Here is a 140963-nt window from a genome sequence, read left to right on the forward strand (position 1 = left end):
TCTCAGTTGTTTGGATTTAATATCAGTTGTTTGGATTCAATCTCAGTTGGTTGGGTTTAATCTCAGTTGTTTGGATTTAATATCAGTTGTTCGGATTTAATTTCAGTTTGTTTGCGTTTCATCTCAGTTGTTTGGGTTTACCCTCAGTTGTGTGGGTTTAATCTCAGTTGTTTGGATTCAATCTCAGTTGTTTGAGTTTAATCACAGTTGTTTGGATTTCATCTCAGTTGTTTGGATTTAATTTCAGTTTGTTTGGGTTTAATATCAGTTGTTTGAATTTAATCTCAATTGTTTGGGTTTAATCTCAATTGTTTGGGTTTAATCTCAGTTGTTTGGGTTTAATCACAGTTCTGTATGTTAAATTTCAGTTGTTTGGGTTTCATCTCAGTTGTTTGGATTTGATATCAGTTGTTTGGGTTTAATCTCAGTTGTTTGGGTTTAATCTCAGTTGTTTTGATTTGATCTCAGTTGTTTGGGTTTAATATCAGTAGTTTCGATTTAATCTCAGTTGTTTCGATTTAATATCAGTTGTTTGGGTTTAATCTCAGTTGTTTGGATTTAATCTCAGTTGTTTGGGTTTAATCTCAGTTGTTTGAATTTAATCTCAGTTGTTAGGGTTTAATCTCAGTTGTTTGGATTTAATCTCAGTTTGTTTGTGTTCTAATCTCAGTTTGTTTGGGTTTAATCTCAGTTGTTTGAGTTTCATCTCAGTTGTTTGGATTTAATATTAGTTGTTTGGATTCAATCTCAGTTGTTTGGGTTTAATCTCAGTTGTTTGGATTTAATCTAAGGTTTTCTGGGTTTAATCCTAGTTGTTTGAATTCAATATCAGTTGTTTGGGTTTAATCTCAGTTGTGTGGGTTTAATCTCAGTTGTTTGGGTTTAATCTCAGTTTGTTTGGATTTAATCTCAGTTGTTTGGGTTTAATCACAGTTGTTTGGATTTAATTTCAGTTGTTTGGATTTAATTTCAGTTTGTTTGGGTTTCATCTCAGTTGTTTGGGTTTAACCTCAGTTGTGTGGGTTTAATCTCAGTTGTTTGGATTCAATCTCAGTTGTTTGAGTTTAATCTCATTTGTTTGTATTTAATCTCAGTTTGTTTGGGTTTAATCGCAGTTGTTTGGATTTAATCTCAGTTGTTTGGGTTTAATCTCAGTTGTTTGGGTTTAATCTCAGTTGATTGGATTGGATATCAGTTGTTTGGGTCTAATCTCAGTTGTTTGGGTTTAATCACAGTTGTTTGGATTCAATCTCAATTGTTTGAGTTTAATCTCAGTTGTTTGGATTTAATCACAGTTGTTTGGATTTAATTTCAGTTTGTTTGGGTTTAATCTCAGTTGTTTGAATTTAATCTCAATTGTTTAGGTTTAATCTCAGTTGTTTGAATTTAATCTCAATTGTTTGGGTTTAATCTCAATTGTTTCGATTTAATCTCAGTTGTTTGGGTTTAATCACAGTTCTGTGTGTTTAATTTCAGTTGTTTGGGTTTCATCTCAGTTGTTTGGATTTGATCTCAGTTGTATTGTTTTAATCTCAGTTGTTTTGGTTTAATCTCAGTTGTTTGGATTTGATCTCAGTTGTTTGGGTTTAATATCAGTGGTTTGGATTTAATCTCAGTTGTTTCGATTTAATATCAGTTGTTTGGGTTTAATCTCAGTTGTTTGGATTTAATCTCAGTTGTTTGGGTATAATCTCAGTTGTTTGGATTTAATCTCAGTTTGTTTGGGTTTTAATCTCAGTTTGTTTGGGTTTAATCTCAGTTTGTTTGGGTTTAATCTCAGTTGATTGGATTTAATCTCAGTTGTTTGGATTCAATCTCAGTTGTTTGGGTTTAATCTCAGTTGTTTGGATTTAATCTAAGGTTTTTTGGGTTTAATCCTAGTTGTTTGAATTCAATATCAGTTGTTTGGGTTTAATCTCAGTTGTGTGGGTTTAATCTCAGTTGTTTGGGTTTAATCTCAGTTTGTTTGGGTTTAATCGGAGTTGTTTGGATTTAATCTCAGTTGTTTGGGTTTAATCTCAGTTGTGTGGGTTTAATCTCAGTTGTTTGGGTTTAATCTCAGTTTGTTTGGATTTAATCTCAGTTGTTTGGATTTAATCACAGTTGTTTGGATTTAATTTCAGTTGTTTGATTTTAATCTCAGTTGTTTGGATTCAATATCAGTTGTTTGGATTTAATTTCAGTTTGTTTGGGTTTCATCTCAGTTGTTTGGGTTTAACCTCAGTTGTGTGGGTTTAATCTCAGTTGTTTGGATTCAATCTCAGTTGTTTGAGTTTAATCTCAGTTGTTTGTATTTAATCTCAGTTTGTTTGGGTTTAATCTCAATTGTTTGGATTTAATCTCAGTTGTTTGGGTTTAATCACAGTTCTATGTCTATAATTTCAGTTGTTTGGGTTTCATCTCAGTTGTTTGGATTTGATCTCAGTTGTATTGGTTTAATCTCAGTTGTTTTGGTTTAATCTCAGTTGTTTGGATTTGATCTCAGTTGTTTGGGTTTAATATCAGTGGTTTGGATTTAATCTCAGTTGTTTCGATTTAATATCAGTTGTTTGGGTTTAATCTCAGTTGTTTGGATTTAATCTCAGTTGTTTGGGTTTAATCTCAGTTGTTTGAATTTAATCTCAGTTGTTAGGGTTTAATCTCAGTTGTTTGGATTTAATCTCAGTTTGTTTGGGTTTAATCTCAGTTGTTTGAGTTTCATCTCAGTTGTTTGGATTTAATATTAGTTGTTTGGATTCAATCTCAGTTGTTTGGGTTTAATCTCAGTTGTTTGGATTTAATCTAAGGTTTTTTGGGTTTAATCCTAGTTGTTTGAATTCAATATCAGTTGTTTGGGTTTAATCTCAGTTGTGTGGGTTTAATCTCAGTTGTTTGGGTTTAATTTCAGTTTGTTTGGGTTTCATCTCAGTTGTTTGGGTTTAACCTCAGTTGTGTGGGTTTAATCTCAGTTGTTTGGATTCAATCTCAGTTGTTTGAGTTTAATCTCAGTTGTTTGTATTTAATCTCAGTTTGTTTGGGTTTAATCGGAGTTGTGTGGATTTAATCTCAGTTGTTTGGGTTTAATCTCAGTTGTTTGGGTTTAATCTCAGTTGTTTGGGTTGGATATCAGTTGTTTGGGTCTAATCTCAGTTGTTTGGGTTCAATCACAGTTGTTTGGATTTAATCTCAGTTGTTTGAGTTTAATCTCAGTTGTTTGGATTTAATCTCAGTTGTTTGGGTTTAATCTCAGTTGTTTGAATTTAATCTCAGTTGTTAGGGTTTAATCTCAGTTGTTTGGATTTAATCTCAGTTGTTAGGGTTTAATCTCAGTTGTTTGAGTTTAATCTCAGTTGTTTGGATTTAATATCAGTTGTTTGGATTCAATCTCAGTTGTTTGGGTTTAATCTCAGTTGTTTGGGTTTAATCACAGTTGGTTGGATTCAATCTCAATTGTTTGAGTTTTATCTCAGTTGTTTGGATTTAATCTCAGTTGTTTGGATTTAATTTCAGTTTGTTTGGGTTTAATCTCAGTTGTTTGAATTTAATCTCAATTGTTTAGGTTTAATCTCAGTTGTTTGAATTTAATCTCAGTTGTTTGGATTTAATATCAGTTGTTTGGATTCAATCTCAGTTGGTTGGGTTTAATCTCAGTTGTTTGGATTTAATATCAGTTGTTCGGATTTAATTTCAGTTTGTTTGCGTTTCATCTCAGTTGTTTGGGTTTACCCTCAGTTGTGTGGGTTTAATCTCAGTTGTTTGGATTCAATCTCAGTTGTTTGAGTTTAATCACAGTTGTTTGGATTTCATCTCAGTTGTTTGGATTTAATTTCAGTTTGTTTGGGTTTAATATCAGTTGTTTGAATTTAATCTCAATTGTTTGGGTTTAATCTCAATTGTTTGGGTTTAATCTCAGTTGTTTGGGTTTAATCACAGTTCTGTATGTTAAATTTCAGTTGTTTGGGTTTCATCTCAGTTGTTTGGATTTGATATCAGTTGTTTGGGTTTAATCTCAGTTGTTTGGGTTTAATCTCAGTTGTTTTGATTTGATCTCAGTTGTTTGGGTTTAATATCAGTAGTTTCGATTTAATCTCAGTTGTTTCGATTTAATATCAGTTGTTTGGGTTTAATCTCAGTTGTTTGGATTTAATCTCAGTTGTTTGGGTTTAATCTCAGTTGTTTGAATTTAATCTCAGTTGTTAGGGTTTAATCTCAGTTGTTTGGATTTAATCTCAGTTTGTTTGTGTTCTAATCTCAGTTTGTTTGGGTTTAATCTCAGTTGTTTGAGTTTCATCTCAGTTGTTTGGATTTAATATTAGTTGTTTGGATTCAATCTCAGTTGTTTGGGTTTAATCTCAGTTGTTTGGATTTAATCTAAGGTTTTCTGGGTTTAATCCTAGTTGTTTGAATTCAAAGTCAGTTGTTTGGGTTTAATCTCAGTTGTGTGGGTTTAATCTCAGTTGTTTGGGTTTAATCTCAGTTTGTTTGGATTTAATCTCAGTTGTTTGGGTTTAATCACAGTTGTTTGGATTTAATTTCAGTTGTTTGAGTTTAATCTCAGTTGTTTGGATTCAATATCAGTTGTTTGGATTTAATTTCAGTTTGTTTGCGTTTCATCTCAGTTGTTTGGGTTTAACCTCAGTTGTGTGGGTTTAATCTCAGTTGTTTGGATTCAATCTCAGTTGTTTGAGTTTAATCGCAGTTGTTTGGATTTAATCTCAGTTGTTTGGGTTTAATCTCAGTTGTTTGGGTTTAATCTCAGTTGTTTGGAATTGATATCAGTTGTTTGGGTCTAATCTCAGTTGTTTGGGTTTAATCACAGTTGTTTGGATTTAATCTCAGTTGTTTGAGTTTAATCTCAGTTGTTTGGATTGAATCTCAGTTGTTTGGATTTAATTTCAGTTTGTTTGGGTTTAATCTCAGTTGTTTGAATTTAATCTCAATTGTTTAGGTTTAATCTCAGTTGTTTGAATTTAATCTCAATTGTGTTCTGTGTGTTTAATTTCAATTGTGTTCTGTGTGTTTAATTTCAGTTGTTTGGATTTGATATCAGTTGTTTGGGTTTAATCTCAGTTGTTTGGGTTTAATCTCAGTTGTTTTGATTTGATCTCAGTTGTTTGGGTTTAATATCTTTGGTTTGGATTTAATCTCAGTTGTTTGGATTTAATCTCAGTTGTTAGGGTTTAATCTCAGTTGTTTGAGTTTAATCTCAGTTGTTTGGATTTAATATCAGTTGTTTGGATTCAATCTCAGTTGTTTGGGTTTAATCTCAGTTGTTTGGATTTAATCTAAGGTTTTCTGGGTTTAATCCTAGTTGTTTGAATTCAATATCAGTTGTTTGGGTTTAATCTCAGTTGTGTGGGTTTAATCTCAGTTGTTTGGGTTTAATCTCAGTTTGTTTGGATTTAATCTCAGTTGTTTGGGTTTAATCACAGTTGTTTGGATTTAATTTCAGTTGTTTGAGTTTAATCTCAGTTGTTTGTATTCAATATCAGTTGTTTGGATTTAATTTCAGTTTGTTTGCGTTTCATCTCAGTTGTTTGGGTTTAACCTCAGTTGTGTGGGTTTAATCGCAGTTGTTTGGATTCAATCTCAGTTGTTTGGGTTTAATCTCAGTTGTTTGAATTTAATCTCAGTTGTTTGGATTTAATCTCAGTTTGTTTGGGTTTTAATCTCAGTTTGTTTGGGTTTAATCTCAGTTGTTTGGGTTTAATCTCAGTTGTTTCGATTTAATCTCAGTTGTTTGGATTTAATTTCAGTTGTTTGGGTTTAATCTCAGTTGTTTGGATTTAATCTCAGTTGTTTGCGTTTAACCTCAGTTGTTTGAATTTAATCTCAGTTGTTTGGATTTAATCTCAGTTGTTTGGAATTAATTTCAGTTTGTTTGGGTTTAATCTCAGTTGTTTGGATTTAATCTCAGTTGTTTGCGTTTAATCTCAGTTGTTTGAATTTAATCTCAGTTGTTTGGATTTAATCTCAGTTTGTTTGGGTTTTAATCTCAGTTTGTTTGGGTTTAATCTCAGTTGTTTGAGTTTAATCTCAGTTGTTTGGATTTAATATCAGTTGTTTGGATTCAATCTCAGTTGTTTGGGTTTAATCTCAGTTGTTTGGATTTGATATCAGTTGTTTGGGTTTAATCTCAGTTGTTTGGGTTTAATCTCAGTTGTTTGGGTTAAATCTCAGTTGTGTGGGTTTAATCTCAGTTGTTTGGGTTTAATCTCAGTTGGTTTGGAATCAATCTCAGTTGTTTGGGTTTAATCTCAGTTGTTTGGGTTTAATCTCAGTTGTTTGGGTTTAATCTCAGTTGTTTGGATTTAATCTCAGTTGTGTGGGTTTAATCTCAGTTGTGTGGGTTTAATCTCAGTTGGTTTGGAATCACTCTCAGTTGTTTGGATTTAATCTCAGTTGTTTGGGTTTAATCTCAATTGTTTGGGTTTAATCTCAGTTGTTTGGGTTTAATCACAGTTCTGTATGTTTAATTTCAGTTGTTTGGGTTTCATCTCAGTTGTTTGGATTTGATATCAGTTGTTTGGGTTTAATCTCAGTTGTTTGGGTTTAATCTCAGTTGTTTGGATTTGATCTCAGTTGTTTAGGTTTAATCTCAGTTGTTTGAATTTAATCTCAATTGTTTGGGTTTAATCTCAATTGTTTGGGTTTAATCTCAGTTGTTTGTGTTTAATCACAGTTCTGTATGTTTAATTTCAGTTGTTTGGGTTTCATCTCAGTTGTTTGGATTTGATATCAGTTGTTTGGGTTTAATCTCAGTTGTTTGGGTTTAATCTCAGTTGTTTGGATTTGATCTCAGTTGTTTGGGTTTAATATCAGTGGTTTGGATTTAATCTCAGTTGTTTCGATTTAATATCAGTTGTTTGGGTTTAATCTCAGTTGTTTGGATTTAATCTCAGTTGTTTGGGTTTAATCTCAGTTGTTTGAATTTAATCTCAGTTGTTAGGGTTTAATCTCAGTTGTTTGGGTTTAATATCAGTGGTTTGGATTTAATCTCAGTTGTTTCGATTTAATATCAGTTGTTTGGGTTTAATCTCAGTTGTTTGGATTTAATCTCAGTTGTTTGGGTTTAATCTCAGTTGTTTGAATTTAATCTCAGTTGTTAGGGTTTAATCTCAGTTGTTTGCATTTAATCTCAGTTTGTTTGGGTTTTAATCTCAGTTTTTTTGGGTTTAATCTCAGTTGTTTGAGTTTAATCTCAGTTGTTTGGATTTAATATCAGTTGTTTGGATTCAATCTCAGTTGTTTGGGTTTAATCTCAGTTGTTTGGATTTAATCTAAGGTTTTTTGGGTTTAATCCTAGTTGTTTGAATTCAATATCAGTTGTTTGGGTTTAATCTCAGTTGTGTGGGTTTAATCTCAGTTGTTTGGGTTTAATCTCAGTTTGTTTGGATTTAATCTCAGTTGTTTGGGTTTAATCACAGTTGTTTGGATTCAATTTCAGTTGTTTGAGTTTAATCTCAGTTGTTTGGATTCAATATCAGTTGTTTGGATTTAATTTCAGTTTGTTTGCGTTTCATCTCAGTTGTTTGGGTTTAAATTCAGTTGTGTGGGTTTAATCTCAGTTGTTTGGATTCAATCTCAGTTGTTAGGGTTTAATCTCAGTTGTTTGGGTTTAATATCAGTGGTTTGGATTTAATCTCAGTTGTTTCGATTCAATCTCAGTTGTTTGGGTTTAATCTCAGTTGTTTGGATTTAATCTAAGGTTTTTTGGGTTTAATCCTAGTTGTTTGAATTCAATATCAGTTGTTTGGGTTTAATCTCAGTTGTGTGGGTTTAATCTCAGTTGTTTGGGTTTAATCTCAGTTTGTTTGGATTTAATCTCAGTTGTTTGGGTTTAATCACAGTTGTTTGGATTCAATTTCAGTTGTTTGAGTTTAATCTCAGTTGTTTGGATTCAATATCAGTTGTTTGGATTTAATTTCAGTTTGTTTGCGTTTCATCTCAGTTGTTTGGGTTTAAGTTCAGTTGTGTGGGTTTAATCTCAGTTTGTTTGGGTTTAATCGCAGTTGTTTGGATTTAATCTCAGTTGTTTGGGATTAATCTCAGTTGTTTGGGTTTAATCTCAGTTGTTTGGATTGGATATCAGTTGTTTGGGTCTAATCTCAGTTGTTTGGGTTTAATCACAGTTGTTTGGATTTAATCTCAGTTGTTTGAGTTTAATCTCAGTTGTTTGGATTTAATCTCAGTTGTTTGGATTTAATTTCAGTTTGTTTGGGTTTAATCTCAGTTGTTTGAATTTAATCTCAGTTGTTAGGGTTTAATCTCAGTTGTTTGAATTTAATCTCAGTTGTTAGGGTTTAATCTCAGTTGTTTGGATTGGATATCAGTTGTTTGGGTCTAATCTCAGTTGTTTGGGTTTAATCACAGTTGTTTGGATTTAATCTCAATTGTTTGGGTTTAATCTCAATTGTTTGGGTTTAATCTCAGTTGTTTGTGTTTTATCACAGTTCTGTGTGTTTAATTTCAGTTGTTTGGGTTTCATCTCAGTTGTTTGGATTTGATATCAGTTGTTTGGGTTTAATCTCAGTTGTTTGGGTTTAATCTCAGTTGTTTGGATTTGATCTCAGTTGTTTGGGTTTAATATCAGTGGTTTGGATTTAATCCCAGTTGTTTCGATTTAATATCAGTTGTTTGGGTTTAATCTCAGTTGTTTGGATTTAATCTCAGTTGTTTGGGTTTAATCTCAGTTGTTTGAATTTAATCTCAGTTGTTAGGGTTTAATCTCAGTTGTTTGGATTTAATCTCAGTTGTTAGGGTTTAATGTCAGTTGTTTGAGTTTAATCTCAGTTGTTTGGATTTAATATCAGTTGTGTGGGTTTAATCTCAGTTGTTTGGGTTTAATCTTAGTTGTTTGGATTCAATCTCAGTTGTTTGGGTTTAATCTCAGTTGTTTGGATTTAATCTAAGGTTTTTTGGGTTTAATCCTAGTTGTTTGAATTCAATATCAGTTGTTTGGGTTTGATCTCAGTTGTGTGGGTTTAATCTCAGTTGTTTGGGTTTAATCGCTGTTTGTTTGGATTTAATCTCAGTTGTTTGGGTTTAATCACAGTTGTTTGGATTTAATTTCAGTTGTTTGAGTTTAATCTCAGTTGTTTGGATTCAATATCAGTTGTTTGGATTTAATTTCAGTTTGTTTGCGTTTCATCTCAGTTGTTTGGGTTTAACCTCAGTTGTGTGGGTTTAAACTCAGTTGTTTGGATTCAATCTCAGTTGTTTGAGTTTAATCTCAGTTGTTTGGATTCAATATCAGTTGTTTGGATTTAATTTCAGTTTGTTTGCGTTTCATCTCAGTTGTTTGGGTTTAACCTCAGTTGTGTGGGTTTAATCTCAGTTGTTTGGATTCAATCTCAGTTGTTTGAGTTTAATCACAGTTGTTTGGATTTAATCTCAGTTGTTTGAGTTTAATCTCAGTTGTTTGGATTTGATCTCAGTTGTTTGGGTTTCATATTAGTTGTTTGGATTTAATCTCAGTTGTTTGGATTTAATATCAGTTGTTTGGATTCAATCTCAGTTGTTTGGGTTTAATCTCAGTTGTTTGGATTTGATATCAGTTGTTTGGGTTTAATCTCAGTTGTTTGGGTTTAATCTCAGTTGTTTGGGTTAAATCTCAGTTGTGTGGGTTTAATCTCAGTTGTTTGGGTTTAATCTCAGTTGGTTTGGAATCAATCTCAGTTGTTTGGGTTTAATCTCAGTTGTTTGGGTTTAATCTCAGTTGTTTGGGTTTAATCTCAGTTGTTTGGATTTAATCTCAGTTGTGTGGGTTTAATCTCAGTTGTGTGGGTTTAATCTCAGTTGGTTTGGAATCACTCTCAGTTGTTTGGATTTAATCTCAGTTGTTTGGGTTTAATCTCAATTGTTTGGGTTTAATCTCAGTTGTTTGGGTTTAATCACAGTTCTGTATGTTTAATTTCAGTTGTTTGGGTTTCATCTCAGTTGTTTGGATTTGATATCAGTTGTTTGGGTTTAATCTCAGTTGTTTGGGTTTAATCTCAGTTGTTTGGATTTGATCTCAGTTGTTTAGGTTTAATCTCAGTTGTTTGAATTTAATCTCAATTGTTTGGGTTTAATCTCAATTGTTTGGGTTTAATCTCAGTTGTTTGTGTTTAATCACAGTTCTGTATGTTTAATTTCAGTTGTTTGGGTTTCATCTCAGTTGTTTGGATTTGATATCAGTTGTTTGGGTTTAATCTCAGTTGTTTGGGTTTAATCTCAGTTGTTTGGATTTGATCTCAGTTGTTTGGGTTTAATATCAGTGGTTTGGATTTAATCTCAGTTGTTTCGATTTAATATCAGTTGTTTGGGTTTAATCTCAGTTGTTTGGATTTAATCTCAGTTGTTTGGGTTTAATCTCAGTTGTTTGAATTTAATCTCAGTTGTTAGGGTTTAATCTCAGTTGTTTGGGTTTAATATCAGTGGTTTGGATTTAATCTCAGTTGTTTCGATTTAATATCAGTTGTTTGGGTTTAATCTCAGTTGTTTGGATTTAATCTCAGTTGTTTGGGTTTAATCTCAGTTGTTTGAATTTAATCTCAGTTGTTAGGGTTTAATCTCAGTTGTTTGCATTTAATCTCAGTTTGTTTGGGTTTTAATCTCAGTTTTTTTGGGTTTAATCTCAGTTGTTTGAGTTTAATCTCAGTTGTTTGGATTTAATATCAGTTGTTTGGATTCAATCTCAGTTGTTTGGGTTTAATCTCAGTTGTTTGGATTTAATCTAAGGTTTTTTGGGTTTAATCCTAGTTGTTTGAATTCAATATCAGTTGTTTGGGTTTAATCTCAGTTGTGTGGGTTTAATCTCAGTTGTTTGGGTTTAATCTCAGTTTGTTTGGATTTAATCTCAGTTGTTTGGGTTTAATCACAGTTGTTTGGATTCAATTTCAGTTGTTTGAGTTTAATCTCAGTTGTTTGGATTCAATATCAGTTGTTTGGATTTAATTTCAGTTTGTTTGCGTTTCATCTCAGTTGTTTGGGTTTAAATTCAGTTGTGTGGGTTTAATCTCAGTTGTTTGGATTCAATCTCAGTTGTTAGGGTTTAATCTCAGTTGTTTGGGTTTAATATCAGTGGTTTGGATTTAATCTCAGTTGTTTCGATTCAATCTCAGTTGTTTGGGTTTAATCTCAGTTGTTTGGATTTAATCTAAGGTTTTTTGGGTTTAATCCTAGTTGTTTGAATTCAATATCAGTTGTTTGGGTTTAATCTCAGTTGTGTGGGTTTAATCTCAGTTGTTTGGGTTTAATCTCAGTTTGTTTGGATTTAATCTCAGTTGTTTGGGTTTAATCACAGTTGTTTGGATTCAATTTCAGTTGTTTGAGTTTAATCTCAGTTGTTTGGATTCAATATCAGTTGTTTGGATTTAATTTCAGTTTGTTTGCGTTTCATCTCAGTTGTTTGGGTTTAAGTTCAGTTGTGTGGGTTTAATCTCAGTTTGTTTGGGTTTAATCGCAGTTGTTTGGATTTAATCTCAGTTGTTTGGGATTAATCTCAGTTGTTTGGGTTTAATCTCAGTTGTTTGGATTGGATATCAGTTGTTTGGGTCTAATCTCAGTTGTTTGGGTTTAATCACAGTTGTTTGGATTTAATCTCAGTTGTTTGAGTTTAATCTCAGTTGTTTGGATTTAATCTCAGTTGTTTGGATTTAATTTCAGTTTGTTTGGGTTTAATCTCAGTTGTTTGAATTTAATCTCAGTTGTTAGGGTTTAATCTCAGTTGTTTGAATTTAATCTCAGTTGTTAGGGTTTAATCTCAGTTGTTTGGATTGGATATCAGTTGTTTGGGTCTAATCTCAGTTGTTTGGGTTTAATCACAGTTGTTTGGATTTAATCTCAATTGTTTGGGTTTAATCTCAATTGTTTGGGTTTAATCTCAGTTGTTTGTGTTTTATCACAGTTCTGTGTGTTTAATTTCAGTTGTTTGGGTTTCATCTCAGTTGTTTGGATTTGATATCAGTTGTTTGGGTTTAATCTCAGTTGTTTGGGTTTAATCTCAGTTGTTTGGATTTGATCTCAGTTGTTTGGGTTTAATATCAGTGGTTTGGATTTAATCCCAGTTGTTTCGATTTAATATCAGTTGTTTGGGTTTAATCTCAGTTGTTTGGATTTAATCTCAGTTGTTTGGGTTTAATCTCAGTTGTTTGAATTTAATCTCAGTTGTTAGGGTTTAATCTCAGTTGTTTGGATTTAATCTCAGTTGTTAGGGTTTAATGTCAGTTGTTTGAGTTTAATCTCAGTTGTTTGGATTTAATATCAGTTGTGTGGGTTTAATCTCAGTTGTTTGGGTTTAATCTTAGTTGTTTGGATTCAATCTCAGTTGTTTGGGTTTAATCTCAGTTGTTTGGATTTAATCTAAGGTTTTTTGGGTTTAATCCTAGTTGTTTGAATTCAATATCAGTTGTTTGGGTTTGATCTCAGTTGTGTGGGTTTAATCTCAGTTGTTTGGGTTTAATCGCTGTTTGTTTGGATTTAATCTCAGTTGTTTGGGTTTAATCACAGTTGTTTGGATTTAATTTCAGTTGTTTGAGTTTAATCTCAGTTGTTTGGATTCAATATCAGTTGTTTGGATTTAATTTCAGTTTGTTTGCGTTTCATCTCAGTTGTTTGGGTTTAACCTCAGTTGTGTGGGTTTAAACTCAGTTGTTTGGATTCAATCTCAGTTGTTTGAGTTTAATCTCAGTTGTTTGGATTCAATATCAGTTGTTTGGATTTAATTTCAGTTTGTTTGCGTTTCATCTCAGTTGTTTGGGTTTAACCTCAGTTGTGTGGGTTTAATCTCAGTTGTTTGGATTCAATCTCAGTTGTTTGAGTTTAATCACAGTTGTTTGGATTTAATCTCAGTTGTTTGAGTTTAATCTCAGTTGTTTGGATTTGATCTCAGTTGTTTGGGTTTCATATTAGTTGTTTGGATTTAATCTCAGTTGTTTGGGTTTACCTCAGTTGTTTGAATTTAATCTCAATTGTTTAGGTTTAATCTCAGTTGTTTGAATTTAATCTCAATTGTTTGGGTTTAATCTCAATTGTTTGGATTTAATTTCAGTTTGTTTGGATTTAATATCAGTTGTTTGAATTTAATCTCAATTGTTTAGGTTTAATCTCAGTTGTTTGAATTTAATCTCAATTGTTTGGGTTTAATCTCAGTTGTTTGGGTTTAATCACAGTTCTGTATGTTTAATTTCAGTTGTTTGGGTTTCATCTCAGTTGTTTGGAGTTGATATCAGTTGTTTGGGTTTAATCTCAGTTGATTGGATTTGATATCAGTTGTGTGGGTTTAATCTCAGTTGTTTGGGTTTAATCTCAGTTGTTTGGATTTGATCTCAGTTGTTTGGGTTTAATATCAGTGGTTTGGATTTAATCTCAGTTGTTTCGATTTAATATCAGTTGTTTGGGTTTAATCTCAGTTGTTTGAATTTAATCTCAGTTGTTAGGGTTTAATCTCAGTTGTTTGAGTTTAATCTCAGTTGTTTGGATTTAATCTAAGGTTTTTTGGGTTTAATCCTAGTTGTTTGAATTCAATATCAGTTGTTTCGGTTTAATCTCAGTTGTGTGGGTTTAATCTCAGTTGTTTGGATTTGATATCAGTTGTTTGGGTTTAATCTCAGTTGTTTGGGTTTAATCTCAGTTGTTCAGATTTGACCTCAGTTGTTTGGGTTTAATATCAGTGGTTTGGATTTAATCTCAGTTGTTTCGACTTAATATCAGTTGTTTGGGTTTAATCTCAGTTGTTTGGATTTAATCTCAGTTGTTTGGGTTTAATCTCAGTTGTTTGAATTTAATCTCAGTTGTTAGGGTTTAATCTCAGTTGTTTGCATTTAATCTCAGTTTGTTTGGGTTTTAATCTCAGTTTTTTTGGGTTTAATCTCAGTTGTTTGAGTTTAATCTCAGTTGTTTGGATTTAATATCAGTTGTTTGGATTCAATCTCAGTTGTTTGGGTTTAATCTCAGTTGTTTGGATTTAATCTAAGGTTTTTTGGGTTTAATCCTAGTTGTTTGAATTCAATATCAGTTGTTTGGGTTTAATCTCAGTTGTGTGGGTTTAATCTCAGTTGTTTGGGTTTAATCTCAGTTTGTTTGGATTTAATCTCAGTTGTTTGGGTTTAATCACAGTTGTTTGGATTCAATTTCAGTTGTTTGAGTTTAATCTCAGTTGTTTGGATTCAATATCAGTTGTTTGGATTTAATTTCAGTTTGTTTGCGTTTCATCTCAGTTGTTTGTGTTTAAGTTCAGTTGTGTGGGTTTAATCTCAGTTGTTTGGATTCAATCTCAGTTGTTTGAGTTTAATCTCAGTTGTTTGTATTTAATCTCAGTTTGTTTGGGTTTAATCGCAGTTGTTTGGATTTAATCTCAGTTGTTTGGGTTTAATCTCAGTTGTTTGGGTTTAATCTCAGTTGTTTGGATTGGATATCAGTTGTTTGGGTCTAATCTCAGTTGTTTGGGTTTAATCACAGTTGTTTGGATTTAATCTCAGTTGTTTGAGTTTAATCTCAGTTGTTTGGATTTAATCTCAGTTGTTTGGATTTAATTTCAGTTTGTTTGGGTTTAATCTCAGTTGTTTGAATTTAATCTCAGTTGTTAGGGTTTAATCTCAGTTGTTTGAATTTAATCTCAGTTGTTAGGGTTTAATCTCAGTTGTTTGGATTGGATATCAGTTGTTTGGGTCTAATCTCAGTTGTTTGGGTTTAATCACAGTTGTTTGGATTTAATCTCAATTGTTTGGGTTTAATCTCAATTGTTTGGGTTTAATCTCAGTTGTTTGTGTTTTATCACAGTTCTGTGTGTTTAATTTCAGTTGTTTGGGTTTCATCTCAGTTGTTTGGATTTGATATCAGTTGTTTGAGTTTAATTTCAGTTGTTTGGATTCAATATCAGTGGTTTGGATTTATTTTCAGTTTGTTTGGGTTTCATCTCAGTTGTTTGGGTTTAATCTCAGTTGTTTGGATTTAATCTCAGTTGTTTGGGTTTAATCTCAGTTGTTTGAATTTAATCTCAGTTGTTAGGGTTTAATCTCAGTTGTTTGCATTTAATCTCAGTTTGTTTGGGTTTTAATCTCAGTTTTTTTGGGTTTAATCTCAGTTGTTTGAGTTTAATCTCAGTTGTTTGGATTTAATATCAGTTGTTTGGATTCAATCTCAGTTGTTTGGGTTTAATCTCAGTTGTTTGAATTTAATCTCAGTTGTTAGGGTTTAATCTCAGTTGTTTGCATTTAATCTCAGTTTGTTTGGGTTTTAATCTCAGTTTTTTTGGGTTTAATCTCAGTTGTTTGAGTTTAATCTCAGTTGTTTGGATTTAATATCAGTTGTTTGGATTCAATCTCAGTTGTTTGGGTTTAATCTCTGTTGTTTGGATTTAATCTAAGGTTTTTTGGGTTTAATCCTAGTTGTTTGAATTCAATATCAGTTGTTTGGGTTTAATCTCAGTTGTGTGGGTTTAATCTCAGTTGTTTGGGTTTAATCTCAGTTTGTTTGGATTTAATCTCAGTTGTTTGGGTTTAATCACAGTTGTTTGGATTCAATTTCAGTTGTTTGAGTTTAATCTCAGTTGTTTGGATTCAATATCAGTTGTTTGGATTTAATTTCTGTTTGTTTGCGTTTCATCTCAGTTGTTTGGGTTTAAGTTCAGTTGTGTGGGTTTAATCTCAGTTGTTTGGATTCAATCTCAGTTGTTAGGGTTTAATCTCAGTTGTTTGGGTTTAATATCAGTGGTTTGGATTTAATCTCAGTTGTTTCGATTTAATATCAGTTGTTTGGGTTTAATCTCAGTTGTTTGGATTTAATCTCAGTTGTTTGGGTTTAATCTCAGTTGTTTGAATTTAATCTCAGTTGTTAGGGTTTAATCTCAGTTGTTTGCATTTAATCTCAGTTTGTTTGGGTTTTAATCTCAGTTTTTCTGGGTTTAATCTCAGTTGTTTGAGTTTAATCTCAGTTGTTTGGATTTAATATCAGTTGTTTGGATTCAATCTCAGTTGTTTGGGTTTAATCTCAGTTGTTTGGATTTAATCTAAGGTTTTTTGGGTTTAATCCTAGTTGTTTGAATTCAATATCAGTTGTTTGGGTTTAATCTCAGTTGTGTGGGTTTAATCTCAGTTGTTTGGGTTTAATCTCAGTTTGTTTGGATTTAATCTCAGTTGTTTGGGTTTAATCACAGTTGTTTGGATTCAATTTCAGTTGTTTGAGTTTAATCTCAGTTGTTTGGATTCAATATCAGTTGTTTGGATTTAATTTCAGTTTGTTTGCGTTTCATCTCAGTTGTTTGGGTTTAACCTCAGTTGTGTGGCTTTAATCTCAGTTGTTTGGATTCAATCTCAGTTGTTTGAGTTTAATCTCAGTTGTTTGTATTTAATCTCAGTTTGTTTGGGTTTAATCGCAGTTGTTTGGATTTAATCTCAGTTGTTTGGGTTTAATCTCAGTTGTTTGGGTTTAATCTCAGTTGTTTGGATTGGATATCAGTTGTTTGGGTCTAATCTCAGTTGTTTGGGTTTAATCACAGTTGTTTGGATTTAATCTCAGTTGTTTGAGTTTAATCTCAGTTGTTTGGATTTAATCTCAGTTGTTTGGATTTAATTTCAGTTTGTTTGGGTTTAATCTCAGTTGTTTGAATTTAATCTCAGTTGTTAGGGTTTAATCTCAGTTGTTTGAATTTAATCTCAGTTGTTAGGGTTTAATCTCAGTTGTTTGGATTGGATATCAGTTGTTTGGGTCTAATCTCAGTTGTTTGGGTTTAATCACAGTTGTTTGGATTTAATCTCAATTGTTTGGGTTTAATCTCAATTGTTTGGGTTTAATCTCAGTTGTTTGTGTTTTATCACAGTTCTGTGTGTTTAATTTCAGTTGTTTGGGTTTCATCTCAGTTGTTTGGATTTGATATCAGTTGTTTGGGTTTAATCTCAGTTGTTTGGGTTTAATCTCAGTTGTTTGGATTTGATCTCAGTTGTTTGGGTTTAATATCAGTGGTTTGGATTTAATCCCAGTTGTTTCGATTTAATATCAGTTGTTTGGGTTTAATCTCAGTTGTTTGGATTTAATCTCAGTTGTTTGGGTTTAATCTCAGTTGTTTGAATTTAATCTCAGTTGTTAGGGTTTAATCTCAGTTGTTTGGATTTAATCTCAGTTGTTAGGGTTTAATGTCAGTTGTTTGAGTTTAATCTCAGTTGTTTGGATTTAATATCAGTTGTGTGGGTTTAATCTCAGTTGTTTGGGTTTAATCTCAGTTGTTTGGATTCAATCTCAGTTGTTTGGGTTTAATCTCAGTTGTTTGGATTTAATCTAAGGTTTTTTGGGTTTAATCCTAGTTGTTTGAATTCAATATCAGTTGTTTGGGTTTGATCTCAGTTGTGTGGGTTTAATCTCAGTTGTTTGGGTTTAATCGCTGTTTGTTTGGATTTAATCTCAGTTGTTTGGGTTTAATCACAGTTGTTTGGATTTAATTTCAGTTGTTTGAGTTTAATCTCAGTTGTTTGGATTCAATATCAGTTGTTTGGATTTAATTTCAGTTTGTTTGCGTTTCATCTCAGTTGTTTGGGTTTAACCTCAGTTGTGTGGGTTTAAACTCAGTTGTTTGGATTCAATCTCAGTTGTTTGAGTTTAATCTCAGTTGTTTGGATTCAATATCAGTTGTTTGGATTTAATTTCAGTTTGTTTGCGTTTCATCTCAGTTGTTTGGGTTTAACCTCAGTTGTGTGGGTTTAATCTCAGTTGTTTGGATTCAATCTCAGTTGTTTGAGTTTAATCACAGTTGTTTGGATTTAATCTCAGTTGTTTGAGTTTAATCTCAGTTGTTTGGATTTGATCTCAGTTGTTTGGGTTTCATATTAGTTGTTTGGATTTAATCTCAGTTGTTTGGGTTTACCTCAGTTGTTTGAATTTAATCTCAATTGTTTAGGTTTAATCTCAGTTGTTTGAATTTAATCTCAATTGTTTGGGTTTAATCTCAGTTGTTTGGGTTTAATCACAGTTCTGTATGTTTAATTTCAGTTGTTTGGGTTTCATCTCAGTTGTTTGGAGTTGATATCAGTTGTTTGGGTTTAATCTCAGTTGATTGGATTTGATATCAGTTGTGTGGGTTTAATCTCAGTTGTTTGGGTTTAATCTCAGTTGTTTGGATTTGATCTCAGTTGTTTGGGTTTAATATCAGTGGTTTGGATTTAATCTCAGTTGTTTCGATTTAATATCAGTTGTTTGGGTTTAATCTCAGTTGTTTGAATTTAATCTCAGTTGTTAGGGTTTAATCTCAGTTGTTTGAGTTTAATCTCAGTTGTTTGGATTTAATATAAGGTTTTTTGGGTTTAATCCTACTTGTTTGAATTCAATATCAGTTGTTTCGGTTTAATCTCAGTTGTGTGGGTTTAATCTCAGTTGTTTGGATTTGATATCAGTTGTTTGGGTTTAATCTCAGTTGTTTGGGTTTAATCTCAGTTGTTCAGATTTGACCTCAGTTGTTTGGGTTTAATATCAGTGGTTTGGATTTAATCTCAGTTGTTTCGACTTAATATCAGTTGTTTGGGTTTAATCTCAGTTGTTTGGATTTAATCTCAGTTGTTTGGGTTTAATCTCAGTTGTTTGAATTTAATCTCAGTTGTTAGGGTTTAATCTCAGTTGTTTGCATTTAATCTCAGTTTGTTTGGGTTTTAATCTCAGTTTTTTTGGGTTTAATCTCAGTTGTTTGAGTTTAATCTCAGTTGTTTGGATTTAATATCAGTTGTTTGGATTCAATCTCAGTTGTTTGGGTTTAATCTCAGTTGTTTGGATTTAATCTAAGGTCTTTTGGGTTTAATCCTAGTTGTTTGAATTCAATATCAGTTGTTTGGGTTTAATCTCAGTTGTGTGGGTTTAATCTCAGTTGTTTGGGTTTAATCTCAGTTTGTTTGGATTTAATCTCAGTTGTTTGGGTTTAATCACAGTTGTTTGGATTCAATTTCAGTTGTTTGAGTTTAATCTCAGTTGTTTGGATTCAATATCAGTTGTTTGGATTTAATTTCAGTTTGTTTGCGTTTCATCTCAGTTGTTTGTGTTTAAGTTCAGTTGTGTGGGTTTAATCTCAGTTGTTTGGATTCAATCTCAGTTGTTTGAGTTTAATCTCAGTTGTTTGTATTTAATCTCAGTTTGTTTGGGTTTAATCGCAGTTGTTTGGATTTAATCTCAGTTGTTTGGGTTTAATCTCAGTTGTTTGGGTTTAATCTCAGTTGTTTGGATTGGAGATCAGTTGTTTGGGTCTAATCTCAGTTGTTTGGGTTTAATCACAGTTGTTTGGATTTAATCTCAGTTGTTTGAGTTTAATCTCAGTTGTTTGGATTTAATCTCAGTTGTTTGGATTTAATTTCAGTTTGTTTGGGTTTAATCTCAGTTGTTTGAATTTAATCTCAGTTGTTAGGGTTTAATCTCAGTTGTTTGAATTTAATCTCAGTTGTTAGGGTTTAATCTCAGTTGTTTGGATTGGATATCAGTTGTTTGGGTCTAATCTCAGTTGTTTGGGTTTAATCACAGTTGTTTGGATTTAATCTCAATTGTTTGGGTTTAATCTCAATTGTTTGGGTTTAATCTCAGTTGTTTGTGTTTTATCACAGTTCTGTGTGTTTAATTTCAGTTGTTTGGGTTTCATCTCAGTTGTTTGGATTTGATATCAGCTGTTTGGGTTTAATCTCAGTTGTTTGGGTTTAATCTCAGTTGTTTGGATTTGATCTCAGTTGTTTGGGTTTAATATCAGTGGTTTGGATTTAATCCCAGTTGTTTCGATTTAATATCAGTTGTTTGGGTTTAATCTCAGTTGTTTGGATTTAATCTCAGTTGTTTGGGTTTAATCTCAGTTGTTTGAATTTAATCTCAGTTGTTAGGGTTTAATCTCAGTTGTTTGGATTTAATCTCAGTTGTTAGGGTTTAATCTCAGTTGTTTGGATTTGATATCAGTTGTTTGGGTTTAATCTCAGTTGTTTGGGTTTAATCTCAGTTGTTTGGGTTAAATCTCAGTTGTGTGGGTTTAATCTCAGTTGTTTGGGTTTAATCTCAGTTGCTTTGGAATCAATCTCAGTTGTTTGGGTTTAATCTCAGTTGTTTGGGTTTAATCTCAGTTGTTTGGGTTTAATCTCAGTTGTTTGGATTTAATCTCAGTTGTGTGGGTTTAATCTCAGTTGTGTGGGTTTAATCTCAGTTGGTTTGGAATCAATCTCAGTTGTTTGGATTTAATCTCAGTTGTTTGGGTTTAATCTCAATTGTTTGGGTTTAATCTCAGTTGTTTGGGTTTAATCACAGTTCTGTATGTTTAATTTCAGTTGTTTGGGTTTCATCTCAGTTGTTTGGATTTGATATCAGTTGTTTGGGTTTAATCTCAGTTGTTTGGGTTTAATCTCAGTTGTTTGGATTTGATCTCAGTTGTTTAGGTTTAATCTCAGTTGTTTGAATTTAATCTCAATTGTTTGGGTTTAATCTCAATTGTTTGGGTTTAATCTCAGTTGTTTGTGTTTAATCACAGTTCTGTATGTTTAATTTCAGTTGTTTGGGTTTCATCTCAGTTGTTTGGATTTGATATCAGTTGTTTGGGTTTAATCTCAGTTGTTTGGGTTTAATCTCAGTTGTTTGGATTTGATCTCAGTTGTTTGGGTTTAATATCAGTGGTTTGGATTTAATCTCATTTGTTTCGATTTAATATCAGTTGTTTGGGTTTAATCTCAGTTGTTTGGATTTAAGCTCCGTTGTTTGGGTTTAATCTCAGTTGTTTGAATTTAATCTCAGTTGTTAGGGTTTAATCTCAGTTGTTTGGGTTTAATATCAGTGGTTTGGATTTAATCTCAGTTGTTTCGATTTCATATCAGTTGTTTGGGTTTAATCTCAGTTGTTTGGATTTAATCTCAGTTGTTTGGGTTTAATCTCAGTTGTTTGAATTTAATCTCAGTTGTTAGGGTTTACTCTCAGTTGTTTGCATTTAATCTCAGTTTGTTTGGGTTTTAATCTCAGTTTTTTTGGGTTTAATCTCAGTTGTTTGAGTTTAATCTCAGTTGTTTGGATTTAACATCAGTTGTTTGGATTCAATCTCAGTTGTTTGGGTTTAATCTCAGTTGTTTGAATTTAATCTCAGTTGTTAGGGTTTAATCTCAGTTGTTTGCATTTAATCTCAGTTTGTTTGGGTTTTAATCTCAGTTTTTTTGGGTTTAATCTCAGTTGTTTGAGTTTAATCTCAGTTGTTTGGATTTAATATCAGTTGTTTGGATTCAATCTCAGTTGTTTGGGTTTCATCTCAGTTGTTTGGGTTTAACCTCAGTTGTGTGGGTTTAATCTCAGTTGATTGGATTCAATCTCAGTTGTTTGAGTTTAATCTCAGTTGTTTGTATTTAATCTCAGTTTGTTTGGGTTTAATCGCAGTTGTTTGGATTTAATCTCAGTTGTTTGGGTTTAATCTCAGTTGTTTGGGTTTAATCTCAGTTGTTTGGATTGGATATCAGTTGTTTGGGTCTAATCTCAGTTGTTTGGGTTTAATCACAGTTGTTTGGATTTAATCTCAGTTGTTTGAGTTTAATCTCAGTTGTTTGGATTTAATCTCAGTTGTTTGGATTTAATTTCAGTTTGTTTGGGTTTAATCTCAGTTGTTTGAATTTAATCTCAATTGTTTAGGTTTAATCTCAGTTGTTTGAATTTAATCTCAATTGTTTGGGATTAATCTCAATTGTTTGGATTTAATCTCAGTTGTTTGGGTTTAATCACAGTTCTGTGTCTTTAATTTCAGTTGTTTGGGTTTCATCTCAGTTGTTTGGATTTGATCTCAGTTGTATTGGTTTAATCTCAGTTGTTTTGGTTTAATCTCAGTTGTTTGGATTTGATCTCAGTTGTTTGGGTTTAATATCAGTGGTTTGGATTTAATCTCAGTTGTTTCGATTTAATATCAGTTGTTTGGGTTTAATCTCAGTTGTTTGGATTTAATCTCAGTTGTTTGGGTTTAATCTCAGTTGTTTGAATTTAATCTCAGTTGTTAGGGTTTAATCTCAGTGGTTTGGATTTAATCTCAGTTTGTTTGGGTTTTAATCTCAGTTTGTTTGGGTTTAATCTCAGTTTGTTTGGGTTTAATCTCAGTTGATTGTATTTAATCTCTGTTGTTTGGATTCAATCTCAGTTGTTTGGGTTTAATCTCAGTTGTTTGGATTTAATCTAAGGTTTTTTGGGTTTAATCCTAGTTGTTTGAATTCAATATCAGTTGCTTGGGTTTAATCTCAGTTGTGTGGGTTTAATCTCAGTTGTTTGGGTTTAATCTCAGTTTGTTTGGATTTAATCTCAGTTGTTTGGGTTTAATCACAGTTGTTTGGATTCAATTTCAGTTGTTTGAGTTTAATCTCAGTTGTTTGGATTCAATATCAGTTGTTTGGATTTAATTTCAGTTTGTTTGGGTTTCATCTCAGTTGTTTGGGTTTAACCTCAGTTGTGTGGGTTTAATCTCAGTTGTTTGGATTCAATCTCAGTTGTTTGAGTTTAATCTCAGTTGTTTGTATTTAATCTCAGTTTGTTTGGGTTTAATCGGAGTTGTTTGGATTTAATCTCAGTTGTTTGGGTTTAATCTCAGTTGTTTGGGTTTAATCTCAGTTGTTTGGGTTGGTTATCAGTTGTTTGGGTCTAATCTCAGTTGTTTGGGTTTAATCACAGTTGTTTGGGTTTAATCTCAGTTGTTTGGGTTGGATATCAGTTGTTTGGGTCTAATCTCAGTTGTTTGGGTTTAATCACAGTTGTTTGGATTTAATCTCAGTTGTTTGAGTTTAATCTCAGTTGTTTGGATTTAATCTCAGTTGTTTGGATTCAATCTCAGTTGTTTGGGTTTAATCTCAGTTGTTTGGGTTTAATCACAGTTGTTTGGATTCAATCTCAATTGTTTGAGTTTTATCTCAGTTGTTTGGATTTAATCTCAGTTGTTTGGATTTAATTTCAGTTTGTTTGGGTTTAATCTCAGTTGTTTGAATTTAATCTCAATTGTTTAGGTTTAATCTCAGTTGTTTGAATTTAATCTCAGTTGTTTGGATTTAATATCAGTTGTTTGGATTCAATCTCAGTTGGTTGGGTTTAATCTCAGTTGTTTGGATTTAATATCAGTTGTTCGGATTTAATTTCAGTTTGTTTGCGTTTCATCTCAGTTGTTTGGGTTTACCCTCAGTTGTGTGGGTTTAATCTCAGTTGTTTGGATTCAATCTCAGTTGTTTGAGTTTAATCACACTTGTTTGGATTTCATCTCAGTTGTTTGGATTTAATTTCAGTTTGTTTGGGTTTAATATCAGTTGTTTGGATTTAATCTCAGTTGTTTGGGTTTAATCTCAGTTGTTTGAATTTAATCTCAATTGTTTGGGTTTAATCTCAATTGTTTGGGTTTAATCTCAGTTGTTTGGGTTTAATCTCAGTTGTTTGGGTTTAATCACAGTTCTGTATGTTTAATTTCAGTTGTTTGGGTTTCATCTCAGTTGTTTGGATTTGATATCAGTTGTTTGGGTTTAATCTCAGTTGTTTGGGTTTAATCTCAGTTGTTTGGATTTGATATCAGTTGTTTGGGTTTAATCTCAGTTGTTTGGGTTTAATCTCAGTTGTTTGGATTTGATCTCAGTTGTTTGGGTTTAATATCAGTGGTTTGGATTTAATCTCAGTTGTTTCGATTTAATATCAGTTGTTTGGGTTTAATCTCAGTTGTTTGGATTTAATCTCAGTTGTTAGGGTTTAATCTCAGTTGTTTGGATTTAATCTCAGCTTGTTTGTGTTTTAATCTCAGTTTGTTTGGGTTTAATCTCAGTTTTTTGAGTTTAATCTCAGTTGTTTGGATTTAATATCAGTTGTTTGGATTCAATCTCAGTTGTTTGGGTTTAATCTCTGTTGTTTGGATTTAATCTAAGGTTTTTTGGGTTTAATCCTAGTTGTTTGAATTCAATATCAGTTGTTTGGGTTTAATCTCAGTTGTGTGGGTTTAATCTCAGTTGTTTGGGTTTAATCTCAGTTTGTTTGGATTTAATCTCAGTTGTTTGGGTTTAATCACAGTTGTTTGGATTTAATTTCAGTTGTTTGGATTTAATTTCAGTTTGTTTGGGTTTCATCTCAGTTGTTTGGGTTGAACCTCAGTTGTGTGGGTTTAATCTCAGTTGTTTGGATTCAATCTCAGTTGTTTGAGTTTAATCTCATTTGTTTGTATTTAATCTCAGTTTGTTTGGGTTTAATCGCAGTTGTTTGGATTTAATCTCAGTTGTTTGGGTTTAATCTCAGTTGTTTGGGTTTAATCTCAGTTGTTTGGATTGGATATCAGTTGTTTGGGTCTAATCTCAGTTGTTTGGGTTTAATCACAGTTGTTTGGATTCAATCTCAATTGTTTGAGTTTAATCTCAGTTGTTTGGATTTAATCTCAGTTGTTTGGATTTAATTTCAGTTTGTTTGGGTTTAATCTCAGTTGTTTGAATTTAATCTCAATTGTTTAGGTTTAATCTCAGTTGTTTGAATTTAATCTCAATTGTTTGGGTTTAATCTCAATTGTTTCGATTTAATCTCAGTTGTTTGGGTTTAATCACAGTTCTGTGTGTTTAATTTCAGTTGTTTGGGTTTCATCTCAGTTGTTTGGATTTGATCTCAGTTGTATTGTTTTAATCTCAGTTGTTTTGGTTTAATCTCAGTTGTTTGGATTTGATCTCAGTTGTTTGGGTTTAATATCAGTGGTTTGGATTTAATCTCAGTTGTTTCGATTTAATATCAGTTGTTTGGGTTTAATCTCAGTTGTTTGGATTTAATCTCAGTTGTTTGGGTATAATCTCAGTTGTTTGGATTTAATCTCAGTTTGTTTGGGTTTTAATCTCAGTTTGTTTGGGTTTAATCTCAGTTTGTTTGGGTTTAATCTCAGTTGATTGGATTTAATCTCAGTTGTTTGGATTCAATCTCAGTTGTTTGGGTTTAATCTCAGTTGTTTGGATTTAATCTAAGGTTTTTTGGGTTTAATCCTAGTTGTTTGAATTCAATATCAGTTGTTTGGGTTTAATCTCAGTTGTGTGGGTTAAATCTCAGTTGTTTGGGTTTAATCTCAGTTTGTTTGGATTTAATCTCAGTTGTTTGGATTTAATCACAGTTGTTTGGATTTAATTTCAGTTGTTTGAGTTTAATCTCAGTTGTTTGGATTCAATATCAGTTGTTTGGATTTAATTTCAGTTTGTTTGGGTTTCATCTCAGTTGTTTGGGTTTAACCTCAGTTGTGTGGGTTTAATCTCAGTTGATTGGATTCAATCTCAGTTGTTTGAATTTAATCTCAATTGTTTAGGTTTAATCTCAGTTGTTTGAATTTAATCTCAATTGTTTGGGTTTAATCTCAGTTGTTTGTATTTAATCTCAGTTTGTTTGGGTTTAATCGCAGTTGTTTGGATTTAATCTCAGTTGTTTGGGTTTAATCTCAGTTGTTTGGGTTTAATCTCAGTTGTTTGGATTGGATATCAGTTGTTTGGGTCTAATCTCAGTTGTTTGGGTTTAATCACAGTTGTTTGGATTTAATCTCAGTTGTTTGAGTTTAATCTCAGTTGTTTGGATTTAATCTCAGTTGTTTGGATTTAATTTCAGTTTGTTTGGGTTTAATCTCAGTTGTTTGAATTTAATCTCAATTGTTTAGGTTTAATCTCAGTTGTTTGAATTTAATCTCAATTGTTTGGGTTTAATCTCAATTGTTTGGATTTAATCTCAGTTGTTTGGGTTTAATCACAGTTCTGTGTCTTTAATTTCAGTTGTTTGGGTTTCATCTCAGTTGTTTGGATTTGATCTCAGTTGTATTGGTTTAATCTCAGTTGTTTTGGTTTAATCTCAGTTGTTTGGATTTGATCTCAGTTGTTTGGGTTTAATATCAGTGGTTTGGATTTAATCTCAGTTGTTTCGATTTAATGTCAGTTGTTTGGGTTTAATCTCAGTTGTTTGGATTTAATGTCAGTTGTTTGGGTTTTAATCTCAGTTTGTTTGGGTTTAATCTCAGTTTGTTTGGGTTTAATCTCAGTTGATTGTATTTAATCTCAGTTGTTTGGATTCAATCTCAGTTGTTTGGGTTTAATCTCAGTTGTTTGGATTTAATCTAAGGTTTTTTGGGTTTAATCCTAGTTGTTTGAATTCAATATCAGTTGTTTGGGTTTAATCTCAGTTGTGTGGGTTTAATCTCAGTTGTTTGGGTTTAATCTCAGTTTGTTTGGATTTAATCTCAGTTGTTTGGGTTTAATCACAGTTGTTTGGATTTAATTTCAGTTGTTTGAGTTTAATCTCAGTTGTTTGGATTCAATATCAGTTGTTTGGATTTAATTTCAGTTTGTTTGGGTTTCATCTCAGTTGTTTGGGTTTAACCTCAGTTGTGTGGGTTTAATCTCAGTTGTTTGGATTCAATCTCAGTTGTTTGAGTTTAATCTCAGTTGTTTGTATTTAATCTCAGTTTGTTTGGGTTTAATCGGAGTTGTTTGGATTTAATCTCAGTTGTTTGGGTTTAATCTCAGTTGTTTGGGTTTAATCTCAGTTGTTTGGGTTGGATATCAGTTGTTTGGGTCTAATCTCAGTTGTTTGGGTTTAATCACAGTTGTTTGGATTTAATCTCAGTTGTTTGAGTTTAATCTCAGTTGTTTGGATTTAATCTCAGTTGTTTGGATTCAATCTCAGTTGTTTGGGTTTAATCTCAGTTGTTTGGGTTTAATCACAGTTGTTTGGATTCAATCTCAATTGTTTGAGTTTTATCTCAGTTGTTTGGATTTAATCTCAGTTGTTTGGATTTAATTTCAGTTTGTTTGGGTTTAATCTCAGTTGTTTGAATTTAATCTCAATTGTTTAGGTTTAATCTCAGTTGTTTGAATTTAATCTCAATTGTTTGGGTTTAATCTCAATTGTTTCGATTTAATCTCAGTTGTTTGCGTTTAATCACAGTTCTGTGTGTTTAATTTCAGTTGTTTGGGTTTCATCTCAGTTGTTTGGATTTGATCTCAGTTGTATTGTTTTAATCTCAGTTGTTTTGGTTTAATCTCAGTTGTTTGGATTTGATCTCAGTTGTTTGGGTTTAATATCAGTGGTTTGGATTTAATCTCAGTTGTTTCGATTTAATATCAGTTGTTTGGGTTTAATCTCAGTTGTTTGGATTTAATCTCAGTTGTTTGGGTATAATCTCAGTTGTTTGGATTTAATCTCAGTTTGTTTGGGTTTTAATCTCAGTTTGTTTGGGTTTAATCTCAGTTTGTTTGGGTTTAATCTCAGTTGATTGGATTTAATCTCAGTTGTTTGGATTCAATCTCAGTTGTTTGGGTTTAATCTCAGTTGTTTGGATTTAATCTAAGGTTTTTTGGGTTTAATCCTAGTTGTTTGAATTCAATATCAGTTGTTTGGGTTTAATCTCAGTTGTGTGGGTTAAATCTCAGTTGTTTGGGTTTAATCTCAGTTTGTTTGGATTTAATCTCAGTTGTTTGGATTTAATCACAGTTGTTTGGATTTAATTTCAGTTGTTTGAGTTTAATCTCAGTTGTTTGGATTCAATATCAGTTGTTTGGATTTAATTTCAGTTTGTTTGGGTTTCATCTCAGTTGTTTGGGTTTAACCTCAGTTGTGTGGGTTTAATCTCAGTTGATTGGATTCAATCTCAGTTGTTTGAATTTAATCTCAATTGTTTAGGTTTAATCTCAGTTGTTTGAATTTAATCTCAATTGTTTGGGTTTAATCTCAGTTGTTTGTATTTAATCTCAGTTTGTTTGGGTTTAATCGCAGTTGTTTGGATTTAATCTCAGTTGTTTGGGTTTAATCTCAGTTGTTTGGGTTTAATCTCAGTTGTTTGGATTGGATATCAGTTGTTTGGGTCTAATCTCAGTTGTTTGGGTTTAATCACAGTTGTTTGGATTTAATCTCAGTTGTTTGAGTTTAATCTCAGTTGTTTGGATTTAATCTCAGTTGTTTGGATTTAATTTCAGTTTGTTTGGGTTTAATCTCAGTTGTTTGAATTTAATCTCAATTGTTTAGGTTTAATCTCAGTTGTTTGAATTTAATCTCAATTGTTTGGGTTTAATCTCAATTGTTTGGATTTAATCTCAGTTGTTTGGGTTTAATCACAGTTCTGTGTCTTTAATTTCAGTTGTTTGGGTTTCATCTCAGTTGTTTGGATTTGATCTCAGTTGTATTGGTTTAATCTCAGTTGTTTTGGTTTAATCTCAGTTGTTTGGATTTGATCTCAGTTGTTTGGGTTTAATATCAGTGGTTTGGATTTAATCTCAGTTGTTTCGATTTAATGTCAGTTGTTTGGGTTTAATCTCAGTTGTTTGGATTTAATGTCAGTTGTTTGGGTTTTAATCTCAGTTTGTTTGGGTTTAATCTCAGTTTGTTTGGGTTTAATCTCAGTTGATTGTATTTAATCTCAGTTGTTTGGATTCAATCTCAGTTGTTTGGGTTTAATCTCAGTTGTTTGGATTTAATCTAAGGTTTTTTGGGTTTAATCCTAGTTGTTTGAATTCAATATCAGTTGTTTGGGTTTAATCTCAGTTGTGTGGGTTTAATCTCAGTTGTTTGGGTTTAATCTCAGTTTGTTTGGATTTAATCTCAGTTGTTTGGGTTTAATCACAGTTGTTTGGATTTAATTTCAGTTGTTTGAGTTTAATCTCAGTTGTTTGGATTCAATATCAGTTGTTTGGATTTAATTTCAGTTTGTTTGGGTTTCATCTCAGTTGTTTGGGTTTAACCTCAGTTGTGTGGGTTTAATCTCAGTTGTTTGGATTCAATCTCAGTTGTTTGAGTTTAATCTCAGTTGTTTGTATTTAATCTCAGTTTGTTTGGGTTTAATCGGAGTTGTTTGGATTTAATCTCAGTTGTTTGGGTTTAATCTCAGTTGTTTGGGTTTAATCTCAGTTGTTTGGGTTGGATATCAGTTGTTTGGGTCTAATCTCAGTTGTTTGGGTTTAATCACAGTTGTTTGGATTTAATCTCAGTTGTTTGAGTTTAATCTCAGTTGTTTGGATTTAATCTCAGTTGTTTGGATTCAATCTCAGTTGTTTGGGTTTAATCTCAGTTGTTTGGGTTTAATCACAGTTGTTTGGATTCAATCTCAATTGTTTGAGTTTTATCTCAGTTGTTTGGATTTAATCTCAGTTGTTTGGATTTAATTTCAGTTTGTTTGGGTTTAATCTCAGTTGTTTGAATTTAATCTCAATTGTTTAGGTTTAATCTCAGTTGTTTGAATTTAATCTCAATTGTTTGGGTTTAATCTCAATTGTTTCGATTTAATCTCAGTTGTTTGGGTTTAATCACAGTTCTGTGTGTTTAATTTCAGTTGTTTGGGTTTCATCTCAGTTGTTTGGATTTGATCTCAGTTGTATTGTTTTAATCTCAGTTGTTTTGGTTTAATCTCAGTTGTTTGGATTTGATCTCAGTTGTTTGGGTTTAATATCAGTGGTTTGGATTTAATCTCAGTTGTTTCGATTTAATATCAGTTGTTTGGGTTTAATCTCAGTTGTTTGGATTTAATCTCAGTTGTTTGGGTATAATCTCAGTTGTTTGGATTTAATCTCAGTTTGTTTGGGTTTTAATCTCAGTTTGTTTGGGTTTAATCTCAGTTTGTTTGGGTTTAATCTCAGTTGATTGGATTTAATCTCAGTTGTTTGGATTCAATCTCAGTTGTTTGGGTTTAATCTCAGTTGTTTGGATTTAATCTAAGGTTTTTTGGGTTTAATCCTAGTTGTTTGAATTCAATATCAGTTGTTTGGGTTTAATCTCAGTTGTGTGGGTTAAATCTCAGTTGTTTGGGTTTAATCTCAGTTTGTTTGGATTTAATCTCAGTTGTTTGGATTTAATCACAGTTGTTTGGATTTAATTTCAGTTGTTTGAGTTTAATCTCAGTTGTTTGGATTCAATATCAGTTGTTTGGATTTAATTTCAGTTTGTTTGGGTTTCATCTCAGTTGTTTGGGTTTAACCTCAGTTGTGTGGGTTTAATCTCAGTTGATTGGATTCAATCTCAGTTGTTTGAATTTAATCTCAATTGTTTAGGTTTAATCTCAGTTGTTTGAATTTAATCTCAATTGTTTGGGTTTAATCTCAGTTGTTTGTATTTAATCTCAGTTTGTTTGGGTTTAATCGCAGTTGTTTGGATTTAATCTCAGTTGTTTGGGTTTAATCTCAGTTGTTTGGGTTTAATCTCAGTTGTTTGGATTGGATATCAGTTGTTTGGGTCTAATCTCAGTTGTTTGGGTTTAATCACAGTTGTTTGGATTTAATCTCAGTTGTTTGAGTTTAATCTCAGTTGTTTGGATTTAATCTCAGTTGTTTGGATTTAATTTCAGTTTGTTTGGGTTTAATCTCAGTTGTTTGAATTTAATCTCAATTGTTTAGGTTTAATCTCAGTTGTTTGAATTTAATCTCAATTGTTTGGGTTTAATCTCAATTGTTTGGATTTAATCTCAGTTGTTTGGGTTTAATCACAGTTCTGTGTCTTTAATTTCAGTTGTTTGGGTTTCATCTCAGTTGTTTGGATTTGATCTCAGTTGTATTGGTTTAATCTCAGTTGTTTTGGTTTAATCTCAGTTGTTTGGATTTGATCTCAGTTGTTTGGGTTTAATATCAGTGGTTTGGATTTAATCTCAGTTGTTTCGATTTAATATCAGTTGTTTGGGTTTAATCTCAGTTGTTTGGATTTAATCTCAGTTGTTTGGGTTTAATCTCAGTTGTTTGAATTTAATCTCAGTTGTTAGGGTTTAATCTCAGTTGTTTGGATTTAATCTCAGTTTGTTTGGGTTTTAATCTCAGTTTGTTTGGGTTTAATCTCAGTTTGTTTGGGTTTAATCTCAGTTGATTGTATTTAATCTCAGTTGTTTGGATTCAATCTCAGTTATTTGGGTTTAATCTCAGTTGTTTGGATTTAATCTAAGGTTTTTTGGGTTTAATCCTAGTTGTTTGAATTCAATATCAGTTGTTTGGGTTTAATCTCAGTTGTGTGGGTTTAATCTCAGTTGTTTGGGTTTAATCTCAGTTTGTTTGGATTTAATCTCAGTTGTTTGGGTTTAATCACAGTTGTTTGGATTTAATTTCAGTTGTTTGAGTTTAATCTCAGTTGTTTGGATTCAATATCAGTTGTTTGGATTTAATTTCAGTTTGTTTGGGTTTCATCTCAGTTGTTTGGGTTTAACCTCAGTTGTGTGGGTTTAATCTCAGTTGTTTGGATTCAATCTCAGTTGTTTGAGTTTAATCTCAGTTGTTTGTATTTAATCTCAGTTTGTTTGGGTTTAATCGGAGTTGTTTGGATTTAATCTCAGTTGTTTGGGTTTAATCTCAGTTGTTTGGGTTTAATCTCAGTTGTTTGGGTTGGATATCAGTTGTTTGGGTCTAATCTCAGTTGTTTGGGTTTAATCACAGTTGTTTGGATTTAATCTCAGTTGTTTGAGTTTAATCTCAGTTGTTTGGATTTAATCTCAGTTGTTTGGATTCAATCTCAGTTGTTTGGGTTTAATTTCAGTTGTTTGGGTTTAATCACAGTTGTTTGGATTCAATCTCAATTGTTTGAGTTTTATCTCAGTTGTTTGGATTTAATCTCAGTTGTTTGGATTTAATTTCAGTTTGTTTGGGTTTAATCTCAGTTGTTTGAATTTATTCTCAATTGTTTAGGTTTAATCTCAGTTGTTTGAATTTAATCTCAGTTGTTTGGATTTAATATCAGTTGTTTGGATTCAATCTCAGTTGTTTGGGTTTAATCTCAGTTGTTTGGATTTAATATCAGTTGTTCGGATTTAATTTCAGTTTGTTTGCGTTTCATCTCAGTTGTTTGGGTTTACCCTCAGTTGTGTGGGTTTAATCTCAGTTGTTTGGATTCAATCTCAGTTGTTTGAGTTTAATCACACTTGTTTGGATTTCATCTCAGTTGTTTGGATTTAATTTCAGTTTGTTTGGGTTTAATATCAGTTGTTTGGATTTAATCTCAGTTGTTTGGGTTTAATCTCAGTTGTTTGAATTTAATCTCAATTGTTTGGGTTTAATCTCAATTGTTTGGGTTTAATCTCAGTTGTTTGGGTTTAATCTCAGTTGTTTGGGTTTAATCACAGTTCTGTATGTTTAATTTCAGTTGTTTGGGTTTCATCTCAGTTGTTTGGATTTGATATCAGTTGTTTGGGTTTAATCTCAGTTGTTTGGGTTTAATCTCAGTTGTTTGTATTTGATATCAGTTGTTTGGGTTTAATCTCAGTTGTTTGGGTTTAATCTCAGTTGTTTGGATTTGATCTCAGTTGTTTGGGTTTAATATCAGTGGTTTGGATTTAATCTCAGTTGTTTCGATTTAATATCAGTTGTTTGGGTTTAATCTCAGTTGTTTGGATTTAATCTCAGTTGTTAGGGTTTAATCTCAGTTGTTTGGATTTAATCTCAGCTTGTTTGTGTTTTAATCTCAGTTTGTTTGGGTTTAATCTCAGTTTTTTGAGTTTAATCTCAGTTGTTTGGATTTAATATCAGTTGTTTGGATTCAATCTAAGTTGTTTGGGTTTAATCTCTGTTGTTTGGATTTAATCTAAGGTTTTTTGGGTTTAATCCTAGTTGTTTGAATTCAATATCAGTTGTTTGGGTTTAATCTCAGTTGTGTGGGTTTAATCTCAGTTGTTTGGGTTTAATCTCAGTATTTTTGGATTTAATCTCAGTTGTTTGGGTTTAATCACAGTTGTTTGGATTTAATTTCAGTTGTTTGGATTTAATTTCAGTTTGTTTGGGTTTCATCTCAGTTGTTTGGGTTTAACCTCAGTTGTGTGGGTTTAATCTCAGTTGTTTGGATTCAATCTCAGTTGTTTGAGTTTAATCTCATTTGTTTGTATTTAATCTCAGTTTGTTTGGGTTTAATCGCAGTTGTTTGGATTTAATCTCAGTTGTTTGGGTTTAATCTCAGTTGTTTGGGTTTAATCTCAGTTGATTGGATTGGATATCAGTTGTTTGGGTCTAATCTCAGTTGTTTGGGTTTAATCACAGTTGTTTGGATTCAATCTCAATTGTTTGAGTTTAATCTCAGTTGTTTGGATGTAATCACAGTTGTTTGGATTTAATTTCAGTTTGTTTGGGTTTAATCTCAGTTGTTTGAATTTAATCTCAATTGTTTAGGTTTAATCTCAGTTGTTTGAATTTAATCTCAATTGTTTGGGTTTAATCTCAATTGTTTCGATTTAATCTCAGTTGTTTGGGTTTAATCACAGTTCTGTGTGTTTAATTTCAGTTGTTTGGGTTTCATCTCAGTTGTTTGGATTTGATCTCAGTTGTATTGTTTTAATCTCAGTTGTTTTGGTTTAATCTCAGTTGTTTGGATTTGATCTCAGTTGTTTGGGTTTAATATCAGTGGTTTGGATTTAATCTCAGTTGTTTCGATTTAATATCAGTTGTTTGGGTTTAATCTCAGTTGTTTGGATTTAATCTCAGTTGTTTGGGTATAATCTCAGTTGTTTGGATTTAATCTCAGTTTGTTTGGGTTTTAATCTCAGTTTGTTTGGGTTTAATCTCAGTTTGTTTGGGTTTAATCTCAGTTGATTGGATTTAATCTCAGTTGTTTGGATTCAATCTCAGTTGTTTGGGTTTAATCTCAGTTGTTTGGATTTAATCTAAGGTTTTTTGGATTTAATCTCAGTTGTTTGGGTTTAATCTCAGTTGTTTGGGTTTAATCTCAGTTGTTTGGATTGGATATCAGTTGTTTGGGTCTAATCTCAGTTGTTTGGGTTTAATCACAGTTGTTTGGATTTAATCTCAGTTGTTTGAGTTTAATCTCAGTTGTTTGGATTTAATCTCAGTTGTTTGGATTTAATTTCAGTTTGTTTGGGTTTAATCTCAGTTGTTTGAATTTAATCTCAATTGTTTAGGTTTAATCTCAGTTGTTTGAATTTAATCTCAATTGTTTGGGTTTAATCTCAATTGTTTGGATTTAATCTCAGTTGTTTGGGTTTAATCACAGTTCTGTGTCTTTAATTTCAGTTGTTTGGGTTTCATCTCAGTTGTTTGGATTTGATCTCAGTTGTATTGGTTTAATCTCAGTTGTTTTGGTTTAATCTCAGTTGTTTGGATTTGATCTCAGTTGTTTGGGTTTAATATCAGTGGTTTGGATTTAATCTCAGTTGTTTCGATTTAATGTCAGTTGTTTGGGTTTAATCTCAGTTGTTTGGATTTAATCTCAGTTGTTTGGGTTTAATCTCAGTTGTTTGAATTTAACCTCAGTTGTTAGGGTTTAATCTCAGTTGTTTGGATTTAATCTCAGTTTGTTTGGGTTTTAATCTCAGTTTGTTTGGGTTTAATCTCAGTTTGTTTGGGTTTAATCTCAGTTGATTGTATTTAATCTCAGTTGTTTGGATTCAATCTCAGTTGTTTGGGTTTAATCTCAGTTGTTTGGATTTAATCTAAGGTTTTTTGGGTTTAATCCTAGTTGTTTGAATTCAATATCAGTTGTTTGGGTTTAATCTCAGTTGTGTGGGTTTAATCTCAGTTGTTTGGGTTTAATCTCAGTTTGTTTGGATTTAATCTCAGTTGTTTGGGTTTAATCACAGTTGTTTGGATTTAATTTCAGTTGTTTGAGTTTAATCTCAGTTGTTTGGATTCAATATCAGTTGTTTGGATTTAATTTCAGTTTGTTTGGGTTTCATCTCAGTTGTTTGGGTTTAACCTCAGTTGTGTGGGTTTAATCTCAGTTGTTTGGATTCAATCTCAGTTGTTTGAGTTTAATCTCAGTTGTTTGTATTTAATCTCAGTTTGTTTGGGTTTAATCGGAGTTGTTTGGATTTAATCTCAGTTGTTTGGGTTTAATCTCAGTTGTTTGGGTTTAATCTCAGTTGTTTGGGTTGGATATCAGTTGTTTGGGTCTAATCTCAGTTGTTTGGGTTTAATCACAGTTGTTTGGATTTAATCTCAGTTGTTTGAGTTTAATCTCAGTTGTTTGGATTTAATCTCAGTTGTTTGGATTCAATCTCAGTTGTTTGGGTTTAATCTCAGTTGTTTGGGTTTAATCACAGTTGTTTGGATTCAATCTCAATTGTTTGAGTTTTATCTCAGTTGTTTGGATTTAATCTCAGTTGTTTGGATTTAATTTCAGTTTGTTTGGGTTTAATCTCAGTTGTTTGAATTTAATCTCAATTGTTTAGGTTTAATCTCAGTTGTTTGAATTTAATCTCAATTGTTTGGGTTTAATCTCAATTGTTTCGATTTAATCTCAGTTGTTTGCGTTTAATCACAGTTCTGTGTGTTTAATTTCAGTTGTTTGGGTTTCATCTCAGTTGTTTGGATTTGATCTCAGTTGTATTGTTTTAATCTCAGTTGTTTTGGTTTAATCTCAGTTGTTTGGATTTGATCTCAGTTGTTTGGGTTTAATATCAGTGGTTTGGATTTAATCTCAGTTGTTTCGATTTAATATCAGTTGTTTGGGTTTAATCTCAGTTGTTTGGATTTAATCTCAGTTGTTTGGGTATAATCTCAGTTGTTTGGATTTAATCTCAGTTTGTTTGGGTTTTAATCTCAGTTTGTTTGGGTTTAATCTCAGTTTGTTTGGGTTTAATCTCAGTTGATTGGATTTAATCTCAGTTGTTTGGATTCAATCTCAGTTGTTTGGGTTTAATCTCAGTTGTTTGGATTTAATCTAAGGTTTTTTGGGTTTAATCCTAGTTGTTTGAATTCAATATCAGTTGTTTGGGTTTAATCTCAGTTGTGTGGGTTAAATCTCAGTTGTTTGGGTTTAATCTCAGTTTGTTTGGATTTAATCTCAGTTGTTTGGATTTAATCACAGTTGTTTGGATTTAATTTCAGTTGTTTGAGTTTAATCTCAGTTGTTTGGATTCAATATCAGTTGTTTGGATTTAATTTCAGTTTGTTTGGGTTTCATCTCAGTTGTTTGGGTTTAACCTCAGTTGTGTGGGTTTAATCTCAGTTGATTGGATTCAATCTCAGTTGTTTGAATTTAATCTCAATTGTTTAGGTTTAATCTCAGTTGTTTGAATTTAATCTCAATTGTTTGGGTTTAATCTCAGTTGTTTGTATTTAATCTCAGTTTGTTTGGGTTTAATCGCAGTTGTTTGGATTTAATCTCAGTTGTTTGGGTTTAATCTCAGTTGTTTGGGTTTAATCTCAGTTGTTTGGATTGGATATCAGTTGTTTGGGTCTAATCTCAGTTGTTTGGGTTTAATCACAGTTGTTTGGATTTAATCTCAGTTGTTTGAGTTTAATCTCAGTTGTTTGGATTTAATCTCAGTTGTTTGGATTTAATTTCAGTTTGTTTGGGTTTAATCTCAGTTGTTTGAATTTAATCTCAATTGTTTAGGTTTAATCTCAGTTGTTTGAATTTAATCTCAATTGTTTGGGTTTAATCTCAATTGTTTGGATTTAATCTCAGTTGTTTGGGTTTAATCACAGTTCTGTGTCTTTAATTTCAGTTGTTTGGGTTTCATCTCAGTTGTTTGGATTTGATCTCAGTTGTATTGGTTTAATCTCAGTTGTTTTGGTTTAATCTCAGTTGTTTGGATTTGATCTCAGTTGTTTGGGTTTAATATCAGTGGTTTGGATTTAATCTCAGTTGTTTCGATTTAATGTCAGTTGTTTGGGTTTAATCTCAGTTGTTTGGATTTAATCTCAGTTGTTTGGGTTTAATCTCAGTTGTTTGAATTTAACCTCAGTTGTTAGGGTTTAATCTCAGTTGTTTGGATTTAATCTCAGTTTGTTTGGGTTTTAATCTCAGTTTGTTTGGGTTTAATCTCAGTTTGTTTGGGTTTAATCTCAGTTGATTGTATTTAATCTCAGTTGTTTGGATTCAATCTCAGTTGTTTGGGTTTAATCTCAGTTGTTTGGATTTAATCTAAGGTTTTTTGGGTTTAATCCTAGTTGTTTGAATTCAATATCAGTTGTTTGGGTTTAATCTCAGTTGTGTGGGTTTAATCTCAGTTGTTTGGGTTTAATCTCAGTTTGTTTGGATTTAATCTCAGTTGTTTGGGTTTAATCACAGTTGTTTGGATTTAATTTCAGTTGTTTGAGTTTAATCTCAGTTGTTTGGATTCAATATCAGTTGTTTGGATTTAATTTCAGTTTGTTTGGGTTTCATCTCAGTTGTTTGGGTTTAACCTCAGTTGTGTGGGTTTAATCTCAGTTGTTTGGATTCAATTTCAGTTGTTTGAGTTTAATCTCAGTTGTTTGTATTTAATCTCAGTTTGTTTGGGTTTAATCGGAGTTGTTTGGATTTAATCTCAGTTGTTTGGATTTAATCTAAGGTTTTTTGGGTTTAATCCTAGTTGTTTGAATTCAATATCAGTTGTTTGGGTTTAATCTCAGTTGTGTGGGTTTAATCTCAGTTGTTTGGGTTTAATCTCAGTTTGTTTGGATTTAATCTCAGTTGTTTGGGTTTAATCACAGTTGTTTGGATTTAATTTCAGTTGTTTGAGTTTAATCTCAGTTGTTTGGATTCAATATCAGTTGTTTGGATTTAATTTCAGTTTGTTTGGGTTTCATCTCAGTTGTTTGGGTTTAACCTCAGTTGTGTGGGTTTAATCTCAGTTGTTTGGATTCAATCTCAGTTGTTTGAGTTTAATCTCAGTTGTTTGTATTTAATCTCAGTTTGTTTGGGTTTAATCGGAGTTGTTTGGATTTAATCTCAGTTGTTTGGGTTTAATCTCAGTTGTTTGGGTTTAATCTCAGTTGTATGGGTTGGATATCAGTTGTTTGGGTCTAATCTCAGTTGTTTGGGTTTAATCACAGTTGTTTGGATTTAATCTCAGTTGTTTGAGTTTAATCTCAGTTGTTTGGATTTAATCTCAGTTGTTTGGATTCAATCTCAGTTGTTTGGGTTTAATCTCAGTTGTTTGGGTTTAATCACAGTTGTTTGGATTCAATCTCAATTGTTTGAGTTTTATCTCAGTTGTTTGGATTTAATCTCAGTTGTTTGGATTTAATTTCAGTTTGTTTGGGTTTAATCTCAGTTGTTTGAATTTAATCTCAATTGTTTAGGTTTAATCTCAGTTGTTTGAATTTAATCTCAATTGTTTGGGTTTAATCTCAATTGTTTCGATTTAATCTCAGTTGTTTGGGTTTAATCACAGTTCTGTGTGTTTAATTTCAGTTGTTTGGGTTTCATCTCAGTTGTTTGGATTTGATCTCAGTTGTATTGTTTTAATCTCAGTTGTTTTGGTTTAATCTCAGTTGTTTGGATTTGATCTCAGTTGTTTGGGTTTAATATCAGTGGTTTGGATTTAATCTCAGTTGTTTCGATTTAATATCAGTTGTTTGGGTTTAATCTCAGTTGTTTGGATTTAATCTCAGTTGTTTGGGTATAATCTCAGTTGTTTGGATTTAATCTCAGTTTGTTTGGGTTTTAATCTCAGTTTGTTTGGGTTTAATCTCAGTTTGTTTGGGTTTAATCTCAGTTGATTGGATTTAATCTCAGTTGTTTGGATTCAATCTCAGTTGTTTGGGTTTAATCTCAGTTGTTTGGATTTAATCTAAGGTTTTTTGGGTTTAATCCTAGTTGTTTGAATTCAATATCAGTTGTTTGGGTTTAATCTCAGTTGTGTGGGTTAAATCTCAGTTGTTTGGGTTTAATCTCAGTTTGTTTGGATTTAATCTCAGTTGTTTGGATTTAATCACAGTTGTTTGGATTTAATTTCAGTTGTTTGAGTTTAATCTCAGTTGTTTGGATTCAATATCAGTTGTTTGGATTTAATTTCAGTTTGTTTGGGTTTCATCTCAGTTGTTTGGGTTTAACCTCAGTTGTGTGGGTTTAATCTCAGTTGATTGGATTCAATCTCAGTTGTTTGAATTTAATCTCAATTGTTTAGGTTTAATCTCAGTTGTTTGAATTTAATCTCAATTGTTTGGGTTTAATCTCAGTTGTTTGTATTTAATCTCAGTTTGTTTGGGTTTAATCGCAGTTGTTTGGATTTAATCTCAGTTGTTTGGGTTTAATCTCAGTTGTTTGGGTTTAATCTCAGTTGTTTGGATTGGATATCAGTTGTTTGGGTCTAATCTCAGTTGTTTGGGTTTAATCACAGTTGTTTGGATTTAATCTCAGTTGTTTGAGTTTAATCTCAGTTGTTTGGATTTAATCTCAGTTGTTTGGATTTAATTTCAGTTTGTTTGGGTTTAATCTCAGTTGTTTGAATTTAATCTCAATTGTTTAGGTTTAATCTCAGTTGTTTGAATTTAATCTCAATTGTTTGGGTTTAATCTCAATTGTTTGGATTTAATCTCAGTTGTTTGGGTTTAATCGCAGTTCTGTGTCTTTAATTTCAGTTGTTTGGGTTTCATCTCAGTTGTTTGGATTTGATCTCAGTTGTATTGGTTTAATCTCAGTTGTTTTGGTTTAATCTCAGTTGTTTGGATTTGATCTCAGTTGTTTGGGTTTAATATCAGTGGTTTGGATTTAATCTCAGTTGTTTCGATTTAATATCAGTTGTTTGGGTTTAATCTCAGTTGTTTGGATTTAATCTCAGTTGTTTGGGTTTAATCTCAGTTGTTTGAATTTAATCTCAGTTGTTAGGGTTTAATCTCAGTTGTTTGGATTTAATCTCAGTTTGTTTGGGTTTTAATCTCAGTTTGTTTGGGTTTAATCTCAGTTTGTTTGGGTTTAATCTCAGTTGATTGTATTTAATCTCAGTTGTTTGGATTCAATCTCAGTTATTTGGGTTTAATCTCAGTTGTTTGGATTTAATCTAAGGTTTTTTGGGTTTAATCCTAGTTGTTTGAATTCAATATCAGTTGTTTGGGTTTAATCTCAGTTGTGTGGGTTTAATCTCAGTTGTTTGGGTTTAATCTCAGTTTGTTTGGATTTAATCTCAGTTGTTTGGGTTTAATCACAGTTGTTTGGATTTAATTTCAGTTGTTTGAGTTTAATCTCAGTTGTTTGGATTCAATATCAGTTGTTTGGATTTAATTTCAGTTTGTTTGGGTTTCATCTCAGTTGTTTGGGTTTAACCTCAGTTGTGTGGGTTTAATCTCAGTTGTTTGGATTCAATCTCAGTTGTTTGAGTTTAATCTCAGTTGTTTGTATTTAATCTCAGTTTGTTTGGGTTTAATCGGAGTTGTTTGGATTTAATCTCAGTTGTTTGGGTTTAATCTCAGTTGTTTGGGTTTAATCTCAGTTGTTTGGGTTGGATATCAGTTGTTTGGGTCTAATCTCAGTTGTTTGGGTTTAATCACAGTTGTTTGGATTTAATCTCAGTTGTTTGAGTTTAATCTCAGTTGTTTGGATTTAATCTCAGTTGTTTGGATTCAATCTCAGTTGTTTGGGTTTAATCTCAGTTGTTTGGGTTTAATCACAGTTGTTTGGATTCAATCTCAATTGTTTGAGTTTTATCTCAGTTGTTTGGATTTAATCTCAGTTGTTTGGATTTAATTTCAGTTTGTTTGGGTTTAATCTCAGTTGTTTGAATTTATTCTCAATTGTTTAGGTTTAATCTCAGTTGTTTGAATTTAATCTCAGTTGTTTGGATTTAATATCAGTTGTTTGGATTCAATCTCAGTTGGTTGGGTTTAATCTCAGTTGTTTGGATTTAATATCAGTTGTTCGGATTTAATTTCAGTTTGTTTGCTTTTCATCTCAGTTGTTTGGGTTTACCCTCAGTTGTGTGGGTTTAATCTCAGTTGTTTGGATTCAATCTCAGTTGTTTGAGTTTAATCACACTTGTTTGGATTTCATCTCAGTTGTTTGGATTTAATTTCAGTTTGTTTGGGTTTAATATCAGTTGTTTGGATTTAATCTCAGTGGTTTGGGTTTAATCTCAGTTGTTTGAATTTAATCTCAATTGTTTGGGTTTAATCTCAATTGTTTGGGTTTAATCTCAGTTGTTTGGGTTTAATCTCAGTTGTTTGGGTTTAATCACAGTTCTGTATGTTTAATTTCAGTTGTTTGGGTTTCATCTCAGTTGTTTGGATTTGATATCAGTTGTTTGGGTTTAATCTCAGTTGTTTGGGTTTAATCTCAGTTGTTTGGATTTGATATCAGTTGTTTGGGTTTAATCTCAGTTGTTTGGGTTTAATCTCAGTTGTTTGGATTTGATCTCAGTTGTTTGGGTTTAATATCAGTGGTTTGGATTTAATCTCAGTTGTTTCGATTTAATATCAGTTGTTTGGGTTTAATCTCAGTTGTTTGGATTTAATCTCAGTTGTTAGGGTTTAATCTCAGTTGTTTGGATTTAATCTCAGCTTGTTTGTGTTTTAATCTCAGTTTGTTTGGGTTTAATCTCAGTTTTTTGAGTTTAATCTCAGTTGTTTGGATTTAATATCAGTTGTTTGGATTCAATCTAAGTTGTTTGGGTTTAATCTCTGTTGTTTGGATTTAATCTAAGGTTTTTTGGGTTTAATCCTAGTTGTTTGAATTCAATATCAGTTGTTTGGGTTTAATCTCAGTTGTGTGGGTTTAATCTCAGTTGTTTGGGTTTAATCTCAGTTTGTTTGGATTTAATCTCAGTTGTTTGGGTTTAATCACAGTTGTTTGGATTTAATTTCAGTTGTTTGGATTTAATTTCAGTTTGTTTGGGTTTCATCTCAGTTGTTTGGGTTTAACCTCAGTTGTGTGGGTTTAATCTCAGTTGTTTGGATTCAATCTCAGTTGTTTGAGTTTAATCTCATTTGTTTGTATTTAATCTCAGTTTGTTTGGGTTTAATCGCAGTTGTTTGGATTTAATCTCAGTTGTTTGGGTTTATTCTCAGTTGTTTGGGTTTAATCTCAGTTGATTGGATTGGATATCAGTTGTTTGGGTCTAATCTCAGTTGTTTGGGTTTAATCACAGTTGTTTGGATTCAATCTCAATTGTTTGAGTTTAATCTCAGTTGTTTGGATTTAATCACAGTTGTTTGGATTTAATTTCAGTTTGTTTGGGTTTAATCTCAGTTGTTTGAATTTAATCTCAATTGTTTAGGTTTAATCTCAGTTGTTTGAATTTAATCTCAATTGTTTGGGTTTAATCTCAATTGTTTCGATTTAATCTCAGTTGTTTGGGTTTAATCACAGTTCTGTGTGTTTAATTTCAGTTGTTTGGGTTTCATCTCAGTTGTTTGGATTTGATCTCAGTTGTATTGTTTTAATCTCAGTTGTTTTGGTTTAATCTCAGTTGTTTGGATTTGATCTCAGTTGTTTGGGTTTAATATCAGTGGTTTGGATTTAATCTCAGTTGTTTCGATTTAATATCAGTTGTTTGGGTTTAAACTCAGTTGTTTGGATTTAATCTCAGTTGTTTGGGTATAATCTCAGTTGTTTGGATTTAATCTCAGTTTGTTTGGGTTTTAATCTCAGTTTGTTTGGGTTTAATCTCAGTTTGTTTGGGTTTAATCTCAGTTGATTGGATTTAATCTCAGTTGTTTGGATTCAATCTCAGTTGTTTGGGTTTAATCTCAGTTGTTTGGATTTAATCTAAGGTTTTTTGGGTTTAATCCTAGTTGTTTGAATTCAATATCAGTTGTTTGGGTTTAATCTCAGTTGTGTGGGTTTAATCTCAGTTGTTTGGGTTTAATTTCAGTTGTTTGAGTTTAATCTCAGTTGTTTGGATTCAATATCAGTTGTTTGGATTTAATTTCAGTTTGTTTGGGTTTCATCTCAGTTGTTTGGGTTTAACCTCAGTTGTGTGGGTTTAATCTCAGTTGTTTGGATTCAATCTCAGTTGTTTGAGTTTAATCTCAGTTGTTTGTATTTAATCTCAGTTTGTTTGGGTTTAATCGGAGTTGTTTGGATTTAATCTCAGTTGTTTGGGTTTAATGTCAGTTGTGTGGGTTTAATCTCAGTTGTTTGGGTTTAATCTCAGTTTGTTTGGATTTAATCTCAGTTGTTTGGATTTAATCACAGTTGTTTGGATTTAATTTCAGTTGTTTGATTTTAATCTCAGTTGTTTGGATTCAATATCAGTTGTTTGGATTTAATTTCAGTTTGTTTGGGTTTCATCTCAGTTGTTTGGGTTTAACCTCAGTTGTGTGGGTTTAATCTCAGTTGTTTGGATTCAATCTCAGTTGTTTGAGTTTAATCTCAGTTGTTTGTATTTAATCTCAGTTTGTTTGGGTTTAATCTCAATTGTTTGGATTTAATCTCAGTTGTTTGGGTTTAATCACAGTTCTGTGTCTTTAATTTCAGTTGTTTGGGTTTCATCTCAGTTGTTTGGATTTGATCTCAGTTGTATTGGTTTAATCTCAGTTGTTTTGGTTTAATCTCAGTTGTTTGGATTTGATCTCAGTTGTTTGGGTTTAATATCAGTGGTTTGGATTTAATCTCAGTTGTTTCGATTTAATATCAGTTGTTTGGGTTTAATCTCAGTTGTTTGGATTTAATCTCAGTTGTTTGGGTTTAATCTCAGTTGTTTGAATTTAATCTCAGTTGTTAGGGTTTAATCTCAGTTGTTTGGATTTAATCTCAGTTTGTTTGGGTTTAATCTCAGTTTGTTTGGGTTTAATCTCAGTTGATTGTATTTAATCTCAGTTGTTTGGATTCAATCTCAGTTGTTTGGGTTTAATCTCAGTTGTTTGGATTTAATCTAAGGTTTTTTGGGTTTAATCCTAGTTGTTTGAATTCAATATCAGTTGTTTGGGTTTAATCTCAGTTGTGTGGGTTTAATCTCAGTTGTTTGGGTTTAATCTCAGTTTGTTTGGATTTAATCTCAGTTGTTTGGGTTTAATCACAGTTGTTTGGATTTAATTTCAGTTGTTTGAGTTTAATTTCAGTTGTTTGGATTCAATATCAGTGGTTTGGATTTATTTTCAGTTTGTTTGGGTTTCATCTCAGTTGTTTGGGTTTAACCTCAGTTGTGTGGGTTTAATCTCAGTTGTTTGGATTCAATCTCAGTTGTTTGAGTTTAATCTCAGTTGTTTGTATTTAATCTCAGTTTGTTTGGGTTTAATCGGAGTTGTGTGGATTTAATCTCAGTTGTTTGGGTTTAATCTCAGTTGTTTGGGTTTAATCTCAGTTGTTTGGGTTGGATATCAGTTGTTTGGGTCTAATCTCAGTTGTTTGGGTTTAATCACAGTTGTTTGGATTTAATCTCAGTTGTTTGAGTTTAATCTCAGTTGTTTGGATTTAATCTCAGTTGTTTGGGTTTAATCTCAGTTGTTTGAATTTAATCTCAGTTGTTAGGGTTTAATCTCAGTTGTTTGGATTTAATCTCAGTTGTTAGGGTTTAATCTCAGTTGTTTGAGTTTAATCTCAGTTGTTTGGATTTAATATCAGTTGTTTGGATTCAATCTCAGTTGTTTGGGTTTAATCTCAGTTGTTTGGGTTTAATCACAGTTGGTTGGATTCAATCTCAATTGTTTGAGTTTTATCTCAGTTGTTTGGATTTAATCTCAGTTGTTTGGATTTAATTTCAGTTTGTTTGGGTTTAATCTCAGTTGTTTGAATTTAATCTCAATTGTTTAGGTTTAATCTCAGTTGTTTGAATTTAATCTCAGTTGTTTGGATTTAATATCAGTTGTTTGGATTCAATCTCAGTTGGTTGGGTTTAATCTCAGTTGTTTGGATTTAATATCAGTTGTTCGGATTTAATTTCAGTTTGTTTGCGTTTCATCTCAGTTGTTTGGGTTTACCCTCAGTTGTGTGGGTTTAATCTCAGTTGTTTGGATTCAATCTCAGTTGTTTGAGTTTAATCACAGTTGTTTGGATTTCATCTCAGTTGTTTGGATTTAATTTCAGTTTGTTTGGGTTTAATATCAGTTGTTTGAATTTAATCTCAATTGTTTGGGTTTAATCTCAATTGTTTGGGTTTAATCTCAGTTGTTTGGGTTTAATCACAGTTCTGTATGTTAAATTTCAGTTGTTTGGGTTTCATCTCAGTTGTTTTGATTTGATCTCAGTTGTTTGGGTTTAATATCAGTAGTTTCGATTTAATCTCAGTTGTTTCGATTTAATATCAGTTGTTTGGGTTTAATCTCAGTTGTTTGGATTTAATCTCAGTTGTTTGGGTTTCATCTCAGTTGTTTGAATTTAATCTCAGTTGTTAGGGTTTAATCTCAGTTGTTTGGATTTAATCTCAGTTTGTTTGTGTTCTAATCTCAGTTTGTTTGGGTTTAATCTCAGTTGTTTGAGTTTCATCTCAGTTGTTTGGATTTAATATTAGTTGTTTGGATTCAATCTCAGTTGTTTGGGTTTAATCTCAGTTGTTTGGATTTAATCTAAGGTTTTCTGGGTTTAATCCTAGTTGTTTGAATTCAATATCAGTTGTTTGGGTTTAATCTCAGTTGTGTGGGTTTAATCTCAGTTGTTTGGGTTTAATCTCAGTTTGTTTGGATTTAATCTCAGTTGTTTGGGTTTAATCACAGTTGTTTGGATTTAATTTCAGTTGTTTGGATTTAATTTCAGTTTGTTTGGGTTTCATCTCAGTTGTTTGGGTTTAACCTCAGTTGTGTGGGTTTAATCTCAGTTGTTTGGATTCAATCTCAGTTGTTTGAGTTTAATCTCATTTGTTTGTATTTAATCTCAGTTTGTTTGGGTTTAATCGCAGTTGTTTGGATTTAATCTCAGTTGTTTGGGTTTAATCTCAGTTGTTTGGGTTTAATCTCAGTTGATTGGATTGGATATCAGTTGTTTGGGTCTAATCTCAGTTGTTTGGGTTTAATCACAGTTGTTTGGGTTTAATCTCAGTTGTTTGGGTTGGATATCAGTTGTTTGGGTCTAATCTCAGTTGTTTGGGTTTAATCACAGTTGTTTGGATTTAATCTCAGTTGTTTGAGTTTAATCTCAGTTGTTTGGATTTAATCTCAGTTGTTTGGATTCAATCTCAGTTGTTTGGGTTTAATCTCAGTTGTTTGGGTTTAATCACAGTTGTTTGGATTCAATCTCAATTGTTTGAGTTTTATCTCAGTTGTTTGGATTTAATCTCAGTTGTTTGGATTTAATTTCAGTTTGTTTGGGTTTAATCTCAGTTGTTTGAATTTAATCTCAATTGTTTAGGTTTAATCTCAGTTGTTTGAATTTAATCTCAATTGTTTGGGTTTAATCTCAATTGTTTCGATTTAATCTCAGTTGTTTGGGTTTAATCACAGTTCTGTGTGTTTAATTTCAGTTGTTTGGGTTTCATCTCAGTTGTTTGGATTTGATCTCAGTTGTATTGTTTTAATCTCAGTTGTTTTGGTTTAATCTCAGTTGTTTGGATTTGATCTCAGTTGTTTGGGTTTAATATCAGTGGTTTGGATTTAATCTCAGTTGTTTCGATTTAATATCAGTTGTTTGGGTTTAATCTCAGTTGTTTGGATTTAATCTCAGTTGTTTGGGTATAATCTCAGTTGTTTGGATTTAATCTCAGTTTGTTTGGGTTTTAATCTCAGTTTGTTTGGGTTTAATCTCAGTTTGTTTGGGTTTAATCTCAGTTGATTGGATTTAATCTCAGTTGTTTGGATTCAATCTCAGTTGTTTGGGTTTAATCTCAGTTGTTTGGATTTAATCTAAGGTTTTTTGGGTTTAATCCTAGTTGTTTGAATTCAATATCAGTTGTTTGGGTTTAATCTCAGTTGTGTGGGTTAAATCTCAGTTGTTTGGGTTTAATCTCAGTTTGTTTGGATTTAATCTCAGTTGTTTGGATTTAATCACAGTTGTTTGGATTTAATTTCAGTTGTTTGAGTTTAATCTCAGTTGTTTGGATTCAATATCAGTTGTTTGGATTTAATTTCAGTTTGTTTGGGTTTCATCTCAGTTGTTTGGGTTTAACCTCAGTTGTGTGGGTTTAATCTCAGTTGATTGGATTCAATCTCAGTTGTTTGAATTTAATCTCAATTGTTTAGGTTTAATCTCAGTTGTTTGAATTTAATCTCAATTGTTTGGGTTTAATCTCAGTTGTTTGTATTTAATCTCAGTTTGTTTGGGTTTAATCGCAGTTGTTTGGATTTAATCTCAGTTGTTTGGGTTTAATCTCAGTTGTTTGGGTTTAATCTCAGTTGTTTGGATTGGATATCAGTTGTTTGGGTCTAATCTCAGTTGTTTGGGTTTAATCACAGTTGTTTGGATTTAATCTCAGTTGTTTGAGTTTAATCTCAGTTGTTTGGATTTAATCTCAGTTGTTTGGATTTAATTTCAGTTTGTTTGGGTTTAATCTCAGTTGTTTGAATTTAATCTCAATTGTTTAGGTTTAATCTCAGTTGTTTGAATTTAATCTCAATTGTTTGGGTTTAATCTCAATTGTTTGGATTTAATCTCAGTTGTTTGGGTTTAATCGCAGTTCTGTGTCTTTAATTTCAGTTGTTTGGGTTTCATCTCAGTTGTTTGGATTTGATCTCAGTTGTATTGGTTTAATCTCAGTTGTTTTGGTTTAATCTCAGTTGTTTGGATTTGATCTCAGTTGTTTGGGTTTAATATCAGTGGTTTGGATTTAATCTCAGTTGTTTCGATTTAATATCAGTTGTTTGGGTTTAATCTCAGTTGTTTGGATTTAATCTCAGTTGTTTGGGTTTAATCTCAGTTGTTTGAATTTAATCTCAGTTGTTAGGGTTTAATCTCAGTTGTTTGGATTTAATCTCAGTTTGTTTGGGTTTTAATCTCAGTTTGTTTGGGTTTAATCTCAGTTTGTTTGGGTTTAATCTCAGTTGATTGTATTTAATCTCAGTTGTTTGGATTCAATCTCAGTTATTTGGGTTTAATCTCAGTTGTTTGGATTTAATCTAAGGTTTTTTGGGTTTAATCCTAGTTGTTTGAATTCAATATCAGTTGTTTGGGTTTAATCTCAGTTGTGTGGGTTTAATCTCAGTTGTTTGGGTTTAATCTCAGTTTGTTTGGATTTAATCTCAGTTGTTTGGGTTTAATCACAGTTGTTTGGATTTAATTTCAGTTGTTTGAGTTTAATCTCAGTTGTTTGGATTCAATATCAGTTGTTTGGATTTAATTTCAGTTTGTTTGGGTTTCATCTCAGTTGTTTGGGTTTAACCTCAGTTGTGTGGGTTTAATCTCAGTTGTTTGGATTCAATCTCAGTTGTTTGAGTTTAATCTCAGTTGTTTGTATTTAATCTCAGTTTGTTTGGGTTTAATCGGAGTTGTTTGGATTTAATCTCAGTTGTTTGGGTTTAATCTCAGTTGTTTGGGTTTAATCTCAGTTGTTTGGGTTGGATATCAGTTGTTTGGGTCTAATCTCAGTTGTTTGGGTTTAATCACAGTTGTTTGGATTTAATCTCAGTTGTTTGAGTTTAATCTCAGTTGTTTGGATTTAATCTCAGTTGTTTGGATTCAATCTCAGTTGTTTGGGTTTAATCTCAGTTGTTTGGGTTTAATCACAGTTGTTTGGATTCAATCTCAATTGTTTGAGTTTTATCTCAGTTGTTTGGATTTAATCTCAGTTGTTTGGATTTAATTTCAGTTTGTTTGGGTTTAATCTCAGTTGTTTGAATTTATTCTCAATTGTTTAGGTTTAATCTCAGTTGTTTGAATTTAATCTCAGTTGTTTGGATTTAATATCAGTTGTTTGGATTCAATCTCAGTTGGTTGGGTTTAATCTCAGTTGTTTGGATTTAATATCAGTTGTTCGGATTTAATTTCAGTTTGTTTGCTTTTCATCTCAGTTGTTTGGGTTTACCCTCAGTTGTGTGGGTTTAATCTCAGTTGTTTGGATTCAATCTCAGTTGTTTGAGTTTAATCACACTTGTTTGGATTTCATCTCAGTTGTTTGGATTTAATTTCAGTTTGTTTGGGTTTAATATCAGTTGTTTGGATTTAATCTCAGTGGTTTGGGTTTAATCTCAGTTGTTTGAATTTAATCTCAATTGTTTGGGTTTAATCTCAATTGTTTGGGTTTAATCTCAGTTGTTTGGGTTTAATCTCAGTTGTTTGGGTTTAATCACAGTTCTGTATGTTTAATTTCAGTTGTTTGGGTTTCATCTCAGTTGTTTGGATTTGATATCAGTTGTTTGGGTTTAATCTCAGTTGTTTGGGTTTAATCTCAGTTGTTTGGATTTGATATCAGTTGTTTGGGTTTAATCTCAGTTGTTTGGGTTTAATCTCAGTTGTTTGGATTTGATCTCAGTTGTTTGGGTTTAATATCAGTGGTTTGGATTTAATCTCAGTTGTTTCGATTTAATATCAGTTGTTTGGGTTTAATCTCAGTTGTTTGGATTTAATCTCAGTTGTTAGGGTTTAATCTCAGTTGTTTGGATTTAATCTCAGCTTGTTTGTGTTTTAATCTCAGTTTGTTTGGGTTTAATCTCAGTTTTTTGAGTTTAATCTCAGTTGTTTGGATTTAATATCAGTTGTTTGGATTCAATCTAAGTTGTTTGGGTTTAATCTCTGTTGTTTGGATTTAATCTAAGGTTTTTTGGGTTTAATCCTAGTTGTTTGAATTCAATATCAGTTGTTTGGGTTTAATCTCAGTTGTGTGGGTTTAATCTCAGTTGTTTGGGTTTAATCTCAGTTTGTTTGGATTTAATCTCAGTTGTTTGGGTTTAATCACAGTTGTTTGGATTTAATTTCAGTTGTTTGGATTTAATTTCAGTTTGTTTGGGTTTCATCTCAGTTGTTTGGGTTTAACCTCAGTTGTGTGGGTTTAATCTCAGTTGTTTGGATTCAATCTCAGTTGTTTGAGTTTAATCTCATTTGTTTGTATTTAATCTCAGTTTGTTTGGGTTTAATCGCAGTTGTTTGGATTTAATCTCAGTTGTTTGGGTTTATTCTCAGTTGTTTGGGTTTAATCTCAGTTGATTGGATTGGATATCAGTTGTTTGGGTCTAATCTCAGTTGTTTGGGTTTAATCACAGTTGTTTGGATTCAATCTCAATTGTTTGAGTTTAATCTCAGTTGTTTGGATTTAATCACAGTTGTTTGGATTTAATTTCAGTTTGTTTGGGTTTAATCTCAGTTGTTTGAATTTAATCTCAATTGTTTAGGTTTAATCTCAGTTGTTTGAATTTAATCTCAATTGTTTGGGTTTAATCTCAATTGTTTCGATTTAATCTCAGTTGTTTGGGTTTAATCACAGTTCTGTGTGTTTAATTTCAGTTGTTTGGGTTTCATCTCAGTTGTTTGGATTTGATCTCAGTTGTATTGTTTTAATCTCAGTTGTTTTGGTTTAATCTCAGTTGTTTGGATTTGATCTCAGTTGTTTGGGTTTAATATCAGTGGTTTGGATTTAATCTCAGTTGTTTCGATTTAATATCAGTTGTTTGGGTTTAATCTCAGTTGTTTGGATTTAATCTCAGTTGTTTGGGTATAATCTCAGTTGTTTGGATTTAATCTCAGTTTGTTTGGGTTTTAATCTCAGTTTGTTTGGGTTTAATCTCAGTTTGTTTGGGTTTAATCTCAGTTGATTGGATTTAATCTCAGTTGTTTGGATTCAATCTCAGTTGTTTGGGTTTAATCTCAGTTGTTTGGATTTAATCTAAGGTTTTTTGGGTTTAATCCTAGTTGTTTGAATTCAATATCAGTTGTTTGGGTTTAATCTCAGTTGTGTGGGTTTAATCTCAGTTGTTTGGGTTTAATTTCAGTTGTTTGGATTTGATCTCAGTTGTTTGGGTTTAATATCAGTGGTTTGGATTTAATCTCAGTTGTTTCGATTTAATATCAGTTGTTTGGGTTTAATCTCAGTTGTTTGGATTTAATCTCAGTTGTTTGGGTATAATCTCAGTTGTTTGGATTCAATATCAGTTGTTTGGATTTAATTTCAGTTTGTTTGGGTTTCATCTCAGTTGTTTGGGTTTAACCTCAGTTGTGTGGGTTTAATCTCAGTTGTTTGGATTCAATCTCAGTTGTTTGAGTTTAATCTCAGTTGTTTGTATTTAATCTCAGTTTGTTTGGGTTTAATCGGAGTTGTTTGGATTTAATCTCAGTTGTTTGGGTTTAATGTCAGTTGTGTGGGTTTAATCTCAGTTGTTTGGGTTTAATCTCAGTTTGTTTGGATTTAATCTCAGTTGTTTGGATTTAATCACAGTTGTTTGGATTTAATTTCAGTTGTTTGATTTTAATCTCAGTTGTTTGGATTCAATATCAGTTGTTTGGATTTAATTTCAGTTTGTTTGGGTTTCATCTCAGTTGTTTGGGTTTAACCTCAGTTGTGTGGGTTTAATCTCAGTTGTTTGGATTCAATCTCAGTTGTTCGAGTTTAATCTCAGTTGTTTGTATTTAATCTCAGTTTGTTTGGGTTTAATCTCAATTGTTTGGATTTAATCTCAGTTGTTTGGGTTTAATCACAGTTCTGTGTCTTTAATTTCAGTTGTTTGGGTTTCATCTCAGTTGTTTGGATTTGATCTCAGTTGTATTGGTTTAATCTCAGTTGTTTTGGTTTAATCTCAGTTGTTTGGATTTGATCTCAGTTGTTTGGGTTTAATATCAGTGGTTTGGATTTAATCTCAGTTGTTTCGATTTAATATCAGTTGTTTGGGTTTAATCTCAGTTGTTTGGATTTAATCTCAGTTGTTTGGGTTTAATCTCAGTTGTTTGAATTTAATCTCAGTTGTTAGGGTTTAATCTCAGTTGTTTGGATTTAATCTCAGTTTGTTTGGGTTTAATCTCAGTTTGTTTGGGTTTAATCTCAGTTGATTGTATTTAATCTCAGTTGTTTGGATTCAATCTCAGTTGTTTGGGTTTAATCTCAGTTGTTTGGATTTAATCTAAGGTTTTTTGGGTTTAATCCTAGTTGTTTGAATTCAATATCAGTTGTTTGGGTTTAATCTCAGTTGTGTGGGTTTAATCTCAGTTGTTTGGGTTTAATCTCAGTTTGTTTGGATTTACTCTCAGTTGTTTGGGTTTAATCACAGTTGTTTGGATTTAATTTCAGTTGTTTGAGTTTAATTTCAGTTGTTTGGATTCAATATCAGTGGTTTGGATTTATTTTCAGTTTGTTTGGGTTTCATCTCAGTTGTTTGGGTTTAACCTCAGTTGTGTGGGTTTAATCTCAGTTGTTTGGATTCAATCTCAGTTGTTTGAGTTTAATCTCAGTTGTTTGTATTTAATCTCAGTTTGTTTGGGTTTAATCGGAGTTGTGTGGATTTAATCTCAGTTGTTTGGGTTTAATCTCAGTTGTTTGGGTTTAATCTCAGTTGTTTGGGTTGGATATCAGTTGTTTGGGTCTAATCTCAGTTGTTTGGGTTTAATCACAGTTGTTTGGATTTAATCTCAGTTGTTTGAGTTTAATCTCAGTTGTTTGGATTTAATCTCAGTTGTTTGGGTTTAATCTCAGTTGTTTGAATTTAATCTCAGTTGTTAGGGTTTAATCTCAGTTGTTTGGATTTAATCTCAGTTGTTAGGGTTTAATCTCAGTTGTTTGAGTTTAATCTCAGTTGTTTGGATTTAATATCAGTTGTTTGGATTCAATCTCAGTTGTTTGGGTTTAATCTCAGTTGTTTGGGTTTAATCACAGTTGGTTGGATTCAATCTCAATTGTTTGAGTTTTATCTCAGTTGTTTGGATTTAATCTCAGTTGTTTGGATTTAATTTCAGTTTGTTTGGGTTTAATCTCAGTTGTTTGAATTTAATCTCAATTGTTTAGGTTTAATCTCAGTTGTTTGAATTTAATCTCAGTTGTTTGGATTTAATATCAGTTGTTTGGATTCAATCTCAGTTGGTTGGGTTTAATCTCAGTTGTTTGGATTTAATATCAGTTGTTCGGATTTAATTTCAGTTTGTTTGCGTTTCATCTCAGTTGTTTGGGTTTACCCTCAGTTGTGTGGGTTTAATCTCAGTTGTTTGGATTCAATCTCAGTTGTTTGAGTTTAATCACAGTTGTTTGGATTTCATCTCAGTTGTTTGGATTTAATTTCAGTTTGTTTGGGTTTAATATCAGTTGTTTGAATTTAATCTCAATTGTTTGGGTTTAATCTCAATTGTTTGGGTTTAATCTCAGTTGTTTGGGTTTAATCACAGTTCTGTATGTTAAATTTCAGTTGTTTGGGTTTCATCTCAGTTGTTTGGGTTTAACCTCAGTTGTGTGGGTTTAATCTCAGTTGTTTGGATTCAATCTCAGTTGTTTGAGTTTAATCTCATTTGTTTGTATTTAATCTCAGTTTGTTTGGGTTTAATCGCAGTTGTTTGGATTTAATCTCAGTTGTTTGGGTTTAATCTCAGTTGTTTGTGTTTAATCACAGTTCTGTATGTTAAATTTCAGTTGTTTGGGTTTCATCTCAGTTGTTTGGATTTGATATCAGTTGTTTGGGTTTAATCTCAGTTGTTTGGGTTTAATCTCAGTTGTTTTGATTTGATCTCAGTTGTTTGGGTTTAATATCAGTAGTTTCGATTTAATCTCAGTTGTTTCGATTTAATATCAGTTGTTTGGGTTTAATCTCAGTTGTTTGGATTTAATCTCAGTTGTTTGGGTTTCATCTCAGTTGTTTGAATTTAATCTCAGTTGTTAGGGTTTAATCTCAGTTGTTTGGATTTAATCTCAGTTTGTTTGTGTTCTAATCTCAGTTTGTTTGGGTTTAATCTCAGTTGTTTGAGTTTCATCTCAGTTGTTTGGATTTAATATTAGTTGTTTGGATTCAATCTCAGTTGTTTGGGTTTAATCTCAGTTGTTTGGATTTAATCTAAGGTTTTCTGGGTTTAATCCTAGTTGTTTGAATTCAATATCAGTTGTTTGGGTTTAATCTCAGTTGTGTGGGTTTAATCTCAGTTGTTTGGGTTTAATCTCAGTTTGTTTGGATTTAATCTCAGTTGTTTGGGTTTAATCACAGTTGTTTGGATTTAATTTCAGTTGTTTGGATTTAATTTCAGTTTGTTTGGGTTTCATCTCAGTTGTTTGGGTTTAACCTCAGTTGTGTGGGTTTAATCTCAGTTGTTTGAGTTTAATCTCATTTGTTTGTATTTAATCTCAGTTTGTTTGGGTTTAATCGCAGTTGTTTGGATTTAATCTCAGTTGTTTGGGTTTAATCTCAGTTGTTTGGGTTTAATCTCAGTTGATTGGATTGGATATCAGTTGTTTGGGTCTAATCTCAGTTGTTTGGGTTTAATCACAGTTGTTTGGATTCAATCTCAATTGTTTGAGTTTAATCTCAGTTGTTTGGATTTAATCACAGTTGTTTGGATTTAATTTCAGTTTGTTTGGGTTTAATCTCAGTTGTTTGAATTTAATCTCAATTGTTTAGGTTTAATCTCAGTTGTTTGAATTTAATCTCAATTGTTTGGGTTTAATCTCAATTGTTTCGATTTAATCTCAGTTGTTTGGGTTTAATCACAGTTCTGTGTGTTTAATTTCAGTTGTTTGGGTTTCATCTCAGTTGTTTGGATTTGATCTCAGTTGTATTGTTTTAATCTCAGTTGTTTTGGTTTAATCTCAGTTGTTTGGATTTGATCTCAGTTGTTTGGGTTTAATATCAGTGGTTTGGATTTAATCTCAGTTGTTTGGATTTAATTTCAGTTTGTTTGGGTTTAATCTCAGTTGTTTGAATTGAATCTCAGTTGTTAGGGTTTAATCTCAGTTGTTTGGATTTAATCTCAGTTGTTTGGGTTTAATATCAGTGGTTTGGATTTAATCTCAGTTGTTTCGATTTAATATCAGTTGTTTGGGTTTAATCTCAGTTGTTTGGATTTAATCTCAGTTGTTTGGGTATAATCTCAGTTGTTTGGATTTAATCTCAGTTTGTTTGGGTTTTAATCTCAGTTTGTTTGGGTTTAATCTCAGTTTGTTTGGGTTTAATCTCAGTTGATTGGATTTAATCTCAGTTGTTTGGATTCAATCTCAGTTGTTTGGGTTTAATCTCAGTTGTTTGGATTTAATCTAAGGTTTTTTGGGTTTAATCCTAGTTGTTTGAATTCAATATCAGTTGTTTGGGTTTAATCTCAGTTGTGTGGGTTTAATCTCAGTTGTTTGGGTTTAATTTCAGTTGTTTGAGTTTAATCTCAGTTGTTTGGATTCAATATCAGTTGTTTGGATTTAATTTCAGTTTGTTTGGGTTTCATCTCAGTTGTTTGGGTTTAACCTCAGTTGTGTGGGTTTAATCTCAGTTGTTTGGATTCAATCTCAGTTGTTTGAGTTTAATCTCAGTTGTTTGTATTTAATCTCAGTTTGTTTGGGTTTAATCGGAGTTGTTTGGAATTAATCTCAGTTGTTTGGGTTTAATCTCAGTTGTGTGGGTTTAATCTCAGTTGTTTGGGTTTAATCTCAGTTTGTTTGGATTTAATCTCAGTTGTTTGGATTTAATCACAGTTGTTTGGATTTAATTTCAGTTGTTTGATTTTAATCTCAGTTGTTTGGATTCAATATCAGTTGTTTGGATTTAATTTCAGTTTGTTTGGGTTTCATCTCAGTTGTTTGGGTTTAACCTCAGTTGTGTGGGTTTAATCTCAGTTGTTTGGATTCAATCTCAGTTGTTTGAGTTTAATCTCAGTTGTTTGTATTTAATCTCAGTTTGTTTGGGTTTAATCTCAATTGTTTGGATTTAATCTCAGTTGTTTGGGTTTAATCACAGTTCTGTGTCTTTAATTTCAGTTGTTTGGGTTTCATCTCAGTTGTTTGGATTTGATCTCAGTTGTATTGGTTTAATCTCAGTTGTTTTGGTTTAATCTCAGTTGTTTGGATTTGATCTCAGTTGTTTGGGTTTAATATCAGTGGTTTGGATTTAATCTCAGTTGTTTCGATTTAATATCAGTTGTTTGGGTTTAATCTCAGTTGTTTGGATTTAATCTCAGTTGTTTGGGTTTGATCTCAGTTGTTTGAATTTAATCTCAGTTGTTAGGGTTTAATCTCAGTTGTTTGGATTTAATCTCAGTTTGTTTGGGTTTAATCTCAGTTTGTTTGGGTTTAATCTCAGTTGATTGTATTTAATCTCAGTTGTTTGGATTCAATCTCAGTTGTTTGGGTTTAATCTCAGTTGTTTGGATTTAATCTAAGGTTTTTTGGGTTTAATCCTAGTTGTTTGAATTCAATATCAGTTGTTTGGGTTTAATCTCAGTTGTGTGGGTTTAATCTCAGTTGTTTGGGTTTAATCTCAGTTTGTTTGGATTTAATCTCAGTTGTTTGGGTTTAATCACAGTTGTTTGGATTTAATTTCAGTTGTTTGAGTTTAATTTCAGTTGTTTGGATTCAATATCAGTGGTTTGGATTTATTTTCAGTTTGTTTGGGTTTCATCTCAGTTGTTTGGGTTTAACCTCAGTTGTGTGGGTTTAATCTCAGTTGTTTGGATTCAATCTCAGTTGTTTGAGTTTAATCTCAGTTGTTTGTATTTAATCTCAGTTTGTTTGGGTTTAATCGGAGTTGTGTGGATTTAATCTCAGTTGTTTGGGTTTAATCTCAGTTGTTTGGGTTTAATCTCAGTTGTTTGGGTTGGATATCAGTTGTTTGGGTCTAATCTCAGTTGTTTGGGTTTAATCACAGTTGTTTGGATTTAATCTCAGTTGTTTGAGTTTAATCTCAGTTGTTTGGATTTAATCTCAGTTGTTTGGGTTTAATCTCAGTTGTTTGAATTTAATCTCAGTTGTTAGGGTTTAATCTCAGTTGTTTGGATTTAATCTCAGTTGTTAGGGTTTAATCTCAGTTGTTTGAGTTTAATCTCAGTTGTTTGGATTTAATATCAGTTGTTTGGATTCAATCTCAGTTGTTTGGGTTTAATCTCAGTTGTTTGGGTTTAATCACAGTTGGTTGGATTCAATCTCAATTGTTTGAGTTTTATCTCAGTTGTTTGGATTTAATCTCAGTTGTTTGGATTTAATTTCAGTTTGTTTGGGTTTAATCTCAGTTGTTTGAATTTAATCTCAATTGTTTAGGTTTAATCTCAGTTGTTTGAATTTAATCTCAGTTGTTTGGATTTAATATCAGTTGTTTGGATTCAATCTCAGTTGGTTGGGTTTAATCTCAGTTGTTTGGATTTAATATCAGTTGTTCGGATTTAATTTCAGTTTGTTTGCGTTTCATCTCAGTTGTTTGGGTTTACCCTCAGTTGTGTGGGTTTAATCTCAGTTGTTTGGATTCAATCTCAGTTGTTTGAGTTTAATCACAGTTGTTTGGATTTCATCTCAGTTGTTTGGATTTAATTTCAGTTTGTTTGGGTTTAATATCAGTTGTTTGAATTTAATCTCAATTGTTTGGGTTTAATCTCAATTGTTTGGGTTTAATCTCAGTTGTTTGGGTTTAATCACAGTTCTGTATGTTAAATTTCAGTTGTTTGGGTTTCATCTCAGTTGTTTGGATTTGATATCAGTTGTTTGGGTTTAATCTCAGTTGTTTGGGTTTAATCTCAGTTGTTTTGATTTGATCTCAGTTGTTTGGGTTTAATATCAGTAGTTTCGATTTAATCTCAGTTGTTTCGATTTAATATCAGTTGTTTGGGTTTAATCTCAGTTGTTTGGATTTAATCTCAGTTGTTTGGGTTTCATCTCAGTTGTTTGAATTTAATCTCAGTTGTTAGGGTTTAATCTCAGTTGTTTGGATTTAATCTCAGTTTGTTTGTGTTCTAATCTCAGTTTGTTTGGGTTTAATCTCAGTTGTTTGAGTTTCATCTCAGTTGTTTGGATTTAATATTAGTTGTTTGGATTCAATCTCAGTTGTTTGGGTTTAATCTCAGTTGTTTGGATTTAATCTAAGGTTTTCTGGGTTTAATCCTAGTTGTTTGAATTCAATATCAGTTGTTTGGGTTTAATCTCAGTTGTGTGGGTTTAATCTCAGTTGTTTGGGTTTAATCTCAGTTTGTTTGGATTTAATCTCAGTTGTTTGGGTTTAATCACAGTTGTTTGGATTTAATTTCAGTTGTTTGGATTTAATTTCAGTTTGTTTGGGTTTCATCTCAGTTGTTTGGGTTTAACCTCAGTTGTGTGGGTTTAATCTCAGTTGTTTGGATTCAATCTCAGTTGTTTGAGTTTAATCTCATTTGTTTGTATTTAATCTCAGTTTGTTTGGGTTTAATCGCAGTTGTTTGGATTTAATCTCAGTTGTTTGGGTTTAATCTCAGTTGTTTGGGTTTAATCTCAGTTGATTGGATTGGATATCAGTTGTTTGGGTCTAATCTCAGTTGTTTGGGTTTAATCACAGTTGTTTGGGTTTAATCTCAGTTGTTTGGGTTGGATATCAGTTGTTTGGGTCTAATCTCAGTTGTTTGGGTTTAATCACAGTTGTTTGGATTTAATCTCAGTTGTTTGAGTTTAATCTCAGTTGTTTGGATTTAATCTCAGTTGTTTGGATTCAATCTCAGTTGTTTGGGTTTAATCTCAGTTGTTTGGGTTTAATCACAGTTGTTTGGATTCAATCTCAATTGTTTGAGTTTTATCTCAGTTGTTTGGATTTAATCTCAGTTGTTTGGATTTAATTTCAGTTTGTTTGGGTTTAATCTCAGTTGTTTGAATTTAATCTCAATTGTTTAGGTTTAATCTCAGTTGTTTGAATTTAATCTCAATTGTTTGGGTTTAATCTCAATTGTTTCGATTTAATCTCAGTTGTTTGGGTTTAATCACAGTTCTGTGTGTTTAATTTCAGTTGTTTGGGTTTCATCTCAGTTGTTTGGATTTGATCTCAGTTGTATTGTTTTAATCTCAGTTGTTTTGGTTTAATCTCAGTTGTTTGGATTTGATCTCAGTTGTTTGGGTTTAATATCAGTGGTTTGGATTTAATCTCAGTTGTTTCGATTTAATATCAGTTGTTTGGGTTTAATCTCAGTTGTTTGGATTTAATCTCAGTTGTTTGGGTATAATCTCAGTTGTTTGGATTTAATCTCAGTTTGTTTGGGTTTTAATCTCAGTTTGTTTGGGTTTAATCTCAGTTTGTTTGGGTTTAATCTCAGTTGATTGGATTTAATCTCAGTTGTTTGGATTCAATCTCAGTTGTTTGGGTTTAATCTCAGTTGTTTGGATTTAATCTAAGGTTTTTTGGGTTTAATCCTAGTTGTTTGAATTCAATATCAGTTGTTTGGGTTTAATCTCAGTTGTGTGGGTTAAATCTCAGTTGTTTGGGTTTAATCTCAGTTTGTTTGGATTTAATCTCAGTTGTTTGGATTTAATCACAGTTGTTTGGATTTAATTTCAGTTGTTTGAGTTTAATCTCAGTTGTTTGGATTCAATATCAGTTGTTTGGATTTAATTTCAGTTTGTTTGGGTTTCATCTCAGTTGTTTGGGTTTAACCTCAGTTGTGTGGGTTTAATCTCAGTTGATTGGATTCAATCTCAGTTGTTTGAATTTAATCTCAATTGTTTAGGTTTAATCTCAGTTGTTTGAATTTAATCTCAATTGTTTGGGTTTAATCTCAGTTGTTTGTATTTAATCTCAGTTTGTTTGGGTTTAATCGCAGTTGTTTGGATTTAATCTCAGTTGTTTGGGTTTAATCTCAGTTGTTTGGGTTTAATCTCAGTTGTTTGGATTGGATATCAGTTGTTTGGGTCTAATCTCAGTTGTTTGGGTTTAATCACAGTTGTTTGGATTTAATCTCAGTTGTTTGAGTTTAATCTCAGTTGTTTGGATTTAATCTCAGTTGTTTGGATTTAATTTCAGTTTGTTTGGGTTTAATCTCAGTTGTTTGAATTTAATCTCAATTGTTTAGGTTTAATCTCAGTTGTTTGAATTTAATCTCAATTGTTTGGGTTTAATCTCAATTGTTTGGATTTAATCTCAGTTGTTTGGGTTTAATCGCAGTTCTGTGTCTTTAATTTCAGTTGTTTGGGTTTCATCTCAGTTGTTTGGATTTGATCTCAGTTGTATTGGTTTAATCTCAGTTGTTTTGGTTTAATCTCAGTTGTTTGGATTTGATCTCAGTTGTTTGGGTTTAATATCAGTGGTTTGGATTTAATCTCAGTTGTTTCGATTTAATATCAGTTGTTTGGGTTTAATCTCAGTTGTTTGGATTTAATCTCAGTTGTTTGGGTTTAATCTCAGTTGTTTGAATTTAATCTCAGTTGTTAGGGTTTAATCTCAGTTGTTTGGATTTAATCTCAGTTTGTTTGGGTTTTAATCTCAGTTTGTTTGGGTTTAATCTCAGTTTGTTTGGGTTTAATCTCAGTTGATTGTATTTAATCTCAGTTGTTTGGATTCAATCTCAGTTATTTGGGTTTAATCTCAGTTGTTTGGATTTAATCTAAGGTTTTTTGGGTTTAATCCTAGTTGTTTGAATTCAATATCAGTTGTTTGGGTTTAATCTCAGTTGTGTGGGTTTAATCTCAGTTGTTTGGGTTTAATCTCAGTTTGTTTGGATTTAATCTCAGTTGTTTGGGTTTAATCACAGTTGTTTGGATTTAATTTCAGTTGTTTGAGTTTAATCTCAGTTGTTTGGATTCAATATCAGTTGTTTGGATTTAATTTCAGTTTGTTTGGGTTTCATCTCAGTTGTTTGGGTTTAACCTCAGTTGTGTGGGTTTAATCTCAGTTGTTTGGATTCAATCTCAGTTGTTTGAGTTTAATCTCAGTTGTTTGTATTTAATCTCAGTTTGTTTGGGTTTAATCGGAGTTGTTTGGATTTAATCTCAGTTGTTTGGGTTTAATCTCAGTTGTTTGGGTTTAATCTCAGTTGTTTGGGTTGGATATCAGTTGTTTGGGTCTAATCTCAGTTGTTTGGGTTTAATCACAGTTGTTTGGATTTAATCTCAGTTGTTTGAGTTTAATCTCAGTTGTTTGGATTTAATCTCAGTTGTTTGGATTCAATCTCAGTTGTTTGGGTTTAATCTCAGTTGTTTGGGTTTAATCACAGTTGTTTGGATTCAATCTCAATTGTTTGAGTTTTATCTCAGTTGTTTGGATTTAATCTCAGTTGTTTGGATTTAATTTCAGTTTGTTTGGGTTTAATCTCAGTTGTTTGAATTTATTCTCAATTGTTTAGGTTTAATCTCAGTTGTTTGAATTTAATCTCAGTTGTTTGGATTTAATATCAGTTGTTTGGATTCAATCTCAGTTGGTTGGGTTTAATCTCAGTTGTTTGGATTTAATATCAGTTGTTCGGATTTAATTTCAGTTTGTTTGCTTTTCATCTCAGTTGTTTGGGTTTACCCTCAGTTGTGTGGGTTTAATCTCAGTTGTTTGGATTCAATCTCAGTTGTTTGAGTTTAATCACACTTGTTTGGATTTCATCTCAGTTGTTTGGATTTAATTTCAGTTTGTTTGGGTTTAATATCAGTTGTTTGGATTTAATCTCAGTGGTTTGGGTTTAATCTCAGTTGTTTGAATTTAATCTCAATTGTTTGGGTTTAATCTCAATTGTTTGGGTTTAATCTCAGTTGTTTGGGTTTAATCTCAGTTGTTTGGGTTTAATCACAGTTCTGTATGTTTAATTTCAGTTGTTTGGGTTTCATCTCAGTTGTTTGGATTTGATATCAGTTGTTTGGGTTTAATCTCAGTTGTTTGGGTTTAATCTCAGTTGTTTGGATTTGATATCAGTTGTTTGGGTTTAATCTCAGTTGTTTGGGTTTAATCTCAGTTGTTTGGATTTGATCTCAGTTGTTTGGGTTTAATATCAGTGGTTTGGATTTAATCTCAGTTGTTTCGATTTAATATCAGTTGTTTGGGTTTAATCTCAGTTGTTTGGATTTAATCTCAGTTGTTAGGGTTTAATCTCAGTTGTTTGGATTTAATCTCAGCTTGTTTGTGTTTTAATCTCAGTTTGTTTGGGTTTAATCTCAGTTTTTTGAGTTTAATCTCAGTTGTTTGGATTTAATATCAGTTGTTTGGATTCAATCTAAGTTGTTTGGGTTTAATCTCTGTTGTTTGGATTTAATCTAAGGTTTTTTGGGTTTAATCCTAGTTGTTTGAATTCAATATCAGTTGTTTGGGTTTAATCTCAGTTGTGTGGGTTTAATCTCAGTTGTTTGGGTTTAATCTCAGTTTGTTTGGATTTAATCTCAGTTGTTTGGGTTTAATCACAGTTGTTTGGATTTAATTTCAGTTGTTTGGATTTAATTTCAGTTTGTTTGGGTTTCATCTCAGTTGTTTGGGTTTAACCTCAGTTGTGTGGGTTTAATCTCAGTTGTTTGGATTCAATCTCAGTTGTTTGAGTTTAATCTCATTTGTTTGTATTTAATCTCAGTTTGTTTGGGTTTAATCGCAGTTGTTTGGATTTAATCTCAGTTGTTTGGGTTTATTCTCAGTTGTTTGGGTTTAATCTCAGTTGATTGGATTGGATATCAGTTGTTTGGGTCTAATCTCAGTTGTTTGGGTTTAATCACAGTTGTTTGGATTCAATCTCAATTGTTTGAGTTTAATCTCAGTTGTTTGGATTTAATCACAGTTGTTTGGATTTAATTTCAGTTTGTTTGGGTTTAATCTCAGTTGTTTGAATTTAATCTCAATTGTTTAGGTTTAATCTCAGTTGTTTGAATTTAATCTCAATTGTTTGGGTTTAATCTCAATTGTTTCGATTTAATCTCAGTTGTTTGGGTTTAATCACAGTTCTGTGTGTTTAATTTCAGTTGTTTGGGTTTCATCTCAGTTGTTTGGATTTGATCTCAGTTGTATTGTTTTAATCTCAGTTGTTTTGGTTTAATCTCAGTTGTTTGGATTTGATCTCAGTTGTTTGGGTTTAATATCAGTGGTTTGGATTTAATCTCAGTTGTTTCGATTTAATATCAGTTGTTTGGGTTTAATCTCAGTTGTTTGGATTTAATCTCAGTTGTTTGGGTATAATCTCAGTTGTTTGGATTTAATCTCAGTTTGTTTGGGTTTTAATCTCAGTTTGTTTGGGTTTAATCTCAGTTTGTTTGGGTTTAATCTCAGTTGATTGGATTTAATCTCAGTTGTTTGGATTCAATCTCAGTTGTTTGGGTTTAATCTCAGTTGTTTGGATTTAATCTAAGGTTTTTTGGGTTTAATCCTAGTTGTTTGAATTCAATATCAGTTGTTTGGGTTTAATCTCAGTTGTGTGGGTTTAATCTCAGTTGTTTGGGTTTAATTTCAGTTGTTTGAGTTTAATCTCAGTTGTTTGGATTCAATATCAGTTGTTTGGATTTAATTTCAGTTTGTTTGGGTTTCATCTCAGTTGTTTGGGTTTAACCTCAGTTGTGTGGGTTTAATCTCAGTTGTTTGGATTCAATCTCAGTTGTTTGAGTTTAATCTCAGTTGTTTGTATTTAATCTCAGTTTGTTTGGGTTTAATCGGAGTTGTTTGGATTTAATCTCAGTTGTTTGGGTTTAATGTCAGTTGTGTGGGTTTAATCTCAGTTGTTTGGGTTTAATCTCAGTTTGTTTGGATTTAATCTCAGTTGTTTGGATTTAATCACAGTTGTTTGGATTTAATTTCAGTTGTTTGATTTTAATCTCAGTTGTTTGGATTCAATATCAGTTGTTTGGATTTAATTTCAGTTTGTTTGGGTTTCATCTCAGTTGTTTGGGTTTAACCTCAGTTGTGTGGGTTTAATCTCAGTTGTTTGGATTCAATCTCAGTTGTTTGAGTTTAATCTCAGTTGTTTGTATTTAATCTCAGTTTGTTTGGGTTTAATCTCAATTGTTTGGATTTAATCTCAGTTGTTTGGGTTTAATCACAGTTCTGTGTCTTTAATTTCAGTTGTTTGGGTTTCATCTCAGTTGTTTGGATTTGATCTCAGTTGTATTGGTTTAATCTCAGTTGTTTTGGTTTAATCTCAGTTGTTTGGATTTGATCTCAGTTGTTTGGGTTTAATATCAGTGGTTTGGATTTAATCTCAGTTGTTTCGATTTAATATCAGTTGTTTGGGTTTAATCTCAGTTGTTTGGATTTAATCTCAGTTGTTTGGGTTTAATCTCAGTTGTTTGAATTTAATCTCAGTTGTTAGGGTTTAATCTCAGTTGTTTGGATTTAATCTCAGTTTGTTTGGGTTTAATCTCAGTTTGTTTGGGTTTAATCTCAGTTGATTGTATTTAATCTCAGTTGTTTGGATTCAATCTCAGTTGTTTGGGTTTAATCTCAGTTGTTTGGATTTAATCTAAGGTTTTTTGGGTTTAATCCTAGTTGTTTGAATTCAATATCAGTTGTTTGGGTTTAATCTCAGTTGTGTGGGTTTAATCTCAGTTGTTTGGGTTTAATCTCAGTTTGTTTGGATTTAATCTCAGTTGTTTGGGTTTAATCACAGTTGTTTGGATTTAATTTCAGTTGTTTGAGTTTAATTTCAGTTGTTTGGATTCAATATCAGTGGTTTGGATTTATTTTCAGTTTGTTTGGGTTTCATCTCAGTTGTTTGGGTTTAACCTCAGTTGTGTGGGTTTAATCTCAGTTGTTTGGATTCAATCTCAGTTGTTTGAGTTTAATCTCAGTTGTTTGTATTTAATCTCAGTTTGTTTGGGTTTAATCGGAGTTGTGTGGATTTAATCTCAGTTGTTTGGGTTTAATCTCAGTTGTTTGGGTTTAATCTCAGTTGTTTGGGTTGGATATCAGTTGTTTGGGTCTAATCTCAGTTGTTTGGGTTTAATCACAGTTGTTTGGATTTAATCTCAGTTGTTTGAGTTTAATCTCAGTTGTTTGGATTTAATCTCAGTTGTTTGGGTTTAATCTCAGTTGTTTGAATTTAATCTCAGTTGTTAGGGTTTAATCTCAGTTGTTTGGGTTTAATCACAGTTGGTTGGATTCAATCTCAATTGTTTGAGTTTTATCTCAGTTGTTTGGATTTAATCTCAGTTGTTTGGATTTAATTTCAGTTTGTTTGGGTTTAATCTCAGTTGTTTGAATTTAATCTCAATTGTTTAGGTTTAATCTCAGTTGTTTGAATTTAATCTCAGTTGTTTGGATTTAATATCAGTTGTTTGGATTCAATCTCAGTTGGTTGGGTTTAATCTCAGTTGTTTGGATTTAATATCAGTTGTTCGGATTTAATTTCAGTTTGTTTGCGTTTCATCTCAGTTGTTTGGGTTTACCCTCAGTTGTGTGGGTTTAATCTCAGTTGTTTGGATTCAATCTCAGTTGTTTGAGTTTAATCACAGTTGTTTGGATTTCATCTCAGTTGTTTGGATTTAATTTCAGTTTGTTTGGGTTTAATATCAGTTGTTTGAATTTAATCTCAATTGTTTGGGTTTAATCTCAATTGTTTGGGTTTAATCTCAGTTGTTTGGGTTTAATCACAGTTCTGTATGTTAAATTTCAGTTGTTTGGGTTTCATCTCAGTTGTTTGGGTTTAACCTCAGTTGTGTGGGTTTAATCTCAGTTGTTTGGATTCAATCTCAGTTGTTTGAGTTTAATCTCATTTGTTTGTATTTAATCTCAGTTTGTTTGGGTTTAATCGCAGTTGTTTGGATTTAATCTCAGTTGTTTGGGTTTAATCTCAGTTGTTTGGGTTTAATCTCAGTTGATTGGATTGGATATCAGTTGTTTGGGTCTAATCTCAGTTGTTTGGGTTTAATCACAGTTGTTTGGATTCAATCTCAATTGTTTGAGTTTAATCTCAGTTGTTTGGATTTAATCACAGTTGTTTGGATTTAATTTCAGTTTGTTTGGGTTTAATCTCAGTTGTTTGAATTTAATCTCAATTGTTTAGGTTTAATCTCAGTTGTTTGAATTTAATCTCAATTGTTTGGGTTTAATCTCAATTGTTTCGATTTAATCTCAGTTGTTTGGGTTTAATCACAGTTCTGTGTGTTTAATTTCAGTTGTTTGGGTTTCATCTCAGTTGTTTGGATTTGATCTCAGTTGTATTGTTTTAATCTCAGTTGTTTTGGTTTAATCTCAGTTGTTTGGATTTGATCTCAGTTGTTTGGGTTTAATATCAGTGGTTTGGATTTAATCTCAGTTGTTTCGATTTAATATCAGTTGTTTGGGTTTAATCTCAGTTGTTTGGATTTAATCTCAGTTGTTTGGGTATAATCTCAGTTGTTTGGATTTAATCTCAGTTTGTTTGGGTTTTAATCTCAGTTTGTTTGGGTTTAATCTCAGTTTGTTTGGGTTTAATCTCAGTTGATTGGATTTAATCTCAGTTGTTTGGATTCAATCTCAGTTGTTTGGGTTTAATCTCAGTTGTTTGGATTTAATCTAAGGTTTTTTGGGTTTAATCCTAGTTGTTTGAATTCAATATCAGTTGTTTGGGTTTAATCTCAGTTGTGTGGGTTTAATCTCAGTTGTTTGGGTTTAATTTCAGTTGTTTGAGTTTAATCTCAGTTGTTTGGATTCAATATCAGTTGTTTGGATTTAATTTCAGTTTGTTTGGGTTTCATCTCAGTTGTTTGGGTTTAACCTCAGTTGTGTGGGTTTAATCTCAGTTGTTTGGATTCAATCTCAGTTGTTTGAGTTTAATCTCAGTTGTTTGTATTTAATCTCAGTTTGTTTGGGTTTAATCGGAGTTGTTTGGAATTAATCTCAGTTGTTTGGGTTTAATCTCAGTTGTGTGGGTTTAATCTCAGTTGTTTGGGTTTAATCTCAGTTTGTTTGGATTTAATCTCAGTTGTTTGGATTTAATCACAGTTGTTTGGATTTAATTTCAGTTGTTTGATTTTAATCTCAGTTGTTTGGATTCAATATCAGTTGTTTGGATTTAATTTCAGTTTGTTTGGGTTTCATCTCAGTTGTTTGGGTTTAACCTCAGTTGTGTGGGTTTAATCTCAGTTGTTTGCATTCAATCTCAGTTGTTTGAGTTTAATCTCAGTTGTTTGTATTTAATCTCAGTTTGTTTGGGTTTAATCTCAATTGTTTGGATTTAATCTCAGTTGTTTGGGTTTAATCACAGTTCTGTGTCTTTAATTTCAGTTGTTTGGGTTTCATCTCAGTTGTTTGGATTTGATCTCAGTTGTATTGGTTTAATCTCAGTTGTTTTGGTTTAATCTCAGTTGTTTGGATTTGATCTCAGTTGTTTGGGTTTAATATCAGTGGTTTGGATTTAATCTCAGTTGTTTCGATTTAATATCAGTTGTTTGGGTTTAATCTCAGTTGTTTGGATTTAATCTCAGTTGTTTGGGTTTAATCTCAGTTGTTTGAATTTAATCTCAGTTGTTAGGGTTTAATCTCAGTTGTTTGGATTTAATCTCAGTTTGTTTGGGTTTAATCTCAGTTTGTTTGGGTTTAATCTCAGTTGATTGTATTTAATCTCAGTTGTTTGGATTCAATCTCAGTTGTTTGGGTTTAATCTCAGTTGTTTGGATTTAATCTAAGGTTTTTTGGGTTTAATCCTAGTTGTTTGAATTCAATATCAGTTGTTTGGGTTTAATCTCAGTTGTGTGGGTTTAATCTCAGTTGTTTGGGTTTAATCTCAGTTTGTTTGGATTTAATCTCAGTTGTTTGGGTTTAATCACAGTTGTTTGGATTTAATTTCAGTTGTTTGAGTTTAATTTCAGTTGTTTGGATTCAATATCAGTGGTTTGGATTTATTTTCAGTTTGTTTGGGTTTCATCTCAGTTGTTTGGGTTTAACCTCAGTTGTGTGGGTTTAATCTCAGTTGTTTGGATTCAATCTCAGTTGTTTGAGTTTAATCTCAGTTGTTTGTATTTAATCTCAGTTTGTTTGGGTTTAATCGGAGTTGTGTGGATTTAATCTCAGTTGTTTGGGTTTAATCTCAGTTGTTTGGGTTTAATCTCAGTTGTTTGGGTTGGATATCAGTTGTTTGGGTCTAATCTCAGTTGTTTGGGTTTAATCACAGTTGTTTGGATTTAATCTCAGTTGTTTGAGTTTAATCTCAGTTGTTTGGATTTAATCTCAGTTGTTTGGGTTTAATCTCAGTTGTTTGAATTTAATCTCAGTTGTTAGGGTTTAATCTCAGTTGTTTGGGTTTAATCACAGTTGGTTGGATTCAATCTCAATTGTTTGAGTTTTATCTCAGTTGTTTGGATTTAATCTCAGTTGTTTGGATTTAATTTCAGTTTGTTTGGGTTTAATCTCAGTTGTTTGAATTTAATCTCAATTGTTTAGGTTTAATCTCAGTTGTTTGAATTTAATCTCAGTTGTTTGGATTTAATATCAGTTGTTTGGATTCAATCTCAGTTGGTTGGGTTTAATCTCAGTTGTTTGGATTTAATATCAGTTGTTCGGATTTAATTTCAGTTTGTTTGCGTTTCATCTCAGTTGTTTGGGTTTACCCTCAGTTGTGTGGGTTTAATCTCAGTTGTTTGGATTCAATCTCAGTTGTTTGAGTTTAATCACAGTTGTTTGGATTTCATCTCAGTTGTTTGGATTTAATTTCAGTTTGTTTGGGTTTAATATCAGTTGTTTGAATTTAATCTCAATTGTTTGGGTTTAATCTCAATTGTTTGGGTTTAATCTCAGTTGTTTGGGTTTAATCACAGTTCTGTATGTTAAATTTCAGTTGTTTGGGTTTCATCTCAGTTGTTTGGGTTTAACCTCAGTTGTGTGGGTTTAATCTCAGTTGTTTGGATTCAATCTCAGTTGTTTGAGTTTAATCTCATTTGTTTGTATTTAATCTCAGTTTGTTTGGGTTTAATCGCAGTTGTTTGGATTTAATCTCAGTTGTTTGGGTTTAATCTCAGTTGTTTGGGTTTAATCTCAGTTGATTGGATTGGATATCAGTTGTTTGGGTCTAATCTCAGTTGTTTGGGTTTAATCACAGTTGTTTGGATTCAATCTCAATTGTTTGAGTTTAATCTCAGTTGTTTGGATTTAATCACAGTTGTTTGGATTTAATTTCAGTTTGTTTGGGTTTAATCTCAGTTGTTTGAATTTAATCTCAATTGTTTAGGTTTAATCTCAGTTGTTTGAATTTAATCTCAATTGTTTGGGTTTAATCTCAATTGTTTCGATTTAATCTCAGTTGTTTGGGTTTAATCACAGTTCTGTGTGTTTAATTTCAGTTGTTTGGGTTTCATCTCAGTTGTTTGGATTTGATCTCAGTTGTATTGTTTTAATCTCAGTTGTTTTGGTTTAATCTCAGTTGTTTGGATTTGATCTCAGTTGTTTGGGTTTAATATCAGTGGTTTGGATTTAATCTCAGTTGTTTCGATTTAATATCAGTTGTTTGGGTTTAATCTCAGTTGTTTGGATTTAATCTCAGTTGTTTGGGTATAATCTCAGTTGTTTGGATTTAATCTCAGTTTGTTTGGGTTTTAATCTCAGTTTGTTTGGGTTTAATCTCAGTTTGTTTGGGTTTAATCTCAGTTGATTGGATTTAATCTCAGTTGTTTGGATTCAATCTCAGTTGTTTGGGTTTAATCTCAGTTGTTTGGATTTAATCTAAGGTTTTTTGGGTTTAATCCTAGTTGTTTGAATTCAATATCAGTTGTTTGGGTTTAATCTCAGTTGTGTGGGTTTAATCTCAGTTGTTTGGGTTTAATTTCAGTTGTTTGAGTTTAATCTCAGTTGTTTGGATTCAATATCAGTTGTTTGGATTTAATTTCAGTTTGTTTGGGTTTCATCTCAGTTGTTTGGGTTTAACCTCAGTTGTGTGGGTTTAATCTCAGTTGTTTGGATTCAATCTCAGTTGTTTGAGTTTAATCTCAGTTGTTTGTATTTAATCTCAGTTTGTTTGGGTTTAATCGGAGTTGTTTGGAATTAATCTCAGTTGTTTGGGTTTAATCTCAGTTGTGTGGGTTTAATCTCAGTTGTTTGGGTTTAATCTCAGTTTGTTTGGATTTAATCTCAGTTGTTTGGATTTAATCACAGTTGTTTGGATTTAATTTCAGTTGTTTGATTTTAATCTCAGTTGTTTGGATTCAATATCAGTTGTTTGGATTTAATTTCAGTTTGTTTGGGTTTCATCTCAGTTGTTTGGGTTTAACCTCAGTTGTGTGGGTTTAATCTCAGTTGTTTGCATTCAATCTCAGTTGTTTGAGTTTAATCTCAGTTGTTTGTATTTAATCTCAGTTTGTTTGGGTTTAATCTCAATTGTTTGGATTTAATCTCAGTTGTTTGGGTTTAATCACAGTTCTGTGTCTTTAATTTCAGTTGTTTGGGTTTCATCTCAGTTGTTTGGATTTGATCTCAGTTGTATTGGTTTAATCTCAGTTGTTTTGGTTTAATCTCAGTTGTTTGGATTTGATCTCAGTTGTTTGGGTTTAATATCAGTGGTTTGGATTTAATCTCAGTTGTTTCGATTTAATATCAGTTGTTTGGGTTTAATCTCAGTTGTTTGGATTTAATCTCAGTTGTTTGGGTTTGATCTCAGTTGTTTGAATTTAATCTCAGTTGTTTGGGTTTAATCTCAGTTGATTGTGTTTAATCTCAGTTGTTTGGATTCAATCTCAGTTGTTTGGGTTTAATCTCAGTTGTTTCGATTTAATCTAAGGTTTTTTGGGTTTAATCCTAGTTGTTTGAATTCAATATCAGTTGTTTGGGTTTAATCTCAGTTGTGTGGGTTTAATCTCAGTTGTTTGGGTTTAATCTCAGTTTGTTTGGATTTAATCTCAGTTGTTTGGGTTTAATCACAGTTGTTTGGATTTAATTTCAGTTGTTTGAGTTTAATTTCAGTTGTTTGGATTCAATATCAGTGGTTTGGATTTATTTTCAGTTTGTTTGGGTTTCATCTCAGTTGTTTGGGTTTAACCTCAGTTGTGTGGGTTTAATCTCAGTTGTTTGGATTCAATCTCAGTTGTTTGAGTTTAATCTCAGTTGTTTGTATTTAATCTCAGTTTGTTTGGGTTTAATCGGAGTTGTGTGGATTTAATCTCAGTTGTTTGGGTTTAATCTCAGTTGTTTGGGTTTAATCTCAGTTGTTTGGGTTGGATATCAGTTGTTTGGGTCTAATCTCAGTTGTTTGGGTTTAATCACAGTTGTTTGGATTTAATCTCAGTTGTTTGAGTTTAATCTCAGTTGTTTGGATTTAATCTCAGTTGTTTGGGTTTAATCTCAGTTGTTTGAATTTAATCTCAGTTGTTAGGGTTTAATCTCAGTTGTTTGGATTTAATCTCAGTTGTTAGGGTTTAATCTCAGTTGTTTGAGTTTAATCTCAGTTGTTTGGATTTAATATCAGTTGTTTGGATTCAATCTCAGTTGTTTGGGTTTAATCTCAGTTGTTTGGGTTTAATCACAGTTGGTTGGATTCAATCTCAATTGTTTGAGTTTTATCTCAGTTGTTTGGATTTAATCTCAGTTGTTTGGATTTAATTTCAGTTTGTTTGGGTTTAATCTCAGTTGTTTGAATTTAATCTCAATTGTTTAGGTTTAATCTCAGTTGTTTGAATTTAATCTCAGTTGTTTGGATTTAATATCAGTTGTTTGGATTCAATCTCAGTTGGTTGGGTTTAATCTCAGTTGTTTGGATTTAATATCAGTTGTTCGGATTTAATTTCAGTTTGTTTGCGTTTCATCTCAGTTGTTTGGGTTTACCCTCAGTTGTGTGGGTTTAATCTCAGTTGTTTGGATTCAATCTCAGTTGTTTGAGTTTAATCACAGTTGTTTGGATTTCATCTCAGTTGTTTGGATTTAATTTCAGTTTGTTTGGGTTTAATATCAGTTGTTTGAATTTAATCTCAATTGTTTGGGTTTAATCTCAATTGTTTGGGTTTAATCTCAGTTGTTTGGGTTTAATCACAGTTCTGTATGTTAAATTTCAGTTGTTTGGGTTTCATCTCAGTTGTTTGGATTTGATATCAGTTGTTTGGGTTTAATCTCAGTTGTTTGGGTTTAATCTCAGTTGTTTTGATTTGATCTCAGTTGTTTGGGTTTAATATCAGTAGTTTCGATTTAATCTCAGTTGTTTCGATTTAATATCAGTTGTTTGGGTTTAATCTCAGTTGTTTGGATTTAATCTCAGTTGTTTGGGTTTCATCTCAGTTGTTTGAATTTAATCTCAGTTGTTAGGGTTTAATCTCAGTTGTTTGGATTTAATCTCAGTTTGTTTGTGTTCTAATCTCAGTTTGTTTGGGTTTAATCTCAGTTGTTTGAGTTTCATCTCAGTTGTTTGGATTTAATATTAGTTGTTTGGATTCAATCTCAGTTGTTTGGGTTTAATCTCAGTTGTTTGGATTTAATCTAAGGTTTTCTGGGTTTAATCCTAGTTGTTTGAATTCAATATCAGTTGTTTGGGTTTAATCTCAGTTGTGTGGGTTTAATCTCAGTTGTTTGGGTTTAATCTCAGTTTGTTTGGATTTAATCTCAGTTGTTTGGGTTTAATCACAGTTGTTTGGATTTAATTTCAGTTGTTTGGATTTAATTTCAGTTTGTTTGGGTTTCATCTCAGTTGTTTGGGTTTAACCTCAGTTGTGTGGGTTTAATCTCAGTTGTTTGGATTCAATCTCAGTTGTTTGAGTTTAATCTCATTTGTTTGTATTTAATCTCAGTTTGTTTGGGTTTAATCGCAGTTGTTTGGATTTAATCTCAGTTGTTTGGGTTTAATCTCAGTTGTTTGGGTTTAATCTCAGTTGATTGGATTGGATATCAGTTGTTTGGGTCTAATCTCAGTTGTTTGGGTTTAATCACAGTTGTTTGGATTCAATCTCAATTGTTTGAGTTTAATCTCAGTTGTTTGGATTTAATCACAGTTGTTTGGATTTAATTTCAGTTTGTTTGGGTTTAATCTCAGTTGTTTGAATTTAATCTCAATTGTTTAGGTTTAATCTCAGTTGTTTGAATTTAATCTCAATTGTTTGGGTTTAATCTCAATTGTTTCGATTTAATCTCAGTTGTTTGGGTTTAATCACAGTTCTGTGTGTTTAATTTCAGTTGTTTGGGTTTCATCTCAGTTGTTTGGATTTGATCTCAGTTGTATTGTTTTAATCTCAGTTGTTTTGGTTTAATCTCAGTTGTTTGGATTTGATCTCAGTTGTTTGGGTTTAATATCAGTGGTTTGGATTTAATCTCAGTTGTTTCGATTTAATATCAGTTGTTTGGGTTTAATCTCAGTTGTTTGGATTTAATCTCAGTTGTTTGGGTATAATCTCAGTTGTTTGGATTTAATCTCAGTTTGTTTGGGTTTTAATCTCAGTTTGTTTGGGTTTAATCTCAGTTTGTTTGGGTTTAATCTCAGTTGATTGGATTTAATCTCAGTTGTTTGGATTCAATCTCAGTTGTTTGGGTTTAATCTCAGTTGTTTGGATTTAATCTAAGGTTTTTTGGGTTTAATCCTAGTTGTTTGAATTCAATATCAGTTGTTTGGGTTTAATCTCAGTTGTGTGGGTTTAATCTCAGTTGTTTGGGTTTAATTTCAGTTGTTTGGGTTTAATCTCAGTTGTTTGAATTTAATCTCAATTGTTTAGGTTTAATCTCAGTTGTTTGAATTTAATCTCAATTGTTTGGGTTTAATCTCAATTGTTTCGATTTAATCTCAGTTGTTTGGGTTTAATCACAGTTCTGTGTGTTTAATTTCAGTTGTTTGGGTTTCATCTCAGTTGTTTGGATTTGATCTCAGTTGTATTGTTTTAATCTCAGTTGTTTTGGTTTAATCTCAGTTGTTTGGATTTGATCTCAGTTGTTTGGGTTTAATATCAGTGGTTTGGATTTAATCTCAGTTGTTTCGATTTAATATCAGTTGTTTGGGTTTAATCTCAGTTGTTTGGATTTAATCTCAGTTGTTTGGGTATAATCTCAGTTGTTTGGATTTAATCTCAGTTTGTTTGGGTTTTAATCTCAGTTTGTTTGGGTTTAATCTCAGTTTGTTTGGGTTTAATCTCAGTTGATTGGATTTAATCTCAGTTGTTTGGATTCAATCTCAGTTGTTTGGGTTTAATCTCAGTTGTTTGGATTTAATCTAAGGTTTTTTGGGTTTAATCCTAGTTGTTTGAATTCAATATCAGTTGTTTGGGTTTAATCTCAGTTGTGTGGGTTTAATCTCAGTTGTTTGGGTTTAATTTCAGTTGTTTGAGTTTAATCTCAGTTGTTTGGATTCAATATCAGTTGTTTGGATTTAATTTCAGTTTGTTTGGGTTTCATCTCAGTTGTTTGGGTTTAACCTCAGTTGTGTGGGTTTAATCTCAGTTGTTTGGATTCAATCTCAGTTGTTTGAGTTTAATCTCAGTTGTTTGTATTTAATCTCAGTTTGTTTGGGTTTAATCGGAGTTGTTTGGAATTAATCTCAGTTGTTTGGGTTTAATCTCAGTTGTGTGGGTTTAATCTCAGTTGTTTGGGTTTAATCTCAGTTTGTTTGGATTTAATCTCAGTTGTTTGGATTTAATCACAGTTGTTTGGATTTAATTTCAGTTGTTTGATTTTAATCTCAGTTGTTTGGATTCAATATCAGTTGTTTGGATTTAATTTCAGTTTGTTTGGGTTTCATCTCAGTTGTTTGGGTTTAACCTCAGTTGTGTGGGTTTAATCTCAGTTGTTTGGATTCAATCTCAGTTGTTTGAGTTTAATCTCAGTTGTTTGTATTTAATCTCAGTTTGTTTGGGTTTAATCTCAATTGTTTGGATTTAATCTCAGTTGTTTGGGTTTAATCACAGTTCTGTGTCTTTAATTTCAGTTGTTTGGGTTTCATCTCAGTTGTTTGGATTTGATCTCAGTTGTATTGGTTTAATCTCAGTTGTTTTGGTTTAATCTCAGTTGTTTGGATTTGATCTCAGTTGTTTGGGTTTAATATCAGTGGTTTGGATTTAATCTCAGTTGTTTCGATTTAATATCAGTTGTTTGGGTTTAATCTCAGTTGTTTGGATTTAATCTCAGTTGTTTGGGTTTGATCTCAGTTGTTTGAATTTAATCTCAGTTGTTAGGGTTTAATCTCAGTTGTTTGGATTTAATCTCAGTTTGTTTGGGTTTAATCTCAGTTTGTTTGGGTTTAATCTCAGTTGATTGTATTTAATCTCAGTTGTTTGGATTCAATCTCAGTTGTTTGGGTTTAATCTCAGTTGTTTGGATTTAATCTAAGGTTTTTTGGGTTTAATCCTAGTTGTTTGAATTCAATATCAGTTGTTTGGGTTTAATCTCAGTTGTGTGGGTTTAATCTCAGTTGTTTGGGTTTAATCTCAGTTTGTTTGGATTTAATCTCAGTTGTTTGGGTTTAATCACAGTTGTTTGGATTTAATTTCAGTTGTTTGAGTTTAATTTCAGTTGTTTGGATTCAATATCAGTGGTTTGGATTTATTTTCAGTTTGTTTGGGTTTCATCTCAGTTGTTTGGGTTTAACCTCAGTTGTGTGGGTTTAATCTCAGTTGTTTGGATTCAATCTCAGTTGTTTGAGTTTAATCTCAGTTGTTTGTATTTAATCTCAGTTTGTTTGGGTTTAATCGGAGTTGTGTGGATTTAATCTCAGTTGTTTGGGTTTAATCTCAGTTGTTTGGGTTTAATCTCAGTTGTTTGGGTTGGATATCAGTTGTTTGGGTCTAATCTCAGTTGTTTGGGTTTAATCACAGTTGTTTGGATTTAATCTCAGTTGTTTGAGTTTAATCTCAGTTGTTTGGATTTAATCTCAGTTGTTTGGGTTTAATCTCAGTTGTTTGAATTTAATCTCAGTTGTTAGGGTTTAATCTCAGTTGTTTGGATTTAATCTCAGTTGTTAGGGTTTAATCTCAGTTGTTTGAGTTTAATCTCAGTTGTTTGGATTTAATATCAGTTGTTTGGATTCAATCTCAGTTGTTTGGGTTTAATCTCAGTTGTTTGGGTTTAATCACAGTTGGTTGGATTCAATCTCAATTGTTTGAGTTTTATCTCAGTTGTTTGGATTTAATCTCAGTTGTTTGGATTTAATTTCAGTTTGTTTGGGTTTAATCTCAGTTGTTTGAATTTAATCTCAATTGTTTAGGTTTAATCTCAGTTGTTTGAATTTAATCTCAGTTGTTTGGATTTAATATCAGTTGTTTGGATTCAATCTCAGTTGGTTGGGTTTAATCTCAGTTGTTTGGATTTAATATCAGTTGTTCGGATTTAATTTCAGTTTGTTTGCGTTTCATCTCAGTTGTTTGGGTTTACCCTCAGTTGTGTGGGTTTAATCTCAGTTGTTTGGATTCAATCTCAGTTGTTTGAGTTTAATCACAGTTGTTTGGATTTCATCTCAGTTGTTTGGATTTAATTTCAGTTTGTTTGGGTTTAATATCAGTTGTTTGAATTTAATCTCAATTGTTTGGGTTTAATCTCAATTGTTTGGGTTTAATCTCAGTTGTTTGGGTTTAATCACAGTTCTGTATGTTAAATTTCAGTTGTTTGGGTTTCATCTCAGTTGTTTGGATTTGATATCAGTTGTTTGGGTTTAATCTCAGTTGTTTGGGTTTAATCTCAGTTGTTTTGATTTGATCTCAGTTGTTTGGGTTTAATATCAGTAGTTTCGATTTAATCTCAGTTGTTTCGATTTAATATCAGTTGTTTGGGTTTAATCTCAGTTGTTTGGATTTAATCTCAGTTGTTTGGGTTTCATCTCAGTTGTTTGAATTTAATCTCAGTTGTTAGGGTTTAATCTCAGTTGTTTGGATTTAATCTCAGTTTGTTTGTGTTCTAATCTCAGTTTGTTTGGGTTTAATCTCAGTTGTTTGAGTTTCATCTCAGTTGTTTGGATTTAATATTAGTTGTTTGGATTCAATCTCAGTTGTTTGGGTTTAATCTCAGTTGTTTGGATTTAATCTAAGGTTTTCTGGGTTTAATCCTAGTTGTTTGAATTCAATATCAGTTGTTTGGGTTTAATCTCAGTTGTGTGGGTTTAATCTCAGTTGTTTGGGTTTAATCTCAGTTTGTTTGGATTTAATCTCAGTTGTTTGGGTTTAATCACAGTTGTTTGGATTTAATTTCAGTTGTTTGGATTTAATTTCAGTTTGTTTGGGTTTCATCTCAGTTGTTTGGGTTTAACCTCAGTTGTGTGGGTTTAATCTCAGTTGTTTGGATTCAATCTCAGTTGTTTGAGTTTAATCTCATTTGTTTGTATTTAATCTCAGTTTGTTTGGGTTTAATCGCAGTTGTTTGGATTTAATCTCAGTTGTTTGGGTTTAATCTCAGTTGTTTGGGTTTAATCTCAGTTGATTGGATTGGATATCAGTTGTTTGGGTCTAATCTCAGTTGTTTGGGTTTAATCACAGTTGTTTGGATTCAATCTCAATTGTTTGAGTTTAATCTCAGTTGTTTGGATTTAATCACAGTTGTTTGGATTTAATTTCAGTTTGTTTGGGTTTAATCTCAGTTGTTTGAATTTAATCTCAATTGTTTAGGTTTAATCTCAGTTGTTTGAATTTAATCTCAATTGTTTGGGTTTAATCTCAATTGTTTCGATTTAATCTCAGTTGTTTGGGTTTAATCACAGTTCTGTGTGTTTAATTTCAGTTGTTTGGGTTTCATCTCAGTTGTTTGGATTTGATCTCAGTTGTATTGTTTTAATCTCAGTTGTTTTGGTTTAATCTCAGTTGTTTGGATTTGATCTCAGTTGTTTGGGTTTAATATCAGTGGTTTGGATTTAATCTCAGTTGTTTCGATTTAATATCAGTTGTTTGGGTTTAATCTCAGTTGTTTGGATTTAATCTCAGTTGTTTGGGTATAATCTCAGTTGTTTGGATTTAATCTCAGTTTGTTTGGGTTTTAATCTCAGTTTGTTTGGGTTTAATCTCAGTTTGTTTGGGTTTAATCTCAGTTGATTGGATTTAATCTCAGTTGTTTGGATTCAATCTCAGTTGTTTGGGTTTAATCTCAGTTGTTTGGATTTAATCTAAGGTTTTTTGGGTTTAATCCTAGTTGTTTGAATTCAATATCAGTTGTTTGGGTTTAATCTCAGTTGTGTGGGTTTAATCTCAGTTGTTTGGGTTTAATCTCAGTTTGTTTGGATTTAATCTCAGTTGTTTGGGTTTAATCACAGTTGTTTGGATTTAATTTCAGTTGTTTGAGTTTAATCTCAGTTGTTTGGATTCAATATCAGTTGTTTGGATTTAATTTCAGTTTGTTTGGGTTTCATCTCAGTTGTTTGGGTTTAACCTCAGTTGTGTGGGTTTAATCTCAGTTGTTTGGATTCAATCTCAGTTGTTTGAGTTTAATCTCAGTTGTTTGTATTTAATCTCAGTTTGTTTGGGTTTAATCGGAGTTGTTTGGATTTAATCTCAGTTGTTTGGGTTTAATCTCAGTTGTGTGGGTTTAATCTCAGTTGTTTGGGTTTAATCTCAGTTTGTTTGGATTTAATCTCAGTTGTTTGGATTTAATCACAGTTGTTTGGATTTAATTTCAGTTGTTTGATTTTAATCTCAGTTGTTTGGATTTAATATCAGTTGTTTGGATTTAATTTCAGTTTGTTTGGGTTTCATCTCAGTTGTTTGGGTTTAACCTCAGTTGTGTGGGTTTAATCTCAGTTGTTTGGATTCAATCTCAGTTGTTTGAGTTTAATCTCAGTTGTTTGTATTTAATCTCAGTTTGTTTGGGTTTAATCTCAATTGTTTGGATTTAATCTCAGTTGTTTGGGTTTAATCACAGTTCTATGTCTTTAATTTCAGTTGTTTGGGTTTCATCTCAGTTGTTTGGATTTGATCTCAGTTGTATTGGTTTAATCTCAGTTGTTTTGGTTTAATCTCAGTTGTTTGGATTTAATCTCAGTTGTTTGGGTTTAATCTCAGTTGTTTGAATTTAATCTCAGTTGTTAGGGTTTAATCTCAGTTGTTTGGATTTAATCTCAGTTTGTTTGGGTTTAATCTCAGTTTGTTTGGGTTTAATCTCAGTTGATTGTATTTAATCTCAGTTGTTTGGGTTTCATCTCAGTTGTTTGGGTTTAATCTCAGTTGTTTGGATTTAATCTAAGGTTTTTTGGGTTTAATCCTAGTTGTTTGAATTCAATATCAGTTGTTTGGGTTTAATCTCAGTTGTGTGGGTTTAATCTCAGTTGTTTGGGTTTAATCTCAGTTTGTTTGGATTTAATCTCAGTTGTTTGGGTTTAATCACAGTTGTTTGGATTTAATTTCAGTTGTTTGAGTTTAATCTCAGTTGTTTGGATTCAATATCAGTGGTTTGGATTTAATTTCAGTTTGTTTGGGTTTCATCTCAGTTGTTTGGGTTTAACCTCAGTTGTGTGGGTTTAATCTCAGTTGTTTGGATTCAATCTCAGTTGTTTGAGTTTAATCTCAGTTGTTTGTATTTAATCTCAGTTTGTTTGGGTTTAATCGGAGTTGTTTGGATTTAATCTCAGTTGTTTGGGTTTAATCTCAGTTGTGTGGGTTTAATCTCAGTTGTTTGGGTTTAATCTCAGTTTGTTTGGATTTAATCTCAGTTGTTTGGATTTAATCACAGTTGTTTGGATTTAATTTCAGTTGTTTGATTTTAATCTCAGTTGTTTGGATTTAATATCAGTTGTTTGGATTTAATTTCAGTTTGTTTGGGTTTCATCTCAGTTGTTTGGGTTTAACCTCAGTTGTGTGGGTTTAATCTCAGTTGTTTGGATTCAATCTCAGTTGTTTGAGTTTAATCTCAGTTGTTTGTATTTAATCTCAGTTTGTTTGGGTTTAATCTCAATTGTTTGGATTTAATCTCAGTTGTTTGGGTTTAATCACAGTTCTATGTCTTTAATTTCAGTTGTTTGGGTTTCATCTCAGTTGTTTGGATTTGATCTCAGTTGTATTGGTTTAATCTCAGTTGTTTTGGTTTAATCTCAGTTGTTTGGATTTAATCTCAGTTGTTTGGGTTTAATCTCAGTTGTTTGAATTTAATCTCAGTTGTTAGGGTTTAATCTCAGTTGTTTGGATTTAATCTCAGTTTGTTTGGGTTTAATCTCAGTTTGTTTGGGTTTAATCTCAGTTGATTGTATTTAATCTCAGTTGTTTGGGTTTCATCTCAGTTGTTTGGGTTTAATCTCAGTTGTTTGGATTTAATCTAAGGTTTTTTGGGTTTAATCCTAGTTGTTTGAATTCAATATCAGTTGTTTGGGTTTAATCTCAGTTGTGTGGGTTTAATCTCAGTTGTTTGGGTTTAATCTCAGTTTGTTTGGATTTAATCTCAGTTGTTTGGGTTTAATCACAGTTGTTTGGATTTAATTTCAGTTGTTTGAGTTTAATCTCAGTTGTTTGGATTCAATATCAGTGGTTTGGATTTAATTTCAGTTTGTTTGGGTTTCATCTCAGTTGTTTGGGTTTAACCTCAGTTGTGTGGGTTTAATCTCAGTTGTTTGGATTCAATCTCAGTTGTTTGAGTTTAATCTCAGTTGTTTGTATTTAATCTCAGTTTGTTTGGGTTTAATCGGAGTTGTGTGGATTTAATCTCAGTTGTTTGGGTTTAATCTCAGTTGTTTGGGTTTAATCTCAGTTGTTTGGGTTGGATATCAGTTGTTTGGGTCTAATCTCAGTTGTTTGGGTTTAATCACAGTTGTTTGGATTTAATCTCAGTTGTTTGAGTTTAATCTCAGTTGTTTGGATTTAATCTCAGTTGTTTGGGTTTAATCTCAGTTGTTTGAATTTAATCTCAGTTGTTAGGGTTTAATCTCAGTTGTTTGAGTTTAATCTCAGTTGTTTGGATTTAATATCAGTTGTTTGGATTTAATCTCAATTGTTTAGGTTTAATCTCAGTTGTTTGAATTTAATCTCAGTTGTTTGGATTTAATATCAGTTGTTTGGATTCAATCTCAGTTGGTTGGGTTTAATCTCAGTTGTTTGGATTTAATATCAGTTGTTCGGATTTAATTTCAGTTTGTTTGCGTTTCATCTCAGTTGTTTGGGTTTACCCTCAGTTGTGTGGGTTTAATCTCAGTTGTTTGGATTCAATCTCAGTTGTTTGAGTTTAATCACAGTTGTTTGGATTTCATCTCAGTTGTTTGGATTTAATTTCAGTTTGTTTGGGTTTAATATCAGTTGTTTGAATTTAATCTCAATTGTTTGGGTTTAATCTCAATTGTTTGGGTTTAATCTCAGTTGTTTGGGTTTAATCACAGTTCTGTATGTTAAATTTCAGTTGTTTGGGTTTCATCTCAGTTGTTTGGATTTGATATCAGTTGTTTGGGTTTAATCTCAGTTGTTTGGGTTTAATCTCAGTTGTTTTGATTTGATCTCAGTTGTTTGGGTTTAATATCAGTAGTTTCGATTTAATCTCAGTTGTTTCGATTTAATATCAGTTGTTTGGGTTTAATCTCAGTTGTTTGGATTTAATCTCAGTTGTTTGGGTTTAATCTCAGTTGTTTGAATTTAATCTCAGTTGTTAGGGTTTAATCTCAGTTGTTTGGATTTAATCTCAGTTTGTTTGTGTTCTAATCTCAGTTTGTTTGGGTTTAATCTCAGTTGTTTGAGTTTCATCTCAGTTGTTTGGATTTAATATTAGTTGTTTGGATTCAATCTCAGTTGTTTGGGTTTAATCTCAGTTGTTTGGATTTAATCTAAGGTTTTCTGGGTTTAATCCTAGTTGTTTGAATTCAAAATCAGTTGTTTGGGTTTAATCTCAGTTGTGTGGGTTTAATCTCAGTTGTTTGGGTTTAATCTCAGTTTGTTTGGATTTAATCTCAGTTGTTTGGGTTTAATCACAGTTGTTTGGATTTAATTTCAGTTGTTTGAGTTTAATCTCAGTTGTTTGGATTCAATATCAGTTGTTTGGATTTAATTTCAGTTTGTTTGCGTTTCATCTCAGTTGTTTGGGTTTAACCTCAGTTGTGTGGGTTTAATCTCAGTTGTTTGGATTCAATCTCAGTTGTTTGAGTTTAATCGCAGTTGTTTGGATTTAATCTCAGTTGTTTGGGTTTAATCTCAGTTGTTTGGGTTTAATCTCAGTTGTTTGGAATTGATATCAGTTGTTTGGGTCTAATCTCAGTTGTTTGGGTTTAATCACAGTTGTTTGGATTTAATCTCAGTTGTTTGAGTTTAATCTCAGTTGTTTGGATTGAATCTCAGTTGTTTGGATTTAATTTCAGTTTGTTTGGGTTTAATCTCAGTTGTTTGAATTTAATCTCAATTGTTTAGGTTTAATCTCAGTTGTTTGAATTTAATCTCAATTGTGTTCTGTGTGTTTAATTTCAATTGTCTTCTGTGTGTTTAATTTCAGTTGTTTGGATTTGATATCAGTTGTTTGGGTTTAATCTCAGTTGTTTGGGTTTAATCTCAGTTGTTTTGATTTGATCTCAGTTGTTTGGGTTTAATATCTTTGGTTTGGATTTAATCTCAGTTGTTTGGATTTAATCTCAGTTGTTAGGGTTTAATCTCAGTTGTTTGAGTTTAATCTCAGTTGTTTGGATTTAATATCAGTTGTTTGGATTCAATCTCAGTTGTTTGGGTTTAATCTCAGTTGTTTGGATTTAATCTAAGGTTTTCTGGGTTTAATCCTAGTTGTTTGAATTCAATATCAGTTGTTTGGGTTTAATCTCAGTTGTGTGGGTTTAATCTCAGTTGTTTGGGTTTAATCACAGTTTGTTTGGATTTAATCTCAGTTGTTTGGGTTTAATCACAGTTGTTTGGATTTAATTTCAGTTGTTTGAGTTTAATCTCAGTTGTTTGGATTCAATATCAGTTGTTTGGATTTAATTTCAGTTTGTTTGCGTTTCATCTCAGTTGTTTGGGTTTAACCTCAGTTGTGTGGGTTTAATCGCAGTTGTTTGGATTCAATCTCAGTTGTTTGGGTTTAATCTCAGTTGTTTGAATTTAATCTCAGTTGTTTGGATTTAATCTCAGTTTGTTTGGGTTTTAATCTCAGTTTGTTTGGGTTTAATCTCAGTTGTTTGGGTTTAATCTCAGTTGTTTCGATTTAATCTCAGTTGTTTGGATTTAATTTCAGTTGTTTGGGTTTAATCTCAGTTGTTTGGATTTAATCTCAGTTGTTTGCGTTTAACCTCAGTTGTTTGAATTTAATCTCAGTTGTTTGGATTTAATCTCAGTTGTTTGGAATTAATTTCAGTTTGTTTGGGTTTAATCTCAGTTGTTTGGATTTAATCTCAGTTGTTTGCGTTTAATCTCAGTTGTTTGAATTTAATCTCAGTTGTTTGGATTTAATCTCAGTTTGTTTGGGTTTTAATCTCAGTTTGTTTGGGTTTAATCTCAGTTGTTTGAGTTTAATCTCAGTTGTTTGGATTTAATATCAGTTGTTTGGATTCAATCTCAGTTGTTTGGGTTTAATCTCAGTTGTTTGGATTTGATATCAGTTGTTTGAGTTTAATCTCAGTTGTTTGGGTTTAATCTCAGTTGTTTGGGTTAAATCTCAGTTGTGTGGGTTTAATCTCAGTTGTTTGGGTTTAATCTCAGTTGGTTTGGAATCAATCTCAGTTGTTTGGGTTTAATCTCAGTTGTTTGGGTTTAATCTCAGTTGTTTGGGTTTAATCTCAGTTGTTTGGATTTAATCTCAGTTGTGTGGGTTTAATCTCAGTTGTGTGGGTTTAATCTCAGTTGGTTTGGAATCACTCTCAGTTGTTTGGATTTAATCTCAGTTGTTTGGGTTTAATCTCAATTGTTTGGGTTTAATCTCAGTTGTTTGGGTTTAATCACAGTTCTGTATGTTTAATTTCAGTTGTTTGGGTTTCATCTCAGTTGTTTGGATTTGATATCAGTTGTTTGGGTTTAATCTCAGTTGTTTGGGTTTAATCTCAGTTGTTTGGATTTGATCTCAGTTGTTTAGGTTTAATCTCAGTTGTTTGAATTTAATCTCAATTGTTTGGGTTTAATCTCAATTGTTTGGGTTTAATCTCAGTTGTTTGTGTTTAATCACAGTTCTGTATGTTTAATTTCAGTTGTTTGGGTTTCATCTCAGTTGTTTGGATTTGATATCAGTTGTTTGGGTTTAATCTCAGTTGTTTGGGTTTAATCTCAGTTGTTTGGATTTGATCTCAGTTGTTTGGGTTTAATATCAGTGGTTTGGATTTAATCTCAGTTGTTTCGATTTAATATCAGTTGTTTGGGTTTAATCTCAGTTGTTTGGATTTAATCTCAGTTGTTTGGGTTTAATCTCAGTTGTTTGAATTTAATCTCAGTTGTTAGGGTTTAATCTCAGTTGTTTGGGTTTAATATCAGTGGTTTGGATTTAATCTCAGTTGTTTCGATTTAATATCAGTTGTTTGGGTTTAATCTCAGTTGTTTGGATTTAATCTCAGTTGTTTGGGTTTAATCTCAGTTGTTTGAATTTAATCTCAGTTGTTAGGGTTTAATCTCAGTTGTTTGCATTTAATCTCAGTTTGTTTGGGTTTTAATCTCAGTTTTTTTGGGTTTAATCTCAGTTGTTTGAGTTTAATCTCAGTTGTTTGGATTTAATATCAGTTGTTTGGATTCAATCTCAGTTGTTTGGGTTTAATCTCAGTTGTTTGGATTTAATCTAAGGTTTTTTGGGTTTAATCCTAGTTGTTTGAATTCAATATCAGTTGTTTGGGTTTAATCTCAGTTGTGTGGGTTTAATCTCAGTTGTTTGGGTTTAATCTCAGTTTGTTTGGATTTAATCTCAGTTGTTTGGGTTTAATCACAGTTGTTTGGATTCAATTTCAGTTGTTTGAGTTTAATCTCAGTTGTTTGGATTCAATATCAGTTGTTTGGATTTAATTTCAGTTTGTTTGCGTTTCATCTCAGTTGTTTGGGTTTAAATTCAGTTGTGTGGGTTTAATCTCAGTTGTTTGGATTCAATCTCAGTTGTTAGGGTTTAATCTCAGTTGTTTGGGTTTAATATCAGTGGTTTGGATTTAATCTCAGTTGTTTCGATTCAATCTCAGTTGTTTGGGTTTAATCTCAGTTGTTTGGATTTAATCTAAGGTTTTTTGGGTTTAATCCTAGTTGTTTGAATTCAATATCAGTTGTTTGGGTTTAATCTCAGTTGTGTGGGTTTAATCTCAGTTGTTTGGGTTTAATCTCAGTTTGTTTGGATTTAATCTCAGTTGTTTGGGTTTAATCACAGTTGTTTGGATTCAATTTCAGTTGTTTGAGTTTAATCTCAGTTGTTTGGATTCAATATCAGTTGTTTGGATTTAATTTCAGTTTGTTTGCGTTTCATCTCAGTTGTTTGGGTTTAAGTTCAGTTGTGTGGGTTTAATCTCAGTTTGTTTGGGTTTAATCGCAGTTGTTTGGATTTAATCTCAGTTGTTTGGGATTAATCTCAGTTGTTTGGGTTTAATCTCAGTTGTTTGGATTGGATATCAGTTGTTTGGGTCTAATCTCAGTTGTTTGGGTTTAATCACAGTTGTTTGGATTTAATCTCAGTTGTTTGAGTTTAATCTCAGTTGTTTGGATTTAATCTCAGTTGTTTGGATTTAATTTCAGTTTGTTTGGGTTTAATCTCAGTTGTTTGAATTTAATCTCAGTTGTTAGGGTTTAATCTCAGTTGTTTGAATTTAATCTCAGTTGTTAGGGTTTAATCTCAGTTGTTTGGATTGGATATCAGTTGTTTGGGTCTAATCTCAGTTGTTTGGGTTTAATCACAGTTGTTTGGATTTAATCTCAATTGTTTGGGTTTAATCTCAATTGTTTGGGTTTAATCTCAGTTGTTTGTGTTTTATCACAGTTCTGTGTGTTTAATTTCAGTTGTTTGGGTTTCATCTCAGTTGTTTGGATTTGATATCAGTTGTTTGGGTTTAATCTCAGTTGTTTGGGTTTAATCTCAGTTGTTTGGATTTGATCTCAGTTGTTTGGGTTTAATATCAGTGGTTTGGATTTAATCCCAGTTGTTTCGATTTAATATCAGTTGTTTGGGTTTAATCTCAGTTGTTTGGATTTAATCTCAGTTATTTGGGTTTAATCTCAGTTGTTTGAATTTAATCTCAGTTGTTAGGGTTTAATCTCAGTTGTTTGGATTTAATCTCAGTTGTTAGGGTTTAATGTCAGTTGTTTGAGTTTAATCTCAGTTGTTTGGATTTAATATCAGTTGTGTGGGTTTAATCTCAGTTGTTTGGGTTTAATCTCAGTTGTTTGGATTCAATCTCAGTTGTTTGGGTTTAATCTCAGTTGTTTGGATTTAATCTAAGGTTTTTTGGGTTTAATCCTAGTTGTTTGAATTCAATATCAGTTGTTTGGGTTTGATCTCAGTTGTGTGGGTTTAATCTCAGTTGTTTGGGTTTAATCGCTGTTTGTTTGGATTTAATCTCAGTTGTTTGGGTTTAATCACAGTTGTTTGGATTTAATTTCAGTTGTTTGAGTTTAATCTCAGTTGTTTGGATTCAATATCAGTTGTTTGGATTTAATTTCAGTTTGTTTGCGTTTCATCTCAGTTGTTTGGGTTTAACCTCAGTTGTGTGGGTTTAAACTCAGTTGTTTGGATTCAATCTCAGTTGTTTGAGTTTAATCTCAGTTGTTTGGATTCAATATCAGATGTTTGGATTTAATTTCAGTTTGTTTGCGTTTCATCTCAGTTGTTTGGGTTTAACCTCAGTTGTGTGGGTTTAATCTCAGTTGTTTGGATTCAATCTCAGTTGTTTGAGTTTAATCACAGTTGTTTGGATTTAATCTCAGTTGTTTGAGTTTAATCTCAGTTGTTTGGATTTGATCTCAGTTGTTTGGGTTTCATATTAGTTGTTTGGATTTAATCTCAGTTGTTTGGGTTTACCTCAGTTGTTTGAATTTAATCTCAATTGTTTAGGTTTAATCTCAGTTGTTTGAATTTAATCTCAATTGTTTGGGTTTAATCTCAATTGTTTGGATTTAATTTCAGTTTGTTTGGATTTAATATCAGTTGTTTGAATTTAATCTCAATTGTTTAGGTTTAATCTCAGTTGTTTGAATTTAATCTCAATTGTTTGGGTTTAATCTCAGTTGTTTGGGTTTAATCACAGTTCTGTATGTTTAATTTCAGTTATTTGGGTTTCATCTCAGTTGTTTGGAGTTGATATCAGTTGTTTGGGTTTAATCTCAGTTGTTTGGGTTTAATCTCAGTTGTTTGGATTTGATCTCAGTTGTTTGGGTTTAATATCAGTGGTTTGGATTTAATCTCAGTTGTTTCGATTTAATATCAGTTGTTTGGGTTTAATCTCAGTTGTTTGGATTTAATCTCAGTTGTTTGGGTTTAATCTCAGTTGTTTGAATTTAATCTCAGTTGTTAGGGTTTAATCTCAGTTGTTTGGGTTTAATATCAGTGGTTTGGATTTAATCTCAGTTGTTTCGATTTAATATCAGTTGTTTGGGTTTAATCTCAGTTGTTTGGATTTAATCTCAGTTGTTTGGGTTTAATCTCAGTTGTTTGAATTTAATCTCAGTTGTTAGGGTTTAATCTCAGTTGTTTGCATTTAATCTCAGTTTGTTTGGGTTTTAATCTCAGTTTTTTTGGGTTTAATCTCAGTTGTTTGAGTTTAATCTCAGTTGTTTGGATTTAATATCAGTTGTTTGGATTCAATCTCAGTTGTTTGGGTTTAATCTCAGTTGTTTGGATTTAATCTAAGGTTTTTTGGGTTTAATCCTAGTTGTTTGAATTCAATATCAGTTGTTTGGGTTTAATCTCAGTTGTGTGGGTTTAATCTCAGTTGTTTGGGTTTAATCTCAGTTTGTTTGGATTCAATCTCAGTTGTTTGGGTTTAATCACAGTTGTTTGGATTCAATTTCAGTTGTTTGAGTTTAATCTCAGTTGTTTGGATTCAATATCAGTTGTTTGGATTTAATTTCAGTTTGTTTGCGTTTCATCTCAGTTGTTTGGGTTTAAATTCAGTTGTGTGGGTTTAATCTCAGTTGTTTGGATTCAATCTCAGTTGTTAGGGTTTAATCTCAGTTGTTTGGGTTTAATATCAGTGGTTTGGATTTAATCTCAGTTGTTTCGATTCAATCTCAGTTGTTTGGGTTTAATCTCAGTTGTTTGGATTTAATCTAAGGTTTTTTGGGTTTAATCCTAGTTGTTTGAATTCAATATCAGTTGTTTGGGTTTAATCTCAGTTGTGTGGGTTTAATCTCAGTTGTTTGGGTTTAATCTCAGTTTGTTTGGATTTAATCTCAGTTGTTTGGGTTTAATCACAGTTGTTTGGATTCAATTTCAGTTGTTTGAGTTTAATCTCAGTTGTTTGGATTCAATATCAGTTGTTTGGATTTAATTTCAGTTTGTTTGCGTTTCATCTCAGTTGTTTGGGTTTAAGTTCAGTTGTGTGGGTTTAATCTCAGTTTGTTTGGGTTTAATCGCAGTTGTTTGGATTTAATCTCAGTTGTTTGGGATTAATCTCAGTTGTTTGGGTTTAATCTCAGTTGTTTGGATTGGATATCAGTTGTTTGGGTCTAATCTCAGTTGTTTGGGTTTAATCACAGTTGTTTGGATTTAATCTCAGTTGTTTGAGTTTAATCTCAGTTGTTTGGATTTAATCTCAGTTGTTTGGATTTAATTTCAGTTTGTTTGGGTTTAATCTCAGTTGTTTGAATTTAATCTCAGTTGTTAGGGTTTAATCTCAGTTGTTTGAATTTAATCTCAGTTGTTAGGGTTTAATCTCAGTTGTTTGGATTGGATATCAGTTGTTTGGGTCTAATCTCAGTTGTTTGGGTTTAATCACAGTTGTTTGGATTTAATCTCAATTGTTTGGGTTTAATCTCAATTGTTTGGGTTTAATCTCAGTTGTTTGTGTTTTATCACAGTTCTGTGTGTTTAATTTCAGTTGTTTGGGTTTCATCTCAGTTGTTTGGATTTGATATCAGTTGTTTGGGTTTAATCTCAGTTGTTTGGGTTTAATCTCAGTTGTTTGGATTTGATCTCAGTTGTTTGGGTTTAATATCAGTGGTTTGGATTTAATCCCAGTTGTTTCGATTTAATATCAGTTGTTTGGGTTTAATCTCAGTTGTTTGGATTTAATCTCAGTTATTTGGGTTTAATCTCAGTTGTTTGAATTTAATCTCAGTTGTTAGGGTTTAATCTCAGTTGTTTGGATTTAATCTCAGTTGTTAGGGTTTAATGTCAGTTGTTTGAGTTTAATCTCAGTTGTTTGGATTTAATATCAGTTGTGTGGGTTTAATCTCAGTTGTTTGGGTTTAATCTCAGTTGTTTGGATTCAATCTCAGTTGTTTGGGTTTAATCTCAGTTGTTTGGATTTAATCTAAGGTTTTTTGGGTTTAATCCTAGTTGTTTGAATTCAATATCAGTTGTTTGGGTTTGATCTCAGTTGTGTGGGTTTAATCTCAGTTGTTTGGGTTTAATCGCTGTTTGTTTGGATTTAATCTCAGTTGTTTGGGTTTAATCACAGTTGTTTGGATTTAATTTCAGTTGTTTGAGTTTAATCTCAGTTGTTTGGATTCAATATCAGTTGTTTGGATTTAATTTCAGTTTGTTTGCGTTTCATCTCAGTTGTTTGGGTTTAACCTCAGTTGTGTGGGTTTAAACTCAGTTGTTTGGATTCAATCTCAGTTGTTTGAGTTTAATCTCAGTTGTTTGGATTCAATATCAGTTGTTTGGATTTAATTTCAGTTTGTTTGCGTTTCATCTCAGTTGTTTGGGTTTAACCTCAGTTGTGTGGGTTTAATCTCAGTTGTTTGGATTCAATCTCAGTTGTTTGAGTTTAATCACAGTTGTTTGGATTTAATCTCAGTTGTTTGAGTTTAATCTCAGTTGTTTGGATTTGATCTCAGTTGTTTGGGTTTCATATTAGTTGTTTGGATTTAATCTCAGTTGTTTGGGTTTACCTCAGTTGTTTGAATTTAATCTCAATTGTTTAGGTTTAATCTCAGTTGTTTGAATTTAATCTCAATTGTTTGGGTTTAATCTCAATTGTTTGGATTTAATTTCAGTTTGTTTGGATTTAATATCAGTTGTTTGAATTTAATCTCAATTGTTTAGGTTTAATCTCAGTTGTTTGAATTTAATCTCAATTGTTTGGGTTTAATCTCAGTTGTTTGGGTTTAATCACAGTTCTGTATGTTTAATTTCAGTTGTTTGGGTTTCATCTCAGTTGTTTGGAGTTGATATCAGTTGTTTGGGTTTAATCTCAGTTGATTGGATTTGATATCAGTTGTGTGGGTTTAATCTCAGTTGTTTGGGTTTAATCTCAGTTGTTTGGATTTGATCTCAGTTGTTTGGGTTTAATATCAGTGGTTTGGATTTAATCTCAGTTGTTTCGATTTAATATCAGTTGTTTGGGTTTAATCTCAGTTGTTTGAATTTAATCTCAGTTGTTAGGGTTTAATCTCAGTTGTTTGAGTTTAATCTCAGTTGTTTGGATTTAATCTAAGGTTTTTTGGGTTTAATCCTAGTTGTTTGAATTCAATATCAGTTGTTTCGGTTTAATCTCAGTTGTGTGGGTTTAATCTCAGTTGTTTGGATTTGATATCAGTTGTTTGGGTTTAATCTCAGTTGTTTGGGTTTAATCTCAGTTGTTCAGATTTGACCTCAGTTGTTTGGGTTTAATATCAGTGGTTTGGATTTAATCTCAGTTGTTTCGACTTAATATCAGTTGTTTGGGTTTAATCTCAGTTGTTTGGATTTAATCTCAGTTGTTTGGGTTTAATCTCAGTTGTTTGAATTTAATCTCAGTTGTTAGGGTTTAATCTCAGTTGTTTGCATTTAATCTCAGTTTGTTTGGGTTTTAATCTCAGTTTTTTTGGGTTTAATCTCAGTTGTTTGAGTTTAATCTCAGTTGTTTGGATTTAATATCAGTTGTTTGGATTCAATCTCAGTTGTTTGGGTTTAATCTCAGTTGTTTGGATTTAATCTAAGGTTTTTTGGGTTTAATCCTAGTTGTTTGAATTCAATATCAGTTGTTTGGGTTTAATCTCAGTTGTGTGGGTTTAATCTCAGTTGTTTGGGTTTAATCTCAGTTTGTTTGGATTTAATCTCAGTTGTTTGGGTTTAATCACAGTTGTTTGGATTCAATTTCAGTTGTTTGAGTTTAATCTCAGTTGTTTGGATTCAATATCAGTTGTTTGGATTTAATTTCAGTTTGTTTGCGTTTCATCTCAGTTGTTTGTGTTTAAGTTCAGTTGTGTGGGTTTAATCTCAGTTGTTTGGATTCAATCTCAGTTGTTTGTGTTTAAGTTCAGTTGTGTGGGTTTAATCTCAGTTGTTTGGATTCAATCTCAGTTGTTTGAGTTTAATCTCAGTTGTTTGTATTTAATCTCAGTTTGTTTGGGTTTAATCGCAGTTGTTTGGATTTAATCTCAGTTGTTTGGGTTTAATCTCAGTTGTTTGGGTTTAATCTCAGTTGTTTGGATTGGATATCAGTTGTTTGGGTCTAATCTCAGTTGTTTGGGTTTAATCACAGTTGTTTGGATTTAATCTCAGTTGTTTGAGTTTAATCTCAGTTGTTTGGATTTAATCTCAGTTGTTTGGATTTAATTTCAGTTTGTTTGGGTTTAATCTCAGTTGTTTGAATTTAATCTCAGTTGTTAGGGTTTAATCTCAGTTGTTTGAATTTAATCTCAGTTGTTAGGGTTTAATCTCAGTTGTTTGGATTGGATATCAGTTGTTTGGGTCTAATCTCAGTTGTTTGGGTTTAATCACAGTTGTTTGGATTTAATCTCAATTGTTTGGGTTTAATCTCAATTGTTTGGGTTTAATCTCAGTTGTTTGTGTTTTATCACAGTTCTGTGTGTTTAATTTCAGTTGTTTGGGTTTCATCTCAGTTGTTTGGATTTGATATCAGTTGTTTGAGTTTAATTTCAGTTGTTTGGATTCAATATCAGTGGTTTGGATTTATTTTCAGTTTGTTTGGGTTTCATCTCAGTTGTTTGGGTTTAATCTCAGTTGTTTGGATTTAATCTCAGTTGTTTGGGTTTAATCTCAGTTGTTTGAATTTAATCTCAGTTGTTAGGGTTTAATCTCAGTTGTTTGCATTTAATCTCAGTTTGTTTGGGTTTTAATCTCAGTTTTTTTGGGTTTAATCTCAGTTGTTTGAGTTTAATCTCAGTTGTTTGGATTTAATATCAGTTGTTTGGATTCAATCTCAGTTGTTTGGGTTTAATCTCAGTTGTTTGAATTTAATCTCAGTTGTTAGGGTTTAATCTCAGTTGTTTGCATTTAATCTCAGTTTGTTTGGGTTTTAATCTCAGTTTTTTTGGGTTTAATCTCAGTTGTTTGAGTTTAATCTCAGTTGTTTGGATTTAATATCAGTTGTTTGGATTCAATCTCAGTTGTTTGGGTTTAATCTCAGTTGTTTGGATTTAATCTAAGGTTTTTTGGGTTTAATCCTAGTTGTTTGAATTCAATATCAGTTGTTTGGGTTTAATCTCAGTTGTGTGGGTTTAATCTCAGTTGTTTGGGTTTAATCTCAGTTTGTTTGGATTTAATCTCAGTTGTTTGGGTTTAATCACAGTTGTTTGGATTCAATTTCAGTTGTTTGAGTTTAATCTCAGTTGTTTGGATTCAATATCAGTTGTTTGGATTTAATTTCTGTTTGTTTGCGTTTCATCTCAGTTGTTTGGGTTTAAGTTCAGTTGTGTGGGTTTAATCTCAGTTGTTTGGATTCAATCTCAGTTGTTAGGGTTTAATCTCAGTTGTTTGGGTTTAATATCAGTGGTTTGGATTTAATCTCAGTTGTTTCGATTTAATATCAGTTGTTTGGGTTTAATCTCAGTTGTTTGGATTTAATCTCAGTTGTTTGGGTTTAATCTCAGTTGTTTGAATTTAATCTCAGTTGTTAGGGTTTAATCTCAGTTGTTTGCATTTAATCTCAGTTTGTTTGGGTTTTAATCTCAGTTTTTCTGGGTTTAATCTCAGTTGTTTGAGTTTAATCTCAGTTGTTTGGATTTAATATCAGTTGTTTGGATTCAATCTCAGTTGTTTGGGTTTAATCTCAGTTGTTTGGATTTAATCAAAGGTTTTTTGGGTTTAATCCTAGTTGTTTGAATTCAATATCAGTTGTTTGTGTTTAATCTCAGTTGTGTGGGTTTAATCTCAGTTGTTTGGGTTTAATCTCAGTTTGTTTGGATTTAATCTCAGTTGTTTGGGTTTAATCACAGTTGTTTGGATTCAATTTCAGTTGTTTGAGTTTAATCTCAGTTGTTTGGATTCAATATCAGTTGTTTGGATTTAATTTCAGTTTGTTTGCGTTTCATCTCAGTTGTTTGGGTTTAACCTCAGTTGTGTGGCTTTAATCTCAGTTGTTTGGATTCAATCTCAGTTGTTTGAGTTTAATCTCAGTTGTTTGTATTTAATCTCAGTTTGTTTGGGTTTAATCGCAGTTGTTTGGATTTAATCTCAGTTGTTTGGGTTTAATCTCAGTTGTTTGGGTTTAATCTCAGTTGTTTGGATTGGATATCAGTTGTTTGGGTCTAATCTCAGTTGTTTGGGTTTAATCACAGTTGTTTGGATTTAATCTCAGTTGTTTGAGTTTAATCTCAGTTGTTTGGATTTAATCTCAGTTGTTTGGATTTAATTTCAGTTTGTTTGGGTTTAATCTCAGTTGTTTGAATTTAATCTCAGTTGTTAGGGTTTAATCTCAGTTGTTTGAATTTAATCTCAGTTGTTAGGGTTTAATCTCAGTTGTTTGGATTGGATATCAGTTGTTTGGGTCTAATCTCAGTTGTTTGGGTTTAATCACAGTTGTTTGGATTTAATCTCAATTGTTTGGGTTTAATCTCAATTGTTTGGGTTTAATCTCAGTTGTTTGTGTTTTATCACAGTTCTGTGTGTTTAATTTCAGTTGTTTGGGTTTCATCTCAGTTGTTTGGATTTGATATCAGTTGTTTGGGTTTAATCTCAGTTGTTTGGATTTGATCTCAGTTGTTTGGGTTTAATATCAGTGGTTTGGATTTAATCCCAGTTGTTTCGATTTAATATCAGTTGTTTGGGTTTAATCTCAGTTGTTTGGATTTAATCTCAGTTGTTTGGGTTTAATCTCAGTTGTTTGAATTTAATCTCAGTTGTTAGGGTTTAATCTCAGTTGTTTGGATTTAATCTCAGTTGTTAGGGTTTAATCTCAGTTGTTTGGATTTGATATCAGTTGTTTGGGTTTAATCTCAGTTGTTTGGGTTTAATCTCAGTTGTTTGGGTTAAATCTCAGTTGTGTGGGTTTAATCTCAGTTGTTTGGGTTTAATCTCAGTTGCTTTGGAATCAATCTCAGTTGTTTGGGTTTAATCTCAGTTGTTTGGGTTTAATCTCAGTTGTTTGGGTTTAATCTCAGTTGTTTGGATTTAATCTCAGTTGTGTGGGTTTAATCTCAGTTGTGTGGGTTTAATCTCAGTTGGTTTGGAATCAATCTCAGTTGTTTGGATTTAATCTCAGTTGTTTGGGTTTAATCTCAATTGTTTGGGTTTAATCTCAGTTGTTTGGGTTTAATCACAGTTCTGTATGTTTAATTTCAGTTGTTTGGGTTTCATCTCAGTTGTTTGGATTTGATATCAGTTGTTTGGGTTTAATCTCAGTTGTTTGGGTTTAATCTCAGTTGTTTGGATTTGATCTCAGTTGTTTAGGTTTAATCTCAGTTGTTTGAATTTAATCTCAATTGTTTGGGTTTAATCTCAATTGTTTGGGTTTAATCTCAGTTGTTTGTGTTTAATCACAGTTCTGTATGTTTAATTTCAGTTGTTTGGGTTTCATCTCAGTTGTTTGGATTTGATATCAGTTGTTTGGGTTTAATCTCAGTTGTTTGGGTTTAATCTCAGTTGTTTGGATTTGATCTCAGTTGTTTGGGTTTAATATCAGTGGTTTGGATTTAATCTCAGTTGTTTCGATTTAATATCAGTTGTTTGGGTTTAATCTCAGTTGTTTGGATTTAATCTCCGTTGTTTGGGTTTAATCTCAGTTGTTTGAATTTAATCTCAGTTGTTAGGGTTTAATCTCAGTTGTTTGGGTTTAATATCAGTGGTTTGGATTTAATCTCAGTTGTTTCGATTTAATATCAGTTGTTTGGGTTTAATCTCAGTTGTTTGGATTTAATCTCAGTTGTTTGGGTTTAATCTCAGTTGTTTGAATTTAATCTCAGTTGTTAGGGTTTAATCTCAGTTGTTTGCATTTAATCTCAGTTTGTTTGGGTTTTAATCTCAGTTTTTTTGGGTTTAATCTCAGTTGTTTGAGTTTAATCTCAGTTGTTTGGATTTAATATCAGTTGTTTGGATTCAATCTCAGTTGTTTGGGTTTAATCTCAGTTGTTTGAATTTAATCTCAGTTGTTAGGGTTTAATCTCAGTTGTTTGCATTTAATCTCAGTTTGTTTGGGTTTTAATCTCAGTTTTTTTGGGTTTAATCTCAGTTGTTTGAGTTTAATCTCAGTTGTTTGGATTTAATATCAGTTGTTTGGATTCAATCTCAGTTGTTTGGGTTTCATCTCAGTTGTTTGGGTTTAACCTCAGTTGTGTGGGTTTAATCTCAGTTGATTGGATTCAATCTCAGTTGTTTGAGTTTAATCTCAGTTGTTTGTATTTAATCTCAGTTTGTTTGGGTTTAATCGCAGTTGTTTGGATTTAATCTCAGTTGTTTGGGTTTAATCTCAGTTGTTTGGGTTTAATCTCAGTTGTTTGGATTGGATATCAGTTGTTTGGGTCTAATCTCAGTTGTTTGGGTTTAATCACAGTTGTTTGGATTTAATCTCAGTTGTTTGAGTTTAATCTCAGTTGTTTGGATTTAATCTCAGTTGTTTGGATTTAATTTCAGTTTGTTTGGGTTTAATCTCAGTTGTTTGAATTTAATCTCAATTGTTTAGGTTTAATCTCAGTTGTTTGAATTTAATCTCAATTGTTTGGGATTAATCTCAATTGTTTGGATTTAATCTCAGTTGTTTGGGTTTAATCACAGTTCTGTGTCTTTAATTTCAGTTGTTTGGGTTTCATCTCAGTTGTTTGGATTTGATCTCAGTTGTATTGGTTTAATCTCAGTTGTTTTGGTTTAATCTCAGTTGTTTGGATTTGATCTCAGTTGTTTGGGTTTAATATCAGTGGTTTGGATTTAATCTCAGTTGTTTCGATTTAATATCAGTTGTTTGGGTTTAATCTCAGTTGTTTGGATTTAATCTCAGTTGTTTGGGTTTAATCTCAGTTGTTTGAATTTAATCTCAGTTGTTAGGGTTTAATCTCAGTGGTTTGGATTTAATCTCAGTTTGTTTGGGTTTTAATCTCAGTTTGTTTGGGTTTAATCTCAGTTTGTTTGGGTTTAATCTCAGTTGATTGTATTTAATCTCAGTTGTTTGGATTCAATCTCAGTTGTTTGGGTTTAATCTCAGTTGTTTGGATTTAATCTAAGGTTTTTTGGGTTTAATCCTAGTTGTTTGAATTCAATATCAGTTGCTTGGGTTTAATCTCAGTTGTGTGGGTTTAATCTCAGTTGTTTGGGTTTAATCTCAGTTTGTTTGGATTTAATCTCAGTTGTTTGGGTTTAATCACAGTTGTTTGGATTCAATTTCAGTTGTTTGAGTTTAATCTCAGTTGTTTGGATTCAATATCAGTTGTTTGGATTTAATTTCAGTTTGTTTGGGTTTCATCTCAGTTGTTTGGGTTTAACCTCAGTTGTGTGGGTTTAATCTCAGTTGTTTGGATTCAATCTCAGTTGTTTGAGTTTAATCTCAGTTGTTTGTATTTAATCTCAGTTTGTTTGGGTTTAATCGGAGTTGTTTGGATTTAATCTCAGTTGTTTGGGTTTAATCTCAGTTGTTTGGGTTTAATCTCAGTTGTTTGGGTTGGTTATCAGTTGTTTGGGTCTAATCTCAGTTGTTTGGGTTTAATCACAGTTGTTTGGGTTTAATCTCAGTTGTTTGGGTTGGATATCAGTTGTTTGGGTCTAATCTCAGTTGTTTGGGTTTAATCACAGTTGTTTGGATTTAATCTCAGTTGTTTGAGTTTAATCTCAGTTGTTTGGATTTAATCTCAGTTGTTTGGATTCAATCTCAGTTGTTTGGGTTTAATCTCAGTTGTTTGGGTTTAATCACAGTTGTTTGGATTCAATCTCAATTGTTTGAGTTTTATCTCAGTTGTTTGGATTTAATCTCAGTTGTTTGGATTTAATTTCAGTTTGTTTGGGTTTAATCTCAGTTGTTTGAATTTAATTTCAATTGTTTAGGTTTAATCTCAGTTGTTTGAATTTAATCTCAGTTGTTTGGATTTAATATCAGTTGTTTGGATTCAATCTCAGTTGGTTGGGTTTAATCTCAGTTGTTTGGATTTAATATCAGTTGTTCGGATTTAATTTCAGTTTGTTTGCGTTTCATCTCAGTTGTTTGGGTTTACCCTCAGTTGTGTGGGTTTAATCTCAGTTGTTTGGATTCAATCTCAGTTGTTTGAGTTTAATCACACTTGTTTGGATTTCATCTCAGTTGTTTGGATTTAATTTCAGTTTGTTTGGGTTTAATATCAGTTGTTTGGATTTAATCTCAGTTGTTTGGGTTTAATCTCAGTTGTTTGAATTTAATCTCAATTGTTTGGGTTTAATCTCAATTGTTTGGGTTTAATCTCAGTTGTTTGGGTTTAATCTCAGTTGTTTGGGTTTAATCACAGTTCTGTATGTTTAATTTCAGTTGTTTGGGTTTCATCTCAGTTGTTTGGATTTGATATCAGTTGTTTGGGTTTAATCTCAGTTGTTTGGGTTTAATCTCAGTTGTTTGGATTTGATATCAGTTGTTTGGGTTTAATCTCAGTTGTTTGGGTTTAATCTCAGTTGTTTGGATTTGATCTCAGTTGTTTGGGTTTAATATCAGTGGTTTGGATTTAATCTCAGTTGTTTCGATTTAATATCAGTTGTTTGGGTTTAATCTCAGTTGTTTGGATTTAATCTCAGTTGTTAGGGTTTAATCTCAGTTGTTTGGATTTAATCTCAGCTTGTTTGTGTTTTAATCTCAGTTTGTTTGGGTTTAATCTCAGTTTTTTGAGTTTAATCTCAGTTGTTTGGATTTAATATCAGTTGTTTGGATTCAATCTAAGTTGTTTGGGTTTAATCTCTGTTGTTTGGATTTAATCTAAGGTTTTTTGGGTTTAATCCTAGTTGTTTGAATTCAATATCAGTTGTTTGGGTTTAATCTCAGTTGTGTGGGTTTAATCTCAGTTGTTTGGGTTTAATCTCAGTTTGTTTGGATTTAATCTCAGTTGTTTGGGTTTAATCACAGTTGTTTGGATTTAATTTCAGTTGTTTGGATTTAATTTCAGTTTGTTTGGGTTTCATCTCAGTTGTTTGGGTTTAACCTCAGTTGTGTGGGTTTAATCTCAGTTGTTTGGATTCAATCTCAGTTGTTTGAGTTTAATCTCATTTGTTTGTATTTAATCTCAGTTTGTTTGGGTTTAATCGCAGTTGTTTGGATTTAATCTCAGTTGTTTGGGTTTAATCTCAGTTGTTTGGGTTTAATCTCAGTTGTTTGGATTGGATATCAGTTGTTTGGGTCTAATCTCAGTTGTTTGGGTTTAATCACAGTTGTTTGGATTCAATCTCAATTGTTTGAGTTTAATCTCAGTTGTTTGGATTTAATCTCAGTTGTTTGGATTTAATTTCAGTTTGTTTGGGTTTAATCTCAGTTGTTTGAATTTAATCTCAATTGTTTAGGTTTAATCTCAGTTGTTTGAATTTAATCTCAATTGTTTGGGTTTAATCTCAATTGTTTCGATTTAATCTCAGTTGTTTGGGTTTAATCACAGTTCTGTGTGTTTAATTTCAGTTGTTTGGGTTTCATCTCAGTTGTTTGGATTTGATCTCAGTTGTATTGTTTTAATCTCAGTTGTTTTGGTTTAATCTCAGTTGTTTGGATTTGATCTCAGTTGTTTGGGTTTAATATCAGTGGTTTGGATTTAATCTCAGTTGTTTCGATTTAATATCAGTTGTTTGGGTTTAATCTCAGTTGTTTGGATTTAATCTCAGTTGTTTGGGTATAATCTCAGTTGTTTGGATTTAATCTCAGTTTGTTTGGGTTTTAATCTCAGTTTGTTTGGGTTTAATCTCAGTTTGTTTGGGTTTAATCTCAGTTGATTGGATTTAATCTCAGTTGTTTGGATTCAATCTCAGTTGTTTGGGTTTAATCTCAGTTGTTTGGATTTAATCTAAGGTTTTTTGGGTTTAATCCTAGTTGTTTGAATTCAATATCAGTTGTTTGGGTTTAATCTCAGTTGTGTGGGTTAAATCTCAGTTGTTTGGGTTTAATCTCAGTTTGTTTGGATTTAATCTCAGTTGTTTGGATTTAATCACAGTTGTTTGGATTTAATTTCAGTTGTTTGAGTTTAATCTCAGTTGTTTGGATTCAATATCAGTTGTTTGGATTTAATTTCAGTTTGTTTGGGTTTCATCTCAGTTGTTTGGGTTTAACCTCAGTTGTGTGGGTTTAATCTCAGTTGATTGGATTCAATCTCAGTTGTTTGAATTTAATCTCAATTGTTTAGGTTTAATCTCAGTTGTTTGAATTTAATCTCAATTGTTTGGGTTTAATCTCAGTTGTTTGTATTTAATCTCAGTTTGTTTGGGTTTAATCGCAGTTGTTTGGATTTAATCTCAGTTGTTTGGGTTTAATCTCAGTTGTTTGGGTTTAATCTCAGTTGTTTGGATTGGATATCAGTTGTTTGGGTCTAATCTCAGTTGTTTGGGTTTAATCACAGTTGTTTGGATTTAATCTCAGTTGTTTGAGTTTAATCTCAGTTGTTTGGATTTAATCTCAGTTGTTTGGATTTAATTTCAGTTTGTTTGGGTTTAATCTCAGTTGTTTGAATTTAATCTCAATTGTTTAGGTTTAATCTCAGTTGTTTGAATTTAATCTCAATTGTTTGGGTTTAATCTCAATTGTTTGGATTTAATCTCAGTTGTTTGGGTTTAATCACAGTTCTGTGTCTTTAATTTCAGTTGTTTGGGTTTCATCTCAGTTGTTTGGATTTGATCTCAGTTGTATTGGTTTAATCTCAGTTGTTTTGGTTTAATCTCAGTTGTTTGGATTTGATCTCAGTTGTTTGGGTTTAATATCAGTGCTTTGGATTTAATCTCAGTTGTTTCGATTTAATGTCAGTTGTTTGGGTTTAATCTCAGTTGTTTGGATTTAATCTCAGTTGTTTGGGTTTAATCTCAGTTGTTTGAATTTAACCTCAGTTGTTAGGGTTTAATCTCAGTTGTTTGGATTTAATCTCAGTTTGTTTGGGTTTTAATCTCAGTTTGTTTGGGTTTAATCTCAGTTTGTTTGGGTTTAATCTCAGTTGATTGTATTTAATCTCAGTTGTTTGGATTCAATCTCAGTTGTTTGGGTTTAATCTCAGTTGTTTGGATTTAATCTAAGGTTTTTTGGGTTTAATCCTAGTTGTTTGAATTCAATATCAGTTGTTTGGGTTTAATCTCAGTTGTGTGGGTTTAATCTCAGTTGTTTGGGTTTAATCTCAGTTTGTTTGGATTTAATCTCAGTTGTTTGGGTTTAATCACAGTTGTTTGGATTTAATTTCAGTTGTTTGAGTTTAATCTCAGTTGTTTGGATTCAATATCAGTTGTTTGGATTTAATTTCAGTTTGTTTGGGTTTCATCTCAGTTGTTTGGGTTTAACCTCAGTTGTGTGGGTTTAATCTCAGTTGTTTGGATTCAATCTCAGTTGTTTGAGTTTAATCTCAGTTGTTTGTATTTAATCTCAGTTTGTTTGGGTTTAATCGGAGTTGTTTGGATTTAATCTCAGTTGTTTGGGTTTAATCTCAGTTGTTTGGGTTTAATCTCAGTTGTTTGGGTTGGATATCAGTTGTTTGGGTCTAATCTCAGTTGTTTGGGTTTAATCACAGTTGTTTGGATTTAATCTCAGTTGTTTGAGTTTAATCTCAGTTGTTTGGGTTTAATCACAGTTGTTTGGATTCAATTTCAGTTGTTTGAGTTTAATCTCAGTTGTTTGGATTCAATATCAGTTGTTTGGATTTAATTTCAGTTTGTTTGGGTTTCATCTCAGTTGTTTGGGTTTAACCTCAGTTGTGTGGGTTTAATCTCAGTTGTTTGGATTCAATCTCAGTTGTTTGAGTTTAATCTCAGTTGTTTGTATTTAATCTCAGTTTGTTTGGGTTTAATCGGAGTTGTTTGGATTTAATCTCAGTTGTTTGGGTTTAATCTCAGTTGTTTGGGTTTAATCTCAGTTGTTTGGGTTGGTTATCAGTTGTTTGGGTCTAATCTCAGTTGTTTGGGTTTAATCACAGTTGTTTGGGTTTAATCTCAGTTGTTTGGGTTGGATATCAGTTGTTTGGGTCTAATCTCAGTTGTTTGGGTTTAATCACAGTTGTTTGGATTTAATCTCAGTTGTTTGAGTTTAATCTCAGTTGTTTGGATTTAATCTCAGTTGTTTGGATTCAATCTCAGTTGTTTGGGTTTAATCTCAGTTGTTTGGGTTTAATCACAGTTGTTTGGATTCAATCTCAATTGTTTGAGTTTTATCTCAGTTGTTTGGATTTAATCTCAGTTGTTTGGATTTAATTTCAGTTTGTTTGGGTTTAATCTCAGTTGTTTGAATTTAATCTCAATTGTTTAGGTTTAATCTCAGTTGTTTGAATTTAATCTCAGTTGTTTGGATTTAATATCAGTTGTTTGGATTCAATCTCAGTTGGTTGGGTTTAATCTCAGTTGTTTGGATTTAATATCAGTTGTTCGGATTTAATTTCAGTTTGTTTGCGTTTCATCTCAGTTGTTTGGGTTTACCCTCAGTTGTGTGGGTTTAATCTCAGTTGTTTGGATTCAATCTCAGTTGTTTGAGTTTAATCACACTTGTTTGGATTTCATCTCAGTTGTTTGGATTTAATTTCAGTTTGTTTGGGTTTAATATCAGTTGTTTGGATTTAATCTCAGTTGTTTGGGTTTAATCTCAGTTGTTTGAATTTAATCTCAATTGTTTGGGTTTAATCTCAATTGTTTGGGTTTAATCTCAGTTGTTTGGGTTTAATCTCAGTTGTTTGGGTTTAATCACAGTTCTGTATGTTTAATTTCAGTTGTTTGGGTTTCATCTCAGTTGTTTGGATTTGATATCAGTTGTTTGGGTTTAATCTCAGTTGTTTGGGTTTAATCTCAGTTGTTTGGATTTGATATCAGTTGTTTGGGTTTAATCTCAGTTGTTTGGGTTTAATCTCAGTTGTTTGGATTTGATCTCAGTTGTTTGGGTTTAATATCAGTGGTTTGGATTTAATCTCAGTTGTTTCGATTTAATATCAGTTGTTTGGGTTTAATCTCAGTTGTTTGGATTTAATCTCAGTTGTTAGGGTTTAATCTCAGTTGTTTGGATTTAATCTCAGCTTGTTTGTGTTTTAATCTCAGTTTGTTTGGGTTTAATCTCAGTTTTTTGAGTTTAATCTCAGTTGTTTGGATTTAATATCAGTTGTTTGGATTCAATCTCAGTTGTTTGGGTTTAATCTCTGTTGTTTGGATTTAATCTAAGGTTTTTTGGGTTTAATCCTAGTTGTTTGAATTCAATATCAGTTGTTTGGGTTTAATCTCAGTTGTGTGGGTTTAATCTCAGTTGTTTGGGTTTAATCTCAGTTTGTTTGGATTTAATCTCAGTTGTTTGGGTTTAATCACAGTTGTTTGGATTTAATTTCAGTTGTTTGGATTTAATTTCAGTTTGTTTGGGTTTCATCTCAGTTGTTTGGGTTGAACCTCAGTTGTGTGGGTTTAATCTCAGTTGTTTGGATTCAATCTCAGTTGTTTGAGTTTAATCTCATTTGTTTGTATTTAATCTCAGTTTGTTTGGGTTTAATCGCAGTTGTTTGGATTTAATCTCAGTTGTTTGGGTTTAATCTCAGTTGTTTGGGTTTAATCTCAGTTGTTTGGATTGGATATCAGTTGTTTGGGTCTAATCTCAGTTGTTTGGGTTTAATCACAGTTGTTTGGATTCAATCTCAATTGTTTGAGTTTAATCTCAGTTGTTTGGATTTAATCTCAGTTGTTTGGATTTAATTTCAGTTTGTTTGGGTTTAATCTCAGTTGTTTGAATTTAATCTCAATTGTTTAGGTTTAATCTCAGTTGTTTGAATTTAATCTCAATTGTTTGGGTTTAATCTCAATTGTTTCGATTTAATCTCAGTTGTTTGGGTTTAATCACAGTTCTGTGTGTTTAATTTCAGTTGTTTGGGTTTCATCTCAGTTGTTTGGATTTGATCTCAGTTGTATTGTTTTAATCTCAGTTGTTTTGGTTTAATCTCAGTTGTTTGGATTTGATCTCAGTTGTTTGGGTTTAATATCAGTGGTTTGGATTTAATCTCAGTTGTTTCGATTTAATATCAGTTGTTTGGGTTTAATCTCAGTTGTTTGGATTTAATCTCAGTTGTTTGGGTATAATCTCAGTTGTTTGGATTTAATCTCAGTTTGTTTGGGTTTTAATCTCAGTTTGTTTGGGTTTAATCTCAGTTTGTTTGGGTTTAATCTCAGTTGATTGGATTTAATCTCAGTTGTTTGGATTCAATCTCAGTTGTTTGGGTTTAATCTCAGTTGTTTGGATTTAATCTAAGGTTTTTTGGGTTTAATCCTAGTTGTTTGAATTCAATATCAGTTGTTTGGGTTTAATCTCAGTTGTGTGGGTTAAATCTCAGTTGTTTGGGTTTAATCTCAGTTTGTTTGGATTTAATCTCAGTTGTTTGGATTTAATCACAGTTGTTTGGATTTAATTTCAGTTGTTTGAGTTTAATCTCAGTTGTTTGGATTCAATATCAGTTGTTTGGATTTAATTTCAGTTTGTTTGGGTTTCATCTCAGTTGTTTGGGTTTAACCTCAGTTGTGTGGGTTTAATCTCAGTTGATTGGATTCAATCTCAGTTGTTTGAATTTAATCTCAATTGTTTAGGTTTAATCTCAGTTGTTTGAATTTAATCTCAATTGTTTGGGTTTAATCTCAGTTGTTTGTATTTAATCTCAGTTTGTTTGGGTTTAATCGCAGTTGTTTGGATTTAATCTCAGTTGTTTGGGTTTAATCTCAGTTGTTTGGGTTTAATCTCAGTTGTTTGGATTGGATATCAGTTGTTTGGGTCTAATCTCAGTTGTTTGGGTTTAATCACAGTTGTTTGGATTTAATCTCAGTTGTTTGAGTTTAATCTCAGTTGTTTGGATTTAATCTCAGTTGTTTGGATTTAATTTCAGTTTGTTTGGGTTTAATCTCAGTTGTTTGAATTTAATCTCAATTGTTTAGGTTTAATCTCAGTTGTTTGAATTTAATCTCAATTGTTTGGGTTTAATCTCAATTGTTTGGATTTAATCTCAGTTGTTTGGGTTTAATCACAGTTCTGTGTCTTTAATTTCAGTTGTTTGGGTTTCATCTCAGTTGTTTGGATTTGATCTCAGTTGTATTGGTTTAATCTCAGTTGTTTTGGTTTAATCTCAGTTGTTTGGATTTGATCTCAGTTGTTTGGGTTTAATATCAGTGGTTTGGATTTAATCTCAGTTGTTTCGATTTAATGTCAGTTGTTTGGGTTTAATCTCAGTTGTTTGGATTTAATCTCAGTTGTTTGGGTTTAATCTCAGTTGTTTGAATTTAACCTCAGTTGTTAGGGTTTAATCTCAGTTGTTTGGATTTAATCTCAGTTTGTTTGGGTTTTAATCTCAGTTTGTTTGGGTTTAATCTCAGTTTGTTTGGGTTTAATCTCAGTTGATTGTATTTAATCTCATTTGTTTGGATTCAATCTCAGTTGTTTGGGTTTAATCTCAGTTGTTTGGATTTAATCTAAGGTTTTTTGGGTTTAATCCTAGTTGTTTGAATTCAATATCAGTTGTTTGGGTTTAATCTCAGTTGTGTGGGTTTAATCTCAGTTGTTTGGGTTTAATCTCAGTTTGTTTGGATTTAATCTCAGTTGTTTGGGTTTAATCACAGTTGTTTGGATTTAATTTCAGTTGTTTGAGTTTAATCTCAGTTGTTTGGATTCAATATCAGTTGTTTGGATTTAATTTCAGTTTGTTTGGGTTTCATCTCAGTTGTTTGGGTTTAACCTCAGTTGTGTGGGTTTAATCTCAGTTGTTTGGATTCAATCTCAGTTGTTTGAGTTTAATCTCAGTTGTTTGTATTTAATCTCAGTTTGTTTGGGTTTAATCGGAGTTGTTTGGATTTAATCTCAGTTGTTTGGGTTTAATCTCAGTTGTTTGGGTTTAATCTCAGTTGTTTGGGTTGGATATCAGTTGTTTGGGTCTAATCTCAGTTGTTTGGGTTTAATCACAGTTGTTTGGATTTAATCTCAGTTGTTTGAGTTTAATCTCAGTTGTTTGGATTTAATCTCAGTTGTTTGGATTCAATCTCAGTTGTTTGGGTTTAATCTCAGTTGTTTGGGTTTAATCACAGTTGTTTGGATTCAATCTCAATTGTTTGAGTTTTATCTCAGTTGTTTGGATTTAATCTCAGTTGTTTGGATTTAATTTCAGTTTGTTTGGGTTTAATCTCAGTTGTTTGAATTTAATCTCAATTGTTTAGGTTTAATCTCAGTTGTTTGAATTTAATCTCAATTGTTTGGGTTTAATCTCAATTGTTTCGATTTAATCTCAGTTGTTTGGGTTTAATCACAGTTCTGTGTGTTTAATTTCAGTTGTTTGGGTTTCATCTCAGTTGTTTGGATTTGATCTCAGTTGTATTGTTTTAATCTCAGTTGTTTTGGTTTAATCTCAGTTGTTTGGATTTGATCTCAGTTGTTTGGGTTTAACATCAGTGGTTTGGATTTAATCTCAGTTGTTTCGATTTAATATCAGTTGTTTGGGTTTAATCTCAGTTGTTTGGATTTAATCTCAGTTGTTTGGGTATAATCTCAGTTGTTTGGATTTAATCTCAGTTTGTTTGGGTTTTAATCTCAGTTTGTTTGGGTTTAATCTCAGTTTGTTTGGGTTTAATCTCAGTTGATTGGATTTAATCTCAGTTGTTTGGATTCAATCTCAGTTGTTTGGGTTTAATCTCAGTTGTTTGGATTTAATCTAAGGTTTTTTGGGTTTAATCCTAGTTGTTTGAATTCAATATCAGTTGTTTGGGTTTAATCTCAGTTGTGTGGGTTAAATCTCAGTTGTTTGGGTTTAATCTCAGTTTGTTTGGATTTAATCTCAGTTGTTTGGATTTAATCACAGTTGTTTGGATTTAATTTCAGTTGTTTGAGTTTAATCTCAGTTGTTTGGATTCAATATCAGTTGTTTGGATTTAATTTCAGTTTGTTTGGGTTTCATCTCAGTTGTTTGGGTTTAACCTCAGTTGTGTGGGTTTAATCTCAGTTGATTGGATTCAATCTCAGTTGTTTGAATTTAATCTCAATTGTTTAGGTTTAATCTCAGTTGTTTGAATTTAATCTCAATTGTTTGGGTTTAATCTCAGTTGTTTGTATTTAATCTCAGTTTGTTTGGGTTTAATCGCAGTTGTTTGGATTTAATCTCAGTTGTTTGGGTTTAATCTCAGTTGTTTGGGTTTAATCTCAGTTGTTTGGATTGGATATCAGTTGTTTGGGTCTAATCTCAGTTGTTTGGGTTTAATCACAGTTGTTTGGATTTAATCTCAGTTGTTTGAGTTTAATCTCAGTTGTTTGGATTTAATCTCAGTTGTTTGGATTTAATTTCAGTTTGTTTGGGTTTAATCTCAGTTGTTTGAATTTAATCTCAATTGTTTAGGTTTAATCTCAGTTGTTTGAATTTAATCTCAATTGTTTGGGTTTAATCTCAATTGTTTGGATTTAATCTCAGTTGTTTGGGTTTAATCACAGTTCTGTGTCTTTAATTTCAGTTGTTTGGGTTTCATCTCAGTTGTTTGGATTTGATCTCAGTTGTATTGGTTTAATCTCAGTTGTTTTGGTTTAATCTCAGTTGTTTGGATTTGATCTCAGTTGTTTGGGTTTAATATCAGTGGTTTGGATTTAATCTCAGTTGTTTCGATTTAATATCAGTTGTTTGGGTTTAATCTCAGTTGTTTGGATTTAATCTCAGTTGTTTGGGTTTAATCTCAGTTGTTTGAATTTAATCTCAGTTGTTAGGGTTTAATCTCAGTTGTTTGGATTTAATCTCAGTTTGTTTGGGTTTTAATCTCAGTTTGTTTGGGTTTAATCTCAGTTTGTTTGGGTTTAATCTCAGTTGATTGTATTTAATCTCAGTTGTTTGGATTCAATCTCAGTTATTTGGGTTTAATCTCAGTTGTTTGGATTTAATCTAAGGTTTTTTGGGTTTAATCCTAGTTGTTTGAATTCAATATCAGTTGTTTGGGTTTAATCTCAGTTGTGTGGGTTTAATCTCAGTTGTTTGGGTTTAATCTCAGTTTGTTTGGATTTAATCTCAGTTGTTTGGGTTTAATCACAGTTGTTTGGATTTAATTTCAGTTGTTTGAGTTTAATCTCAGTTGTTTGGATTCAATATCAGTTGTTTGGATTTAATTTCAGTTTGTTTGGGTTTCATCTCAGTTGTTTGGGTTTAACCTCAGTTGTGTGGGTTTAATCTCAGTTGTTTGGATTCAATCTCAGTTGTTTGAGTTTAATCTCAGTTGTTTGTATTTAATCTCAGTTTGTTTGGGTTTAATCGGAGTTGTTTGGATTTAATCTCAGTTGTTTGGGTTTAATCTCAGTTGTTTGGGTTTAATCTCAGTTGTTTGGGTTGGATATCAGTTGTTTGGGTCTAATCTCAGTTGTTTGGGTTTAATCACAGTTGTTTGGATTTAATCTCAGTTGTTTGAGTTTAATCTCAGTTGTTTGGATTTAATCTCAGTTGTTTGGATTCAATCTCAGTTGTTTGGGTTTAATCTCAGTTGTTTGGGTTTAATCACAGTTGTTTGGATTCAATCTCAATTGTTTGAGTTTTATCTCAGTTGTTTGGATTTAATCTCAGTTGTTTGGATTTAATTTCAGTTTGTTTGGGTTTAATCTCAGTTGTTTGAATTTATTCTCAATTGTTTAGGTTTAATCTCAGTTGTTTGAATTTAATCTCAGTTGTTTGGATTTAATATCAGTTGTTTGGATTCAATCTCAGTTGGTTGGGTTTAATCTCAGTTGTTTGGATTTAATATCAGTTGTTCGGATTTAATTTCAGTTTGTTTGCGTTTCATCTCAGTTGTTTGGGTTTACCCTCAGTTGTGTGGGTTTAATCTCAGTTGTTTGGATTCAATCTCAGTTGTTTGAGTTTAATCACACTTGTTTGGATTTCATCTCAGTTGTTTGGATTTAATTTCAGTTTGTTTGGGTTTAATATCAGTTGTTTGGATTTAATCTCAGTTGTTTGGGTTTAATCTCAGTTGTTTGAATTTAATCTCAATTGTTTGGGTTTAATCTCAATTGTTTGGGTTTAATCTCAGTTGTTTGGGTTTAATCTCAGTTGTTTGGGTTTAATCACAGTTCTGTATGTTTAATTTCAGTTGTTTGGGTTTCATCTCAGTTGTTTGGATTTGATATCAGTTGTTTGGGTTTAATCTCAGTTGTTTGGGTTTAATCTCAGTTGTTTGGATTTGATATCAGTTGTTTGGGTTTAATCTCAGTTGTTTGGGTTTAATCTCAGTTGTTTGGATTTGATCTCAGTTGTTTGGGTTTAATATCAGTGGTTTGGATTTAATCTCAGTTGTTTCGATTTAATATCAGTTGTTTGGGTTTAATCTCAGTTGTTTGGATTTAATCTCAGTTGTTAGGGTTTAATCTCAGTTGTTTGGATTTAATCTCAGCTTGTTTGTGTTTTAATCTCAGTTTGTTTGGGTTTAATCTCAGTTTTTTGAGTTTAATCTCAGTTGTTTGGATTTAATATCAGTTGTTTGGATTCAATCTAAGTTGTTTGGGTTTAATCTCTGTTGTTTGGATTTAATCTAAGTTTTTTTGGGTTTAATCCTAGTTGTTTGAATTCAATATCAGTTGTTTGGGTTTAATCTCAGTTGTGTGGGTTTAATCTCAGTTGTTTGGGTTTAATCTCAGTTTGTTTGGATTTAATCTCAGTTGTTTGGGTTTAATCACAGTTGTTTGGATTTAATTTCAGTTGTTTGGATTTAATTTCAGTTTGTTTGGGTTTCATCTCAGTTGTTTGGGTTTAACCTCAGTTGTGTGGGTTTAATCTCAGTTGTTTGGATTCAATCTCAGTTGTTTGAGTTTAATCTCATTTGTTTGTATTTAATCTCAGTTTGTTTGGGTTTAATCGCAGTTGTTTGGATTTAATCTCAGTTGTTTGGGTTTAATCTCAGTTGTTTGGGTTTAATCTCAGTTGATTGGATTGGATATCAGTTGTTTGGGTCTAATCTCAGTTGTTTGGGTTTAATCACAGTTGTTTGGATTCAATCTCAATTGTTTGAGTTTAATCTCAGTTGTTTGGATTTAATCACAGTTGTTTGGATTTAATTTCAGTTTGTTTGGGTTTAATCTCAGTTGTTTGAATTTAATCTCAATTGTTTAGGTTTAATCTCAGTTGTTTGAATTTAATCTCAATTGTTTGGGTTTAATCTCAATTGTTTCGATTTAATCTCAGTTGTTTGGGTTTAATCACAGTTCTGTGTGTTTAATTTCAGTTGTTTGGGTTTCATCTCAGTTGTTTGGATTTGATCTCAGTTGTATTGTTTTAATCTCAGTTGTTTTGGTTTAATCTCAGTTGTTTGGATTTGATCTCAGTTGTTTGGGTTTAATATCAGTGGTTTGGATTTAATCTCAGTTGTTTCGATTTAATATCAGTTGTTTGGGTTTAATCTCAGTTGTTTGGATTTAATCTCAGTTGTTTGGGTATAATCTCAGTTGTTTGGATTTAATCTCAGTTTGTTTGGGTTTTAATCTCAGTTTGTTTGGGTTTAATCTCAGTTTGTTTGGGTTTAATCTCAGTTGATTGGATTTAATCTCAGTTGTTTGGATTCAATCTCAGTTGTTTGGGTTTAATCTCAGTTGTTTGGATTTAATCTAAGGTTTTTTGGGTTTAATCCTAGTTGTTTGAATTCAATATCAGTTGTTTGGGTTTAATCTCAGTTGTGTGGGTTTAATCTCAGTTGTTTGGGTTTAATTTCAGTTGTTTGAGTTTAATCTCAGTTGTTTGGATTCAATATCAGTTGTTTGGATTTAATTTCAGTTTGTTTGGGTTTCATCTCAGTTGTTTGGGTTTAACCTCAGTTGTGTGGGTTTAATCTCAGTTGTTTGGATTCAATCTCAGTTGTTTGAGTTTAATCTCAGTTGTTTGTATTTAATCTCAGTTTGTTTGGGTTTAATCGGAGTTGTTTGGATTTAATCTCAGTTGTTTGGGTTTAATCTCAGTTGTGTGGGTTTAATCTCAGTTGTTTGGGTTTAATCTCAGTTTGTTTGGATTTAATCTCAGTTGTTTGGATTTAATCACAGTTGTTTGGATTTAATTTCAGTTGTTTGATTTTAATCTCAGTTGTTTGGATTCAATATCAGTTGTTTGGATTTAATTTCAGTTTGTTTGGGTTTCATCTCAGTTGTTTGGGTTTAACCTCAGTTGTGTGGGTTTAATCTCAGTTGTTTGGATTCAATCTCAGTTGTTTGAGTTTAATCTCAGTTGTTTGTATTTAATTTCAGTTTGTTTGGGTTTAATCTCAATTGTTTGGATTTAATCTCAGTTGTTTGGGTTTAATCACAGTTCTGTGTCTTTAATTTCAGTTGTTTGGGTTTCATCTCAGTTGTTTGGATTTGATCTCAGTTGTATTGGTTTAATCTCAGTTGTTTTGGTTTAATCTCAGTTGTTTGGATTTGATCTCAGTTGTTTGGGTTTAATATCAGTGGTTTGGATTTAATCTCAGTTGTTTCGATTTAATATCAGTTGTTTGGGTTTAATCTCAGTTGTTTGGATTTAATCTCAGTTGTTTGGGTTTAATCTCAGTTGTTTGAATTTAATCTCAGTTGTTAGGGTTTAATCTCAGTTGTTTGGATTTAATCTCAGTTTGTTTGGGTTTAATCTCAGTTTGTTTGGGTTTAATCTCAGTTGATTGTATTTAATCTCAGTTGTTTGGATTCAATCTCAGTTGTTTGGGTTTAATCTCAGTTGTTTGGATTTAATCTAAGGTTTTTTGGGTTTAATCCTAGTTGTTTGAATTCAATATCAGTTGTTTGGGTTTAATCTCAGTTGTGTGGGTTTAATCTCAGTTGTTTGGGTTTAATCTCAGTTTGTTTGGATTTAATCTCAGTTGTTTGGGTTTAATCACAGTTGTTTGGATTTAATTTCAGTTGTTTGAGTTTAATTTCAGTTGTTTGGATTCAATATCAGTGGTTTGGATTTATTTTCAGTTTGTTTGGGTTTCATCTCAGTTGTTTGGGTTTAACCTCAGTTGTGTGGGTTTAATCTCAGTTGTTTGGATTCAATCTCAGTTGTTTGAGTTTAATCTCAGTTGTTTGTATTTAATCTCAGTTTGTTTGGGTTTAATCGGAGTTGTGTGGATTTAATCTCAGTTGTTTGGGTTTAATCTCAGTTGTTTGGGTTTAATCTCAGTTGTTTGGGTTGGATATCAGTTGTTTGGGTCTAATCTCAGTTGTTTGGGTTTAATCACAGTTGTTTGGATTTAATCTCAGTTGTTTGAGTTTAATCTCAGTTGTTTGGATTTAATCTCAGTTGTTTGGGTTTAATCTCAGTTGTTTGAATTTAATCTCAGTTGTTAGGGTTTAATCTCAGTTGTTTGGATTTAATCTCAGTTGTTAGGGTTTAATCTCAGTTGTTTGAGTTTAATCTCAGTTGTTTGGATTTAATATCAGTTGTTTGGATTCAATCTCAGTTGTTTGGGTTTAATCTCAGTTGTTTGGGTTTAATCACAGTTGGTTGGATTCAATCTCAATTGTTTGAGTTTTATCTCAGTTGTTTGGATTCAATCTCAGTTGTTTGGATTTAATTTCAGTTTGTTTGGGTTTAATCTCAGTTGTTTGAATTTAATCTCAATTGTTTAGGTTTAATCTCAGTTGTTTGAATTTAATCTCAGTTGTTTGGATTTAATATCAGTTGTTTGGATTCAATCTCAGTTGGTTGGGTTTAATCTCAGTTGTTTGGATTTAATATCAGTTGTTCGGATTTAATTTCAGTTTGTTTGCGTTTCATCTCAGTTGTTTGGGTTTACCCTCAGTTGTGTGGGTTTAATCTCAGTTGTTTGGATTCAATCTCAGTTGTTTGAGTTTAATCTCAGTTGTTTGTATTTAATCTCAGTTTGTTTGGGTTTAATCGGAGTTGTGTGGATTTATTCTAAGGTTTTTTGGGTTTAATCCTAGTTGTTTGAATTCAATATCAGTTGTTTGGGTTTAATCTCAGTTGTGTGGGTTTAATCTCAGTTGTTTGGGTTTAATCTCAGTTTGTTTGGATTTAATCTCAGTTGTTTGGGTTTAATCACAGTTGTTTGGATTTAATTTCAGTTGTTTGAGTTTAATTTCAGTTGTTTGGATTCAATATCAGTGGTTTGGATTTATTTTCAGTTTGTTTGGGTTTCATCTCAGTTGTTTGGGTTTACCCTCAGTTGTGTGGGTTTAATCTCAGTTGTTTGGATTCAATCTCAGTTGTTTGAGTTTAATCTCAGTTGTTTGGATTCAATCTCAGTTGTTTGGGTTTAATCTCAGTTGTTTGGATTTAATCTAAGGTTTTTTGGGTTTAATCCTAGTTGTTTGAATTCAATATCAGTTGTTTGGGTTTAATCTCAGTTGTGTGGGTTTAATCTCAGTTGTTTGGGTTTAATCTCAGTTTGTTTGGATTTAATCTCAGTTGTTTGGGTTTAATCACAGTTGTTTGGATTTAATTTCAGTTGTTTGAGTTTAATTTCAGTTGTTTGGATTCAATATCAGTGGTTTGGATTTATTTTCAGTTTGTTTGGGTTTCATCTCAGTTGTTTGGGTTTAACCTCAGTTGTGTGGGTTTAATCTCAGTTGTTTGGATTCAATCTCAGTTGTTTGAGTTTAATCTCAGTTGTTTGTATTTAATCTCAGTTTGTTTGGGTTTAATCGGAGTTGTGTGGATTTAATCTCAGTTGTTTGGGTTTAATCTCAGTTGTTTGGGTTTAATCTCAGTTGTTTGGGTTGGATATCAGTTGTTTGGGTCTAATCTCAGTTGTTTGGGTTTAATCACAGTTGTTTGGATTTAATCTCAGTTGTTTGAGTTTAATCTCAGTTGTTTGGATTTAATCTCAGTTGTTTGGGTTTAATCTCAGTTGTTTGAATTTAATCTCAGTTGTTAGGGTTTAATCTCAGTTGTTTGGATTTAATCTCAGTTGTTAGGGTTTAATCTCAGTTGTTTGAGTTTAATCTCAGTTGTTTGGATTTAATATCAGTTGTTTGGATTCAATCTCAGTTGTTTGGGTTTAATCTCAGTTGTTTGGGTTTAATCACAGTTGGTTGGATTCAATCTCAATTGTTTGAGTTTTATCTCAGTTGTTTGGATTTAATCTCAGTTGTTTGGATTTAATTTCAGTTTGTTTGGGTTTAATCTCAGTTGTTTGAATTTAATCTCAATTGTTTAGGTTTAATCTCAGTTGTTTGAATTTAATCTCAGTTGTTTGGATTTAATATCAGTTGTTTGGATTCAATCTCAGTTGGTTGGGTTTAATCTCAGTTGTTGGGATTTAATATCAGTTGTTCGGATTTAATTTCAGTTTGTTTGCGTTTCATCTCAGTTGTTTGGGTTTACCCTCAGTTGTGTGGGTTTAATCTCAGTTGTTTGGATTCAATCTCAGTTGTTTGAGTTTAATCACAGTTGTTTGGATTTCATCTCAGTTGTTTGGATTTAATTTCAGTTTGTTTGGGTTTAATATCAGTTGTTTGAATTTAATCTCAATTGTTTGGGTTTAATCTCAATTGTTTGGGTTTAATCTCAGTTGTTTGGGTTTAATCACAGTTCTGTATGTTAAATTTCAGTTGTTTGGGTTTCATCTCAGTTGTTTGGATTTGATATCAGTTGTTTGGGTTTAATCTCAGTTGTGTGGGTTTAATCTCAGTTGTTTTGATTTGATCTCAGTTGTTTGGGTTTAATATCAGTAGTTTCGATTTAATCTCAGTTGTTTCGATTTAATATCAGTTGTTTGGGTTTAATCTCAGTTGTTTGGATTTAATCTCAGTTGTTTGGGTTTAATCTCAGTTGTTTGAATTTAATCTCAGTTGTTAGGGTTTAATCTCAGTTGTTTGGATTTAATCTCAGTTTGTTTGTGTTCTAATCTCAGTTTGTTTGGGTTTAATCTCAGTTGTTTGAGTTTCATCTCAGTTGTTTGGATTTAATATTAGTTGTTTGGATTCAATCTCAGTTGTTTGGGTTTAATCTCAGTTGTTTGGATTTAATCTAAGGTTTTCTGGGTTTAATCCTAGTTGTTTGAATTCAATATCAGTTGTTTGGGTTTAATCTCAGTTGTGTGGGTTTAATCTCAGTTGTTTGGGTTTAATCACAGTTGTTTGGATTCAATCTCAATTGTTTGAGTTTAATCTCAGTTGTTTGGATTTAATCACAGTTGTTTGGATTTAATTTCAGTTTGTTTGGGTTTAATCTCAGTTGTTTGAATTTAATCTCAATTGTTTAGGTTTAATCTCAGTTGTTTGAATTTAATCTCAATTGTTTGGGTTTAATCTCAATTGTTTCGATTTAATCTCAGTTGTTTGGGTTTAATCACAGTTCTGTGTGTTTAATTTCAGTTGTTTGGGTTTCATCTCAGTTGTTTGGATTTGATCTCAGTTGTATTGTTTTAATCTCAGTTGTTTTGGTTTAATCTCAGTTGTTTGGATTTGATCTCAGTTGTTTGGGTTTAATATCAGTGGTTTGGATTTAATCTCAGTTGTTTCGATTTAATATCAGTTGTTTGGGTTTAATCTCAGTTGTTTGGATTTAATCTCAGTTGTTTGGGTATAATCTCAGTTGTTTGGATTTAATCTCAGTTTGTTTGGGTTTTAATCTCAGTTTGTTTGGGTTTAATCTCAGTTTGTTTGGGTTTAATCTCAGTTGATTGGATTTAATCTCAGTTGTTTGGATTCAATCTCAGTTGTTTGGGTTTAATCTCAGTTGTTTGGATTTAATCTAAGGTTTTTTGGGTTTAATCCTAGTTGTTTGAATTCAATATCAGTTGTTTGGGTTTAATCTCAGTTGTGTGGGTTTAATCTCAGTTGTTTGGGTTTAATCTCAGTTTGTTTGGATTTAATCTCAGTTGTTTGGGTTTAATCACAGTTGTTTGGATTTAATTTCAGTTGTTTGAGTTTAATCTCAGTTGTTTGGATTCAATATCAGTTGTTTGGATTTAATTTCAGTTTGTTTGGGTTTCATCTCAGTTGTTTGGGTTTAACCTCAGTTGTGTGGGTTTAATCTCAGTTGTTTGGATTCAATCTCAGTTGTTTGAGTTTAATCTCAGTTGTTTGTATTTAATCTCAGTTTGTTTGGGTTTAATCGGAGTTGTTTGGATTTAATCTCAGTTGTTTGGGTTTAATCTCAGTTGTGTGGGTTTAATCTCAGTTGTTTGGGTTTAATCTCAGTTTGTTTGGATTTAATCTCAGTTGTTTGGATTTAATCACAGTTGTTTGGATTTAATTTCAGTTGTTTGATTTTAATCTCAGTTGTTTGGATTCAATATCAGTTGTTTGGATTTAATTTCAGTTTGTTTGGGTTTCATCTCAGTTGTTTGGGTTTAACCTCAGTTGTGTGGGTTTAATCTCAGTTGTTTGGATTCAATCTCAGTTGTTTGAGTTTAATCTCAGTTGTTTGTATTTAATCTCAGTTTGTTTGGGTTTAATCTCAATTGTTTGGATTTAATCTCAGTTGTTTGGGTTTAATCACAGTTCTATGTCTTTAATTTCAGTTGTTTGGGTTTCATCTCAGTTGTTTGGATTTGATCTCAGTTGTATTGGTTTAATCTCAGTTGTTTTGGTTTAATCTCAGTTGTTTGGATTTGATCTCAGTTGTTTGGGTTTAATATCAGTGGTTTGGATTTAATCTCAGTTGTTTCGATTTAATATCAGTTGTTTGGGTTTAATCTCAGTTGTTTGGATTTAATCTCAGTTGTTTGGGTTTAATCTCAGTTGTTTGAATTTAATCTCAGTTGTTAGGGTTTAATCTCAGTTGTTTGGATTTAATCTCAGTTTGTTTGGGTTTAATCTCAGTTTGTTTGGGTTTAATCTCAGTTGATTGTATTTAATCTCAGTTGTTTGGGTTTCATCTCAGTTGTTTGGGTTTAATCTCAGTTGTTTGGATTTAATCTAAGGTTTTTTGGGTTTAATCCTAGTTGTTTGAATTCAATATCAGTTGTTTGGGTTTAATCTCAGTTGTGTGGGTTTAATCTCAGTTGTTTGGGTTTAATCTCAGTTTGTTTGGATTTAATCTCAGTTGTTTGGGTTTAATCACAGTTGTTTGGATTTAATTTCAGTTGTTTGAGTTTAATCTCAGTTGTTTGGATTCAATATCAGTGGTTTGGATTTAATTTCAGTTTGTTTGGGTTTCATCTCAGTTGTTTGGGTTTAACCTCAGTTGTGTGGGTTTAATCTCAGTTGTTTGGATTCAATCTCAGTTGTTTGAGTTTAATCTCAGTTGTTTGTATTTAATCTCAGTTTGTTTGGGTTTAATCGGAGTTGTGTGGATTTAATCTCAGTTGTTTGGGTTTAATCTCAGTTGTTTGGGTTTAATCTCAGTTGTTTGGGTTGGATATCAGTTGTTTGGGTCTAATCTCAGTTGTTTGGGTTTAATCACAGTTGTTTGGATTTAATCTCAGTTGTTTGAGTTTAATCTCAGTTGTTTGGATTTAATCTCAGTTGTTTGGGTTTCATCTCAGTTGTTTGAATTTAATCTCAGTTGTTAGGGTTTAATCTCAGTTGTTTGGATTTAATCTCAGTTGTTAGGGTTTAATCTCAGTTGTTTGAGTTTAATCTCAGTTGTTTGGATTTAATATCAGTTGTTTGGATTCAATCTCAGTTGTTTGGGTTTAATCTCAGTTGTTTGGGTTTAATCACAGTTGGTTGGATTCAATCTCAATTGTTTGAGTTTTATCTCAGTTGTTTGGATTTAATCTCAGTTGTTTGGATTTAATTTCAGTTTGTTTGGGTTTAATCTCAGTTGTTTGAATTTAATCTCAATTGTTTAGGTTTAATCTCAGTTGTTTGAATTTAATCTCAGTTGTTTGGATTTAATATCAGTTGTTTGGATTCAATCTCAGTTGGTTGGGTTTAATCTCAGTTGTTTGGATTTAATATCAGTTGTTCGGATTTAATTTCAGTTTGTTTGCGTTTCATCTCAGTTGTTTGGGTTTACCCTCAGTTGTGTGGGTTTAATCTCAGTTGTTTGGATTCAATCTCAGTTGTTTGAGTTTAATCACAGTTGTTTGGATTTCATCTCAGTTGTTTGGATTTAATTTCAGTTTGTTTGGGTTTAATATCAGTTGTTTGAATTTAATCTCAATTGTTTGGGTTTAATCTCAATTGTTTGGGTTTAATCTCAGTTGTTTGGGTTTAATCACAGTTCTGTATGTTAAATTTCAGTTGTTTGGGTTTCATCTCAGTTGTTTGGATTTGATATCAGTTGTTTGGGTTTAATCTCAGTTGTTTGGGTTTAATCTCAGTTGTTTTGATTTGATCTCAGTTGTTTGGGTTTAATATCAGTAGTTTCGATTTAATCTCAGTTGTTTCGATTTAATATCAGTTGTTTGGGTTTAATCTCAGTTGTTTGGATTTAATCTCAGTTGTTTGGGTTTAATCTCAGTTGTTTGAATTTAATCTCAGTTGTTAGGGTTTAATCTCAGTTGTTTGGATTTAATCTCAGTTTGTTTGTGTTCTAATCTCAGTTTGTTTGGGTTTAATCTCAGTTGTTTGAGTTTCATCTCAGTTGTTTGGATTTAATATTAGTTGTTTGGATTCAATCTCAGTTGTTTGGGTTTAATCTCAGTTGTTTGGATTTAATCTAAGGTTTTCTGGGTTTAATCCTAGTTGTTTGAATTCAAAATCAGTTGTTTGGGTTTAATCTCAGTTGTGTGGGTTTAATCTCAGTTGTTTGGGTTTAATCTCAGTTTGTTTGGATTTAATCTCAGTTGTTTGGGTTTAATCACAGTTGTTTGGATTTAATTTCAGTTGTTTGAGTTTAATCTCAGTTGTTTGGATTCAATATCAGTTGTTTGGATTTAATTTCAGTTTGTTTGCGTTTCATCTCAGTTGTTTGGATTTAACCTCAGTTGTGTGGGTTTAATCTCAGTTGTTTGGATTCAATCTCAGTTGTTTGAGTTTAATCGCAGTTGTTTGGATTTAATCTCAGTTGTTTGGGTTTAATCTCAGTTGTTTGGGTTTAATCTCAGTTGTTTGGAATTGATATCAGTTGTTTGGGTCTAATCTCAGTTGTTTGGGTTTAATCACAGTTGTTTGGATTTAATCTCAGTTGTTTGAGTTTAATCTCAGTTGTTTGGATTGAATCTCAGTTGTTTGGATTTAATTTCAGTTTGTTTGGGTTTAATCTCAGTTGTTTGAATTTAATCTCAATTGTTTAGGTTTAATCTCAGTTGTTTGAATTTAATCTCAATTGTGTTCTGTGTGTTTAATTTCAATTGTGTTCTGTGTGTTTAATTTCAGTTGTTTGGATTTGATATCAGTTGTTTGGGTTTAATCTCAGTTGTTTGGGTTTAATCTCAGTTGTTTTGATTTGATCTCAGTTGTTTGGGTTTAATATCTTTGGTTTGGATTTAATCTCAGTTGTTTGGATTTAATCTCAGTTGTTAGGGTTTAATCTCAGTTGTTTGAGTTTAATCTCAGTTGTTTGGATTTAATATCAGTTGTTTGGATTCAATCTCAGTTGTTTGGGTTTAATCTCAGTTGTTTGGATTTAATCTAAGGTTTTCTGGGTTTAATCCTAGTTGTTTGAATTCAATATCAGTTGTTTGGGTTTAATCTCAGTTGTGTGGGTTTAATCTCAGTTGTTTGGGTTTAATCTCAGTTTGTTTGGATTTAATCTCAGTTGTTTGGGTTTAATCACAGTTGTTTGGATTTAATTTCAGTTGTTTGAGTTTAATCTCAGTTGTTTGGATTCAATATCAGTTGTTTGGATTTAATTTCAGTTTGTTTGCGTTTCATCTCAGTTGTTTGGGTTTAACCTCAGTTGTGTGGGTTTAATCGCAGTTGTTTGGATTCAATCTCAGTTGTTTGGGTTTAATCTCAGTTGTTTGGGTTTAATCTCAGTTGTTTCGATTTAATCTCAGTTGTTTGGATTTAATTTCAGTTGTTTGGGTTTAATCTCAGTTGTTTGGATTTAATCTCAGTTGTTTGCGTTGAACCTCAGTTGTTTGAATTTAATCTCAGTTGTTTGGATTTAATCTCAGTTGTTTGGAATTAATTTCAGTTTGTTTGGGTTTAATCTCAGTTGTTTGGATTTAATCTCAGTTGTTTGCGTTTAATCTCAGTTGTTTGAATTTAATCTCAGTTGTTTGGATTTAATCTCAGTTTGTTTGGGTTTTAATCTCAGTTTGTTTGGGTTTAATCTCAGTTGTTTGAGTTTAATCTCAGTTGTTTGGATTTAATATCAGTTGTTTGGATTCAATCTCAGTTGTTTGGGTTTAATCTCAGTTGTTTGGATTTGATATCAGTTGTTTGGGTTTAATCTCAGTTGTTTGGGTTTAATCTCAGTTGTTTGGGTTAAATCTCAGTTGTGTGGGTTTAATCTCAGTTGTTTGGGTTTAATCTCAGTTGGTTTGGAATCAATCTCAGTTGTTTGGGTTTAATCTCAGTTGTTTGGGTTTAATCTCAGTTGTTTGGGTTTAATCTCAGTTGTTTGGATTTAATCTCAGTTGTGTGGGTTTAATCTCAGTTGTGTGGGTTTAATCTCAGTTGGTTTGGAATCACTCTCAGTTGTTTGGATTTAATCTCAGTTGTTTGGGTTTAATCTCAATTGTTTGGGTTTAATCTCAGTTGTTTGGGTTTAATCACAGTTCTGTATGTTTAATTTCAGTTGTTTGGGTTTCATCTCAGTTGTTTGGATTTGATATCAGTTGTTTGGGTTTAATCTCAGTTGTTTGGGTTTAATCTCAGTTGTTTGGATTTGATCTCAGTTGTTTAGGTTTAATCTCAGTTGTTTGAATTTAATCTCAATTGTTTGGGTTTAATCTCAATTGTTTGGGTTTAATCTCAGTTGTTTGTGTTTAATCACAGTTCTGTATGTTTAATTTCAGTTGTTTGGGTTTCATCTCAGTTGTTTGGATTTGATATCAGTTGTTTGGGTTTAATCTCAGTTGTTTGGGTTTAATCTCAGTTGTTTGGATTTGATCTCAGTTGTTTGGGTTTAATATCAGTGGTTTGGATTTAATCTCAGTTGTTTCGATTTAATATCAGTTGTTTGGGTTTAATCTCAGTTGTTTGGATTTAATCTCAGTTGTTTGGGTTTAATCTCAGTTGTTTGAATTTAATCTCAGTTGTTAGGGTTTAATCTCAGTTGTTTGGGTTTAATATCAGTGGTTTGGATTTAATCTCAGTTGTTTCGATTTAATATCAGTTGTTTGGGTTTAATCTCAGTTGTTTGGATTTAATCTCAGTTGTTTGGGTTTAATCTCAGTTGTTTGAATTTAATCTCAGTTGTTAGGGTTTAATCTCAGTTGTTTGCATTTAATCTCAGTTTGTTTGGGTTTTAATCTCAGTTTTTTTGGGTTTAATCTCAGTTGTTTGAGTTTAATCTCAGTTGTTTGGATTTAATATCAGTTGTTTGGATTCAATCTCAGTTGTTTGGGTTTAATCTCAGTTGTTTGGATTTAATCTAAGGTTTTTTGGGTTTAATCCTAGTTGTTTGAATTCAATATCAGTTGTTCGGGTTTAATCTCAGTTGTGTGGGTTTAATCTCAGTTGTTTGGGTTTAATCTCAGTTTGTTTGGATTTAATCTCAGTTGTTTGGGTTTAATCACAGTTGTTTGGATTCAATTTCAGTTGTTTGAGTTTAATCTCAGTTGTTTGGATTCAATATCAGTTGTTTGGATTTAATTTCAGTTTGTTTGCGTTTCATCTCAGTTGTTTGGGTTTAAATTCAGTTGTGTGGGTTTAATCTCAGTTGTTTGGATTCAATCTCAGTTGTTAGGGTTTAATCTCAGTTGTTTGGGTTTAATATCAGTGGTTTGGATTTAATCTCAGTTGTTTCGATTCAATCTCAGTTGTTTGGGTTTAATCTCAGTTGTTTGGATTTAATCTAAGGTTTTTTGGGTTTAATCCTAGTTGTTTGAATTCAATATCAGTTGTTTGGGTTTAATCTCAGTTGTGTGGGTTTAATCTCAGTTGTTTGGGTTTAATCTCAGTTTGTTTGGATTTAATCTCAGTTGTTTGGGTTTAATCACAGTTGTTTGGATTCAATTTCAGTTGTTTGAGTTTAATCTCAGTTGTTTGGATTCAATATCAGTTGTTTGGATTTAATTTCAGTTTGTTTGCGTTTCATCTCAGTTGTTTGGGTTTAAGTTCAGTTGTGTGGGTTTAATCTCAGTTTGTTTGGGTTTAATCGCAGTTGTTTGGATTTAATCTCAGTTGTTTGGGATTAATCTCAGTTGTTTGGGTTTAATCTCAGTTGTTTGGATTGGATATCAGTTGTTTGGGTCTAATCTCAGTTGTTTGGGTTTAATCACAGTTGTTTGGATTTAATCTCAGTTGTTTGAGTTTAATCTCAGTTGTTTGGATTTAATCTCAGTTGTTTGGATTTAATTTCAGTTTGTTTGGGTTTAATCTCAGTTGTTTGAATTTAATCTCAGTTGTTAGGGTTTAATCTCAGTTGTTTGAATTTAATCTCAGTTGTTAGGGTTTAATCTCAGTTGTTTGGATTGGATATCAGTTGTTTGGGTCTAATCTCAGTTGTTTGGGTTTAATCACAGTTGTTTGGATTTAATCTCAATTGTTTGGGTTTAATCTCAATTGTTTGGGTTTAATCTCAGTTGTTTGTGTTTTATCACAGTTCTGTGTGTTTAATTTCAGTTGTTTGGGTTTCATCTCAGTTGTTTGGATTTGATATCAGTTGTTTGGGTTTAATCTCAGTTGTTTGGGTTTAATCTCAGTTGTTTGGATTTGATCTCAGTTGTTTGGGTTTAATATCAGTGGTTTGGATTTAATCCCAGTTGTTTCGATTTAATATCAGTTGTTTGGGTTTAATCTCAGTTGTTTGGATTTAATCTCAGTTGTTTGGGTTTAATCTCAGTTGTTTGAATTTAATCTCAGTTGTTAGGGTTTAATCTCAGTTGTTTGGATTTAATCTCAGTTGTTAGGGTTTAATGTCAGTTGTTTGAGTTTAATCTCAGTTGTTTGGATTTAATATCAGTTGTGTGGGTTTAATCTCAGTTGTTTGGGTTTAATCTCAGTTGTTTGGATTCAATCTCAGTTGTTTGGGTTTAATCTCAGTTGTTTGGATTTAATCTAAGGTTTTTTGGGTTTAATCCTAGTTGTTTGAATTCAATATCAGTTGTTAGGGTTTAATCTCAGTTGTTTGGATTTAATCTCAGTTGTTAGGGTTTAATGTCAGTTGTTTGAGTTTAATCTCAGTTGTTTGGATTTAATATCAGTTGTGTGGGTTTAATCTCAGTTGTTTGGGTTTAATCTCAGTTGTTTGGATTCAATCTCAGTTGTTTGGGTTTAATCTCAGTTGTTTGGATTTAATCTAAGGTTTTTTGGGTTTAATCCTAGTTGTTTGAATTCAATATCAGTTGTTTGGGTTTGATCTCAGTTGTGTGGGTTTAATCTCAGTTGTTTGGGTTTAATCGCTGTTTGTTTGGATTTAATCTCAGTTGTTTGGGTTTAATCACAGTTGTTTGGATTTAATTTCAGTTGTTTGAGTTTAATCTCAGTTGTTTGGATTCAATATCAGTTGTTTGGATTTAATTTCAGTTTGTTTGCGTTTCATCTCAGTTGTTTGGGTTTAACCTCAGTTGTGTGGGTTTAAACTCAGTTGTTTGGATTCAATCTCAGTTGTTTGAGTTTAATCTCAGTTGTTTGGATTCAATATCAGTTGTTTGGATTTAATTTCAGTTTGTTTGCGTTTCATCTCAGTTGTTTGGGTTTAACCTCAGTTGTGTGGGTTTAATCTCAGTTGTTTGGATTCAATCTCAGTTGTTTGAGTTTAATCACAGTTGTTTGGATTTAATCTCAGTTGTTTGAGTTTAATCTCAGTTGTTTGGATTTGATCTCAGTTGTTTGGGTTTCATATTAGTTGTTTGGATTTAATCTCAGTTGTTTGGGTTTACCTCAGTTGTTTGAATTTAATCTCAATTGTTTAGGTTTAATCTCAGTTGTTTGAATTTAATCTCAATTGTTTGGGTTTAATCTCAATTGTTTGGATTTAATTTCAGTTTGTTTGGATTTAATATCAGTTGTTTGAATTTAATCTCAATTGTTTAGGTTTAATCTCAGTTGTTTGAATTTAATCTCAATTGTTTGGGTTTAATCTCAGTTGTTTGGGTTTAATCACAGTTCTGTATGTTTAATTTCAGTTGTTTGGGTTTCATCTCAGTTGTTTGGAGTTGATATCAGTTGTTTGGGTTTAATCTCAGTTGATTGGATTTGATATCAGTTGTGTGGGTTTAATCTCAGTTGTTTGGGTTTAATCTCAGTTGTTTGGATTTGATCTCAGTTGTTTGGGTTTAATATCAGTGGTTTGGATTTAATCTCAGTTGTTTCGATTTAATATCAGTTGTTTGGGTTTAATCTCAGTTGTTTGAATTTAATCTCAGTTGTTAGGGTTTAATCTCAGTTGTTTGAGTTTAATCTCAGTTGTTTGGATTTAATGTAAGGTTTTTTGGGTTTAATCCTAGTTGTTTGAATTCAATATCAGTTGTTTCGGTTTAATCTCAGTTGTGTGGGTTTAATCTCAGTTGTTTGGATTTGATATCAGTTGTTTGGGTTTAATCTCAGTTGTTTGGGTTTAATCTCAGTTGTTCAGATTTGACCTCAGTTGTTTGGGTTTAATATCAGTGGTTTGGATTTAATCTCAGTTGTTTCGACTTAATATCAGTTGTTTGGGTTTAATCTCAGTTGTTTGGATTTAATCTCAGTTGTTTGGGTTTAATCTCAGTTGTTTGAATTTAATCTCAGTTGTTAGGGTTTAATCTCAGTTGTTTGCATTTAATCTCAGTTTGTTTGGCTTTTAATCTCAGTTTTTTTGGGTTTAATCTCAGTTGTTTGAGTTTAATCTCAGTTGTTTGGATTTAATATCAGTTGTTTGGATTCAATCTCAGTTGTTTGGGTTTAATCTCAGTTGTTTGGATTTAATCTAAGGTTTTTTGGGTTTAATCCTAGTTGTTTGAATTCAATATCAGTTGTTTGGGTTTAATCTCAGTTGTGTGGGTTTAATCTCAGTTGTTTGGGTTTAATCTCAGTTTGTTTGGATTTAATCTCAGTTGTTTGGGTTTAATCACAGTTGTTTGGATTCAATTTCAGTTGTTTGAGTTTAATCTCAGTTGTTTGGATTCAATATCAGTTGTTTGGATTTAATTTCAGTTTGTTTGCGTTTCATCTCAGTTGTTTGTGTTTAAGTTCAGTTGTGTGGGTTTAATCTCAGTTGTTTGGATTCAATCTCAGTTGTTTGAGTTTAATCTCAGTTGTTTGTATTTAATCTCAGTTTGTTTGGGTTTAATCGCAGTTGTTTGGATTTAATCTCAGTTGTTTGGGTTTAATCTCAGTTGTTTGGGTTTAATCTCAGTTGTTTGGATTGGATATCAGTTGTTTGGGTCTAATCTCAGTTGTTTGGGTTTAATCACAGTTGTTTGGATTTAATCTCAGTTGTTTGAGTTTAATCTCAGTTGTTTGGATTTAATCTCAGTTGTTTGGATTTAATTTCAGTTTGTTTGGGTTTAATCTCAGTTGTTTGAATTTAATCTCAGTTGTTAGGGTTTAATCTCAGTTGTTTGAATTTAATCTCAGTTGTTAGGGTTTAATCTCAGTTGTTTGGATTGGATATCAGTTGTTTGGGTCTAATCTCAGTTGTTTGGGTTTAATCACAGTTGTTTGGATTTAATCTCAATTGTTTGGGTTTAATCGCAATTGTTTGGGTTTAATCTCAGGTGTTTGTGTTTTATCACAGTTCTGTGTGTTTAATTTCAGTTGTTTGGGTTTCATCTCAGTTGTTTGGATTTGATATCAGTTGTTTGGGTTTAATCTCAGTTGTTTGGGTTTAATCTCAGTTGTTTGGATTTGATCTCAGTTGTTTGGGTTTAATATCAGTGGTTTGGATTTAATCCCAGTTGTTTCGATTTGATATCAGTTGTTTGGGTTTAATCTCAGTTGTTTGGATTTAATCTCAGTTGTTTGGGTTTAATCTCAGTTGTTTGAATTTAATCTCAGTTGTTAGGGTTTAATCTCAGTTGTTTGGATTTAATCTCAGTTGTTAGGGTTTAATGTCAGTTGTTTGAGTTTAATCTCAGTTGTTTGGATTTAATATCAGTTGTGTGGGTTTAATCTCAGTTGTTTGGGTTTAATCTCAGTTGTTTGGATTCAATCTCAGTTGTTTGGTTTTAATCTCAGTTGTTTGGATTTAATCTAAGGTTTTTTGGGTTTAATCCTAGTTGTTTGAATTCAATATCAGTTGTTTGGGTTTGATCTCAGTTGTGTGGGTTTAATCTCAGTTGTTTGGGTTTAATCGCTGTTTGTTTGGATTTAATCTCAGTTGTTTGGGTTTAATCACAGTTGTTTGGATTTAATTTCAGTTGTTTGAGTTTAATCTCAGTTGTTTGGATTCAATATCAGTTGTTTGGATTTAATTTCAGTTTGTTTGCGTTTCATCTCAGTTGTTTGGGTTTAACCTCAGTTGTGTGGGTTTAAACTCAGTTGTTTGGATTCAATCTCAGTTGTTTGAGTTTAATCTCAGTTGTTTGGATTCAATATCAGTTGTTTGGATTTAATTTCAGTTTGTTTGCGTTTCATCTCAGTTGTTTGGGTTTAACCTCAGTTGTGTGGGTTTAATCTCAGTTGTTTGGATTCAATCTCAGTTGTTTGAGTTTAATCACAGTTGTTTGGATTTAATCTCAGTTGTTTGAGTTTAATCTCAGTTGTTTGGATTTGATATCAGTTGTTTGGGTTTAATCTCAGTTGTTTGGGTTTAATCTCAGTTGTTCAGATTTGACCTCAGTTGTTTGGGTTTAATATCAGTGGTTTGGATTTAATCTCAGTTGTTTCGACTTAATATCAGTTGTTTGGGTTTAATCTCAGTTGTTTGGATTTAATCTCAGTTGTTTGCGTTTAATCTCAGTTGTTTGAATTTAATCTCAGTTGTTAGGGTTTAATCTCAGTTGTTTGGATTTAATCTCAGTTGTTAGGGTTTAATCTCAGTTGTTTGAGTTTAATCTCAGTTGTTTGGATTTAATATCAGTTGTTTGGATTCAATCTCAGTTGTTTGGGTTTAATCTCAGTTGTTTGGATTTAATCTAAGATTTTTTGGGTTTAATCCTAGTTGTTTGAATTCAATATCAGTTGTTTGGGTTTAATCTCAGTTGTGTGGGTTTAATCTCAGTTTGTTTACGTTTTAATCTCAGTTATTTGGATTTAGTCTAAATTTGTTTGGCTTTAATCTCAGTTGTTTGAATTTAATCTCAGTTGTTTGGATTTAATCTCAGTTTGTTTGGGTTTAATCTCAGTTGATTTGGAATCAATATCAGTTGTTTGGTTTTAATTTTAGTTGGTTTAGAATCAATATCAGTTGTTTGGTTTAATCACAGTTCTGTGTGTTTAATATCAGTTGTTTGGATTTCACTCAGTTGTTTGGGTTTAATCTCAGTTGTTTGGGTTTAATCTCAGTTGTGTGGGTTTAATCTCAGTTGTTTGGGTTTAATCTCAGTTGTTTTGGAATCAATCTCAGTTGTTTGGGTTTCATCTCAGTTGTTTGGGTTTAATCTCAGTTGTTTGGATTTAATCTCAGTTGTGTGGGTTTAATCTCAGTTGTTTGGGTTTAATCTCAGTTGGTTTGGAATCAATCTCAGTTGTTTGGATTTAATCTCAATTGTTTAGGTTTAATCTCAGTTGTTTGAATTTAATCTCAACTGTTTGGGTTTAATCTCAATTGTTTGGGTTTAATCCCAGTTGTTTGGGTTTAATCACAGTTCTGTATGTTTAATTTCAGTTGTTTTGGTTTAATCTCAGTTGTTTGGATTTGATCTCAGTTGTTTGGGTTTAATATCAGTGGTTTGGATTTAATCTCAGTTGTTTCGATTTAATATCAGTTGTTTGGGTTTAATCTCAGTTGTTTGAATTTAATCTCAATTGTTTAGGTTTAATCTCAGTTGTTTGAATTTAATCTCAATTGTTTGGGTTTAATCTCAATTGTTTGGATTTAATCTCAGTTGTTTGGATTTAATCACAGTTCTGTGTCTTTAATTTCAGTTGTTTGGGTTTCATCTCAGTTGTTTGGATTTGATCTCAGTTGTATTGGTTTAATCTCAGTTGTTTTGGTTTAATCTCAGTTGATTGGATTTGATCTCAGTTGTTTGGGTTTAATATCAGTGGTTTGGATTTAATCTCAGTTGTTTCGATTTAATATCAGTTGTTTGGGTTTAATCTCAGTTGTTTGGATTTAATCTCAGTTGTTTGGGTTTAATCTCAGTTGTTTGAATTTAATCTCAGTTGTTAGGGTTTAATCTCAGTTGTTTGGATTTAATCTCAGTTTGTTTGGGTTTTAATCTCAGTTTGTTTGGGTTTAATCTCAGTTTGTTTGGGTTTAATCTCAGTTGATTGTATTTAATCTCAGTTGTTTGGATTCAATCTCAGTTGTTTGGGTTTAATCTCAGTTGTTTGGATTTAATCTAAGGTTTTTTGGGTTTAATCCTAGTTGTTTGAATTCAATATCAGTTGTTTGGGTTTAATCTCAGTTGTGTGGGTTTAATCTCAGTTGTTTGGGTTTAATCTCAGTTTGTTTGGATTTAATCTCAGTTGTTTGGGTTTAATCACAGTTGTTTGGATTTAATTTCAGTTGTTTGAGTTTAATCTCAGTTGTTTGGATTCAATATCAGTTGTTTGGATTTAATTTCAGTTTGTTTGGGTTTCATCTCAGTTGTTTGGGTTTAACCTCAGTTGTGTGGGTTTAATCTCAGTTGTTTGGATTCAATCTCAGTTGTTTGAGTTTAATCTCAGTTGTTTGTATTTAATCTCAGTTTGTTTGGGTTTAATCGCAGTTGTTTGGATTTAATCTCAGTTGTTTGGGTTTAATCTCAGTTGTTTGGGTTTAATCTCAGTTGTTTGGGTTGGATATCAGTTGTTTGGGTCTAATCTCAGTTGTTTGGGTTTAATCACAGTTGTTTGGATTTAATCTCAGTTGTTTGAGTTTAATCTCAGTTGTTTGGATTTAATCTCAGTTGTTTGGGTTTAATCTCAGTTGTTTGAATTTAATGTCAGTTGTTAGGGTTTAATCTCAGTTGTTTGGATTTAATCTCAGTTGTTAGGGTTTAATCTCAGTTGTTTGAGTTTAATCTCAGTTGTTTGGATTTAATATCAGTTGTTTGGATTCAATCTCAGTTGTTTGGGTTTAATCTCAGTTGTTTGGATTTAATCTAAGGTTTTTTGGGTTTAATCCTAGTTGTTTGAATTCAATATCAGTTGTTTGGGTTGAATCTCAGTTGTTTGGGTTTAATCACAGTTGTTTGGATTTAATTTCAGTTGTTTGAGTTTAATCTCAGTTGGTTGGATTCAATATCAGTTGTTTGGATTTAATTTCAGTTTGTTTGGGTTTCATCTCAGTTGTTTGGGTTTAACCTCAGTTGTGTGGGTTTAATCTCAGTTGTTTGGATTCAATCTCAGTTGTTTGAGTTTAATCTCAGTTGTTTGTATTTAATCTCAGTTTGTTTGGGTTTAATCGCAGTTGTTTGGATTTAATCTCAGTTGTTTGGGTTTAATCTCAGTTGTTTGGGTTTAATCTCAGTTGTTTGGATTGGATATCAGTTGTTTGGGTCTAATCTCAGTTGTTTGGGTTTAATCACAGTTGTTTGGATTCAATCTCAATTGTTTGAGTTTTATCTCAGTTGTTTGGATTTAATCTCAGTTGTTTGGATTTAATTTCAGTTTGTTTGGGTTTAATCTCAGTTGTTTGAATTTAATCTCAATTGTTTAGGTTTAATCTCAGTTGTTTGAATTTAATCTCAGTTGTTTGGATTTAATATCAGTTGTTTGGATTCAATCTCAGTTGGTTGGGTTTAATCTCAGTTGTTTGGATTTAATCTAAGGTTTTTTGGGTTTAATCCTAGTTGTTTGAATTCAATATCAGTTGTTTGGGTTTAATCTCAGTTGTGTGGGTTTAATCTCAGTTTGTTTGGATTTAATCTCAGTTTGTTTGGGTTTAATCACAGTTGTTTGGATTTAATTTCAGTTGTTTGAGTTTAATCTCAGTTGTTTGGATTCAATATCAGTTGTTTGGATTTAATTTCAGTTTGTTTGCGTTTCATCTCAGTTGTTTGGGTTTAACCTCAGTTGTGTGGGTTTAATCTCAGTTGTTTGGATTCAATCTCAGTTGTTTGAGTTTAATCACAGTTGTTTGGATTTAATCTCAGTTGTTTGGATTTAATTTCAGTTTGTTTGGGTTTAATATCAGTTGTTTGGATTTAATCTCAGTTGTTTGGGTTTAATCTCAGTTGTTTGAATTTAATCTCAATTGTTTGGGTTTAATCTCAATTGTTTGGGTTTAATCTCAGTTGTTTGGGTTTAATCTCAGTTGTTTGGGTTTAATCACAGTTCTGTATGTAAATTTCAGTTGTTTGGGTTTCATCTCAGTTGTTTGGATTTGATATCAGTTGTTTGGGTTTAATCTCAGTTGTTTGGGTTTAATCTCAGTTGTTTGGATTTGATCTCAGTTGTTTGGGTTTAATATCAGTGGTTTGGATTTAATCTCAGTTGTTTCGATTTAATATCAGTTGTTTGGGTTTAATCTCAGTTGTTTGGATTTAATCTCAGTTGTTAGGGTTTAATCTCAGTTGTTTGGATTTAATCTCAGTTTGTTTGTGTTTTAATCTCAGTTTGTTTGGGTTTAATCTCAGTTTTTTGAGTTTAATCTCAGTTGTTTGGATTTAATATCAGTTGTTTGGGTTTAATCTGAGTTGTTTGGATTTAATCTCAGTTGTTTGGGTTTAATCTCAGTTGTTTGAATTTAATCTCAGTTGTTAGGGTTTAATCTCAGTTGTTTGGATTTAATCTCAGTTTGTTTGGGTTTTAATCTCAGTTTGTTTGGGTTTAATCTCAGTTTGTTTGGGTTTAATCTCAGTTGATTGTATTTAATCTCAGTTGTTTGGATTCAATCTCAGTTGTTTGGGTTTAATCTCAGTTGTTTGGATTTAATCTGAGGTTTTTTGGGTTTAATCCTAGTTGTTTGAATTCAATATCAGTTGTTTGGGTTTAATCTCAGTTGTGTGGGTTTAATCTCAGTTGTTTGGCTTTAATCTCAGTTTGTTTGGATTTAATCTCAGTTGTTTGGGTTTAATCACAGTTGTTTGGATTTAATTTCAGTTGTTTGAGTTTAATCTCAGTTGTTTGGATTCAATATCAGTTGTTTGGATTTAATTTCAGTTTGTTTGGGTTTCATCTCAGTTGTTTGGGTTTAACCTCAGTTGTGTGGGTTTAATCTCAGTTGTTTGGATTCAATCTCAGTTGTTTGAGTTTAATCTCAGTTGTTTGTACTTAATCTCAGTTTGTTTGGGTTTAATCTCAGTTGTTTGGGTTTAATCTCAGTTGTTTGGGTTGGATATCAGTTGTTTGGGTCTAATCTCAGTTGTTTGGGTTTAATCACAGTTGTTTGGATTTAATCTCAGTTGTTTGAGTTTAATCTCAGTTGTTTGGATTTAATCTCAGTTGTTTGGGTTTAATCTCAGTTGTTTGAATTTAATCTTAGTTGTTAGGGTTTAATCTCAGTTGTTTGGATTTAATCTCAGTTGTTAGGGTTTAATCTCAGTTGTTTGAGTTTAATCTCAGTTGTTTGGATTTAATATCAGTTGTTTGGATTCAATCTCAGTTGTTTGGGTTTAATCTCAGTTGTTTGGGTTTAATCACAGTTGTTTGGATTCAATCTCAATTGTTTGAGTTTTATCTCAGTTGTTTGGATTTAATCTCAGTTGTTTGGATTTAATTTCAGTTTGTTTGGGTTTAATCTCAGTTGTTTGAATTTAATCTCAATTGTTTAGGTTTAATCTCAGTTGTTTGAATTTAATCTCAGTTGTTGGGATTTAATATCAGTTGTTTGGATTCAATCTCAGTTGGTTGGGTTTAATCTCAGTTGTTTGGATTTAATATCAGTTGTTCGGATTTAATTTCAGTTTGTTTGCGTTTCATCTCAGTTGTTTGGGTTTACCCTCAGTTGTGTGGGTTTAATCTCAGTTGTTTGGATTCAATCTCAGTTGTTTGAGTTGAATCACAGTTGTTTGGATTTCATCTCAGTTGTTTGGATTTAATTTCAGTTTGTTTGGGTTTAATATCAGTTGTTTGAATTTAATCTCAATTGTTTGGGTTTAATCTCAATTGTTTGGGTTTAATCTCAGTTGTTTGGGTTTAATCACAGTTCTGTATGTTAAATTTCAGTTGTTTGGGTTTCATCTCAGTTGTTTGGATTTGATATCAGTTGTTTGGGTTTAATCTCAGTTGTTTGGGTTTAATCTCAGTTGTTTGGATTTGATCTCAGTTGTTTGGGTTTAATATCAGTAGTTTCGATTTAATCTCAGTTGTTTCGATTTAATATCAGTTGTTTGGGTTTAATCTCAGTTGTTTGGATTTAATCTCAGTTGTTTGGGTTTAATCTCAGTTGTTTGAATTTAATCTCAGTTGTTAGGGTTTAATCTCAGTTGTTTGGATTTAATCTCAGTTTGTTTGGGTTTTAATCTCAGTTTGTTTGGGTTTAATCTCAGTTGTTTGAGTTTCATCTCAGTTTTTGGATTTAATATCAGTTGTTTGGATTCAATCTCAGTTGTTTGGGTTTAATCTCAGTTGTTTGGATTTAATCTAAGGTTTTCTGGGTTTAATCCTAGTTGTTTGAATTCAATATCAGTTGTTTGGGTTTAATCTCAGTTGTGTGGGTTTAATCTCAGTTGTTTGGGTTTAATCTCAGTTTGTTTGGATTTAATCTCAGTTGTTTGGGTTTAATCACAGTTGTTTGGATTTAATTTCAGTTGTTTGAGTTTAATCTCAGTTGTTTGGATTCAATATCAGTTGTTTGGATTTAATTTCAGTTTGTTTGCGTTTCATCTCAGTTGTTTGGGTTTAACCTCAGTTGTGTGGGTTTAATCTCAGTTGTTTGGATTCAATCTCAGTTGTTTGAGTTTAATCGCAGTTGTTTGGATTTAATCTCAGTTGTTTGGGTTTAATCTCAGTTGTTTGGGTTTAATCTCAGTTGTTTGGAATTGATATCAGTTGTTTGGTCTAATCTCAGTTGTTTGGGTTTAATCACAGTTGTTTGGATTTAATCTCAGATGTTTGAGTTTAATCTCAGTTGTTTGGATTGAATCTCAGTTGTTTGGATTTAATTTCAGTTTGTTTGGGTTTAATCTCAGTTGTTTGAATTTAATCTCAATTGTTTAGGTTTAATCTCAGTTGTTTGAATTTAATCTCAATTGTGTTCTGTGTGTTTAATTTCAATTGTGTTCTGTGTGTTTAATTTCAGTTGTTTGGATTTGATATCAGTTGTTTGGGTTTAATCTCAGTTGTTTGGGTTTAATCTCAGTTGTTTGGATTTGATCTCAGTTGTTTGGGTTTAATATCTTTGGTTTGGATTTAATCTCAGTTGTTTGGATTTAATCTCAGTTGTTAGGGTTTAATCTCAGTTGTTTGAGTTTAATCTCAGTTGTTTGGATTTAATATCAGTTGTTTGGATTCAATCTCAGTTGTTTCGGTTTAATCTCAGTTGTTTGGGTTTAATCTAAGGTTTTCAGGGTTTAATCCTAGTTGTTTGAATTCAATATCAGTTGTTTGGGTTTAATCTCAGTTGTGTGGGTTTAATCTCAGTTGTTTGGGTTTAATCTCAGTTTGTTTGGATTTAATCTCAGTTGTTTGGGTTTAATCACAGTTGTTTGGATTTAATTTCAGTTGTTTGAGTTTAATCTCAGTTGTTTGGATTCAATATCAGTTGTTTGGATTTAATTTCAGTTTGTTTGCGTTTCATCTCAGTTGTTTGGGTTTAACCTCAGTTGTGTGGGTTTAATCGCAGTTGTTTGGATTCAATCTCAGTTGTTTGGGTTTAATCTCAGTTGTTTGAATTTAATCTCAGTTGTTTGGATTTAATCTCAGTTTGTTTGGGTTTTAATCTCAGTTTGTTTGGGTTTAATCTCAGTTGTTTGGGTTTAATCTCAGTTGTTTGGATTTAATCTCAGTTGTTTGGATTTAATTTCAGTTGTTTGGGTTTAATCTCAGTTGTTTGGATTTAATCTCAGTTGTTTGCGTTTAACCTCAGTTGTTTGAATTTAATCTCAGTTGTTTGGATTTAATCTCAGTTGTTTGGAATTAATTTCAGTTTGTTTGGGTTTAATCTCAGTTGTTTGGATTTAATCTCAGTTGTTTGCGTTTAATCTCAGTTGTTTGAATTTAATCTCAGTTGTTTGGATTTAATCTCAGTTTGTTTGGGTTTTAATCTCAGTTTGTTTGGGTTTAATCTCAGTTGTTTGAGTTTAATCTCAGTTGTATGGATTTAATATCAGTTGTTTGGATACAATCTCAGTTGTTTGGGTTTAATCTCAGTTGTTTGGATTTGATATCAGTTGTTTGGGTTTAATCTCAGTTGTTTGGGTTTAATCTCAGTTGTTTGGGTTAAATCTCAGTTGTGTGGGTTTAATCTCAGTTGTTTGGGTTTAATCTCAGTTGGTTTGGAATCAATCTCCGTTGTTTGGGTTTAATCTCAGTTGTTTGGGTTTAATCTCAGTTGTTTGGGTTTAATCTCAGTTGTTTGGATTTAATCTCAGTTGTGTGGGTTTAATCTCAGTTGTGTGGGTTTAATCTCAGTTGGTTTGGAATCAATCTCAGTTGTTTGGATTTAATCTCAGTTGTTTGGGTTTAATCTCAATTGTTTGGGTTTAATCTCAGTTGTTTGGGTTTCATCTCAGTTGTTTGGTTTTGATATCAGTTGTTTGGGTTTAATCTCAGTTGTTTGGGTTTAATCTCAGTTGTTTGGATTTGATCTCAGTTGTTTAGGTTTAATCTCAGTTGTTTGAATTTAATCTCAATTGTTTGGGTTTAATCTCAATTGTTTGGGTTTAATCTCAGTTGTTTGTGTTTAATCACAGTTCTGTATGTTTAATTTCAGTTGTTTGGGTTTCATCTCAGTTGTTTGGATTTGATATCAGTTGTTTGGGTTTAATCTCAGTTGTTTGGGTTTAATCTCAGTTGTTTGGATTTGATCTCAGTTGTTTGGGTTTAATATCAGTGGTTTGGATTTAATCTCAGTTGTTTCGATTTAATATCAGTTGTTTGGGTTTAATCTCAGTTGTTTGGATTTAATCTCAGTTGTTTGGGTTTAATCTCAGTTGTTTGAATTTAATCTCAGTTGTTAGGGTTTAATCTCAGTTGTTTGGGTTTAATATCAGTGGTTTGGATTTAATCTCAGTTGTTTCGATTTAATATCAGTTGTTTGGGTTTAATCTCAGTTGTTTGGATTTAATCTCAGTTGTTTGGGTTTAATCTCAGTTGTTTGAATTTAATCTCAGTTGTTAGGGTTTAATCTCAGTTGTTTGCATTTAATCTCAGTTTGTTTGGGTTTTAATCTCAGTTTTTTTGGGTTTAATCTCAGTTGTTTGAGTTTAATCTCAGTTGTTTGGATTTAATATCAGTTGTTTGGATTCAATCTCAGTTGTTTGGGTTTAATCTCAGTTGTTTGGATTTAATCTAAGGTTTTTTGGGTTTAATCCTAGTTGTTTGAATTCAATATCAGTTGTTTGGGTTTAATCTCAGTTGTGTGGGTTTAATCTCAGTTGTTTGGGTTTAATCTCAGTTTGTTTGGATTTAATCTCAGTTGTTTGGGTTTAATCACAGTTGTTTGGATTCAATTTCAGTTGTTTGAGTTTAATCTCAGTTGTTTGGATTCAATATCAGTTGTTTGGATTTAATTTCTGTTTGTTTGCGTTTCATCTCAGTTGTTTGGGTTTAAGTTCAGTTGTGTGGGTTTAATCTCAGTTGTTTGGATTCAATCTCAGTTGTTTGGGTTTAATCTCAGTTGTTTGGGTTTAATATCAGTGGTTTGGATTTAATCTCAGTTGTTTCGATTTAATATCAGTTGTTTGGGTTTAATCTCAGTTGTTTGGATTTAATCTCAGTTGTTTGGGTTTAATCTCAGTTGTTTGAATTTAATCTCAGTTGTTAGGGTTTAATCTCAGTTGTTTGCATTTAATCTCAGTTTGTTTGGGTTTTAATCTCAGTTTTTTTGGGTTTAATCTCAGTTGTTTGAGTTTAATCTCAGTTGTTTGGATTTAATATCAGTTGTTTGGATTCAATCTCAGTTGTTTGGGTTTAATCTCAGTTGTTTGGATTTAATCTAAGGTTTTTTGGGTTTAATCCTAGTTGTTTGAATTCAATATCAGTTGTTTGGGTTTAATCTCAGTTGTGTGGGTTTAATCTCAGTTGTTTGGGTTTAATCTCAGTTTGTTTGGATTTAATCTCAGTTGTTTGTGTTTAATCACAGTTGTTTGGATTCAATTTCAGTTGTTTGAGTTTAATCTCAGTTGTTTGGATTCAATATCAGTTGTTTGGATTTAATTTCAGTTTGTTTGCGTTTCATCTCAGTTGTTTGGGTTTAAGTTCAGTTGTGTGGGTTTAATCTCAGTTGTTTGGATTCAATCTCAGTTGTTTGAGTTTAATCTCAGTTGTTTGTATTTAATCTCAGTTTGTTTGGGTTTAATCGCAGTTGTTTGGATTTAATCTCAGTTGTTTGGGTTTAATCTCAGTTGTTTGGGTTTAATCTCAGTTGTTTGGATTGGATATCAGTTGTTTGGGTCTAATCTCAGTTGTTTGGGTTTAATCACTGTTGTTTGGATTTAATCTCAGTTGTTTGAGTTTAATCTCAGTTGTTTGGATTTAATCTCAGTTGTTTGGATTTAATTTCAGTTTGTTTGGGTTTAATCTCAGTTGTTTGAATTTAATCTCAATTGTTTGGGTTTAATCTCAATTGTTTGGGTTTAATCTCAGTTGTTTGTGTTTAATCACAGTTCTGTATGTTTAATTTCAGTTGTTTGGGTTTCATCTCAGTTGTTTGGATTTGATATCAGTTGTTTGGGTTTAATCTCAGTTGTTTGGGTTTAATCTCAGTTGTTTGGATTTGATCTCAGTTGTTTGGGTTTAATATCAGTGGTTTGGATTTAATCTCAGTTGTTTCGATTTAATATCAGTTGTTTGGGTTTAATCTCAGTTGTTTGGATTTAATCTCAGTTGTTTGGGTTTAATCTCAGTTGTTTGAATTTAATCTCAGTTGTTAGGGTTTAATCTCAGTTGTTTGGGTTTAATATCAGTGGTTTGGATTTAATCTCAGTTGTTTCGATTTAATATCAGTTGTTTGGGTTTAATCTCAGTTGTTTGGATTTAATCTCAGTTGTTTGGGTTTAATCTCAGTTGTTTGAATTTAATCTCAGTTGTTAGGGTTTAATCTCAGTTGTTTGGATTTAATCTCAGTTTGTTTGGGTTTTAATCTCAGTTTGTTTGGGTTTAATCTCAGTTGTTTGAGTTTCATCTCAGTTGTTTGGATTTAATATCAGTTGTTTGGATTCAATCTCAGTTGTTTGGGTTTAATCTCAGTTGTTTGGATTTAATCTAAGGTTTTCTGGGTTTAATCCTAGTTGTTTGAATTCAATATCAGTTGTTTGGGTTTAATCTCAGTTGTGTGGGTTTAATCTCAGTTGTTTGGGTTTAATCTCAGTTTGTTTGGATTTAATCTCAGTTGTTTGGGTTTAATCACAGTTGTTTGGATTTAATTTCAGTTGTTTGAGTTTAATCTCAGTTGTTTGGATTCAATATCAGTTGTTTGGATTTAATTTCAGTTTGTTTGCGTTTCATCTCAGTTGTTTGGGTTTAACCTCAGTTGTGTGGGTTTAATCTCAGTTGTTTGGATTCAATCTCAGTTGTTTGAGTTTAATCGCAGTTGTTTGGATTTAATCTCAGTTGTTTGGGTTTAATCTCAGTTGTTTGGGTTTAATCTCAGTTGTTTGGAATTGATATCAGTTGTTTGGGTCTAATCTCAGTTGTTTGGGTTTAATCACAGTTGTTTGGATTTAATCTCAGTTGTTTGAGTTTAATCTCAGTTGTTTGGATTGAATCTCAGTTGTTTGGATTTAATTTCAGTTTGTTTGGGTTTAATCTCAGTTGTTTGAATTTAATCTCAATTGTTTAGGTTTAATCTCAGTTGTTTGAATTTAATCTCAATTGTGTTCTGTGTGTTTAATTTCAATTGTGTTCTGTGTGTTTAATTTCAGTTGTTTGGATTTGATATCAGTTGTTTGGGTTTAATCTCAGTTGTTTGGGTTTAATCTCAGTTGTTTGGATTTGATCTCAGTTGTTTGGGTTTAATATCTTTGGTTTGGATTTAATCTCAGTTGTTTGGATTTAATCTCAGTTGTTAGGGTTTAATCTCAGTTGTTTGAGTTTAATCTCAGTTGTTTGGATTTAATATCAGTTGTTTGGATTCAATCTCAGTTGTTTGGGTTTAATCTCAGTTGTTTGGATTTAATCTAAGGTTTTCTGGGTTTAATCCTAGTTGTTTGAATTCAATATCAGTTGTTTGGGTTTAATCTCAGTTGTGTGGGTTTAATCTCAGTTGTTTGGGTTTAATCTCAGTTTGTTTGGATTTAATCTCAGTTGTTTGGGTTTAATCACAGTTGTTTGGATTTAATTTCAGTTGTTTGAGTTTAATCTCAGTTGTTTGGATTCAATATCAGTTGTTTGGATTTAATTTCAGTTTGTTTGCGTTTCATCTCAGTTGTTTGGGTTTAACCTCAGTTGTGTGGGTTTAATCGCAGTTGTTTGGATTCAATCTCAGTTGTTTGGGTTTAATCTCAGTTGTTTGAATTTAATCTCAGTTGTTTGGATTTAATCTCAGTTTGTTTGGGTTTTAATCTCAGTTTGTTTGGGTTTAATCTCAGTTGTTTGGGTTTAATCTCAGTTGTTTGGATTTAATTTCAGTTGTGTGGGTTTAATCTCAGTTGGTTTGGAATCAATCTCAGTTGTTTGGATTTAATCTCAGTTGTTTGGGTTTAATCTCAATTGTTTGGGTTTAATCTCAGTTGTTTGGGTTTCATCTCAGTTGTTTGGTTTTGATATCAGTTGTTTGGGTTTAATCTCAGTTGTTTGGGTTTAATCTCAGTTGTTTGGATTTGATCTCAGTTGTTTAGGTTTAATCTCAGTTGTTTGAATTTAATCTCAATTGTTTGGGTTTAATCTCAATTGTTTGGGTTTAATCTCAGTTGTTTGTGTTTAATCACAGTTCTGTATGTTTAATTTCAGTTGTTTGGGTTTCATCTCAGTTGTTTGGATTTGATATCAGTTGTTTGGGTTTAATCTCAGTTGTTTGGGTTTAATCTCAGTTGTTTGGATTTGATCTCAGTTGTTTGGGTTTAATATCAGTGGTTTGGATTTAATCTCAGTTGTTTCGATTTAATATCAGTTGTTTGGGTTTAATCTCAGTTGTTTGGATTTAATCTCAGTTGTTTGGGTTTAATCTCAGTTGTTTGAATTTAATCTCAGTTGTTAGGGTTTAATCTCAGTTGTTTGGGTTTAATATCAGTGGTTTGGATTTAATCTCAGTTGTTTCGATTTAATATCAGTTGTTTGGGTTTAATCTCAGTTGTTTGGATTTAATCTCAGTTGTTTGGGTTTAATCTCAGTTGTTTGAATTTAATCTCAGTTGTTAGGGTTTAATCTCAGTTGTTTGCATTTAATCTCAGTTTGTTTGGGTTTTAATCTCAGTTTTTTTGGGTTTAATCTCAGTTGTTTGAGTTTAATCTCAGTTGTTTGGATTTAATATCAGTTGTTTGGATTCAATCTCAGTTGTTTGGGTTTAATCTCAGTTGTTTGGATTTAATCTAAGGTTTTTTGGGTTTAATCCTAGTTGTTTGAATTCAATATCAGTTGTTTGGGTTTAATCTCAGTTGTGTGGGTTTAATCTCAGTTGTTTGGGTTTAATCTCAGTTTGTTTGGATTTAATCTCAGTTGTTTGGGTTTAATCACAGTTGTTTGGATTCAATTTCAGTTGTTTGAGTTTAATCTCAGTTGTTTGGATTCAATATCAGTTGTTTGGATTTAATTTCTGTTTGTTTGCGTTTCATCTCAGTTGTTTGGGTTTAAGTTCAGTTGTGTGGGTTTAATCTCAGTTGTTTGGATTCAATCTCAGTTGTTTGGGTTTAATCTCAGTTGTTTGGGTTTAATATCAGTGGTTTGGATTTAATCTCAGTTGTTTCGATTTAATATCAGTTGTTTGGGTTTAATCTCAGTTGTTTGGATTTAATCTCAGTTGTTTGGGTTTAATCTCAGTTGTTTGAATTTAATCTCAGTTGTTAGGGTTTAATCTCAGTTGTTTGCATTTAATCTCAGTTTGTTTGGGTTTTAATCTCAGTTTTTTTGGGTTTAATCTCAGTTGTTTGAGTTTAATCTCAGTTGTTTGGATTTAATATCAGTTGTTTGGATTCAATCTCAGTTGTTTGGGTTTAATCTCAGTTGTTTGGATTTAATCTAAGGTTTTTTGGGTTTAATCCTAGTTGTTTGAATTCAATATCAGTTGTTTGGGTTTAATCTCAGTTGTGTGGGTTTAATCTCAGTTGTTTGGGTTTAATCTCAGTTTGTTTGGATTTAATCTCAGTTGTTTGTGTTTAATCACAGTTGTTTGGATTCAATTTCAGTTGTTTGAGTTTAATCTCAGTTGTTTGGATTCAATATCAGTTGTTTGGATTTAATTTCAGTTTGTTTGCGTTTCATCTCAGTTGTTTGGGTTTAAGTTCAGTTGTGTGGGTTTAATCTCAGTTGTTTGGATTCAATCTCAGTTGTTTGAGTTTAATCTCAGTTGTTTGTATTTAATCTCAGTTTGTTTGGGTTTAATCGCAGTTGTTTGGATTTAATCTCAGTTGTTTGGGTTTAATCTCAGTTGTTTGGGTTTAATCTCAGTTGTTTGGATTGGATATCAGTTGTTTGGGTCTAATCTCAGTTGTTTGGGTTTAATCACTGTTGTTTGGATTTAATCTCAGTTGTTTGAGTTTAATCTCAGTTGTTTGGATTTAATCTCAGTTGTTTGGATTTAATTTCAGTTTGTTTGGGTTTAATCTCAGTTGTTTGAATTTAATCTCAATTGTTTGGGTTTAATCTCAATTGTTTGGGTTTAATCTCAGTTGTTTGTGTTTAATCACAGTTCTGTATGTTTAATTTCAGTTGTTTGGGTTTCATCTCAGTTGTTTGGATTTGATATCAGTTGTTTGGGTTTAATCTCAGTTGTTTGGGTTTAATCTCAGTTGTTTGGATTTGATCTCAGTTGTTTGGGTTTAATATCAGTGGTTTGGATTTAATCTCAGTTGTTTCGATTTAATATCAGTTGTTTGGGTTTAATCTCAGTTGTTTGGATTTAATCTCAGTTGTTTGGGTTTAATCTCAGTTGTTTGAATTTAATCTCAGTTGTTAGGGTTTAATCTCAGTTGTTTGGGTTTAATATCAGTGGTTTGGATTTAATCTCAGTTGTTTCGATTTAATATCAGTTGTTTGGGTTTAATCTCAGTTGTTTGGATTTAATCTCAGTTGTTTGGGTTTAATCTCAGTTGTTTGAATTTAATCTCAGTTGTTAGGGTTTAATCTCAGTTGTTTGGATTTAATCTCAGTTTGTTTGGGTTTTAATCTCAGTTTGTTTGGGTTTAATCTCAGTTGTTTGAGTTTCATCTCAGTTGTTTGGATTTAATATCAGTTGTTTGGATTCAATCTCAGTTGTTTGGGTTTAATCTCAGTTGTTTGGATTTAATCTAAGGTTTTCTGGGTTTAATCCTAGTTGTTTGAATTCAATATCAGTTGTTTGGGTTTAATCTCAGTTGTGTGGGTTTAATCTCAGTTGTTTGGGTTTAATCTCAGTTTGTTTGGATTTAATCTCAGTTGTTTGGGTTTAATCACAGTTGTTTGGATTTAATTTCAGTTGTTTGAGTTTAATCTCAGTTGTTTGGATTCAATATCAGTTGTTTGGATTTAATTTCAGTTTGTTTGCGTTTCATCTCAGTTGTTTGGGTTTAACCTCAGTTGTGTGGGTTTAATCTCAGTTGTTTGGATTCAATCTCAGTTGTTTGAGTTTAATCGCAGTTGTTTGGATTTAATCTCAGTTGTTTGGGTTTAATCTCAGTTGTTTGGGTTTAATCTCAGTTGTTTGGAATTGATATCAGTTGTTTGGGTCTAATCTCAGTTGTTTGGGTTTAATCACAGTTGTTTGGATTTAATCTCAGTTGTTTGAGTTTAATCTCAGTTGTTTGGATTGAATCTCAGTTGTTTGGATTTAATTTCAGTTTGTTTGGGTTTAATCTCTGTTGTTTGAATTTAATCTCAATTGTTTAGGTTTAATCTCAGTTGTTTGAATTTAATCTCAATTGTGTTCTGTGTGTTTAATTTCAATTGTGTTCTGTGTGTTTAATTTCAGTTGTTTGGATTTGATATCAGTTGTTTGGGTTTAATCTCAGTTGTTTGGGTTTAATCTCAGTTGTTTGGATTTGATCTCAGTTGTTTGGGTTTAATATCTTTGGTTTGGATTTAATCTCAGTTGTTTGGATTTAATCTCAGTTGTTAGGGTTTAATCTCAGTTGTTTGAGTTTAATCTCAGTTGTTTGGATTTAATATCAGTTGTTTGGATTCAATCTCAGTTGTTTGGGTTTAATCTCAGTTGTTTGGATTTAATCTAAGGTTTTCTGGGTTTAATCCTAGTTGTTTGAATTCAATATCAGTTGTTTGGGTTTAATCTCAGTTGTGTGGGTTTAATCTCAGTTGTTTGGGTTTAATCTCAGTTTGTTTGGATTTAATCTCAGTTGTTTGGGTTTAATCACAGTTGTTTGGATTTAATTTCAGTTGTTTGAGTTTAATCTCAGTTGTTTGGATTCAATATCAGTTGTTTGGATTTAATTTCAGTTTGTTTGCGTTTCATCTCAGTTGTTTGGGTTTAACCTCAGTTGTGTGGGTTTAATCGCAGTTGTTTGGATTCA

This window comes from Mustelus asterias, chromosome 8 (assembly GCF_964213995.1).
Source record: "Mustelus asterias chromosome 8, sMusAst1.hap1.1, whole genome shotgun sequence".
NCBI classification, from domain to species: Eukaryota; Metazoa; Chordata; class Chondrichthyes; order Carcharhiniformes; family Triakidae; genus Mustelus; species Mustelus asterias.